This window comes from Ictidomys tridecemlineatus, unplaced genomic scaffold, assembly GCF_052094955.1.
Source record: "Ictidomys tridecemlineatus isolate mIctTri1 unplaced genomic scaffold, mIctTri1.hap1 Scaffold_51, whole genome shotgun sequence".
Classification (NCBI taxonomy): domain Eukaryota; kingdom Metazoa; phylum Chordata; class Mammalia; order Rodentia; family Sciuridae; genus Ictidomys; species Ictidomys tridecemlineatus.
Genome location: NW_027523338.1, coordinates 729,410 through 851,305, shown reverse-complemented (window position 1 = coordinate 851,305; position 121,896 = coordinate 729,410). Strand labels below are relative to the sequence as shown.

The 121,896-nt window shown below is 41.6% G+C and overlaps 1 protein-coding gene across 1 annotated transcript; it reads right to left on the bottom strand.

Moving 5' to 3' along the window:
- Positions 1 to 22,871: 22,871 nt before the first annotated feature.
- Positions 22,872 to 100,036, bottom strand: LOC101974270 (autism susceptibility gene 2 protein-like). Its single transcript, XM_078036801.1, is given in 21 exon segments — positions 22,872 to 23,134; positions 23,820 to 23,897; positions 25,711 to 25,791; positions 25,794 to 25,851; positions 29,568 to 29,639; positions 31,275 to 31,304; positions 32,401 to 32,472; positions 34,533 to 34,628; positions 37,615 to 37,659; positions 39,115 to 39,167; positions 39,170 to 39,328; positions 40,164 to 40,284; positions 40,286 to 40,418; positions 41,507 to 41,975; positions 42,074 to 42,211; positions 43,581 to 43,686; positions 43,794 to 43,917; positions 96,002 to 96,195; positions 97,678 to 97,718; positions 99,350 to 99,589; positions 99,811 to 100,036. Coding segments are annotated over 21 exon segments (2,634 nt in total). The 3' UTR covers positions 22,872 to 23,036.
- Positions 100,037 to 121,896: the final 21,860 nt, after the last annotated feature.

Here is a 121,896-nt window from a genome sequence, read left to right as displayed (position 1 = left end):
GTGGCAGTTAGCTTGTGCTAATTTGCTTTATCATTTGTTCCATTCATTCACTAATTATTTGTTCTGTGCTCTCTGTTGTAATCAAGCTATTTGGTGTTATATTTGGAAAAATGATAATTGTTGCCCTCATAGGGCTCACAATTCAGTATCAGAAATAGAACACATATGTGGTATTGATAACTAAAATAAGGCAGATGATGGTAAAATTAGAAGAGACATCTCTGAAGTTCCAGGGAGAGAGAATAAACAGCATGCTTTTTTGTATTAATCCTGTCTTCATAGCCAGGTATCCAGGAGTTAGGGATCATATATTTTCATACTTGAATCCCAAAATCAAACAGTGACTTACCAGTTTGGACCTTGTTCATGCTATTAGGTTTGTGGCAGTTGATGACTATTACTTATTCTATAAGCTAGTCACTGCTCTTTAAATTTTCCTGTAGGAGAGATCACTATTCTTATGCAAATTAACCACATCTAAAACCAAATGCAACTTTCCCTTTTAATTTTCTTATCTGCCTGTACTGAAGTCTAAACGGCTCTGACTTCTTCCTTTCACTTATTCTATCAGTAATATTGTGAAGCGATGACTCTCTGTGCCTCTCTCTCTCGTTCTACGCAGATATGAAGGACACATGAGCAATGTATGTTTAAATGAGCAAGTGAATAAATGCAAGAACCTCTTTCTGGGGATTGAATTTGGAATTATTTAGTTCAGTTATGAAGTGAACTTTTCATGGCTAAAGGGAACAGAGAAATGGAAAAAAAGTTAAGTTATAAAAGAAGCTTTTAAAATGATCTGCAATTGGATTCCATGGTTATTTATATTGGAACAATAGATTCCACTTCAAGTGCTTGGCTAGATGCTCATTTTTTTAAAGTAGGTTCAACAAAAACAATTAAAAGAACTAAAATAATCATGTGCATAAAATATTCTGCCTATGCATTTGAATACATGCAGGATTTACTTCTTTTTATTGATCCCTTTCAAGTCACAAATGTTTTATTTTAAAAGGAATCACTTCAGTTCCTTTTTCAGTCAAAAGATTGAACCATTTTAATTTTCCAAGGGAAGAAGCCCCCAAAGCCACATAGAAGTTTTTAATCCTGCCCTAATATAAGCTGAATTCTCCAAAAGTCCTGCCTCTGAGGTAAACAGAATCCATTAAAAAGTAGTTATTAAGCCCTGCGAACAGAAAACAATATTAGAAGCCTAAAAAAATTATAGCTTTGGGGCAATGAAACTCATTGGGAATAGAGTATAGAATAAGAAACAGAGGAGGAAAAAAAAGAGAGATCTTTTGATATAAAAACAAGATTATGATGAAAAATGTAACTATTTAGCATTTTCATTGTTTCTTTCAATAAAAATCTCAAGAAACTTTACGGACAAGTAGGGTGATAAAAGGAAGCCTCAGGGTAGGCTACCAGATGGAATAATATGTATGTACAATAAAAATATGCACAGATATGGAAAACTTCATACTTTATATTAGTGGAGAACTGCCAGATCATGTTGTCTGTATACATTTGGTACCACGTTTAATACCCTGAAAGGGTTTCATGTTTGAAAGCAATATAAATATCATAGAAAGTATTATTACCTTATGTATAATTCTAAAGTCAAAAACAATTGGGTCAAGCTTCAGAATTTTTTATTTTGTGAATGAAAATACACACAAATACATCCACAAACTGGATTTTTTAAAATATTTTCAATTGCTCACTATTGAGAGGGAATATATATATATATATATATATATATATATATATATTACAACAGAATAAGGTAAATGAAATACATATATGCACACTCATATATATGTAAAATATATATTTTAAAATATATAATAGAAATATATATTTTTTTATTTAAAACATACGAATATAGGGAATGAAAACATAATATATGTGCATAGTACTAACTCATATATAATTGAATGCTTGCAGGGAATTGGCAATGCATGATGCTTATACCAATTCTTGTATAAATGCATGATGCTTATTCCAATGCTTATAAATAAGTAATGTTCCTACTAAGGTCAGATCCGCTAACAATTTCAGAGTTAGTATTCAAGAATCATAATGAAGTTTAAATGTAACACAGTGCATGTGTTCTGTTCTGATAAGGCTTATTATTTTCAATAAATGGAGTGAAGGATTGGCCTTGGTCTCAAATCATAAAAGCCATCTATTGCACTGACAGTCCAACAAAAATGGCCCACAAATTAATGATTATGTTACCAATAATGGATATAGATGGAACATTGATTAAACTGTATGGACTACTGATTAAGTTTCATGAACCCTAAAATAACACCTGCTATACATATTTCTACTGACCTAGAAATAAGCTTTAGTCCCCCTTTAAAACAGAAGACTGCATTAGGCAACTTAGGAATTAAAGAACTCCTTTATACTATGTTCTCCCTACAACAAAACAAAATAAAACTTTGGAATATCTGAGTATTGGGAAAGTGAAAATAAAAGTACTAACATCACATGTGGTCATCAAAGGTGATGTCTCAGAGATGGACAGACTTCACATAATTCATTCTCTGGGTGTCTCTGGAAGCAAAGGTGCCTATATTATGTCTATTGGATATTCATATTTTTATAATTTTATCTTTAGATTAGCATTGGATTTTTCCAAGTTCTCATCACCAAACATGTGCATAATGCATACTCAACAGCTGATCTACCTCTAAAAACTTTCCACAATGAGTAGCTGGATGTGAATGAAGCCTTTGGAACTCACCTTGGTGAGTTTTCTTCAGTCTTCCCTGGTGGTCAAGAACTTCTTGGCTTACTGGCTTACTCATAGCTGGAACTGATTGATTCCAAGTCGTCTGACTACTAATAGGCTTTCTGATGTCAGTCATGGGAGTATTTTGTATTTCTATTTGCTCATGGAAGTCTTCTTTGTAGCACTGTCTGTATTGCACTCTCCTTAATTGTCACCAGGATTTCTACCTCTTAATCATGTCTTTATTCATCTCCAAAGATTTAATGATAGTGTTTCTCTACCATTAAATCTTAGCAGCCTGATCATTGCCAGGGTCTCTGAGTAGAGAACATCAGTTCTCATCTTGCTGTAATCACATACTTGCTTGACTTTTTCTACACTAATTATCCATTGGGCTTATGAAATACTCTTCTAATTAGAACTCAACTTCACTTGCTATGCTTTTACAATCTCCATTTTCTGTCCTTCAACACAACAAATTTTATCACTTATGCTAAGTACTTTAGAAGAAAGTACTGTTCAGTTCTTATATAGATTGTAGCCAACGAATGCCTGTTTTCTCCTCTCTATTCTGTACCATCAAATGTTTAGATCTATAAGCATTTTAATAATTGTATTTTGAAACAGAAATGGAAGGAAAGAAAATATGGTAAAAACACAAGAATGCTTATTATAGTCAATATAGTAACCTATATTGACTATAATATATTGTATTTCCCTGGAGAAATGTAAATCATTGATCTGGACTTTTGCTCCCCTCTCTACTCATGTTTGATATCTTGAAGAATATTTATCTAAAAATGGAATCAGATTATAATATTCAGCAATATATTAAATTAATACGAGTTTATGTCCAATACAAAATTTCTTTCTAAAATGATTGAATACAGTGTTAAGCCATAGAGAGAATTTACCAACAGGTATCACTACAACCTACAAAGACTAACCACCTTCAAATGCAGTAATGTTAAGTTTGAGAACCTAAACCTCATGGGAATATGTGGTTGACCATGATGCTAGAAGACATTTATGAAACTGTAGAACTAGGAAGATATGCCAATAAATTTCCTTTGGATATGGCTATATATTTTAAGTAGGAATTTATTAAAATTTAATAACTAGAGGGATAAGGATATTTATCTGAAAAAAGAGACTAATCTTAGAAAATTTACAGTCTCAGAATATAATGATTGCTTCTAGTGGCTCATCCCTCGGGAAATTCTGTATAGAATTTAACATGCCTAAAACAGTACTCAAATATATTCATTCATTTCCTTATTTTTATATCAATTTACATTTCTTGAACTCATACCAGATCCTTAGATTACAAAGACAAGGGTTTTACAAGACTTGAAATCTAATGTTTTAGCATCACAGGTAAAGAATATATTGAAATACCAATATAACAAGGAATTGATATATATATGATGCTCTTGGCTTTCATTAGAAGAGCACCTAGGTTTGACTGGACTGTATCTTTAAGTAGAGCTTTCCAGAAGTGTTGTCCATGTTAACTTCTGGAGAAAAAATTAGAGTTAGGTAGGTGAGGAAGGCATGGCGCCATGTCTGGAATACCACTAGAGGTGATGAAAAAGAGTTACCTGATCAATTTAGTGAAAGGTGTTTCTGGACTAGAATTTGAGATTTTGAGTAGGTTAATGGTAAGAAGTTCTTCAAGACTTGATAAGGAGTAAATTTCTCACAAGCTGAACTTCTATCAGCTCTTGACTTCTCTCTTTCCCCCACAACCCAGGGAGGGTACTAGGGATTGAAATCAGGGGCACTCAACCACTGAGCAACATACCTAGCCCTATTTTGTATTTTATTTATACAGGGTCTCACTGAGTTGCTTACTGCCTCACTGTTGCTGAGGCTGGCTTTGAACCTGTGATCCTCCTATCTCAGCCTCCTGGCCACTTGGATTACAAATGTGCAACACCACACCTGGTGAGCATTTGGCTTCTGTCAATTAGCATAAAATGGTAAAAATTTGCACATATTTCACATATTTATGTCTGGCTCTTAGGAATGACCTGGAAAATGAAGTTCAGGCAATACGCTATGATTATGAAAAAAGTCCTAGTGCCACTGCCACCACATAAAACTCAACTTTTTGGGAAAGATTATCAGTATTTGAGGTCCCAGAGTTTTAAAATGTGGTTGTTTAAAGCTCAGCACCATGAATCTTGTAAAATTAGAAGTGGAAGTCAGAACAAATCATAAGTAACTATGATAGCTATATCTCTGAAGATAGCCTCATATTTCATGGATTGTAGTCTGGGACTCTTAAGATGTTAACTGGGTAAATATCCTTCTATTACTTGTTATAACTTGAACATTATAGCATAATTTAATTCTAATGATCACTCCTACAGAATTTTCTGGCTAAGAATGATTACTGAATCAAAAATGTGATAACCAAGACATCTGGAAAACCAGAGATGAAATGGCAGAATCAAAGCTTTAGGAGTGGAAGAAAACCAAGGGTTCCTGAATTCTGTTTTCTCACCAAAATAACTGTCCTTGGCATGTGCCCTTACTGTACTTGTACTTAAAATACACATCTTACTATCTCAAAATATGACCACTCTCATCATGGCTAGTGCTAATTAGATAATTATTATGTCTTAAATGTTAATGATAAATATGCATTTATTAAGAATTATAACTCTCTCATTTTTCCTCCTTCTTTTTTCCTTTCCTCCCTTCTTTCTACTAAATAAATTATTATAAAAACTTTATTTAAGTGTGGCAGGGTATTATATTCAAAATATAAAGATATAAGTTTGGATAAGTTTGAAGATTTAAGGAATATATGTAATGACTATTCTTAAAGTTGCTGATGTTTGATTTATAAAGAACTTTGATAAAGGCAAGAAAACGTGCAGGTATGCTAAATAAATAAGCAAAAGTTGTTCTTGCTAAAGCAAAGGACATCAATGGTGGTAAGAAGGCTGAAAGGCAACCCCACGATGAAGCTGAAGTTAGAAATAACCACCCATGCTCTTCAATGTGTGTGTGAGAGTGTGTGTGTGTCTGTGTTTGTGTGTGTCTCTGTGTGTGTGTGTCTATTGAAAAGGGGCTGGTGTTGGAGGGAAGGCTACAACAATTATTCACTAAAGGTCAAGTAGATATTAATTCACATGTTAGGACTTCTATTTTCTTATTCAAATTTACTAGAACTATCATTGGATTACTGAGCACAAGTACTATAAAGTGTGTATAATGGCCAGGAGACTAATCATCCACTCTTGAAGACAGGGATGAAGCTACACATGAAAGCTGGAAGATGTTGAAAAGTGTGTGTTTTTACTACCACCTTCCTTGCAAAACTTTGGAATTTAATCTGTGATATAGTATCAAGTGAGAAATGCATGTCATGTTCTAGAAAAATAATCATATTACTATATACATGTAGTAAATATTTTTATGAGCAAAGATAAAAGTAGGGAAATAAATATAGATAGGTTCATGTTGGTTATCTCAGGGGGAAGAAACTGGAGTAAAATGGCAGGAGTAAATTATTGCACTGCTACTAATACATTGTATTTTTATTTGCTTGTTTTGCCCTTAAATTAAAAAAAAAACATTAAAAAACTAAGAAAAAGTTTAAAAGGTTGCAATGATATTTAAATTATGTTTTTCATAAATTAGCAAAATCATTGTGAAATTGAAGGACTGCTGTGAGTTGTCATCTTTTTAATGATCTCATTATTTCATAAAATTTGTAAAAAATCAAGTAAGTGTAGGGATATAAAATCACTTTATTAAATCACCACTGCACTATTATTTTGCTCTTTTTCTCTTAGCTGAGTGGTTAAATTCCATCAAAAACTAATCTTTTTCTTCTTAATGTGGTTCAGTGAGGTGGAGTCAAAGTGGATTCAAAATGTGTTTACTTCTCTAAGACTGGTCTAGAGAAACGGAAGTAAGACATTAGAAGAGGAAGAAATTAAATTAACCTACCTCATAATATCACTTGTTTCAAATGTACTCATATTATACATGGGATATTGGTCTAGTTGAATCTGCTGAGATCAGGTTCAGTGGGTTTGGAGAGCTGGGTAGGACTATAGAATGGTTCTAGTTTATTCCTGCATATAATAATGGGGTTGAGCCTTGTTCTTGGTCTGAAAACAGATGACTCCATCAGTCAATGTTGGCAATCCTTTATCGAGTTAAAAGTTTACTAATGAAAATGAGGAGGTGTCAGGTATTGGGATAAGGCACAGATCTTGATCCTGTGCTTGCTTTCTAGTTTTCAGTCTCTTTTTGTGGCTCTTTAATTTTAGTGGATGCTTTGAATAAGGTGCATTTTATTTAGGGAGTTGAGTGGTTAGAAGTTAGAAGTAAAAACTTTCAAGATAATTTGAATGCATCAAAATAGCACACAAATTTTACTTTCTTTGGGAAGCATGGCTATTTGAAAAAAAACTAAGAGAAATTCATTGCCGTATCATAAAGAATGAAATATCATAGTGGTACACACCTGTAATCCCAGATGCTCAGAAGGCTGAGGCAGGAGGATTGTAAGTTCATAGCCACTCTCAGTAAGTTAGTGAGACCCTAAGGAACTTAGTGAGACCCTAGGAATGGAATGTCTCATATTGTTGAAGAATTGTTTATCTGATAAGCTGGTATATAGGTATGGCTTAGTTGTACAGTTTTCCTGGTTATTGTAATGAGACTTTTCCCTAATTAAAAGCACCACTATTCTAAATGCTTAGGGGAATTTAGTAGATTACAATGTTTAATCAATTATATTTTAGAAAGAGTGCAGAGTGTCCACTAATTTTCTTTATGGCAAGCATAGTGTAGTAACCGAAGGATGTATACTGCAGGAGAGGCAACATTTTTTCTCAACTCTTTTGGGGGTTTTCATCTAGGTCTGAGAATCAAACAATCCTAAACCTAAATGGGAGAAAACATAGGGGCTTATTTGATGTAAATTCTTTGTGACACAGGAGCTCTCATGAGGAAATAAAGACCCAAGGAAGTGGTTAAACTTAAACACCCTCCTGTTAGGTTGTACAAAGAGGTGCCATTGCAGGGAAGTAACTAAATCATAGAGGGAGTCTAAAGGAAGCAATAATTTATTTTAACTGGGTTTGTCTGTATTGAAGTCTCTACCGCTTTCTCTCCTTGCTGATGAGAATGTCACTTTCTTTCTGTTACAGGGAGGATATCTTCCAAATTGGAGTTTCATCTCCTGTTTTCCAGAAGAGGAGTGCCATAAACCATTTTGCACTTCCTGTTTAAGTTCTTTTAGTTAAAAAAAAATCCTTATGTCAAAATTTGGGGTGGGAGGTATTCTGCCATTCCTTAACATTTTATAGGCACTGTCCTAACTGTCCTAACAGGAGGCGGGCACAGGCGGTGAGTATGGGCATGGCCCTGCAGAGCCTGATGTGCCAGCATGGGCTGAGGTAGCAGAAGCCAGGGAGTGCTGACCGGTCACCCAGTGGCAACCTGACCTGGCCTTGGGCAGACACCTACTCCCCCCAGCAGTCCAGCCCAGAACCCCTACCCCAAACCTCCATAATGAAACAACCTCAACCTTCTGGCAAGTGGAATTGGGGCAACCTGAATGGAAGTTCAGACTCAAGTACTTTACAATAGCTTCAGTACTTTCCCCAAACCTGAAAAATTAAAATTTTAACCAATCGTGTCAGCCCAAGTGCTGTGTAATCCCCTAGAGTAGCATGCTTAGGTGACGACACCTATCAGGTCCCCTCTGTCCCCTGCAAGAGTTCCCTTTCTGTTCTTCACACCTGAGAACATCCTACCCCTTTCGCTCTTGCCTTCCTTGGCCCACAGGTTCCATTCCTTGAATTTGCAAGACAACAACCGGATGGAATTGGTGGTGAGCTGCTGGGACCTGTTGCCACTCTGAGGGGCGCAGCCACCCTTTAGAGCTTCAACACACCACTCGTTTGTGGTGGGGAAGAATTAGGCTTTGCTGGCTGTGACCCTCAGAGCCGTCACCATCCCCTGCTGCAATTAGGTACTCACACTGAAACCCTTCTTCTCAGCTACAGAGGTCTGCTGTTTACACAGACCCCACCTGCCAGCAGGAGGAGAGAGAGCATCTGATTTCATCTCAAATTCCCATTTCAACATTTTATAATTTCATTGTATAAATCATTCAACTCCTTGATTAAATTTACTCAAAATAGGATTATTTTCTGTTTCTCTTTTAGATAGTTCCTTGTTAGTGTAATAGAAATGCTGCTGAACGTTGCTTTTATATTCTACAATTTACTGAATTCATTTATTAGTCCTAATAGCTTTTGGGTGGAGTTTCTAGGGTTTTCTCACAATCATGCTGTCAGCAAACAATTTCACATATCCTTTTCTTATTTGGACACCTTTTATTTATTTTTCTTCACTAATTGCTTTGGTTATGATTTTCAGTACTATATTGACCAGATGTGGCAAGAGTGGGTATGCTTGTCAATAATTCTTCCTCTTCTTCCTCCTCTTCCTCCTCTCCTTCTCCTTCTTCTTCTTCTTCTTCATTGAACTCAGGGGCACTCAACCACTGAGCCACACCCCCAGCCCTATTTTGTATTTTATTTAGAGGCAGGGTCTCATTGAGTTGCTTAGTGCTTCACTTTTGCTGAGGCTGGCTTTGAACTCACGAGCCTCCCAAGCCGCTGGGATTACAGGTGTGCACCACTGCGATCGCTCTACTTGTATTATTCTTGATCTTAGAGAAAAAGCTTTCAACCTTTCACCATTGAATATGATGGTATCTTTGGATTCTTAATACATGGTTGTCATTGGGTTAAGGTACATGCCTTCTATGCATCTCTTCTTGAGATTTTTTTTGTCATGCAAAGATGTTGGATTTTGTTAAACAATTTTTCTGGATTTATTGAGATGATCCTTTGGACTGTGCTCTTCATTCCATTAGCATGTGACATCACATTTATTGATCTGTTTATGCCAAGCCATCCTTGCATCACACGGGTAACCCACTGACACAGGGTGAATTATCCCTTTAGTGTGCTGTTAAAATTCATTGTTTGGATACTTTGTTGAGAATATCTGCATCTATGATCATGAGGGATATTGCCCTGTAATTTTCTTTACTTGTCTTTGTCCTTGTCCTTGTCTAGCTTTCTAATTAGTATAATTCTGTTATCAAAAAAATGAGTTTAAAAGTGTTTTCCCCTATTTTTGGAAGCATTTGAGAAGGACTTATTTAGTTCTTCTTTTAATGTAAAATTCAGCATTGAAACTGTCAGACCCTGGGCTTTTTTTTTGATGGAAGCATTTTGATTCCATTTCTTTACTCATTACTGGTCTATTCTTATTTTCTCTCTTTGTCATTCAACATTGAGAAGTTGTATGTGTCCAGGAGTTTACTTATTTCCTCCAAACATCACTCAATCCGTTGGTGTATAATTGTTCATGGTGTTTGCTATGGTTTGAATGGGTACTCCAAATTGCATTTGTCAGAAACCTAATCCCCAAACTCATATGTTAATGGTGTTTGGAAATGGACCTTTGGGAAGTTACAGGGTCTCCAGAGCTGTACTTTCATGAATGGACCAATCCATTCATGAATTAATGAATGGATGAGTCATTTTTAGGGGAGTGGCTCTGATATGAAAGTGAACTCTCTAGTCTGTCTGCTGTCTTGCTATGTGATGTCCCCCCACCTTGGCATGACCCAGCAAAAAAACCCTCACTAGATGCTCAGATGCCAGTACCCTGCTCTCTTCCTTCCCAATCTCCAGAATTCTGAGACAAATAACTCTCTTCTTTATAACTTACCCAGGTTGAGGTATTCAGTTATAGCCACAGTAAGCATGCCCATAGTGTCTCATGATCCTTTGTATTTCTATGGTGCGGGTTATAACATATCCTCTTTCTTTACTTCTTTGCAACTTCCCTCTTTTTTTCTTAGTGTAGCTAAAAGTTTGTTGTTATCTTTCCAAAAAAGTCAGCTGTAGGTTTTGTTGATCTTTATATTGTGTTTCTTCTCTGTATTTCCTTTATTTCGTCTCTGATCTTTATTATTTCCTTCCATTTGCTACCTTAGGCTTGAGCTTGTTTTTTTCCTACTTCCTTGAAGTGTCAGGTTATGTATTTGGGATCTTTCTAAGTATTTATTGTTATAAATTTCCCTCTCAAAATTGTTTTTGCTGAATCCCACAAATTTTGGTATGTTGTTTTCCCAGTGAAATTGGTATTACATATTTTTTTACTTTCCTTATTAATACCTTTATTAACTCATTGATTATTCAGGAGCATGTTGCCTTATATCTATGCATTTGTGAATTTTCTGAAACTCATCTTGTTACTGATTTCTGGTTTAATTCCATTGTGTTTATAAAATATACTTAAGATGATTTCAATATTATTAAATTTAACACTTATTTTTCTGCTTTATTTTAAATTTTTTTGTAGTTGTTCTTTCTTGTGGTGCTGGATGTTGAACGCAGGACCTCAGGCATAGTAGGCAAGCTCTCTACCACTGAGCTGTATTCCTAGCCCTGCTTAATTGATTTTTGACAAACGTGCAAAAGCCATTAAGTGGCATAGGACAGTCTTTCAACAAATGTTCCAGGAGGACAAGGATGGACATCCCTGAGCCAACAAATGGACTGCTGCCTAAGCCTCACCCCTGCCATCCAAAGGGATCATAGGCTTAAGCATGAAAGAGAGACTATGAAAATCAGAGAGAGGGAGAGCAGTCTCTGCGTTTTGGGCTGGGAAATAGTTCCTGGGCCTGACTCCAGCAGCAGGTTGCATGAGGCGAGAGAGACCAGTCGGGCCTCATGAGCACTGAGAACTTGCTAGGTGGAGGGTTCCTGAAGACGGCAGAGAGAGAGGCTGCAGCCTGGGGGAGGTGTTCGCAAACCGCGCGTGGGACAGGAACCGAGTCCAGGCTGCAGCACCAGCCATCAGAACCTCCGGAGGAAGAGAGCAAACCATGCAGAGGGAGGGCGGAAGACCCCACAGACAGTTCCCTGGCTAGAACACGGCCGTGGGGCGCCCGAGACGCTCACCACACTCCCTCATCAGGGGAAGGTAACCCAATCCACCAGGAAACAGTGGCCTGTGGGCCAATCGGGCTCACCACCTGCCCTTGCGGTCTTATGGTGGCTCAGAGGGTGGACTGGCCTGCCTGCCATTGGAAGCTGTCCCTGAACAGTAGCCATGACAAAGCCGGGCCCACTTGGCTGAGATAAACTGTCCCACCCTTTCCAGAAAAGCAGGCTGAGCCCCGGCTCCAAGGCTGCTCAGAGGACCCAAGATCTGAACATGCCTCCACTGTGTCTTGTACACACAACTGCCAGGTTCCTCTGTGTATCATAGTGACAGGCACCATCTTTTTCAAGGCTGAATAACATTCTACTGTGCAGATGAGCTGTTGCCTTGTGTGGTCATCCATGGATTGCTGCCTGGTCTGACCACGTATCCGGGCTGTCCTGAACAGTGCGACAAGCACAGGAGTGCCCATGTCCCTTGGAAATCCTGGTTTAATTTCCTTTGGCCGTGGGCCCAAGAATGAGACCACCGGGTCACGTGCGCTGTCTGTAGATCTGGGGGACGGAAAGGCTGTTTCTCTTGCTGGCTGTGTGAGTTGGCGTCCCCACAGTGGCCTGGCAGGGTCCCTTTCTCCACATGCTGAGCAGTGTCTCTGGTCTTCTTGGCCTTCTGGTAACAGCCGCCCTGACAGCCAGGAGTGCCATCTCCCTGTGGTTAAGTCCCGCCTCCCAGTGACCAGCGATGCTGAGCACCACTGTGTACTTTTCACATGCTCCTTGGCCATTGGTGTGACTTCTTTTGAGAAGTGTCTATTTAGGTCCTTGGCCCATTTTCAAGCTGCACGGCCTTTTGCTATTGAGTTGCATGAGTCTTTTTTATTTTGGTGTTAAACTCTCACCGGATGTGAGTTTGTGAATACGTATACACACATCATCCCATATATGCAGTTGTGTAGTATTAATCATAAGTGACACATAAGAAGCCAGTCTTATATATATTTTATGACACTCATATATGGGATCGTTTTCTCAGTTTGGGGACAGGGGACAGATGCTGCTACTGTATGGAAAGGCTACTGATTTTTATGTGTTGATTTTAAACCCTGACAGCATCTGCCTTTTGACTTGAGGACACAGAGCAAGAGATGTACAGGTCCCTGGGGCGTGGACAGTGTGCAAGAGAGAGTCAGCTGCTAGTGGGACATTCTGCATACTAAGTCCCAAGTGACAGGGGCGTCCCTGTGATCTTTAATAAACACATATGTGTGTGTCCAGGTTCCTGAGTCTCATGATGGTATGGACCGGACTCCAGGAGAGATGCCCTGGCCCTGGGCAGTGGGCTTTGGGCTGCACATACTCAGGTGACTGTGGCTCCATGGGGCCAGCAGAAGCCTGGACCTCAGAGCTGTGTGATGCCTCAGGACCTTGGCTGAGTGTTCTGCATGGGGAGGGTCTGGGTCCTCCCCCAGGTGGGACAGGTGTTGGGGTCCAAGCCCTCCAGTTTTCTGGCCTTGGTGGCTCTGAGCACTGGCCATGGTGATTTCCATGGGGAGGTTCTTCTAGAAGGCCAACCTGCAGGGCCTCAGACCTACCAAGGTAATCGGCTCCATGGCCACTCAGGGCCACCCAGGGCCACTCAGGAGAGTCGGTCACATGATTTCTAGGCAGCACCAGCGTCTCACTGGACAAGAGCAGCCAAGCAGTTTGTGCTTTTCTCTCACCTCAGCACAGAGTGGGCTCAGCTAGTGGGGCTTCAAGTGAGACTGCCGGGGGTACTGCCCGGAGTGGCATGGCGGTCCTCCTGGGGAGGCTCCAGGGGGTGGGCAGTGCTAGAAATGAGTCAGGAGGAGCAGCAGTGGCTTCCAGCACCAGAGCCAAGGTGCTACCACTGGAGTGACCAAGATCTCTGAGATGGGGCAGAGAGATGGAGGCTGGAGAGGGTGGCGGGGTGTGGTGGAGCTGTGGTCATGGCCACCAGGTGACCTGGGGTGGGACACAGGGACACTATGAGAGCAGCACCCAGAGCAGGCAAGGAACCCGACAGGACATGGGTGAAAGGCCTTGCGCTGGGAGGCTGCAGACGGCCCAGGCCACTGGCACAGAGCAGGACAGAGGGGGGACTTCCAGAGATGGTGGCTGATGGGGGAGGGGGATGGAGCTGCAGAGTTTGGTGCCACCTTTTGACCCCAGCAGGTGGAGGAAGGAGGTTCAGGAGGGGACAGTGTGGGATCGCCCTGGGCGCAGAGGCCTGGGGAAGGCTCAGGAGGCAGGAGGTGATGGGGCTGGGGCTGGAGTGGGGCTGGGGCTGGAGTGGGATGGGGCTGGGGCTGTAGCGCCCTGCTGGGCCGGGTTCAGTCCCCCGATCTCCACACAGAGACAGCAACAGACAACCTAGGTCCTCCTCCAATGCCCTGGGAAGTGACAGGGAACACAGTTCAGGTGCTGCTCTGCGTTGAGTCCCAGGGCATCTAAGTGGGCAGGGGCTGAAAACAATGCTAAGTAAAAAGTGAGTGGCTTTCACAGGGGGCCTCAGAGGGGCCACACCTGCAGCAGCGTGGCTTCCTGGTGGACTCTGCCGTGCCCACGGATGTTATGGACAGAAGCTTCACTGGCTTGCAGGATGATTGCAGAGTGATGCCAGCGCGGCACCTGTCAGGGGGCCCCAGGGGCTTTTCCAAGTCTGTTTCTTGGTGCTTCCTCCCATCCCCGGACACTCCTTATTCTTTTCACCTCCTCAAAAGGTCAATTCCAGGAACCCTCACCCAGGGTACCTAAGTCTAGAGCTGCTTAGGGCCTTGCCCAGCTCGTTCCTGCCAAGATCCAGCACCCAGCATGAGGCTGGCCCATGGGACACCTCCACTCTCTGCCAAGTGGACAAATGTCCCTTCATGTCCCAACCACTAAAGTGTCAGCACACTGCTGCTGCTGCTGCTGGGGGTGTGGCATACAGCACGCAGCACCTTCTGTCACCCTGTGGGGGAGGATTACTGCTTCAGGGACGTCAAGTCTGGAACTTTGTTTTCAAGAACTTTAGTCTCAACCCTCAGCAGGTATCCACCACAGAGCTCACCTGCTCACTGATGACCATCCCACCGTGAAAGGGAGCTGTGTGGAGGTGCCAGGGGACACTGGGAGTGACAGACTGCAGCAGCTCAGTCAGGGCAAGTGGCTCCCTAGGAATGCAGACTACGGGGTCCTCTCTTTTGCTTTGCCTACAAAAAACTTCCTGTATTTTAAAAGCACCCTGGGCCAAGTTAATCTGTTGGTGGGCTGCTGTGGGCCACACAAGCCCCTGCTTTCATTTTTTAAAATGAACCTGAGCAGTTCAGACTTGGACACACGTGGTGTCTGGTTCACATGTGATCCCACCATGGGGCCGGCATGGCCGCCTGGGGCGCTCATTCATTCCTGGCAGCCCAGGGCGTCCACGGGGTTATTACAAGTTTGCGCTAAGTGGGTAAATGGTGTCCCTGCAACTGCAGTTTCTGCGGCTGATAAACTCAGCAAGCATCTTCCCTGCAGTAGGACAAGGCCTTGGTGATGATGCAGGCCCCGGAGGATTTGGACTTTGGGTTATGGACTCAAACGTGGGCAGATCACTTCACACGCTGCGCCTCCTCTTCTCACGTGTCCAGTTGGGGTGACATCTGTCCCTACCTTGTAATGGCATCGAGATCATCAAGGGAGACAGTCCAGCTCAAAGCACTTAGAACTGTGCCTGGCAGCAAAGCACCCCAGGCCCGGCTGCCACCTGCCACTCTTGGTCTGGGGAGGCAAACCTCGCTGCCCATCTTGGCTCCTGGTGGTGCAGGAACTATCCACTGCGTGCCAGAAAAGGACCAGGCAGACCTGGAAGAGGCAGTGCCAGGGAATGGACCAGCAGGATCAAGGGTCAGGCTGGAGGGTCAAGAACACAGTACTCTCCCCGGAGCACTCTCTGTGACCTGGTGATTCTTCCTGCAGCATCTAGCCAGAACTATCCCTGGGCCTCTCTACATGGCCTAAGCCAGTGGTTCTGAAACCCACTGAATGACCTGAAGGGTTTGTTAAAACAGGGTGCTGGGTCCTGCCCTCAGAATTTGAATTCAGGAGGCTGGAGAGGAGAATGTGCACTTATAATAAGGTCATAGCTGCGGCCGCTGCCAGTTGTCCAAGAACCACACCTGGAGAACAAACAGTCTAAGAAATTATGACAATGCTCAGTCGGTGGGGGGGGTCATGGAGGTGAAGGTAGAGCATCAGTTTTTGCCCAGTGGAGAAGAGGGGCCTGGGGGACTATGCCCTGGGACTGGCACTTGGAAGACCAAATCTTGGTTCTCCTTGGGCACTTTCGTCCAGTTGGTGTGGGGACCTGGGGGAGATGAGGTCAGAGCAGGCAGCAGCATGAAGGGTCAGGTAGGGGGACAGGTCAAGTCTGTGGGGCCGACTAGAGAGAACAGGAGGGTTAGTCCAGAGGCAGGCCTGAAGGCCAGGTCCTCAGCCTGTCCTGCCTCTAAAACCCGGGGGGACTTCCTCCATGAAGCATTTCCCAAACTAGGGACTGAGACTCACAAGTCAAGTACCGTGTGACGAACAGCAATTTTAAAAACCGAATTGAAACAGAATGGAAGAGTTCATCACACCCAACACGGCCATGATCTCCTCGACTGGTTCTGGGCCTGTGTGCGTCCCTGTGCTGGGTCATGGTCTACGTGGGTCACAGCCTGAAGGCTCGGCTCACAGACCCAGAGGGGTGGCCTCTTCCTGCTGCAGCAGCTATCACAGCCTCTATCCTGGTGAGATGCTGACCCTAATATGAGGGGCATGAGGACTCCAAATCCCCAGAGCAGCAAGGGCCGGGCAAGAGGTGGAGGAGAGCCAGCCAAGCCCTAGAGGGGCTCCACGGAGGGCTCTGCCCCAGGGCATTTGAGAAGAGGGGAGAGCTCCTGCAGTCATGGGTGATGGGAGCTGTCAGGGAGCACGGAAGGCCACAGAGAGCTCGAACACCAACTCAGGGTTTGGCTTCATCTTGGGTACATCAGGGTGCCATAAGTGTTTGAGTGGGACGGCAGCTGGAGACCTTGGGTATGACAACACTGGGTGGCTCACCCAGTGCCTCCATCTCTAACCAGGTAAGAGACACCTGAGAGTTAGAGACCCTGGAATCACCAGCTTGGCCTGTCCGTCTTGCCACAACGCCAGCTCCTCTTTAACTACAGTCTTCAAGATGCTGTCACTGGGAATTTCGGTGGGGAATTATTTTCACTCTCATGGTGGCCATTGTTTCCCACAGAGCTACCCAATATTGTGTCCATGTTGAGGCCTTGTTACGCTCTGATTGTCTCGGTTCACACATTAAGAAGCAGGTATAGCTCTGTCTGCTTGGGGACACTGAGGGCCCCAGACTGCTGGATCAATGGGTCCTTCCATGAGCTCATTATCAGAAGCTTCCAGCATTTTGGAGTCCAGACACTGAAAACATGGCGGCCAAGCAGAGAGCAGTCTTTCACTTTGGCCCCACCTTTGAATATGTAAGTTTCCTATTCTATCTAAAGGAAACTTTAGAAATTTAAGAGATCTTAAGAAATTAAAGCAATTTTCATTTAAGAAAATTTCACATTTAAGAAATTTTCAGAAATGCACAGAAACAGAAATGGCGGCAGAATTTGGAAGACAGTGTATTGCAAAAGCCCGTGTCACTTTTGCCCACCTCTTTCCTAAGCTGAAACCTAATTCTCTTCATCCTGGGTGCCGACTCACAGGAGGCCTTGAACATTCCACAATGTTCATGGCTAATTGTACTTGCGGAACTGCCTGCTCCCTTTTTTCATGCTACAAACGTACAGAACACCAACAATTGCATCTTATTTCCTCTCATCGACCTTGATTGAGGCAGAAAAAGGATAAACAGCAAGTGCTGTTGCAAATATCCATCCAAAGTGGTAATTATTGCATCATTATATTCACTATTTTACTTGTCATGTACCATTAGAAGGTAACAAGATCATTGTCAGTCAAAGATTGTGGAGATAATTAGAGCATCTATAGGTTAGTGGGGAATCAGATTGTGCTGGTACCCATCAACGCCAAGGCGCCAAACATAATTAGAGAGAAAATATGCAAAGGTTGAGATGAGCGAAGCCCTGGGGATTAAATACCGTGACTGATTTGAGAGTGACTCTCCCACGTCCTGGCACTGCAGATGGAGGCCTCAAGCTAGGTGTGTGACAGAAGACAGGCAGTTCTGCTCGAAGCAGCGCCTCCAGATGCCACTGGCTGCCTGTGAGGCCCTGAGCAGGGCACAATTTTGGAGAACATGCTCTACAGGGTTTTCCAAACTGCTGGGTTTTCCTCCCATTTCTCCAGCCTCGGGGCTGGCCGTTAAGAAATGGGACAGTGGGGAGTGGGCTTCTGCTCACCTCTGGCTACTAACACCTGGGGGCCCACCAGGAGTCTTGTCAAGGGTCCAAGGATGTCCCCTAGCACCCCGTAACCACGGATTCAAAGTCCCCACGTTCAATGCCATCCACCCCCATGTTCAATGCCCGCCCAGCAGCCACCTGGCCCCACTGCTAACCACGACTGCTGTTGGGCTTCTTTCCCAGTAAGACACAAACACCAATCCAAAGACCAATGTCATCAGGTTGATACGAGAAAATTTAACAACTTTTTACATCGTGAAAAAACAAAACAGGTTTAGAGGACAGAGGAGCCTGCAAACCAAGGAGGGGTACACCATGACATCAACGAGACACAGGGGAAATGCCGAGGAGCAGCACACGAGGATTCCAGGTGAGGTCAGAGGAACGAGCAGAGGGCACTGTCCTCACGCCCCCCCCAGGCTCCTCGCCGATGGCCACAAGCACAGGCTTCTGCTCTGAGTGTGGAAGTAGGGTGGGGACACACAGCACTGGCTACCTGGGCCACATAACACATACATCCTCACCAACATCCAGAAGTCCCTTCCTGTGAGTTTTACAGCATTTTTGTTTAAAATACACAAATGAAAAAAAAATCCATAACCCATGGGGGAGGGGAGGGCGCAGATGGCTACAGACACTAACTGGTGGGAGGCTAACTGAGCCGGGGAGGGCACCAGCCACCGCGGGAGAACCTCCTGGTCTCGCGCGGGCCGGGTTCGGGCTCGGGTTCGAGGTGCTTCTGTCCGCGAGCCTGGTCTTGCACAAGTGTGGCTTCTTCCCTAAGAACCGATGGCCACTGCACACAAACAAGCAGCTGAAAGCTTGGTTCACATTTTTTAATAACATGGCACAGTTTACATTACACAAGAGGCTCTACCGATGAGAACATGCTGAAGATTCAGTTGCTTCACTTTGCTTTTCACACAGGGTCTAGAAAGGACTTTGTTACATACAGGATAAACAGCAACAGGTCTGTATAGAACAATCTCTTTACAATACTGAAAGCTACCACTACAGTTCCAGTGTACATATTCCTTGGATTTTTTAACTTGCTGTCTTTAAAAAAAAGAAAACAGAAAAAAAAAAAACCCAAAAAAACAAAATAAAACACTGCAAAACATCTGGTGTTCACAAAATCTGAAGCTCACAACTAAACCTTCAGTTTACTACTAAAATAGATCTCTCTGCTTATTAGAATCAATGGTCTGTAGTTAACATTTTTTTTTTGCAAAAACAGGATAACAATGTCAGATAGCGCTTTAATATACTAGAAGACCAAATGGAATTAATTTTATTTCATACATGTATTTTATAGTCCAGTAGACAAGATATATTGTATTTCTCTGCTAGTAAAGTCATATTCTCTCCAAATATGTAGACAAGAAGTTTGATGTATTATAAAAGTATCATGAAGAGACATTAAAATTGATGCAAACTCAAAAACACACGACTTCTCCTCTGCCACCTGTCACCTCTGTGAATCTCGATAGCTCTGTGAGGTCGACCTGTCTTGGCTATACCCAGACCTTGTTATTGACTAGAGTACAGTGCGTCGCACTGGGAACCCGCCTCACACTCAGCGGTTTCTGAATACAGTGAAAACATATTCATCATCTCAGAAAACGCAAAGCTTTCTTTCAGGATCTGTTTGGGTGTAATTAAATCACACTGCAAAATGAGGACGTGTGTATATATATGAAATAGGACACACTTAAAAAAAGGCATGGTTCCCACCAGAGGCGTGTGAGGTCGTGTGACTGGCGGTGACCGATTCTGACAGCTTGCTCTGTCTGCCAGACACCGACTGCCGGCCCCTGATTTTGGCATCTGACCAATCCCACCCTCCCTGGCACTGGTTTGCCTTTCTGGGGTGCACCTGCCCCTGAAGCCCACAAGCAGCAACTTCAGATGCAAAGTTCCAGCCTGGGGTCCCCTCTGCAAAATAGGATGTTTCTCCATTTGAAAAAAAAAACAAGCAAGGAAAACAGAGTCATATCACTTAAGCGCTTGTTCAGGGAAAATATGACCTTAAGTATGTTGTAAATGGATTTGAAAAGGCTCCTTTGAGTTAGGCGGGCTTCTGTGAGAAGTCCTAAAGTTCATTGCATAGTTGAAGGGTTTAGCTGTCTCTAACAATACGAGGAACACAGCCTTAGCAGACCGTGCTCACTGATATCAGGTTTGCAAATAGCACATTTCAAGAAGTAGTAATACATTATGTTACTTAATCTTTATCTATTTACATTTGTACAAAGTAAAGCTTTCGTCTCACCCTTTGCATATATGAACCACCAGCTCATGAAGCAATCTCTTTACAGGACTATGTACACAGCCTTCCCTTCCCATCTGAAAGAGCTCTGCATGATGGATGGTGTGGGCTCCCCCGTCCTCCTCAAATTGGTGTGTGTTGTCATCTTTACTGTTTGGCTGAAATCAAGAAGTTTCATACAAGGAACAAAGAGTAAGAGACATGAGAACATATGACTTAGCTAAAGGATCTGAAAAATTCCAACATAGAATATACGAAAACATTTCCAAATCTGCACGGAGTCTGTACATGTTTTACAAGGGGAGCTGGTGAGGGGCTGTGATGAAATGGCGGTGTGAAGAGGACAGGCTGGGGTATGGCCCCTGTTCGCCGGGACAGTGGACTGCCCCAAGTGGGGCAAAGCCGGCCACCTGACCTACCTGCCTGGATTTCAGAAGAAGCTTAACAGGGACAAAGTACTGGGGATGAGGGTGAGTGGAGAGTAGAGGGGCTCATCCTAGCTGTGTAAGAGCCATGGGCCTCAATCAAGGCCAAGACCGGGAGGAAGCACTGCCCCAGAGCCAGAGGGGGCCCACAGGTCTCTAAGCCAGAGCTGCAGCCACAGAGCCTGCTGCCCAACTTCTCAGGGTCCTTTCATGTAAAAGGTACATTCTAAAAGCCCAGAGCAAAGTGACTCCCAACTGGCCACAGTGCCAGTGGAGAGTGGATGTAAACATTAAAGGAGTCTCTGCCTCCTGACCCTCAGAACAAAGGCCAGTGTCAGTCAAAAGGCCGGGGACAGAACCAGCACCAGGGGGCCAAACAAGGAGTGGGAAAGGTATCCAGGGACCCAGGAATCTGGGGCCATACCCAACACTGGGCATTAGGTCAGTAAGAGCCAAAGTCCCAAGGGCACTTGGAGGCCAGCAGTAGAATAGCAGGCTAGGGACACAGAACATCTTGGGGATATTGAGGATAACTTTAGAGCTCCTTCAGTAATGAGAATGTGAAAGGAGAACACCAGAGACCTAGTGTGGATGGGAACTTCTGAGGAGTAGGCAGAAAACGCAGAGCAGAGTGGCAAGAATGTCAAGCCCAGCTGAGATGGGGAATCACTCAAGGTTCAGGATGCCCAGACAGACCTGGCCAAGGTGAGGAGAGGAGAGACGCAAGCTGTCTCCAGGGCTAGAAAGAGAGGCAGAAGACCAGGCGGCCACGTGGGTGAGAAATGGACGTGCCCCTGCACCTCTGGGTTCCTAAGCTTATGTGGAAAGGCCAAGAAGAGTGACCTCAAGGGGAAGACAGAAGAGGAGCAAATTTTATTAAGCTTCCTTACTTCCATCAAGAGGCCATGTGAATCCGTCAAGAGCGCCCTGAAAGGTGTGTCCTACTCAGTGACAGGTGAGCTGGACAGCCTGGGGTCTAGAGCTGGTCTGCTGTGGCCACACCCCACTTCAGCCATGTATAGCTTGAGCTGAATGCTGTCCATGTTGGCCATGGGTTCAGAGATTGTTATCATACTGCTCGGGAGGAAGAGAATTTTTTTTTTTTTTTTTTTTTTTTTTTTTTTTTTTTTTTTACAAAAGAAATCAACCACTCTACCGTGACAGTGCTAAAATGGCGAAGTGGGGAACAAAAAGTGTGGAGAGAGATTATACGACCTGCTGTGACGGGGTACTTACCAAAGCCTTCACCAGCACCCAGAGTTAAAATGAATACATGTTATTGGGAGCTGGAAGGAAAGGAGATCGACAGTCATTAGAGGAGCTCTGCCCTGCCCCTGGAGAGGCAGTGTACAGCTGTCTAAAATTCCAACCCAAAAGCAAAAGTGTGGGTGGGCAGGGGGGCATTAAAAATGAAAGGGACCAAACAGGTGTCAGGATCACCTGATCACACATATCTAGCTCATGCAGAGGCTCTGAGCATGCAGAAGGGTGGCTGTGACGGTGTATGTCATCAACTTGGAACCCCGTCTCCTCTCCCTGCCAGACCCTGCTTCCTGTCTTCTCAACATGGGCAAACTACAGTGAGCCCCCGAGACCACTCAGGACCTCGACCTGAACACACGCAGAAGCCCTCCAGGCTGTCCCTTAGAGAGCCCTCATTCACTGTGAAGGTGACCTAGAGCTACACTTTAGGTCTCCTCTGCTCCCCAAATAGGAACAGACATGTCTGCAAGACTACCAGCTGCACATCCAGAGACTGTGAGGCATCCAGGACACGCAGGGCTGGCAGCCCCTCCTACTAGAGACTAGTAGCAGAGAGCTGTAGGGCTCTCCAGGCCACAAGGACATGCCACAGGTCTTGATGGCTCTGGGCCTGGTCCTGAAGTTCTTCACTGCACTATTTCAACCCCACGAGAGCCACAGGTGCTTTTGCTTCTAGTAGAGGCTATGGCAAGCCCTTGGGTGGAAGAGATGGGAGTCAACTGTTTGCAGCCATCAGCTACATCACTGTCTCTGGCCCTAGGGATGAATGGGACAGTGGCCTCCTTAAACCAGTGGCTTTGCACACATCCACCAACTCCACTGTGTAAGCCTGCCATTGCAATTATATGACTCGAGTTCATTTCCAAGAGTATAGTTTCCTTCATCTTGGAAGGTCTGGCGTCAGAGGAGAGTCCAGGCAGGTATGGAAAGCTAGAGGTACTCACTAACTGACGGGTTTCCAAGTCCCCCGAAGGCATTGCCACCAACTGCTGCTAGGCCCGTGAAGGTGGACGGCCGATTGAAAGGCTCTGCAAACAAAGGCAAGAGGAAGGAAGGGCTCAGATTCCCCAGTGGGACGGGAGCAGTGGGGTGGGGGTGGGTGGGTGAAGCAAAGCCAATCCCGGTCCCACCCACACCTGGCTTGCCTTCCTAGTGTGGTTGGTAAGTACCCATGAGGACTGTGCCCCTGCCCTGCCGAGGGACACAGGAGCCCCGTGCTTCAAGGTGTCTTCCTGCACCTCTCCCAGGAGGGTGCTCTGCAGCCTCTCACTGGACAGAATTAAGACCACTCCTTACATTCCCAGGGATGAAGGCCTACCATACCCTGCGTCTGCTTGGCCACATGCAGAAAATATCAGTAAATAAAGGCCACAAAACCAGGAGCCTCTGTAATATCAGCCTGTCTTTCTTCCACCTGCCGAAGGTGCCTTGGCTGTAGAAGGTGTGGATGTTTCCTCCCAGGGAGGGACAGAATGCCCTGAACTCCAAGTCCCTGAGGCACCCAGGACAAGCTGTCCCCAGCTGTCCCCCACCATTAACTCAGGGCAGAGCAGGACTAGCACAGACATACTGGCGAGGGAGGTGGTTTAGGCGGCAGTGAGTCCTGAGGTGGTGCCACATGCTGACTGGGCCCCAGTGGCGAGTGACTTATGGAGGACGGTTCCCCATGTGCTGGTAGGTGCAGCAGGAGCCACCTTGCCCCCGTGAACTCACCCAGGTGAGCAGCAGGGTTGAGGAAGTTGCTATGATGAGAAGGTGGCCCCAAAGGGGTCCCGGTGGGGTGTGCAGCACCTGGTGAGTCAAACACCACCAAGGTCAGGGCTTACAGAAAGCAGCTTCGAGGAGCAGCCTGCTTCACCAGGCCTGGAGACCCAAGGAAGTCTGCTGGGGTGAGGCCCATGCCTGCCTGGCCCTTCTCCTCTTTCCCAGCAGGGCAGAGCCTCGCCTTGGGTGCCAGGAAGAGCCAGCTTCTTCGTGGATTCAGTAGCAAACCCCGTGCCTGCAGGGCATCCTGGTCCATGCTGAGGTGCCTTCTTCACAGGTTCCCCCTATCTACATTTGCTTCTCAACTCTTTATCACACCTGATATGTATGCTTGTAAGTCACCTCAAATCCTTCTCCTGAGGTGGCTGGGGAAGGAAGGAAAGAAGGAAAGGGAGGACCAGATGTGCATGAGTTAGGGAAGGACAATGCTTCCATAGCTCAGGCCATGGGGTGGGGCCACTCACAGCTCATTGCCAGGGGTGTGGCCTGGATGCGCATGGCACCGAGGGAGCTCCACCCTGCCGTGTATATCAGGCATTAGTCTCTGACAGTGAGATAAAAATGGTGAATTTAACTAACATTAACTCGTAATAAATACCAGGTTAAAGTTTTATAATATAACCATTTTGGGGCAAAATTCAAGTGTAATCAGGACCTATATTTACCCATCTACCAACAAGGTTCCATAATGCCTGGCATTTTGTCTAAGTTCCCATAAATAAGTGCAAATTCCCTCAAGAAAAGACAGTGCAGGAGGACTGTCCCTGGGCTGTCAGGGCCACCAGCCCGGGAGAAGTGTGGATCAGGCACTGCCTCTCAGCATCTGAAGGGACCTGGGCTGTGGTCCACCTGGTGGCTTGTTTTCCACCTGGGAGTGCAGAGAGGATCCCCCAGCTCCACAGCATGTGCATGCTCTGGGACTTTCCACTTGCCAACTCAACGGACTTTTGGCCACACGCTGTCTGCAGTGCAAGCCCCTGAGAGCTTCAGTGGAGACCATGCTTCACTCCACCCAGGCCCCAGGGATGCCTACAGTTCCAGAATTATCAAAGCAAAAGATGCAATTCATCTACTTTGGCTCAAATGAAAACCAGGGAGAAATCTATTTCTCTCCAAAAACTGCTCTTAGTGTGGCCATGTCTCAGAGCCAGATTCCATGGCAACAGAGCCTTCAAATGTGACAGAACCAACAGGAAAGCCCGAGACCTCAGCAGATTCCTCTGACCCTCAAGAGTGGTCCCCTTGCTCTGGAAACAAGGCCTAGGATGAGGATTCTTGCAACTCTCTCTGCCTCCGTGGGAGACCATGTGCCCCCAACATGAGCCATGGGAGGCAGCAGGCCAGCCAGTGAAGCAGGGAGCCCATCAACACTCAAGTCCACAGTGAGCATGAAGCCACTTGTCACCAGAGTCAACCTAGTGCTGCCATTTTTAAGTATTTACAGAAGCCAGGTGGACCACCTTCTCTACCACAGCCCAACCCTGACAACCAGCTCAGTTGGGTTTCTTTACCATTAGATCCTGAAACACAGCCAACTGTCACAGTGCAAAGCCACCCCTTGCCCGTGCGTGTCCCCACAGTTCCCAGCACCCCTTTTACTTCTGACTGGCCCTTGGATCTTCCCGTCTTTCTCGGTGGCATCTAACAATCTGACATGCTGAGGGTTGCACTGGTTTGGTACACACAGCTCCAGAGTCCCTGCAGGGGAGGACAGTATCTTTCCCTTCCAGGTATACCAGGATGCCTTTTAGGTGGTGAGTGAGTGAGAGCACAGGTCCCAGACCTATCTGTTTGGCTACCTGAGGACCACATTTTTCACCCCATTACCCCCTGAACTCACCAGAGGCAGAGAACAAAGTTGAAGGTCGAGCCAGGTCATGTGGGTAGTGGATGGCTCCAAATAGACTGGGGCCTTGTGGCGGCTCAGGAACTCAGGCTTCAGTCTGAAGTCCAGCTTGTGTGGGTCTGACTGCATCTGCTTCTGCAGTGGCAAGGGGACAACAGAAGATGACATTCCAAGTAAGTAGTAGGAGAGATTCATTCAGAGCCTGAAACCATGGGAGTGGGCTCTTGGAATGGTCCACACCTGGGCACTGGCTCTGGTGAGGGTCAAGTTTAGGAATGCTGGGAGAACCAGGTGATCCTCATGACCAGAAGCGGGTCCACCTAGGAGGGGTCAGCAGGGACTGCTGCATGGGAGTGCCTGGTTCTCACAGAAGAAGAAGCACAAAGGGCAGGCATGGAGCCTGGCTGGAGGCTGGCCTGTGGCTATTCGATCAGGGAGGGCAGCCACATCCTGTTCACTTACCTGGTGCCCCTGAGTGGTTTACTATATTGCTGTGAAGGTCCATTTTAGAAATTTTTAAAATAATAGCATTTTAAAGCTCACTTTATTAGGAATTCTGTGTGAATAATCTGCTGTGTAAATTAATTGTTTAATGCCTCTTAGCCATACTCTAATAGATTACAGCACATTAGTAACTGAACATTATGAAGAAATATTTGCATGCCTACAAGCTAATTTTCTAATGATCACTGTTACATATAAAAAACATAAAACAATAAACAAGATGAAAGCAAAGTACGAGTATCAGTTTATCTAATGGGGGTGTTTCTTCTTAGGACTACTCCAATCTCTGGAGGAGGAGGAGGAGGAGGAAGGGGGGGAAGGAGGAGGAGGAGGAGGAAGGGGGGAGGGAGAGGAAGGGGAGGGGGGGAGGAGGAGGAGGAAGGAGAGGAGGAGGAGGAAGGGGAGGAGGAGGAGGTGGAGGAAGGGGAGGTGGGGAGAAGGAGGAAGGGGAGGAGGAGGAGGAGGAAGGAGAGGGGGAGGAAGGAGAGGTGGGGGAGGAGGAGGTAGGGGGGAGGAGGGGAGGCGGAGGAGGAAGGGGAGGAGGGGAGGAGGAGGAAGGGGAGGTGGGGAGGAGGAGGAAGGGGAGGTGGAGGAGGGGAGCAGGAGGAAGGGGAGGAGGGGAGGAGGAGGAGGAGGAAGGAGAGGGGGAGGAAGGGGAGGGGGAGGAGGGGAGCAGGAGGAAGGAGAGGGGGAGGAAGGGGAGGTGGGGGAGGAGGAGGTAGGGGGGAGAAGGGGAGGCAGAGGAGGAAGGGGAGGAGGGGAGGAGGACGAGGAGGAAGGGGAGAGGGAGGAGGAGGAGGAGAAAGAGGAAGGGGGAGGGGGAGGAAGAGGAAGGGGAGGAGGAGGGGAGGTGGAGGAGGAAGGGGGAGGAGAGGAGGAGGAGGAGGAGGAAGGGGAGAAGAAGGAGGAAGGAGGAGGAGGAGGAAGGGGAGGGGGAGGAGGAGGAGGAGGAAGGGGGAGGGGGAGGAGGAGGAAGGGAAGGAGGAGGAGAAGGAGGAGGGGGAGGAGGAGGAAGGAAGGGGGAGGGGGAAGAGGAGGAAGGGGGAGGGGGAGGAGGAGGAAGGGGAGGAGGAGGAGAAGGAGGAGGAGGGGGCGGAGGAGGAGGTGGCAGCTAGTCCAGGCAGTGGCCCATGGAGATCCTCTCCTACTATGAAGTCCTGGCTTCATTTCTTTTCACCTGCCCACCCTGTTGCTGACCTTCCAGCTTACCTTCCTCTGAGGCTGTGGGCACTGGCCAGAGGCTTCCTTTAGGCTCTGGCCTCTCTCTGGAGCCAGGTAGCCCTCTCACCTGCATGGCTTCAAGTCTACTGGCCTTCTTATTTCTTGACAGCCTTCCTTTTGAGTCAATTCCACACCTCTCAGACAAGCACTGCCCTCCATGTCCCTCACCTCCCATGGCCTGGGACTCTCAGACCTGAGCTGAGCTGCCTTCCCCTTGTTGAGGGCTCCTTCACGGCCCAGCTGCTCTTGCCCCACCCCAGCCCTCCTCCTCCTCCTCCTGCCTGCTGCACGACAGAGAAGCTGCAGGAGAGGATCTCTGCAACAGAGCAGGGGCCCAGGAAGTGGGCTGTCCCTCAGCACCGCAGTCAGAGCCCCCTGGTCCCCCCTGACTGACACCTGCTGGGAGCTCGTGCTTAGGAGCAACACCTGGGAAAACAAATGGAACTTGCGGCCTTGGGCACCACAGATCCTTATTGCAAACGCCTGAGGAGTGAGACAGGGAGAGAGGGGACCTCTGAGCCCCGCGGTGAGCAGCCCCGAGCCTACTAGGCAGCTTATAAAGAGCTGAGTAAATAAGCACTGCTGAGCAAGGGGAGGGGTCATCTGCTCAGACCCACAGGGACTGCCATAATGGAGTCTCTCCCTAAAGGAGCAGCAGAGCCCAAACCAAGCCTGATTCACTATCAATCTATAAAAATCTCCTGAGTACCTCCTTTAATTTGGTTGCCAAATAATTTGGTGCTAACATCGCATGGTGTACAGCACAGATCCATTAAACCAACTCAGGTCCATGAAGCCAAACGGAGGCTGGGATTGCCAGCATTTTGTGGGAGGGGAAGGTGAACAGAGCCATCTCCTGTTCAAGGGTCTTGCTGATTGAATGGGGATAATGAGAGCTGGAGTTGCCAGGGGCGTTTCTATGTAGAAGCTGCTACACACATCCTTCATTATGTTCAACCAAAGGACAAAACGAAGACATCTTGTACCTATAGTTCTGTTGACCATGTCACCCAGAACCAGAAAGCATGAACTAATCAGCAACACCACGAGTTCCAATTACACTGAGCGCAAAAGGAGGGAAAAGTGAGCGGCACTCACTGATATGCGGTCAGCACCAGGGGCAAGTGTCCAAAGCCAAAGGTCTCGTGGAGGTTTGTTTCTCCCTTCTAACTAGGTTCCATCTTTGCTTCTGAACCACTGAACCCTGCAATGTGACTGGCGTGTCCTCCTTGCCTATGGGCCTCAGGCTGACCCTAAATGCTGCCAGGACCTAGTCACGCATGAAGAAGTGAACGGAGAAACCTATGCTAGAAAGACCTGCTTGGATGTTTCCCATCATTTTTCCAGGCTGCAAAGACCCAGGCTAAAGTGTGGACGTCAGGTTCCATGTGCCTGAACCAAGTCCCAAAACCTTGTCACGTTATCACCCACATGCTCTCTCTCCTCCCTCCTGTGCCACAAAGGCTCTGGTCAAGCACGGACCATCTTCATCTGTATGGTGCAAATAAAAAAGACCTGCCTCAGGTGGTCCTGGCAGGTACTGACTGTCTCTTAACACCTGGATAGGTCACCAGGAAGACTGACAGATGGTAAGAGCAGGCCCAGCGTGACCTCCCAGAAGGGCTAATGTGATCATGCACGCTGCTGACGGAGGTTCAGCACCACCATCTCCACATGGGGCATAAATATCATTTCCCCAAACCCAAAAAGGAAGAGAATACATGGGTTGCTACTGAAAAACAAAACAAAACCATCTTCTGTTGGCTTTCTCAGCCTCTTAAGTGTTCTCCATATTCTAGTTCTTGCTCATTATAATTAAAACCTTTATTTCAGGATTTAAACCATATTTAAACCCTTTGGATCTTACTATTTAAGTAAGATGACAAATTTATCAAAAGGAAAGATGCACCAGGGAGCTACCAGTTTGCTTTTGTTCTGTGATTCTGCTGCTGGAGGTTTCCCTCGTTAAGGTTCTCAGGTAGGCTTCCCAAGGGACCTCTCCCTGCCTCTGGTCTTCAGACCCTGTTTTGAATACTCTTACTCAGGTGCTTCTGGGCAGATCTGCTCGAACCCAGCTCCCCACCCCCCCGCCCCCTCCCTCCGTGAACCAGGAAGGTTGGACTGACCTTGACTTTCTGTTGGTGGTGGTAAATCTACCAGGAGATGTGAACATGCATAGCACACCACTTCCCTGGTTTCTGGAACAAGAAAGAGCAAAGTGGTCAGAAGGAGACATTTCAGGGAAACCGCCTGCAAATCCCCCGAGCTCTCAGCAGATTCTGGCTGCAGAGACTTTTTCATGAAACAAGAGAGCTTTGTGCCTCCAAGAGCCTCCCGTCAGCAACCCTGCCGGGCCCAACCATCAGGGAGCCATAATCGCTCTCCCCCTAATCCTGGGGCCCAGACATCGGCCACCACTCAGGAAGCCATACTTGACAAGGACCCCCGGTTACCAAGGACAAGATGGGAAAAGCCTGAATCCCACTTTATGCCTCTTCTTTCTTTTCTGGTGCCAGCTGGCAGACCTGGTGAAATAGGAAGTCCTACTTAACAAATGTGGCTATGCTATAATGCAAGTCAGCTGTTCACAAGGGCTAATTAGGGAGCGTCGGAATCAAATCAAAACAAGAAAGGGCACAGGACCTGTCATAACCTCCCCATGGCTGTTGCTTCTTTAACCCCCAAAGCGGGGCAATGGAATCCATCCCACTTCTGTTGAAGTCCAGTGACCCCATATGCTTCATTAAGAGCTGACCACTCATTCATGCTGGGACACTGTTCATGTCTAAGAGAAGGGGAGGGGAGGGGAGGGGAGGGGAGGGGAAGGCATTCCTTCCTCCCTACTCTCCAGGCTTCTGCAATACCAAGTCCCTCCTCCACCCCTGGAGGAGTGCAGATCAGTTTGCATCTCCCAAATCATTCCTTGGTTTCTGAGCAGTGGGGTGACGGCAAGTGCCTCTCTTCTGCCACTCAGGGCAGGGACCACCTCTTTCTGCCTCCTGCCAAGCAATCTCCTCTTAAGCCTAGAGTGCATGCACGGTAACTACTGGACAAAAGAAAAGAACTCCATTCTGCACTGGCAAAGGACAGAAGTTTCAGGTTTCTGTAGTGGGGAGCTGTTCTTGAAATACAGACTCAGGACTTTTCTCCTGTCATGGACTGACAGGTTGTTTGGCATCACAAGTACCACACTGCCTCACCTAAGTGAGGACACAGACCTCCTGTTCCCTTTGGAGAAGGTGGATTATCTGAGAGTATGCACCAGAAATGGGTGGGGACCGCAGGAAGTCTACTGCCCATTATCTACCACTCAGACAGGCATGGGGAACTTGGCATTCACAGAGGGGCCATCTGCTGGCCAGGCACCAGACCTCAGGCCATTCTGCTTTAAACAAGATGTTAACAACCAATGCTCACAGTATCCTTTCCCACACCACAGAAACAGGTCAAGTGGCTATGAAAGTCAATAGCACCTCGTGCTGAACCAGGGAGCCACAGCAGAGCACACCCATCCAGGTAAGTATGCGTTTCCTGAAAGACACTGACTGCAGCCTGTCGCTCAAGTCTTCCTCCCTGAGATCCAATCAGACTTTCTACCAGATCTGCTCACACTGGAATCGGACTCAGCTCTACCAGTTACATAAATAAGAAGCCCGTGGCATGGCTTCCTCCACTGCCCGAAGCAAAACAACTCGGTCACTTGCATCACACAGGAGCTGAAAACCCAACCACCGTGCCACAGCCTGCTGAGTAGGCTGGCTACAGACTTGTGTTTCCGACCCACAAGGAGTCAAACAGAGGTTGCAAAACAGTGCTAGAAGAGGCTTTCTTACCCTTAACATAGGTCTGAAAGGATCTGTCAACTGTGAAGAGAAAATGACAACTTGGTTACACGCCTGTCACTCAAACAATTGCTCTAATTAACAAATTTGTAGTGCTTCATTAGGAGGGGAAATTAAAATGTTAGAATTTTACTTTTAAATGAAGCCCTTTTGGAGAATAATTAACCCATTTTCACACTATCAAAAGTGCCAAGTGTCCCCTCTTCCACTGACATCACCTTCGACAAGCCCCCTACAAGTTTAATCAATAGCAGCCTGGCCCTGGTGCTGCCCAGCCTGAGGTTCCCGGGGGGCAGCCCTTCCACACCACACCGAGGGTGCGGGGGAGAGCAGGCTGAAGAGGCAGACTCAGGATCAATGCTGAGGGGACGCGTGGGCCAGCCTTTCTACACCAAGAGTCACCGCGGGGGTGGCAGCTCTCGGGACCTTCAGCCCGAAAAGCTTCAGCCTGTCTACCTAGCTCCCACCATCAGCTCCAACTGCCCTTACCCAGGGAGGAGACAGCACTGGGATGGGATCGTTCTCTCACATTTACTATAAAGATAAATGACCATTGTCGAGACAAGATTGTACCTCCTGTGGAACTTCAAGTTCTTCTTTGGGAGTAGGTGCAGTGTAGACCATTAATAAATGACATAACCAAAACATCATGGATATTTTACTCAGCTCTAGAGCACAGGGGATCCCGGCCACATTAAAAGCAGAGGGCCAGGGGAGCCATGGGGTCTGGGATGTCCTGACCTCGGGTAGCGGGTGGTGGGGGCTGATGTCCAGCAGGAGAAGCACTCAGTGCTTGTCTATCCAGAGCACCCACAGCAACATAAGGACTTGCAGACAGAAAGGCTTGGTCAAGTAGGAACTGGAGAAGCCACAGTGTCCACTTTATAGGCTCAGATCACAAGCCCGTCCTCCTCCTTTTGCTGGGAAGTCAGCCTTCCGGTGTCACTCACAGGGCAGGAGAGAGTGTCTCCCAGGAGGAACTGGCACTCTCTTGCACAGGTGGGAAGAGTCCCTTCCCTGAGAGCAGCTCTCTCAAAGGAGATAGGAGGGTCGTGCACAGGACCTGTCCCCTGAACACACCCGGGTTACCTGAGACCAAGCTTGACTTGGCATGTACCCGCAGGTCCTTCTGAAGTAAAGTGTGTGGGACTGTCCCGGGCTGAGCAGCAACATCGATAGGGTTGGATGTCTACAAATTAATTAGACCACAGCTTAGAAAGCACAAAACACGGGACATGAAGCAAAATCTTTCCTCCTTCTAAATGAAGAAGTGAGACTTCATCTGTTTCATTCTAAATCACAGACTCATTTTTCTCAGTGAGCACGTGAGCTTGTACAGGGCTGCTCCCTGTTTTCTCCAGCGCTCTGACCAGAGGCAGCTCTCTCCCATGCCATCTAAAGCAGAGAGGTGGCCTCCAGCACCCGTCACCACAGTGGAAGCCACAGGGACCAAACATGGCAGCCACACATGGAGAGGCTGGCCCGGACGCCTCCTTCCCAGGTGGCCCAGCTCTGGCTGGCCGCCTCTCTGCCCGCTCCAGACATTCCAGGAGATGTTCAAGTGAACACCGCCATCGTTTGCAGTGTCAGGTGCTTCTCATCAGAAGAGCTGACAGCACTGCACAGACATTAAGCCAACGCTCCACATTTTAACTGGCAGACAATAACAAGAAATTACACTCAGTAATGACTCATTAGCGGTGATGGAAATGGGACAAGAGAACCCAACATAGGGACCACACAGACACAGTATCAAATTCTGCCTGTGTCTCCCCTATCCTACCTCCCTTCTTACACACCACTCATAATTTTAACCTATCTGTTGGCTTTTGTCCTTTGAATGAACAACAACCAAAAGCCTACTTCGGGCACAGTCATTATTGTCTTGTGGGAGAAGGATTTTAAAACTATGTAACACCAGTTATTTAGGAAATCACAACCTCCAGGACACCCTCCCCCCAACACACACACACCAGAAGTTAACTTGTGTGGAAAAGGAGCTCAAGTTCAGGCACCAGGCTTGCCTCCCTGGTGAAGGGGGAAGGAATGAAAGGAAAGCAATCAGCTGCGGCACAACCAACAATTAAGCTGGAGTTGTTAACGGCCTGATTTGCATACATATGAAGAACTCCACTAATGAACTGCAATCTACATATTCAATCAGGAAGGTTGCCTGGAAATGCCTATTTCCACACCAGCAGAGGCTCTCTCCTGCCCAGATGCAGTTTTCTGTGTGACTGGATAATTGTGAGTGAGGGAAATAGTCTAATTTATTAAATGACCTACCAGTCTGTTTGGGGATGCACTAGAGATTTGTCCCAACCTAGAAGGGACGGGCCAGGGTCTGAGGGAGCACTAAAGAGCAGGCTCGGGGAAGGAGTTGAAGACCGCCTTCTTCGGTCTCCAGATAGGAGGCACTTGGCTGAGCCACTGTAGAGCCCTCTGCACGTGTGACCTCGCATGTCAGGGGCACTCATTGCAAGGGGACGAGGCCTGGAGGGCAGCCACCCCACCCCAGGGCCTCTGTCCTCCTCTCCAGGTGTAATAGTCTTGGGCAAAACAGCAGGTGCCCATCCTGGGAGGTTGGCCCCACCCTGGTGCTCACCTCAGAAATGGGATGGAGAGAAAAAGAAAAGCACATACCACAGAAAATGTGAGAATGTTTCGAAACTAGAAGATGCGTCACTTTGGTAAGAGAGTAAAACGGGCTGCAGTTGATTTTAAACATGCATGTCCTGAAAGTCCCTCTCAAAAATGTTTGTGACCTTGGCAGTTTGAACGCTGAGAGCCAGTGGTAGGAGAAGCACAGAACCAGGAGGCCAGAGATTCGGCCTCCGCTCCAGCAGACCCGGCTGCCCAGCTAGGGCTGTGGAGGACAGGGCAGGCCAGGAGAGGAATCTCCCCGATACAACAACACAGACTGCTGCACCCCTGGGACTTCAGTCCAGCCTCTTTCTTAGAAAACTGACAGGCCCAGCCTCCCATCTCTGCCTCAAAAGTCAGCTGGGCTCAGAGGTCATGGCTCCCTGGACAGAAGCCCATGCTTGTGTCTTCCACAGGGGACAGAGAAGCTCAGCTGAGATCACATGGGAGTACCAACTGAAGCCTCAAATTTTGCTGAGGCTTAAAACTAAATGGACTAGAAGAAAATCCTCTCACTCTAATCCCCAGGTCACTTAGGATCTGAGAAGTCAGTCACTGTGCAGGAAGAAGGGGCAGACCCCGTCATCTTCCCTGTGCCCTCCTTACCTTGGGCTGAAATTCTCCTTGTAGTGAATCAAAAGGTCCTGTGGGTGGGATCATGGGGGGGATGTCCGACACTGCAGGAGGGTAGGAGTGGTAGAGCTTCGGCCAGAGATGAGAGGAGAAAACGGCTTTAGTCGAAGGCAGGTGACATGTTCACATTCCCCTCCCACAGAAAGACACCAACAGGAGCGAGCCAGGCAACTCAGCCAGGTGCCACTAGTGAAGAACCAGGATGGGGAGGGTGATCACACAGATGCACACGAATGTCTGATTTAAAAGTAGTTCAGAATCAATCAGCCAACAAATGGTGTCCCAGATGAGAACGCCATTAGAAAGGGAGCTTTCTAATTATTAATTGGTGAATCACAATCGAGCCCTAAATGGGTAGAGGTTTCATGCATATCCAAACCAGGAGGGATGCTGGGCCGATAAAATGCTCAGAAAATCACAAGTTAATTAGAAAAAAGAAAAAGGAAAGAAAAAGAAGCAGTTCCTCATGAGTGCTAGGATTTTATACCATTAAAACTCAATTAGTGCTTTTAGATTTTTAATAGTTTGAGGAAATGAGAACACATTCACAATCCGTGCTTCATTAGGTTGTTCTAGAAGTGGAAGTTCCAGAGGACAATTTAATTCTCTCATCTAAAATGATGACAAATATTTGTGGAAGGGTAAAATAAAATGACTCAGTTTAAACTTTAAATAGAGCTGCCAGTTCTCTTAAAAGGTAGATTACATGTAACAAATAACATGTGGGGCTCCCCCAGGACTGCTGGGTCTGCATGCAGAGCTTAGAGCCACTCTCGCTCTCAGCTCTCCTGGAACTTGGAGCTCTTTGGGATTAACACAAGGCCCTGATTCTTAGGGCCAGCTTTGAATCGTGTCTGCTGCTCAATAGACAAGCTCACTGGAGGTCATGCAAGACAAGCTGTTGATGTGTGAGTCTGACCACCTCATGACAGGAAAAGCATAATTTTGAGTGAAAAATATAAATTTTCTTGACTCATTAGCATACAAAGGACATAACTGGAGGAAAAATGTACAGCAATACTGGGAGATGATGTGAGCACATCTTTCCTGCCTTTGGAAATTGTATTAACTCTGAGGTTCTACACCTCTGGGTCCGTTCACTTTGACAAAACCATCATGTGGATATTTAAGTGACACACCAACTCACAGTTGTGTCACATGTCACAGTATGACAATGCACCTTCCCAATAAGGCCCTCACACCACTGCTCTGGCAGGGACTGAGACCCACACATCTCTTTCAGGCCAACTCCAGTTGCTCTCTCCAGTGGTGCACAGAGGTTTCAGACTCATTGGTCCTGAACTGAACCCACTTACACAGGGACTGTGCAAGGATGCCCCCTTCAGAACTCCTTTCAAGTCCAAGACTGGGTTTTAGATTCTTGAGCATGGCCTCTGCCGTCCGCCTGTAGCATCCCGATCCCAAGGCAAGAGGGACTAAGCACTTACTATATCACCCTGTAACTGGCCATGTGAGGACCCCCCAGGGCCCTGTAGAAAGGAAGTGGAGTGACCAACACCCTCCACCAGAAACTTGTCCAGGTGGGCAGTTCCCTTCACGTTCACAGTGAAACCCAATGCTCTTCCCACTTCCCCTGATCTGTCCCACTGCTGACAACTAGAAAATAAATATAGCTGAAGACTGTCCCCACTAGAGAACCAGAGGTCGTGGACACTTTCCAAAGTCCAGACCCCTAAGCTGCCTCACCAGCCCCAGCCTAGGCATCTCCATGGAGTGTGCCCATGGATCACGGAGCGTGGCTTCAGGCTGCCAACCTAAGCCACCTCCTGGGCACACTGAGCTCCACAGAAACCATTCTGTGAGCTGGTCCCTCATTAAATCAGCAAGACACAGAGCAAGGCAAAGTGGCACCACTCATGGGCAGGTCCCAAGAGGGACCCAGGCCTACTGGGTCCTGAATGTCCATCTGAAAACCTTTCTGCATCAGTGCTGAGCAACACAGGTGGCCCACGTGGTGGGTGCAAGGCCCTCATATGCACCTTTCCTTACTGAAGAGGCCTCACGTCACTTCTGAGTGGCTCCAGAGTAAGTGATTCTTAATGGATTTCTAATATTTCCTAGTCTTGATTTCTCAGCTATGCTCTTGACTAATGAAGTGCCTAATTATCTATTTAAAGTATGAATGAATTCAGTCTTTGCTGATCTGCTGAGCAACATTTCCACCAAAATGAGAACACAATCTAAAAATCAAAATGGGAATAGCTGTAAATGATGAGTCAACATGGCTACAAGCAATTTTGGCTTTTCCTTTTTCCTGGATTCACTTACAAATTAAAAAGAAAAGAAAAGAAAAACCATTGAGCAAATAAACTTGCAAATTTTCAGATAAAAATGATGCAGTATTCACCCCATAATCAAAGTATCACAATCAAGTATTCAAGGTCTTTGTATAGAGAAGCTCTTGTCTTCTACATCAATGATCATATAACAGGTTGGTACCAATTTAAGTTCTGGAATGTATACTTAAAATTTCATAAAACTGCATCTTTTAAGCAAAGAAGAATTGAGCTTAAAGAGAAAAGGTGCATTCGTTTTAATGTTAAGGCTTTCTTTAATTAAACAATATTTTAATTGTAAAATGAAAATACACTCAGGAGAACAGTATCAGCCATGTGGAAGAGGGTTCTGTATTTAGTCTCAAGTAAATAAAAATGCACTTTTTGAAGAGTTATGAGTCAAAAGAATGAGGGACTTTGTTCAGAGGGAACAGTCAGGCTGAGGTCCCTCTGTGGCTGGCTTTCCACCTGTGGCCTCGGGCTCTGCTGCAGCAAGGGCTGCAAAGCTTATACCCCCAGGCAGGGCAGGTTCTGGCTCCCAGGGGGCTGTCCTGGCTGTGCTTATGATCTTTTGACTCTGAAGATGATACTGCATCTTTACCAAAAGCAAGACACCACAAAAGCAAGCATCCACAGGGACGAGCAGCAGCGGGCACACTGGCGAGGTGACGGGAAGGCCGCTGGCTGTGTACTGACTAGGGGAGAGCGCACACATGGAAAGAAGGCACATTCAACGTGTAGCAGGGAATGCAACTCACACTGTGCCGGTAGAAGGGGTCAACTTTTGTAGGGTATTTGTCAAACTGTAAAGGAATTAAAGCAAAAACTAATTACTTCATCTGCCTTTGGTTCACTGTTCAGTGGAGGCAGCCTACAGCTTCTTTGTCACTGAGACATCACCAGACCCTACAACCTCACTGAATAGGAGCCACCTGAGCTCCTGAGCCTCTGGCAACCCCGAGTCCAGTCTGCCCACGCGGCACGGTGTCTCGGGCCCTGGACGCCTGGTGGTTCCTCTCTTTCTACTCTGTGCTCAGAGGCTGACACAGTGAACACCCAAACTGGAGAGGACAGGCACCTCCAGATCCATCCAGAGAGCCGAGCATGGGGCCTGGCCTCCCAGGGTCCCTCCACTTGGTCTTCTCCTTGCCAGAAGAACTGCAGATCTGCCGTTCTCTGAAGTCGATGCCACCCACACAGGGCACTTGGGCTGGGTCTTCTGAACCCATCAGGAGGACTCATCACCCCCACCCTCATGCCTGTCTTCCTCCAGGATGTTAAGACCTCAGATTGACTCACTGGTGGACCAGCTCACACAGGCCAGCATGATATTTTCTTAAACCATTAGGCCCTTAAACACATGGCTGTTGGCCAGGGCTCAGTGGTGGGCTCGCCTAGCACATATGAGGCACTGGGTTTGATCCTCAGCACCACATAGAAAACAAATAAATAAATTAAAGATATTGTGTCCAGCTACAACTAAAAAGGAATTTAAACAAATAAATAACTGTTGATAAATGCAGTTCTTTCAGAAAAAAAAAGACACAGAACTTGCTATAGGACTTTTTGTGGGGGGTGGGGTGGGGGGGTGGGATGGTGAAAAAGCCTCATCTTTAATATTCCCCTAAATAAAACTTGTAGAACAAACTTTAAAAATATGTTAAGAAAAGTAAGTTGAGCCAGTGGGTGAGAAGGTGGATGAGAGGACCCTCCATGAATTCCCATCTGCTCTCCTGGGGCCTGATGGACTCTCCTCTTCAGGGTTTCAACCAGGCCCTTCTCTAAACACTGGACATAAGTGACAACTGAGGTAGAACTCTGCTAGGGCATTTAAAGATTTAAAGAAGCCTGTCTGAGACCATCCGTTTCAGTTCCCAGTTCCCTGCGTACATGGCAATGCCCACACACCTCCAGGCTCAGGGCTCAGCCTCTGAATGTCACCCCACACAGGGCAGGAAGCTGGCCCCAATGGCTGTTCTTCCACTTGTCCCCTCCCTCCTGGTGCTGTGAGTATCTGTGCGTCAGCACCTGGTTCACACTGCTGTCGGGCCAGGATGGCAGTTGCCCAGAGAAGGAAGGCCACTAGCAGGTGGACCCAGCACTGGCAAATGCGTGCAGCGGGCACCTGGGTAAGGTGCAGGACACTGCCCCTCGAAGGCCACCTGGCCTCAGGGCCCACGCCTGCGCCAGCCCCACCCTCCTGCACACAGAAGAGAGTGGGCTCTACTTATCCTCACATTTCTGCCTGGGTTACACACCATGGGAGGTGCTGGCGTTGGCATGATGGTAATGGGAGAGATGGCGTGGGGAAGGGTGTGAAGGTGTGCTGGTGCGTGTGCTGGTGTGTGTGCTGGTGCTGGTGCTGGTGAAACTGGGTGCGCAGGTAGGGCGGGGGGCCCAGGGAGGCCCCTCGGTCTGCACTCTGAGAGGCCAGAAAACGTGTGTTCAGTTCCTGCTGCAAGATGTCTTGCTCTGGGGCTGGGGATGTGGCTCAAGTGCTCGCCTGGCATGCGTGCGGCCCGGGTTCGATCCTCAGCACCACATACCAACAAAGATGTTGTGTCTGCAGAGAACTAAAAAATAAATATTAAAAAAAAAACATGTCTTGCTCTGGAAAAGAAGAAGAGGGAGATGTCGGCACCTTTTCCTTCTAATCGGGACATCTGGGTGCTTTAGCATGGAGGGTGGAGGGCTGAGGACCCAGACCCCGGGGCCTGGGACAGAGGGGACAACCTCAGGCCCGCCATAGCCTGGGGCTGCTCTCAACTAACACCTGGGCCTGGGGACCAGCTGCACAGCCCAGCAGGTCAGTTCCCCATCCACACGACTGGGATGGCCCTCTGGCCTCCTTGGGTCATTTGGAGGTGGGGTAACAGGGGGGACGCCTGCCAGCCATGAACGCAGAAGGCTCGCCGGCTGGCCTCAGGGCAGACACATAGCGACGAAGAGCAATACTGGGACCCTGGCCCACGACACAGGTGAGGGGAGAAGGACCCCATCTCCCACCAGGTCATCCCTAAATTCTGGGATGCTTCATCATAAAAGTGCATCTCTTCTTCCCAGGAAGGTGGAAGCCCTCAGGCCAGACCCATGCCCCAGGACGCGGCCTGAGATGCTGGAGAGAAGCAGGCGCGGGCCTGGCAGGCTGTGGCCGCTCTGCTGAGCCAGGGTGCCTGCTGGGCCTCACCCTTCAGGCCTCCTTTCCCCCACCCGCCTCCCAGGGCATGGTTGTTTAAGTGCGCCCGGCCTGGCGATGAGGGACAGCAGGGACAGCAGTGAGGTCCCGGCGCCCACCCGGCCAACCTACCTGAGTAAGTGCTCCCGGCAGGGTGTCTGTGGACCTGCAGACTCCCTGAGGTCAGCGGTGATGGCGGAGGCAAAGCAGTGGGCGGGGCATACATATTGGGGTGATGCGCGTGAGCGGGGGGCCTGGAGGGCGGGGGTGAAGCTGTGCAGGGGGCTGTAGCTGGCCAGGGAGAGGGGGAACGGGGAGGCAGAGGGGTGGTGGGAGAGGTGCAGGGCGGCGGGCTGAGTCTTGGCCGGAGTGCTGCTCCTGCTGCTGCTGTGGAGCAAAGGGAGAAACAGGCGCAGGTGAGTATCTTCGTCCCCACTGCCCTCCCTCCCCGGGCCTCTCTCTCCCCACCACACAGCCCGGCAGAGACCACTGCCCAGCGCCACGCACAGGGCTATCCAGGCAGTTCTCTGCTGAGATAGCCCCCCTCGCTCCTGTGGCTTGGCCTGCACTGCTCTGTCTCCTGCTGTCCCCACCCTGCTCGCCACACTTCCTGCAAAGCAGCCAAGGAACAAAACGGAACAGAGCCACCACGTGGGTCGCCCCTGTCTGCTACCGTAACCCCAGGACCACAGGAAGACGTGGGCCAGGTCTTGTGCCACAGGAGTGGCCCGGGTTAGGAGCTGGCCCAGCCCCTGGAGGAACCTGCCTGCTTAGGTCTGTTCTTCACCTGTCCCTGACCCCATCAGGCTTCTAAAAGGAAAACAATAACAAGCACAAGTCTCAGGAGCCCACGGGGCTCAGGGTCACTCTGGACGGCCCCTCATAGACCAACCAGGAGGACCTGGCTCTCCCCACTGGTTTCTTCTCTGACTCACAAATGAGGAAGCAAATCCCACTGAAAAAGCTCAACCCAGCACTGGTCTCAGTCTCCTGGGCCTGAGGAGACAACCCTCCCACAACACCCCTTCTCTCCTCTGAGTCTCCACCTTCAGGGCCCTCGGAGGCACCTTGGCCTCCACTCCCTGGCACACACCTTCAACTGCTTCTTCTTCTTTCATCTTTTGAGATGGGGTCTTTCTATGTGCCCTAGGCTGGTCTCCAGCTCCTGGGCTCAAGCCACCTCCGGCCTCAGGAGCTGGGACTATAGGCACATGGCATGGGCCTGGCCACCTGTTGGGTAAGCACCTCTCCTTCCTGCCTCTGTCCTCCAGGAGATCCTGGATAGTTCACTCCTGTGTAGTGTCAACATCCAACGCAACCAGCTTTCACCCAACAGCCCCTTTCCCTATCTCCTCGCCTCCCAGAGAAAACAAGGACAGTTCTCAATCAGGCCACCCATCTCCTAGGAAGCCCTCACTCAGACTCTCTGACCATCCAGCAAAGGTGGCCGGCGGGCAGAGAGCAGGTTGGCTCACCTTAAACTGTTGAGGCTCAGGCTGCTGCTGTAGGCTGACAGGGGCTGGGGCAGGTCCTGGGATGAGGGGTGGGCCTGCACAGCAGGAAGGTGCTGGTGGAGCAGCTGAGTGGGGGACGGTGGCCTGGGTGGCCGCTGCACCTGAGGCTGCGGGGCGGGCTGCAGTGGGGCCTCCGGGGGGCCCTGCGGGGGCTGCGTACTTGGAGGAAGGGCTGTTGGTGGGGCGTCTGTGCATAGCACCAAGTCAGGGTCCGGAGAAGGGGCTCTGAGCTGAGGCTCCGCCTGGGGCTGGGGCAGTGGCTGCGGGACCTGAGGGCAGGGGTCCTTAAGCACCACAGGCTCAAAGGCGGGCTCTTTGCAACAGTCTTGGCTCTTCTCCTGGCTTCTCTCTAGACCTGATATCTTGGGCACAATTGGCCCTGCATCCTGGCTGTCATGTTCCGGCAGCGCGCCAACACCTAACTCCGAATCTGTATGGGGGAGAGCAAAGAGAAGACACAGAATGACACAGGAGCATGGCACCAGGGGAGCGAGCTCCAGCCTGCAGGCACAGCCAGCAGCCACCTACCACCCTTCCTGTGAAGAAGGTGCGCTGGCTGGGGATCCCACAGCTGGTGGTCTGCAAACCAGGGCTCCCTGTCTCCAGTCTTTGCAAACCCTTTCTGAAGCACACTTAGGAAATTATAGCCCACAAGTTGATTTTTTCCTTTAAAAACAAAAACAGTTCCTGAATGAGAAGTGTTTTCAATAGCGAATGAAGCAAATGTTACTTAACAACAAACAGATGTTTCTGATTGGCCTTTCCCCCTCCCCCTTTGCATTTTGACTGAGGAGGCGCACTTGACATTCTTAGAGCAACAAGTTCTTGTTCAGCAAGTGCCAAACTTCCAGGCAAAAGTCAGGCCTCCTGATGTGCCCCAGCCAGCCCAGGGACACCTGAGTTCTAACATGCAAATGCAAATTTAAATCAAGCGTGCCACAGCTACACTCACCAGGCCTTCAGAAATGCCCCTGCACCACGGGATGCTGAGACTTAACTGGATGTAGAATTAACTGGAAGTAGAATTCTTCAATTGTGGGGAAAGAATAGAAAATAGATGCTCCCGTATAAACTTAAAAAATAAGCTTTGCTCCTAAGGTCAAAGGACCTAAGTGCCATAACTACTATGATGTCATTGTTGATTATCCCAGAAGCCAAATTCCATAAAATTCTCAAAACAGAATAATGAAACACCAATAATTACATATCAAGGCATAGCCCAATTTGGAGTAAGTTTTTTGTAGGCATCTGGCAGGGGGAGATCACCTCGACTACATTTTTGTGCTAAAAAAGATGCATTCTTTCTTTACTACAGTTCAGAAACAGGAAAAGCACAGCTTGCAATACTTTCTGAAATGAGGGCACATTTGCAAACCTCCTCTTCCACATCTCTCGCCACCATGAAAAGCATGTGCCACTCACGCGGTCTCTCAGTTCCTGCTTACACACTCGTGTATACACACACAGTTTGCATCAGAGCAAGCCATCATCTTTGGTGTTTGTTTGGTAAGCAGTTCAAACCTGAATCATGCACCAAAGCAGAAATAAGCCCTGGTTCATAAGCGAGGCACCTCCGGGGCTGTGGTGGAACGTGGCCAGCTTCAGGCCAACGTGCTGCCTAGGTATGAGGGGACAGGGCATCTCGTGAGGCCTGAGGACAAATGACTGCACTGGTGACCTCTGGGTATCTTATTACTGCCCAGTGCTGTTTTGAGAACCTTTATAGAAGATTTCTGCTTACAATGAAGCCAAAACTTTGTGGGTCCCCAGGACTGGACCAAGCTCCCTGGTGAGGCCAGGGAGAAGTGGCTGCAGGGGATCCTGCAGGGCCTTTATCTTAGAAGTGGGAGCCAGGGTCTGGCCTGCCCTCTCCGTGCCTTTTCTGTCATCTCTCACAAATTTCCTGAATTTTTCTTTCACAAAAACAGGGGTATTAATCTGGTTGAGGAGAGAAAGCTTCAGGAGCATGGAAATTCAGAGAGTACATGCCAACTGAGAGGGGCTGGGCATGTGCCGGGGCTCTTCCCTCACCTACGCCAATTGATGGGCACAGGCCCCGGCACTGGCAGGAACCCATCTGCATACTTCTGCACTACTCCCTTCTCCTTGGACGAGGATGGTGAAGAATCAATCAATATTCTCTATTTTGGTACGTTTATATCCAAATTCCTCTAAAATTAATGTTGAAATAAATCTGCTCACATCAACAAGACTTCCTTTCCAAAAGACACCCTTTAAATACACTTACACTGGTAAGTAACATAGTAGGTACAGCCACCAAGCTCGATGCCGCCAAGTCTGCAGAAGGCACGTGTCCTGCAGGTGTGGCCTCCTCTCCTGTTGCCCCATGTCTAATCCCAGCCTGAACACCCCTGGAGAGTAAGGTGTGGTGCCAAGAGCATGGCAGTTGCTGCTGCCCTGGACGAGCAAGGAGGGAAATAGGAAGCCTGAGCCTCTCCAAAGAACCACACCAGTCTGTCCCAGCCAGCTCTGGGGAAGCACTAAAGGAACCCAGGAGCCTAAAACTTTAAAAGGAGACCAGCCAGGAGGCTGTCCCGGCTAGGCCCCCACTTGAGCAGGTGTGCCAATCACTCAGGGAGGGTCTTGTGAAGGTGCAGACTCCAGCCCAGCATCTCTGGGTGGGGCTCCAATTCCTGAACTGCCTGCCATCTCACAGGTGATGCTGCTGACCCTTGGACCACACTGGGAATCCAACCCTCTGTTGTCAAATGGAATGAGCCCAGAGAAGTGAGAACTTGCTGGCTGGAGGTCACCTTGCTGTTTGATACATCAGAAGTTTTGGGTTCTGATCTTAACTCTGTCCACCAAATGCCTGTTCTCCAGTCTACACTGTGTGGTCCTTGAAAAGCAAAAGCCCCCAAACAAAGCAGATAATGGCAAATCCCTGACTTAGTTAAAATATTTAAGTAAACCAGTCACTGCAAAGGGCGAAGAAAGCTACAGGGAATTATGGCAACACCATACTTTAGCTACACCTGAAAGCCACCATCAACCCACCAATGCTCTGATACTGTGACCTGTAAGCAGGGCACCCACAGGTGGAGAGCTGGAAAGAACGCTGGTGGCTGAAACAGTTCTATGCATCCTCATTTACACAGGCCTCTTTAGGCACAGATTAGGCACCATGCATCTTTGTGGCTAATGAGTAATGCATTTCCTCTTTCTTTCAATTATTCAATAAATGGATCTTGCCCTTTAAGGTTTTCCATCTTGACAATTTGTCTTACTATGCTTCTCTAAAATTGGCAGGAACACATTTTAAAATCATTTTATATTGCACTATGTGCTTTGAATTTGCCAAAGAATGAGATTTGCTGGGAATGGAGAAATATTCAAATTGACGAGTGTTATTTAAATGTTGTACTCATTACATTTTAGGGTTGGGGTTAAGCAATCTCCCTTCTTGCAATTACAAGAATAACACATCATGGTTTATAATAAAAGATGCAAATAAAGTTATACTCCATTGTGTATGGTAAAAAGGGCATTTACTGCATGTAAAATATAGATTGATGAACTTGACTCAATAAATTTTTTAAAAACCTAATGGAGATTAGAAAAAAAAGTGTTTGATTTTGATACAGATTTTATACAAGTGCCCTGAGAAATTGGACCCTAATCCCCCCCACACAGTACTGAGGATTGAACCCAGGGCCTTGGGCATGTTAGGCAAGCACTCTCCCACTGAGCTGCAGCCCCCACCCCATATCAAAATTTTGAGATAGGTCTTGTTAAATTGCCCAGGCTGGCCTTGAATTTGCAATCTTCCTGCCTCAGGCTTGTAAGTACTGGGAAGATAGAGATGTATCACCATGCCAGGAAATGGACCTTATTTTGTACCTCCCCAGTACAATGCAAACCCCATAATCTCTGGAGGGCAATTTGGAAACATTTAGTAAAAGAACAAATAAGGTTCCCTTGACTTGGTGGGTATACAAGGATTTAGATACAATGAAATTCAGATACAATGAAACAACATCATGGTTTAAGGTGTAAGTTTGGAAATGCCCCAATTGAGATCACTGGTGGATTCATACAATGGAAAAATTTGCAGCTTAAAAAAAATGCTTTGTGTACCATGTATAGCACATGCTGTCTTTGTATAAACTGGAAAAATTAATGTGTGTGTATTTATGTATAATTGTATTATTATAGCTAGGAACTGGATAGTGGGGGGACATTTTGCTTTATTGTATAAAAAATAACTTAAACAAGCAAAAAAAAATTGGGGGGTAGGGTATCAGGGACTGAATTTAGGGGCACTCAACCGCTGAGCCACATCCCCAGCCTTTTTTCATATTTTATTTAGAGGCGGGGTCTCACTGAGTTGCGTAGTGCCTCGATTTTCTGAGGCTGACTTTAAACTTAGGATCCTCCTGCCTAAACCTCCTGAGCTACTGGGATTACTAAAAGCATGTGCCACTGTGCCCAGAGAAAATTTTTAATGAATTTGAAAATAAAATGAATTTTGTGAAAAAACAAATCACTAAAACTGAATAAAATAAACCCAACCATATAAATAAACTAAGTACTAAATAATCAACACGGACCTATGAACAAATCATTCCTAAGAGTTAAATGAAAAATCAACACAAAGTAATTTTTTTGCAGGGTTTCAACACTTACTGAATTTTCCAGGAATGCAACCACTATACTTTGCCACATCTGGGACTTCACCAGAAGTTGTTCACTCTTAGGAAAAACCATGACATCAACACAAGGCTGCTTCTGGGGACTAACTGCCACCACCAGGTGGCCATGGTTGTAGCAGCCACGTTTACATGTCCTTCTCCACCATGAGCAAGCATTTATGTTGTTATGAATGACTTCCATTTACTTCTCCTTTATATTTCATTAGGGACTTACTTACATTTTGAATTATGTGTACAGATGGGTGTATCAACTGTATGTCATCCCAGCCAGTGAGACACGAGCATGTGTGACCAAATGCTAACCACAGGCACTGTGCACCACAAGCTCTGGGTCTGGGAGGCCTGGTGGTGTGTCCGTCCATGATGAGCCACACACTTCTCCACGCACAAGCACAGTCACTGCCTCGCAAGGCAATGGACGTGGATTCTGGCAGGTGAAGCACTACTGCAGTCCAGCACATAGTGGAGGCGCAGTGTCCCCAACCACTGCCAGGAGGTACGAATGACATGAGGTACCTTGGACAAAAGTGACAACCAAGAAAAATACAGCACACTGTTCTTGTTCTGAATATGATCTCAGAACTGAAAACCATCTCTATAAATGCACATGCGAACATGCGAAGTGGAAAAACACACCCGAAATGTTAACCAAATCCCATATCCAGGAAGAGACCATCAACTGTTCCTCATGGACCTGTACTTTTCTTAACTCCCTAAATTTTCTGTAATGAACATATATTATTACTATGAAAGAAAAAAAGATACCCATGGTGGAGTTCATGGATAATACACCACCATTATCAAGAGAATTGTCTCCACTATTGCATGGATTAAAACAAAAAAGCAAAGTAATAAAACCACATCAAGAGACAAAATAAATATTTTCCTCTCATAAATGAAGACAGAACATGGCACCATGCTCCCCCCTTGTCCTCACCATTTCTCACTGGTGCTAATCAGTGGGTATACTGGAACAGGAAGGAAACGGAAGGAAGCAGCAGCTCTCAAGGCATAGCCTCTACACCTATGTCCCCTACCCGTCTTTACACTTGGCTGTGAAGTCCTAAGAGGGCTACATCCCTGCCAGGCCATTACTGTAGTAAACCTGAATAAGCCTCAAAGATATTAAGAAAACCAGTAGCTATCAGGCAAATTATCCACCCACCCGTCCATCCACTCACCCATCCACCCATCCATCCATCAATCCATCCACCCATCCATCAACTCACCCAATCTCTACCTATCTGTACTTTGAATAATAATCTCCAACATATTCAAACATTATTTCTACCCATATGCCCTCCCCTCCCACTTTTATTCCTTTTTTAGACATTGTCTATTTCTTCAATGCTCCCCACCCTACCCCACTATGAATCAGCCTCTTCATATCAAAGAAGACATTCAGCATTTGTTTTGGGGGAATTAGTTTTGCCATAACCTCACAAGCAGTAAATATTATGATCATGTACCAACAAATTCACAATAAAACTTTCTTTTTTTATCAGTAACTATTGAATGTTTTATAGTTACATATTTTTATCTCTGAAATATTTATTATGTTGTATTAAGCAATATTATGATCACTTTTTTTTTTCATACAGATACCCCATAGCTCCAGAAGCTTTCTTTAGAAGCAATGGATATTTTTTTACCCCTAATCAGTTGAAATTTTTATTTTTCATTGTTTAAATGTAAAGTGTGTGTGTGTGTGTGTGTGTGTGTGTGTGTGTGTGTGTGTGTGTGTTTGAAGATTCTCTTTTTAGGAATGGGTTTATGGCTCAATGGTAGAGTGCTCACTTAGCACATGTGAAGCACTGGGTTTTATCCTTAGAACCATATTAAAAATATTTATAGATATTGTGTCCACCTACAACTAAAAAATAGAGAAAAAATAAGATTCTCTCCTTAGTTTCACAAATCTGTTTATTTATAACATTATGATGTGCACACTGATCTCTCTAAATTTATAACATACAATACTGTGTAGCTTATTTATCTTTTAATCGGTGGTGGACATTATATACAACAATAGCTACAATGTGTAGCCTAGCATTGTATTTATATACAATCTAAATGTCAGTACACAGTACGATGTCGGCAAAAATGGCAAAATCACTTGGAGTGGCTTCCTTAGAGTATATGCCTGTCATTTAATAAGACATTTTTGTACACATACTGGACATTACAAGAATAGATATAATTTTAATATGACTATTATATCTCAGATTTACCAGAGCATACTTGCAATTTTATTTGACAATCAAAGCACAAACATTTGAAACTACTGACACATTAATGCCCATTACTGGGGATTAGTTTATTTTGAATATTATTATTATTATTATTATTATTATTATTATTATTATTATTTTGGGGATTGAACTCAAGGGAAACAACCCTTGAATGACATCCCCTGCTTTTTAAAAAATTTTTATTGTTGGTTGTTCAAAACATTACATAGTTCTTGACATATCATATTTCACACTTTGATTCAAGTGGGTTATGACATCCCCAGCTTTTATTTGCATTTTATTTAGAGACAGGCTTTCATTGAGTTGCTTAGTGCCTCACTTTTGCTGAGGCTGGCTTTGAACTTGTGGATCCTTCTGCCTTACCCATCTTGTAGTTTCACAAAATTTTTACCCCCTTTTCTCTTTGACATTAAGGCCCTGCTAACCTTGCATGGTGTCCATTCCTAGACTCAGCAGTTTTAGGTGTGCTTCCTCTAACTTTTTGTCACCATTGTTAGCAGATCCAAGATCCTTAACTAGATAGTCCTTAATACACAATTTCTCATTTTGACTTCTTGGTGTTGAAGTTCATGAAGAATTTGGAAAGTGTTCAATAGATAGCTAAAACAGATCTAAAATGTGAAGGAAAAAAAATGACCTATAAAAAAGTTAAACCAATCTGAAATTTTTATTTGGATAAATAATGAATTCTAAATTAAGGTAGCACCAGCAGTAACTTTTGGAGCAAAGTAAGCATCTTCCAAGAAAGATAAGAAAAAAAAATGAGAAAAGCCATAGAATGAAAATCCATTTTGACTTGGAGAGTTGATCTTTGAGAACTTTCCAGCTAAATCTGGCACATAGTTTTAGAAGGTTCAGAGACAACCATGAAATTGATGCCTCACATGGATCTAAACAACCTAGTTGTAAGAAAATGTTTGAAAGTGATACCAATAAAACATGAGAATAAATTAAAAAGTGTGACCAATACTCCTCTGTAAAAGTGCATATAAAACAGAATTTTTTCATTGAAGTCTAATGTAAATGATTATTTGTATACATAGTGATTAGTACTTTCTTCAGATGTACAAATATGGTCAAATGCTTATTAAAGACACATCTTCCAGTTAGAATCAAATGGAAGAAAACATAATCAAAATGCAGAAAGAATGCTGCTTTATTTGAGGTCCTATTATTTATATTTATTTGAACTTTATCTTTCATTGATGTAATATGCAACTTAAAATGATTTAGTCATTTCTCTGAGTCCCTCTTTTCCTGCTGACAAAATGAGAAAATTTGGACTTCATCGTTTCTTAGATTCTTTACACCAAAAATCAGAAGGCCAAAGGTAAAAATACTTGGATCTGGGGTTGTGGCTCAGAGGAAGAGCACTTGGCTAGCAAGTGTGAGGCACTGAATTTGATGTTCAGCTCCAATAATCATATTAATAATAATAATAATAATTATAATATAATAATAAATAAAGATGTTGTGTCCACCTAAACTAAAACATAAATGCTAAAAAAATCACTGATCTTTACTCAGATAACAACAATTTAGGTTTACTTCTTGTTTATGAAAAACTCCATGAAGCGGCTGTGGTTGTGGCTCAGAGGAATAGCACTCATGTAGCATGTGTGAGGAATTGGGTTTGATTCTCAGAACTGTATATGAAAAAATAAAGGTATATTTTAAAAAATCAACTCCATAACACAAATCAAAAAAAATGAGACTATTGATTTATTAACAAATATGTAATAATACACACTTTTCAGGACAGGTTTTATTTACACTTACACTAGCACTGAAAAATTTCAGAGTTCTTCCAACCGAATTATGATTCTTTTTCTTACAAGAGTAGAGGATAAACTTCAACCAGTGTATATTCTTTTTGTTAGCTTAAAAATAACTATTTGCTTTGTAATTTTATACTCTTCTTAAGAATTAGTGAATTTTTGATGGTTATGTATAAATCAATTTATAAATAATTAATTCTATATTAGAAGGAAAACTTCTAAGATAATCTTTGTTTTAAAAAAATTGGTAAACTGGCTGGGCATGGTGGTGCATGCCTGTAATTTCAGTGGCTTTGGAGGCTAAAACAAAAGAATCACAGGCTTAAAGCAAGCATTAGCAATGGCAAGGCCCTATGAAACTCAGTGAAACCCTGTCCTAAATAAAATACAAAAATAGGACTACTAATGTGACTCAGTGGTTTAGTGCCCCTGAGTTCAATCTCTACTATCCACCCTGAAAAAACTGGTAAAGTTCCAGATGCATGCCTGTAATACCACTGACTTGGGAAGTCAAGAGAAGAGAATTATAAGTTTAAAACCACGCTTAGAATCTTAGCAAAATCCTAAGCAACTTTGTGACAACCATTTCTAAAAATTAAAAGAAACAAACAAACATACATCAAACAAACAAATTTGGAGGTTGATCTAGTGGTTAAGTGTCCCTGGGATCAATCCCTGACCTCCTCCTAATGGTAAACTAAATATTACACAAATGACAACTACCAAATCCACTTATATTCTTAAATCATTTTGTGGATACATACATTCAATTTTCCAATGTCACACAAACTACCAGATACCTAAAAACAGGCTTTATATTAAAATTATGCCACTTGCAAATTTCTTTCCAAACTAGATAAATTCTACTCAGCATCCCACTAGTAGACCATCTAATTGGGCTTCTTGTGCTGTCACTTAGATTTTTTTATCTAAACTTGTCCTAGATAAAGAAAACTAAACTGCAACAAAATTATAAAATGAACAGGGCTATGCTCCCTGCAAGCCTCATAGATATGCACACAGATATATAGTCTTGATGTTATATACCTCTTTGTGACACATCATAAATTATAACATGTTAGTGACAATTTAAATTGAATGAAAGAAAAATTTTAAAATCATATGCCATGGGTGAGCTGGATGTGGTCCTCTAAGGAAAAAGATATCTTGGTTAAAAAGAAAGACCACCACCCTCTGGACAGAAGGATGAGGACAGTCAAATAATTCAGATATCCAAGTGATTCTTCGAAGACAATTTATTTTTTTGTAGGTGCCATGTTTTCTCACTTCTAATCAATCATCTAAATATGTCCCATTTTTTTTGACAGACTTTTGACCACATAATGACATGGAACAATTCCTAAGTCAAAAGTAATGATAAATACTTCATGGTGATCTCCATTTAAGAACCATAAAATAATATCACCATTCAGATTTATGTGACTTGTGAATTATTTTCTGTAGGAATTATAATTGTTTTTATGTAGGGGACTCAGCATTCAAAACTAATAATTACTTTTTAGACAAATTCATCAAGCTATAATTATTTTTAACTTATATTAAGAATTATGATTTCATATACTCTAATATATGAATTTTATTTTTTCAAAATTTTAATACATTTGCCAAGTTTAAAAAAAAGGATTCATTTACATTTTAAGTATGAATAACTGTGATTGCAAGAGTTAATTTTTTTCCAGACAAGCCTTAAAATGTAAAAGATTACTGAATTCACAATTTCAGGTGGATATTCCACAGAAAATTTTCCACAGCAGAATTAATTGAAGCACAGTGGGCAATAGTCACTTCACCCATACCTAGATTATTATTGGGAGACCAAGATTTACAACATCAAACAAGACTGAGATATGAACATAGATTATCAGTAAAGGTTAAAGAGCTCCTGAAATACATCTTGGAGCATTTAAAAGTAAAACAAACAAAAAAACCTGAACATATATTTTAAAATTTAAATGAAACAAGACTCATATATTTCAAAAAATTGAACAACTAAAATATAAGATCATAATTTCATGCAGAGCTATATGTAAATTATACAGTAGGTTTCACTAATCAACATCAATTTGAAATGATCCAAATGCTCATGAAAGTTAAATAATACACCATGTTCTAAAAGACAAGCATTGCAAATCTAAAAATAAAAAAATGCTCAGAAATTTGAATTATTATGAGAGGTGACATGATGCTGCATGTGGAAAGTTTCACATCAGACCTTATATGACATGTCACAGTCAAAACACAGGTGCACTAAAATATTTTATAAAATTACCTTCACACCATTTATAAAAGCTATAAGCAAATTATACGTTTTTGAAAATTAGAATGCCATCCACAAGACATTCCTCTCTCTTGATCGCTCTTCAAATAAAGTTACAATATCCAAATATCTTTAGATATTCTTATTTGAAGAATTTTGGATAAAAAATATTGACTCCTCACAAGTGAGGACTGAATTACACTACTAAAACACTCAGAAGATGGACACATGTCAAAATAATTATACTAAATGAAATAAGTCAGGCACTAAAAATAGTATCAAGTAGTTTGATTTATATAAGTTCTTGATGATTTGAATTTAATATACAAGGACAGCAGGAGAAGAAGCTTGATTGCCTGAGAATGTGGAAATGGATCCATTGGATAGAATAAATGTGTGTATATAATTTTAAGTATTTCCCAGTGATGATATTAAAAAATTTCAGCTATTTAAACAATCTTTCACTTAGTGGACAACGACTACATTACAAATGTAAGAGCTACCATTTAACATTTTTTTTTCACGTTGCCAGCATGTCACACTAGACTTAACTAAATAGAAAGGAGAAAAACACTCTTAAAATAAATTGGACACTCCAAACCTTGTGTTTTTGAAATAGCAATGGCCACACTGGGCATCTCAATTAGGGGCCTGAGCTCTATGCAGAGCTACCTATGAACACCATCTTCACCACTACTTAAAAACCTTAGAGTGTTTTCTTGTGAAAGCAATTGTGGTGAGCAATAAACTGTTAGTGTCTAATACTGATTTCTCTTATTTATTTATTACTTCCTTATCATTTTTTGGCAGAAAACCTATTTAGTGTTCTCCATATTTTGAGATTGTGGAAGTGTCATTTTGGTAGGTCTTGGTTTTATTTGGAGGGGATGGGGATATAGAGCTCATATAATGCTCTTTGGAGCAGACAGGGGGAAGAATGGAAAGAGTCTCCCTACCCCGTGTTGTCAGGGATGTACTCTAGGTGGAACCATCAAATTCCTGGGGGCCATGGTGAAGTTGAAACCTTTTAAAAATAACTTTGAAGAATTGACAATATGCCTATAAAATTTTCCTGTGTAAATCTGAAAGGCCTTAAAACTTGTCTCTGACATGTGGAGAAACAGGATGAAGCTAAAAAGCCAACATAAAAACCTGAACACTAAAGACATTTTTAAGTGAGAAGATCCAGTTTTACAACTACTAATTTTCAACTGTATTGTCTAGAGCCAAGTTCAGTTGCCAACTCCTAGAGAACCTTTAAAAACAAGCACATGTAGATGATATAGCTAACTATGAATATTTGGAAAGCACAGGGTTTGGAGTTCCTGGGCAGACAGAATGTGTGTGTGTGTGTGTGTGTGTGTGTGTGTGTGTGTGTGTTCAGGCCTCCAGGGATTTGGGGGGAAGAAACATTCTCCAGGAAAACACTTCTTGCTACTCTTCAGTTCCCCCTGCTGGCTAATGCCAGTAATGATGCCAGTTTTAGTTTGCTGATGGAATTTTATAATCACTTGGATTAAAGTCAACCTTATGTGCTGAGAAACTTACACATTTGTGTGTTCTGGGATAGTTGATCCAAATCATCAGTTACTTCTTATTATTTTCCTTATTCCTCCATTTTCAGTGGTGATTTTCACACTGTTAGGAATAGAATCTCAATTTCAAATTGAAGTCTAGAACTGTGTTGTCCAGTACAATAACTGCTGGCTCCACATTGTTATTTCTGTTACAATTAAATTAACATAGATTAAAATCTCAGTGTCTTATTTGCACCATCCATTTCCCATGCTGAACAGCCTCTTGGTGACCAGTGACTCTTGTACTGGGTGATGCAGATACAGGATATTCCATCATTACAGGAAGTTTTATTGAGCATTTCAGATCTTGAATGGAAACTCATAGTGTGACTCAGATAGAAGAGAAGCTTCTCAGGCTGAGAGGCTAGGTTCAGTCCCCAGGAATCTATTTCTGTCATCAATCTCTATCTATCTATCTATCTATCTATCTATCTATCTATCTATCTATCTATCTATCTATACACACATGTATATACGTGTGTGTGTGTATGTGTGTGTGTATGTGTGTGTGTGTGTGTACCTCCATTAAAGTACCAAACTAACAAAGCACTCTTGAAAAACTCTGGCTTATGTCTTGGAATGCTGAGGCAGGAGGATTACAAGTGCAAAGACAGCCTCAGAAACTTAGCAAGTCCTAAGCAATTTAGTGAGATTCTGTCTCAAAATAAAAACACAAAAAGGGTTGGGGACTGGCTAAGTAGTTAAACATGCCTGGGTTCAATCCCCAGTACAAAAATATAAATAAATAAAACCAAACAAAAATATCCCCACAAACTTCTGGATTAACACAGAGTAACTACTTATGCTATTCATAATACACACACATTATGTGTGTGTGTGTGAGTGTGTATATAAACATTCAGTATGGCTAAAGAATGAAACTTTTAATGAAACACATCAGGATTTATAAAACATGCTTTTTGTTTGTGGGAGGATTACTGGAGATTTAACCCAGAGGTACTGGGGATTTAACCCATGGATGCTTTACCACCGAAGCTACATCCCCAGACCCTACTATTTGATTTTTTGATTTTAATACAGGGTCTTGATAAATTGCTGAGGCTAGTCTCAAACTTGGAATCCTCCTGCCTCAGCCTCCTGAGTCACTGGGATCATAGGCATGCACAACTGTCAGCAAAACATGCATTTTTGTATTTCAAAATGGCTTACCTTAGGAAATTATACATTTTCCCAAAGTAATGTTATAATTTCAAACATCTTAAAACATTTGTAGACTGTCTGCCAAAGTCAGTTGCAGAGATAAACAGTCCATTTTTACTATATATCAATTTGAATGCTATAATGAACTAATGAAAAGAATGCTGGATTACCTGTACATGTGATCTACTGTACTCATATCATAGATATGAGTAACTCTTAGCTGTTGGAAAATTTTATCTCAGAGGATGAGAATATGTTACATTCAAGAAATATTTTGTTTTTATAAAAGAGTGTTCTGTCCTCTTGAAGGCATAACCTGAAGAATGCCAAATATTTACGAGTTTCATAATTTCATAAGCTTGCTAGGGTATCACAAGCTGAGGGGCTTCAGCAATTAAAGTTTAGTGCCTTGTAGTTCTGGAGGTTAAGAGTTCCAGGTCAGTGTGTCAGCAGGCTTGGTTTCTTGGGTTTGGAGGGAGAACCTGGTGCTGGCCTTTCCCCAGGGCTGTTGGCTTGCTGGCATCCTTCCCATCTGCTAGAAGCATATCCCAACTGTGCCTTCATCTTCATATGGTAATCTTCTTGTGTGTGTGTGTGTGTGTCTTCAAACTTGCCCTGGAAGCCCACTTTTCTTCAGTTTGACTTCCTAACTTTATCATATTTGCAACAAACCTATTTCCATTTCACATTGTTTGGTTTGGAGATTAGGACTTAAACATGAATTTTGGGAGGATGCAATGTAACCCATGACAAGAATTATGGAAATAACTTGTTTATTTTAAAAGAATAATCAAAATGCCCTTTTCGTCTTTCCACACACAACTAAGAAGCATTGTGTTTGAATGCTGTGATTTTGAATCTGTTATGTTTGCCAACATTCGGCTTCTGTGAAAAGGAACACACGAGGTGTAGGTAATTGAACAAACCACTATTGGGTCATAATTTCTAGTTCCCTCTGATTATGCCACATCTTTTGTTCTAGATGTCAACTGAATAACCATGTTGATGTTGGTGAGTGTCTGTCATGGTACAGTCAGTTAACAAATACAGTTAACAAATACAACAAAGTCATCATCGGTCCATAAAACAAAATAGTACTTAATTTTTCCAAGATAGTAGTAAGTGCAATCATAACTGTGGATATTCATATACATTATAACTTACTATTAGGCATTTAAAAACAGGTAATTACAGAATAGATATGTGTAGGACATGTGAATTGAAACCCATCAATTTCCTTAGTATGAATTTAATACATTTTTTCTGCTTTTTAGAAGTATTAGATCAATATTGAAAATTATTGGGTTATAACACTATAGTATAACATCTACTTTAGTGATTAATATTGATGATGTGATTATAGCCAACACTGAGCTCATGAGAAAGGCAAAACATGAACCTGTTTACTGAATCTACCTGAAAAGTCTGAATGTGGATAAATTATCTTTATTTTTACCTTATTAGCTAAAAAATGTTTAAATTAGCATTTAATATACTGTTCTTGTTGTAAAAACAGTTCATTTTTACATTTGGATTAGCTTATTTTTCACTAATAGTACTTTATAATGGAACACTTTAATTTTAGAATGTCTATAATGGAAAGATGGAAAGAAGCCACACTTGTGCATATGTGAATTGAAAACTCAGATTATTTTGAATATTTTTGTATTTTTAGCAAAAGATTTCATCAGCTAGCTGACATTGTATGTTATAAGATGTTCTTTAGACACAGAATTCTGGCCAAGGAGAAGGTTCATTATATCAAAATAATCTTATTTTGCATTTCATAATTAATAACAGACACATTGGCAATGATATAGTACATAATTATATGCATAGTTGACTTACAAAAGTGGATCATTTAATAACTTTATGGCACAAGTACAATTAAATCCATAATTAAAAATAAAACTTCATTCTACTTTGCCCTGGAGAACATATGTTTCCTAATTGCAGTACATCCAGAGATCATCCATTAGGAAGATGAGTGTGTGTGTGTCTAAAAGAAGAAACAAGTGAATAATAACTGGAGGTATTTGGGATGTTTATTCTGAAGTCTAGAATACTCAGGGGAGATACTTCAGATTTCTTCAAATATTTCAAAGTTCATAATTCAGAACAGGTATTAGACTTATGTATTGTTTCTCCAGGGGCCAGAAGTTACAGGAAGGAAATTTTGAATCAAAAGAAGAAAGATCTTGCTCATCAAAATCTGTCCAATTGTGAGACAGGTTATCTTGTAAAACAGTGAGTGTCTCATCACTAAAAATATTAATATCAAGGTCAGGCAACCGTGTCATTGGTGGTATAGAAAGCATTTTTAAATTAAGAATGAATCCAGACTAGATGAACTTCAAGGCCCCTTTTATCTTTCATATTCTGTAAACTCAGACAAGAATTGGCTCTATGTCTATAATCCTTCTTCAGTAGTCTGAAATCAAGGAAATAAATAGTCTTCAAACATTTGGTGGCCTGCCTGGTCCCTGACCCAATATTATATGACACATTTTGAAACCTGTGAAAAATGATAGAGCTGAAATATAGCAACAATTGCACATTTTAGAAAGATTCCCATCATAGGTATTGTTATGTTTGCCACAGAACTCCTCACTCCTCAAATAGCCAACATAAGCTACACACTTGCATATTAAAAATCACAGATGAAACTATTGCTGACCCTCAGTTTGTTCCCAGTTGTTCATTCATCCAAAATGTCTTGTGATTGTCTCCTGAGTTCCACATGCCTTTCTAAATGCTGGGAAAACCATGAAAAATATTGCGGACAGAAATCTCTCATTATAATTTATGTTCCAGTTTGCCATAGAGACATTTAACATGGGAAAATGTAATAGAAAATAATTACATATGGTAGTACAAAATTGAAGACTCTAAGCAGGGCAGTGGGTAGGATTTTGTTGGCAAGGGAGCTAGTTGAAATAGACAGGAATAGACTGTCTTAGAAGATAGTATTTGACATGTGGCCAATTTGTGAGAAGGAACCAGCCATGAAGAGATTTGAGGAGGAGTATTTTTAGCCTAGGGAACTACAGGTACAGAGGCTCACCCTCAGGGCCCAAGAGTATTGACTATCTATAACCCTGTTCTTTGGAATTGTCTGTATAACCATGCTCTCTAAATTCCAAGTGTCAGATTTGGCCTTAGAAAAATGTCAGACTCAGAGTTTAAGTTGGTAAATAAGGGATTTATGTGAGTTTCCAGCATATCTATTACTAAATATTGCATTCACCTTGATCTGGAGAAGAAAAGTGGAGAGATAGAAAGGAAAACAAAGGAGGCAGACAGAAAACAGGTGTTTATATGGCAAGAATTCCAAGACTCTTGCCCATGGACATGAGCTATTCTTGGATGAACTTCAAGGGACAAGTGATATAGCCCATTTTAGTTTTTAATATTTTATATGTGTTTTGTCATGGCCTTTACTTTCACCAACTTCTTTTAGGAATAGTTGCAGTTTTTAATCTCAGATGGGAAAAGAAGCATAAACAACTCCTCAAAAAACTGAAATGCCATTCTGCTCCTCTCTGTGTCACTTCAAGAAAAATAAATGGAAGTAAACAGGCTCAAAACAGCCCTACTTCCAATGGACCCACTCACAATAAAAAGCAAAGAGGAACAGACAGTCAGGCAAATGCATCTCCAGAGACCCATTTCTTTGTTTTGTAGTTAGAAATAAGACTGCTGCTAATATATTGACTGCTTGTTGTGGTTTAGATCTAGAATGTTCCCCACAGGCTCAGACTAAAAGGTTTGTTCCCCAATGCAGCAATTTCCAAAGATGAGGCTTTTACAATATGATTGGATCCTGAGGTGTTTAGCCTTATAGGTGGATTAATCCATTTGATGGATTAATAATTTGAATTATTCGGAGTTAGATTTTATTGGAAGGTGTGGGAAGACGTACAGCCCTGCACTTTCCTCTCTCTTTTTCTCTTCCTCTCTCTGCTTCTTCTTGACTACAAAGAGTTGAGCAGCTTCCCTCCACTACACCCTTCCAGCATGTTGTTTCTCAACCTTGGAGTCAGCCAATTGTGAACTGAAACCTGGAGTCAAAACAAATCTTTCTTCCTTTAAATTGTTGTTCTCAGATATTTGCCATGGTGACAGAAAAACTGATTAATACACTGCTGCTTCAGAAAAGTATTCAGAGGATCATGGAGGGTTGAACAGAGAGATGCCCTCCACACAGCTGTGTTGCTTTGAAACATTTTTTTAGACTTTTAAACTTGGTCCATTTTATGTTTAAATTTCAAATTTCAAAGACTCTTGGTAATTATTTTTTTTTTGTGTGTGTGTGTGTGTGTATGTGTGTGACAAATAAGGTTACCCCAAACCACTTATGACTTTTTGGTTGGTCATTTATTTTTTTCTTCTAATACAAGAAAATAAATAAAGGAGATGGGAAAGGGCAAGATGAATGGAAGTGAAGGAATATGACCTTCTCTGAGTCTTGGCTTCCAGGGCAAAGAATCTGGGTGGAGAAGAATACCTATAGATCTCTAGTGCTCACAGAACACAGACGGACTTACGGGGGTGCTCCTCCAGGTTAAAGATGGGGAAAGCTTATAATAATACTGTTAAAGACAATATGTAATACTTTATTCGAGGTAGAACTACTATAGTAGGCACAGGACCACTGCAATGGGGCTTTGGGGTTGGGTAGATTGGGATAAGCTCTGAATACAGCATGGACTGGTGAGAATTTATAGTCAAGGAGGACGGTGAGGGTCAGTGCACAGAAAATTATTAAGAGGACATATCTGACATAAGGATGTATTCTGGCTAACCTAACTCCCAAGACAGGCCAGTGAGAATCAACATCAATCACGTGGATAGGAGACATGAGAAAGGTGATTAGATATCAAATGTGATCAATAGAAGAATGGGGAATTCTAGCTAAGTGAACTTAGCAGCATTCTTACTAAGACTGAACAACCCAAATGTAAACGTGAAGATCCAAAGATCAAGGCGTAGTTGACAAAGAGCTGAGGAGAACCTGAGTAGAGTTTGGTCAGAGAGAAAAACATGGTCAATGCTCATTCTTTTTCTTGCCTATCTTCTTTGTGTTCTTTGTATTTGGCAAGTGGTATTTGTTTTATACTCAATATATATTCATTTTTCTTAACAGCATGTCAGTCTTCAAAACTTCTCATTAACATTCCTTCTGTTAACATTTTTTTACCAATTCTTAAGATTAGCCAATCCTCTTGTGTATTTGACTAATAGAATCAATTTTTACTTTAATTTTTCACACACAATATCTTATTATTATAAACTTTTCCTCAGAGCATCTTTGTCTGACATATGACAAAGTGTTGTGAATATAGGGAAAAGTAAAAAAGGCTGTGTGGAGCAAGCTCTACCTAATTATGGTCTCAGTGGTTTTTCACCCAGCCAACCTTGCTCTTTGTTGCTGGGATTCTTCTACACCCAATAAGATTGCCACATCTGACACAAAACAAAGTTAGGAAGAAGAATTAAAAGAGAAGTTCAAGGCAGGTAATAACTTAGACTTCCAGCCGGGTCCTGGCTGGTTACACTAACAGATGTTGGTCAAATTTGCATAGAATGGAAGACCACATCAATAGATAGAATATGAGGTGGGACTTAGATAATCTTGAAGTGGGACACATGAAGGAGTTGGCATACAGTAGTCAATTCTTAATTGCTTTTTTTATGATTGATATATTCCAGAGGTAGCAATATATCTTTGGTCTTCCAATTGTAAAGGATAAATAGGTGTCATTCAGATGTGGAAAATATTTGAAAGGCACGAGGCTAAGAAGGGCTTACCAAGCCAAGAAGCAGTGGTGCAAAGTTAGAGCTGAAAGCAGGTGAGCTCAGCGGGAGCCCAAGACATGAGAAGGGCTAAGTCACAGTGACAGGGATTGGGTGATGAAGAGCATTGTATATTTGCTCATACATCAGTTTTATACTGAAGTGTGTGCTTAGCTGCCAAATGAAAAGACAAGCCTGATCACAAATTTGAGGCATTATTAGGAAAGAAAGGCTTAGGAAATAGTAGTCATGGGATTCTAGTTTATTAATAATGATACTCTTTTAGATAAACACACATAGATCCTCCTGCTCAGATAGTAAACAGTAGGCAGCTTCTCAGGTTCAGTGATTATTTGGACAGAATACTCCCAAGAAGAATCATTCTCAGGGTTCTTTTATATAAAATCAAAGATGTTCCCACATGTCTCTTGGCTGACTTTATTATTTCCTCCCAGACTGCAAGCAGGATCATGTTAGGGTCTGGCTTGGGGTGGTATCTGCAGGATAGGTTTGGGCTGGGGATCATCCTTTTCATCTTGGGGCTTTACTTGATCTAATAAGGTCTGGAACTATTTTTCCAGTTCTGCCTCAGGTATACAAATGCATTCTTCTTTTCTTTCACTCTTTTTCTTGACACAGTTAAGTTGTGAGTTTCCTGTTCCTTGTTCACTGTTCAATTAACTTTTCCTCTTGTACTTTATTAGTAAAGACTTGCAATTTTTGCCCTTAGGTTGCATAGATATGAAAGCCTTTACAATATTTTGACCTGAAAAAGTGCCTTACATAATAACAATCTTAGATTTGTGCTTTAACGTCATGATGCTGGCATTGTAGAGAATGAGGTGAGGTGGGGTTGAAGTGAGGATTGGGTCCCTGAAGCAGGGAAATTAGGTAGGTGACAGTGGTGAATAATTCATGTGATTATGAGGGCTGGGATTCAGGTAGTGGTTTTGAGGATGGAGGGGAGCAAATGAATGTGAAAGATACTTAAAAAGGAAAATGACTAGGATTAGATGATGAATTGGTTATGGGGAATGGGTGATAGGGAACCCACAAACACACCTGGCTTTGATGTGGACCCTGAGTAGATGAAGATGCCACTTATTGAAGGGAAGGGTTGGAGTCTCTTAGTTCCATTTTGGAAGTGCTTTGTTCAAAGTTCTTGTCAGGTACTCCACATGTATAAACTCAGTAGGAAATATGCAGCTCTGGAGACAAAACTCAGTGAGGAATGTAGATTGTGTGTGTGTGTGTGTGTGTGTGTGTGTGTGTGTGTGTGTGTGTGTGTTTTAGTCAGCTTATTTGCTTTAATACTAAAAGACCTGACAAGAACAACTTTAGGGGAGGGAAAGTTCATTTAGGGTCTGGCTCATGGTTTCAGAAGTCTCAGTCCATAGAAGGCTGGCTCCATTCCTAGGGGCTTGAGGTCAGGCAGTATATCATGGCAGAAGAGTGTGGCAGAAGGAAGTAGCTCACATTATGATCAAAAAGCAGTGAGAGATCCACTTGCCAGATACAAAATATTACCCCAAATCCATGCCCCCAATAACCCACCTCTTCCAGCCACACCCTACCTGGGCTTCAGATGCCACTCAGTTAATTCCCCTGGGGGATTAATTCACTGATTGGGTAAGGCTTTCATAAGCTAAACATTTCTCCTCTAAACCTTTTTGCATTGTCTCACCCATGAGCTTTTGGGGGACACCTCACATCCAGACCATAACAATGTGCTAAATATTGAAAGGGCTACTACAGTGTCTTACATAAAGGGGAGGTTTATTTTTCTCTCAAAGATCCTTCAGTTTGTCCATGCTGCTGGTCAGCTCTGCTGCCACTTCATCCCGGGACCAGGATGGTGAGACAACTTTTCATTTTTAAATACCTGTCTTCTAGAGTTTGTTCTGATTTTCTCCAGTTCCAGGCATGAGGCAAACTGAGGCAGTGAGTGGGAAGGAGCCCATCCAATTGCACAAAGGCCTGTATTGATCACCCCTACTCACATCTCACTGGCAGGGACTCGTAGGGCTTTGCTTAACTTCAAGAGAGGCTGGGAAATATGGTCTATGGGCTGGGATAAGGCTATGTTCCCTATAGGACATTAATTACTGTGGAAGAAGTGAGCAGACTGGGTGGGGGGGCACAAACAGTACACAGTTCTCATCTGTGTATAAGAGACATGGGAGGAGAGGAGACCACTAAGGAGGTGATTATAATGTATAATGTACTCATCCAAGGACAGAATTCTGAGAATGCTAATACTTAAGGGTAAAAGTGGAGACACCAAAAGTAGACACAGATGGAAAAGCAGAAAAGAAGTGAAAGAAAGAGAGGTTTTTAGGAATAAATTTTTCTTAGTGAGGAAGCATGGTTTGACAAGGATATGAAGTCAGACTCTTTGAGTTAAATCTTTGATGTTTTTCCTTTTTAACTAGCTTTATGACCTCAGGGAAATTTTTGACCTCTCTATGCTTCAGTTTTTTTATCTGAAAAGTAGGGATGGCCAGATTACTTACCTCTTAGGAATTTTTATTGTTGTTGTTTGGTTTTTGAGAATTAAATGAATTAGCATTTTGAAAGCCTAGAACAGTGCCTGTTTACAGTGTATACCACCATTAACAGTGGTGACTTAAAGTAAGTACAGGATTGAAAAAGTACATGTAGAGGAGAAACAAAATCCTATTCTTATCTCACCTCTCCCAAAGTTCATAGCTGACACTTCCTATAACAGAGCACTTCCAGCTAATGAAAGTTTCACTTAATGAGAAAGTCTTCAGAAATGAAGACCCAGAGATCCAGAGAAATTTGTATTTAGAGACATGAAATAATTGGATAGTTCTGGAGAAACTTGATCAGACAAAAAGGGCTATGAACTCTTGGTAGTAAATTGAGACTTCTACTTGATTCAGATTCTTCTTTCTCAAATGAGGATCTGCAGGGGAGAAGGAAAGAGGTCAAAAAATGGCCTTCTTAGGTTTTATGGCTTTCTTCAGGGGAAGGAGTTCTGGTTTCTATAAATGCCTTGGGGACAGATAGGGGAAGAGAAGAATGGTGGGAGGCAAGGGAGACCTTCTTGCCTCTGCAGCCTTCCTGTCTTCTTCAGCTCAGAAATACTCAGCATACCATATTTTGGGGAGTTGCATTCAAGCTCTGACATACACATTGGACTTTTCAAATAGGATATTTATTAATATAGCTTTATGAGTAAGTATTTTAAGTGCATTTCCTCATTAAGATACAAAGTAGTTCTTTGAAGAAGCTACAGTAGTATCATATCCATTTTATAGATGAGAAAAGTGAGGCACAAAGAGGCTGAACAACTTAGCCTACTTGTAGAATAAGTCAGTGACTAAGTCTGGATCTTTCTGATTCCAAATCCCAGGCTTAGAGATACTAACATTTTCAGATGTTGAGTGGTCAAGAGCAAGGGTGTTTGTAGAATTTTTCCCTTCTAAACTTCAGTGCCCTTATCAGAAGCGATATAAAAGGCACTTAATTCATTGTAATATGGCAAAGGAACTGAGGTTCTGCATGAGAAATCTTTAGCACACCACTTGGCACACAGTAAGAACACATTTTCAATTGACAATGGTGGCTAATGACAATCATACTAGTGGCTCATGATGTATTGAAGTAAACAGAGAAATGACTGGTTTACAATTAGAGTTCAACCTAGATAAATTGCCCCTAGTGTTGCCTGTCATGACCCAGAGGAGAGTGTACATTTTCAGGTTTTCCAAGTTTGTGCTTCCCAAAGGTAGGTTTCCAAGGCCTTTGAGACTCTGTGGTTCCCCTTTATTTCCTAACTTCTTACAGATGGATACTTAGGGTGGACAGTTCATAGGAGGAGTCTCTGAATAAACTTGTGGGCTCAGCCAGGCAAGGGGAGCCTCCTGCTGCAGGAATCAGCTTCACTAGTGAGAATGTGACCTAACTGAGTGTTCTCACTCTAGTCTCTTTATAACCCCATCTTTTGGTGAAACTGAAAACTGTTCAGTAAATACAGTCTTTTCAATTTGATAGTTCTGCTGACCTGATGGGGCTATTGTGAGGATTAATTGAGGTATAAGGGTCTGTCCTATAGTAAAGATGGATAAGACTTTTTCTACTGCATTTCCTGTGCATAGGTTAACTTTACTCTTTAGAGGACAGAAAGTCCCATTAATGAATTTTATTGATTGCTGTTTATTTATTTATTTTTTTATTTAAGGAAGTATCTGTTTCCATTCAGAGCTTAAAGATTGTCAGTGCAGTATTCTTCTTTTTAATTTTTTGGTTATGAGAGCTTTATGGTACCAATACAGACTTTTTGATCCAACTTTTAATGCCCATGTGCTCATGAGGTCATGAACTTTTGTCATTCAGTTCTTCAAGTCTAGAAGAAATAAGGTTAAATATTGTATATTTGTATGTAATAATTAACACAGTCATTTCAAACTTGAGAGTTATGAAAAATCAATTACAAAAATATCAATACTGATGTGTATTGGCACCTAGAATTTATTTACGCTTTATCTTCATAAACATTAAAAAGCTACCTGACTTTTGATGTGGCCTGTTAATATTTAGTACTGAAAAGCCGTGGGTGTTCTTCCAATTTTAGAAACTTATTTTAGAGATAGATCAGAGAATAATTTCAAGTTTATAATTTCCTCAAGTGAAATGAGGCATCCTGACATAAATATTCTTTGAAAAGTACTTGTATAAATGATTCCCTGATACTCATCTCAGTACTTCTGTTGCAAGTTTTTGCAGTATTCTCTGCATCATCAAAAATTTCTAACTGGTGTATATTTTAGAGACACTGTGCTACTATTTATATTTACAACAGTATCTTACTTTATTGTATAAGGGATTGAATTCAGCACATAACAAAAGTATAATGACTTAATAATAAGATATAAACATAATTGGAAAATCAAAGTTCAGAGAAAGAGTAAGCAGACATGTATACTGTGAAGGCAAATGGGGTTGCAGAAGTTGACTTTCCTGTTTGTCTCAGATTTCTGACAGCTCAGCTGAACAGGACACATGCTTATCTGCATATTCTAATATTACAAGAGAAAATATTCTAATTTTCCAAAGGGAGCACAATTTTAACTTTTTTTTCAATTGGGGCTCTATATCTGCTACTCTTAAATTATCTAGGAAAATATCTTCAATATTGGACCATTTTAATTTTTTACAGTGTTTTTTTAAATAATCTGTACATAATACTTCTTTCTCAGAGGTTCTTAAATTCTCATGATGAATTTAAGGATGAAAATTGTGTCTTGTTTAAAGGATTATCTATGTACTTTATTAACTAAATGAGAAAGTGATAAGGTTAACATGTTACTATAAAAATGAAGTCTAATAGTGTCTTAGTTTCTTTTTCATCTCTGTGACTAAAAGATCTGATAAGAACACTTAGAGGAGGAAAAGTTTATTTGGGGGCTTATAGTTTCAGAGGTCTCAGTCCATAGATGGCCAACTCCATTGCTCCAGGCCCAGGCATGGCAAAATTCATGGCAGAAGAATATAGTGGAAGTGGCTCAGTGGTAGAGCATTTGCTTAGCCTGTGTGAGGCATTGGGTTCAATTCTCAGCACCACATACAAATAAATAAAATAAAGATCCATCAACAACTAAAATATATATATAAATGTGTGATGCGGAAAAGTGGCTTAGTTCATGGAACCAGGAAGCAGAGAGAGAGAGACAGCTTTCCTCACCACGAACAAAATATGTATTTAAAGGCATACCTCCAGTGACCCATCTCTTCCAGCCATACCCTATCTTCCTACAGTTACCACCCAATTAATCCCTACTTTTGAATTAATGCACTGATTTGGTTAAAGTTCTCATAATCCAATCATTTCATCTCTAATCTTTATTGCATTTCCTCACACATGAACTTTTGAGGGACACCTCATATTTAAACCATAATATTCTGCCCCTGGCCCCCAAAAGCTCGTGTCCATCTTACAATGAAAAAAACATTTAGTCCATTTCCAAGAATCCCCATAGTCTCAACAATTTTAGCATTGTCCAAATGTCCAATTCCAAAGTCTCCTCTGAAACCCAAACAAACTCTTAGTGTGAGCTCCTATAAACATCAGAAGCAAGTTACATATATCCTCTGTATAAAGTTACATAATAAACATTTCCATTCCAAACAAAATGGAGAAATAGGTGTATAGAAAAAAATGAATGGGATCAAAGCAAAACTGAAATCCAGCTGGGCAAACAAATTATGTAGCTTCATGTCCAGAAACTGGAGTAAATGACTTCATGATGTTTTCTCCAAAGGCCTTATGTAGCTCCACCCCTGTGGCTCTGCCGGTCACAGCCCATATGACCTCTCTGTTGGTTTATCTCTGCTTATTTTCCATAGCTATCCTGTGCAGATGTTTCATAGTACAAGCTCAGCTTAATCTTAGGGTCTCCACTGCAGTTTTGTTTTTCTTCTCACAGCCCATGCATCACCCTTTCAGAGACTGTTCACAGGCACTCTTATCCTGTTGCAACCTGTCCAGCTTCCCAAGCCTTCCTTTGAAATCTTGGTAGAAACCTCCATGACCTCCTAATTGCAGAATCCTGCATTCCTGCAGAAGAAGCTCCATGTGGATGATACCAAGGTCGGCAGCCATTTTGAACATTAGCCAAGAATCCTGGAACCTTGGCTGCAGCAGCCTCCAGGGACCTGTATGGCTAAGCATGGTTAAAGTTTCAGAACACTTTATGCAAGCCAGGTGTCCCCATGGTCTCAAAGGAATTTTTTCATTTACTCCTTTGAGCCTAAGATGGGTGTGCTCTTGCCAATTCCTGAGATGCCCTCAAACCATCTTTCTTATTGTGTCTGGGCAAAGTCTTTAGAATTTCTTTAGTATCTGTAATGTCTATAGCAACCACACATCCTTACCTAGCCCCAGTTTTACTCACAGTTTTCTGATCAAAATTCAAATTTTTCAAATCTTTCTGCTCCTGATTATCTCAATTAACCTGGCTAAAAGCTGCCAACAATATACATGTCATTGCCTGAATGCTATGCCACCTAGAAATTTCTTTCACCAGATTAAGAAATTCATCACCTTTAAACTCAGCCTCACTGAAAGTGCCAGAACTGAGGCAAAATGTGGGCGACTTTTTAGTCAGAATATAACATGAATGGCCTCTTGTCTAATTTCCAATACAATCTTTCTCCTCTAAAATCTGAGCCCACTCCTTACTGTCCACAGTCCTATCTGCATTCTGGTCTTCTGAGCTCCCACCACAATTGCCCACTAAACTCTGCTTACAGCAATTTAAAACTTTTTCCAGCTTGTATCTTGAAATTTTTCAAAACTACTACCACAAATTCCAAAAGCTTCGAAACCTCATTGTCAGGTTAGTCACAGCAGCAACCCCACTTTTTGGTACCAATTTCTGCTTTAGTCAGCTTTTTGCTTCTGTGATCAAAAGGCCTAATAAAAACAATTAAAGGAGGAAAAATTAAAGAGTTTAATTGTGGATTTATGGTTTAAGAGGCCTCAGTCTGTAGATATCTGACTCCATTGCTCTGCTTGGGGCCCAAAGTGTTGCAAATATTATGGCAGAAGAGTATGGTGGAGGAAAGTGGTTCAGGTCATTTCACCAGGAAGGAGAGATAGAGGGAGGGAGGAAGGGAAGGAGAAGGAGAGAGGGAGAGAGGGAGACAGGGAGACAGGGAGAGAGAAGGAGAGAGGGAAAGAGAGAGAGAGAGAGAGAGAGAGAGAGAGAGAGAGAGAGAGAGAGAGAGAGATGGCTCCCCTCACCACGGATAAAATATACTTCAGAGGCTTGCCCCCAGTGATCCACTTCCTCCAGCCACATCCTACCTGTCTATAGTTACCACCCACTTAATTCCTATCAGTAGATTAATGTGCTGGTTAAGTTAAGGTCCTCATAACCCAATAATTTCACCTCTAAACTTTCTTGCATTGTCTGACACATAAGCTTTTCGAGAACATTTCATATTTGAACAGTTGCTGAGAGCCATAGCCGGAGTGGGAATGACACATGACATTTTTGCCAGAATGTAGTGGTTGAGAGGTGAGGACAGCAAGCCATTGAGATAATAATGGTTATGTTAAGCTGTGTATTCAATTGTATATTAGACCCCTGCTGTCCAGCTACTTTGGATTTCTTGGGAGGATTGCCTGAAGAGTTCCCATTGGTTGGTGAAGTTCTGGTGGTAGGTGTTCCGGTTGGTGTGTGGTGTGTCCTGGGAGAAGGCCGCATGCATGGCATTCGTGGGAGTGCAGAAAATAAAGGAGTTCCTCTTTTGAACCTACAAGGCTGTGTGGCAGCTCATTTATTTTGTGCCCAACCAGACTGCAGCAAACAGTAACACATAAGACCTTTGCTTTGAATAAGTCACACCTGTCCATATCCACATGGATATAAATCTCAGGCTCTAGTGATATAGAAGGAAGCCAACTCCAAACTGTGTGGCTTAACAATACAATCCTCTGTTGACTCCTCTAGGAAACTGACAAAGCTTATGTTTCCATTGGATCTAAACTTTTTCACAATAGCCTTAATTGTTTTTTTTAATATTGCATATTTTTGGTTTATAAAGTTAAAATTGATGTCATTTTCAAATAACTGACAAAATCAGCATAATCCAGAAAAGGATCATCAAGACAATGAAGTATATACATTTGGAAAACTTGAAGAAACCAGAAATATTTAACCTGGAGAAGAGATAGGTTATAGGGAAAGTGATAAATCTTCAGTTATGTCTCAATTTTATGAAAAGGGAGTGAGCTAAGAGTAGAACTAGAACCAGTATATCCAGGCTCCAAGAAGGAAATGACACTTATGAATTAAAGTTGTTCAGGGGATATAGTTAGTTGGTAGAGTGCTTACTTCACATGCACAAGACCCTGGGATCAATCCCCAGCACCAATAATAATAATAATAATAATAATAATAATAATAATAATAATTATTATTATTATTATTATTATTATTATTATTATTATTATTATTATTGTTGTTGTTGTTCAAGTGTGAATGGACTGTCTAGTGAGACAAGCAGATCCTCCCATTATGAGTATAATGTCCTTGGTTTCTTTTCACCCACTATGTATGAGCCATGGTTTTTTCTCTCTTTGCAAATCTTATGATTCTTTTTTTCCTAAGTAGAAAACTGGACATTTTAAATAATTTAATGCAACAATTTTGGATATCAGATTCTCTCCACTCCCTCCAAAGTTTATTGTTGTTATTTGGAAGAGAGACTATTCAGAAGTCCTAGATGTGTGCATTTAGCTGATGTCAATCCAGAAGTGCTTTTAGCTGTGCTTAGAAAAAATGGAAATTGGACAGAGCAAAGGGAATGGAGGAGAAGGGAGAAGGGATGGGATAGAAAAGATGGTGGAAATGAGATGGACATCTTTACCCTAAGTATATGTATGACAACACTAATGGTGTGTCTCTACTTTGTATACAACTAGAGAAATGAAAAATTGTGCTCTATATGTGAACTATAAATTGAAATGCATTCATTCTGCTTTCATGTATAACAAATTAGAATGATAAATAAATTTTAAAAAATGGAAAGTTGTTAACTAAAATATCTAATTCCCAGACCATCCTTTGAAATATGATCTACTATGACTTTTTAAAAATTAAATATGATTACTTTAAAAATATTGAAATAAAATTTCCACAGTGTGAAAATAGGAAGCACAATAGACTATACTTAGTTACTAATTTCTACTTTGTTTTACTCATAGCTTTAAAAATCACCTCTTCTGTGTAATTTATTACCTTAAAATTAACTAGTCCAAAGGGACAGGAGAACTTTACCAATAAAGGAGAGAGAGAGAGAGAGAGAGAGAGAGAGAGAGAGAGAGAGAGAGAAGAGAGAGAGAGAGAGAGAGAGATATTTATGGATAAAATTTAAGCCCCAGAGATTATTAAAAAGGTAAAAATGAAGTGATAATTGACTGATAGAATTTCATAGGTTTGAATCATCAGCATATGTAAATCTTGAACAATTTGATTTTTTAAACATATTAATTATTAATTATGATCATCAGGTTTAACAATGGATTTCTTTCACTATTTTTATAAAACTTAAATTTTATATCATTGAATGGCTTATTTTTAATTCTGATATTCCTTATAATTATCATAACCCAAAATATTGATCTTCCATACTAATTTTCTGACCATCAATCTTTATATTAAATACTGAGATCAAAGGTAGGGGTCAGCCACACATGATCCAAGCCATTTTTTATTAATTTCTTGAAAATCAGATGTGAGTCTATTGAACTACTTTGCATATCAATAATGTTATATGAAGTATTCATATCTCAATTTTCCATTTTGAGACCAAACCTTTTTTCTAAATATTTAATTCATTTAATTATTTCATAATTATATGTTCATAGAAGGCTTTTGACAATCTGTCAGGTATGTTGGATATAATTCTAATTTACACATAAGCAAGCAGAAGTTAAAACTTGTTCAGAGCCAACAACCTAGTCCTTTTGTCTCCTGTGAACCTTTTTTAATTTAACAATTTTGGGGGCAAATGTTTCCAGATTTTGTTAGATATTTCTCTGCTTAATCAGGATGCTAGTGATCTAATGTCTCAGTGGAAGATAAACATTTTGCATGAATGACTTTACTGTTCCAAAAAACAGTGACAGCCACTGGGAATGTGACATCAGTATTTACTGGTGACACATGCTCTGCTTTTGGTGTTTTTGTAGCATCTTACATATGCCTCATATTTTCCCATAAATATCTGTTGGTCACAGATTTTTCATCTGTTTTTAATTTGAGCATTCTAATATGTGACCTGACACATCAGGTAATATCTGGTACCCCACTGGCCTCTGGCCATGCACAAGACATCATTCTAAGTATTTGTTCATTTAATCCTCCCAATATCCCAAATAGGTAGGTGCCCTTACCATCTGGGTTTTCTGATGAGAAAGCAGAAGCACAGAGGGATTAAGTAACTTGCCCAAAGTCACAAGGCTTATAAGTAACAGAATAGGGATTTCAATTCAGACCATTGTCTCTGCATTTCATATCTTAACTGTTATACTCTATTGTTTCACATTAAAATGTTTGTTAAATTATACATAAACATAAAAGTTAACAGGCTCTGATAGAATACCCAAGTGGAACTCTTTGAAAAGTACTTAACATTTGTTAAATTGTTTTGTGATATATATTTTGATTTCACTCAGAATATATGTATGTCTATATGTATATATTTCTTGTATGTATAATAGAAGTGACATTATAATATCCACTTATGTATTATAAAATCATAAATATTTTAATTTCACTTTTGGCAAAATAGATGAACATTTGCTTATCATTTGCTGTTAATTTTTATTACATGTCATACCAGAAAAATGGAGTTATTTAGAAGTGTCCATAACTAATTTTACTTGATTTTTTTATTTCTCTAGAGTAATTCCTTATTGGGGAAGGTAGCAATAAATATCTTTGATATAGAAGAATTATGTTTATTCCTTTCTCATCACCAAGATAATATAGAAATTAACAATTGACTAAATAGTCCTGCTTTAGTTGGCTTAGTGAGTTCTTTTGGAACAAAATAATTTAAATAATTATGAATTTCTTCTCAGTCAAATAGCTACTGCTGTTGGATAAGCACTGAGTCATTCTTACTACACAGAATAAATAAGAACTTTCAAAGTCAAGTTCTTGCTAGGAGATAATTTTTTAGGACTGCTCACTTTCTGCATTTCTAGTGAGCAAAGTCTGTGGATGCCTTTGATCTAAACTCTCTGGGATGTATGCAAAGGAAACAGCCTAGAAATAGATATATTTTCTCCCTTCCTAGAAAATGGCAGGTTTGTATACTGTCTGGTACAATAAAGGTAATCTTCTCTAAGGTAAAATGCAGATATACTTATTGCCCATTACCAAAAATGAGAGTTCCCTAAGCTTAGATTTAGATTCTTCTTCCATAACACAGCCTTCTGTGTGTGCAGACATTATCTGACCTTCTACATTTTGTCCTTGGAACTTGAGGAACTGACATTTTCTCCGGCATTTGCCATTGCTAATAGTAATACAATCCTTTGTCTCTGTCTTCTGCCAACAGCCATTGAATGGCAGCCTAATTTGTTAGCTTCCAAGTATCATAAAATCTCAGAATTTTCAAAGTTCTTAAAATTTGTTATAAAGAGCTTTCTCAGTTTTTTACTTTAATTTACAATTAATCTCCCTTTAAGAGAGTGAATTATTTCTTTACTGTGGATACTAGATACAAGGCATCACTGCTTGGTCACTTGAGATTCTGGTTACTAGAGATAAGGTGATTATGCTTTGGTGCCTCAAGAGGGGCACAGCGGTTGCTAGTGACAATTTACCTCTTTTGTTCCCCCTAACCTATTTTTCTTTTGTCATGATTTTTCCTTCTCCTACACTTTTCCTCCTCTTCTCTGCATCCATGTAAATGAGACACATATATTCAGATTAGAGCTACATAAAGGTTGATTTTCTTCCACTGGCTAGTATATAATATATCAATTAACTGGTAACATAGGAAGTTAAACAGTACTAATGACTTGTATTACTTAGTAATGTATTCTTTTGAGGGTGACTAGATTATACACATGCACATTTCAAATTGGTGTCAACCTAATTGTGATTTTTGCTGGTTATTGAAATGTTCTTAACATCTATAAGAGCAAACACATTGTCTTTAACTGATTAGGTAAATATGTGTATATAAATCTGTTCTAAGTTTGTATAATTCAGTAGATTTCAATTCTTATAATGTTAAGAGTAACAATTGTGAAAAGAATAAATTTGTCTTGTATAGCACCATTATTTTTTTAGTCTTTCCTGTTCATAGAGCTTTTAAGTTCTGTCTTGAGTGTACATTACAACTGATAATTTAAGTACTTAGCCACTAATTTTGAAAATTGTCAGTGTGATTCATAGGAATCATTTTAATTCTGAATAGAATCTGGTCTCTAGGAAGTATTAACAAGAAAATTCAAGCATAATTTAATTGATTTAGTAAAGACTTGGATGCCATTTTCTTTGAAGCAAAGATACTTTTGACAATGAACATGCTTTAAAAGAGTTTATATTTGCCTTTTCCAAAAAGAAGTAATGGTCTTCAAGTCAAGATCATTTACAGAAAGTAGTTTTCTTTGTCCCCAGAAAATTGCCTGTAAGAAACATTAAAATAAGTGACAATTTAACAAGAGATTATCTTTGCTTTATTTCACTGATTAATATACTGTGGTGAATTACACAGATTATTAATTTTTTACAAAGGTAAATATATTTATTTGAAGTGGGAAAAGTGCATTTTATTGTATTTTGTGTATTAGGTTATGTTTATTTCAGATTATGGAATGAAAATTAAAACAACTGTCAATAAATATTTTCTAGAGAGTAATGATTTGGGCCTATTTTTTGTACATATGAGCATCTTTGCTACTTGAAGAGATTTACAAGGGGTGAAAGCAATGAGAAGTAATGCTTGAATAAGTTATTAATAATTTCCAAACTCCATACCTAATATATACAAGTACGAATTTTCCCTGAGAAGACAAAAAAGATGTGCTTTTAAAAGCTTTCTTCGTAGAAGTATGATAAATAGTACAGTTTGATAGAATATAAAACTATGTCTATTTATGTTAATATACCTCCTTAATGATTTCATATCCCAGGTTTTATAACTATTGTAATTTTTAAAAGAAGATTGGTCTAGCCAAAGTATAGTGGTACACTTCTGTAGTCTTTGCCATTCAGGAGGCTGAGCAGGAGCATCTCTTTACCTCAGGAGTTTGATGACACTATTGTGACATAGCAAGATGCCTATCACTTTAGAAAGAAAAAAAAGTCTAAGGAATACAATATTTGAAATTAACTGCCTTATTTAAAATCATCCATAGATTTCAAAGAAAACTGAATTACTTGCTCAATCAGAACCAAAAGAATCCCTTTCCCTAATTTCCTCAACACCCCAGCTCCCATAGTTTCACTAATAATACCCAAGTAACTGAGGCAGCTATGAATTTTGCTTGAATTATTTGGATAATGGTAAAAAGTACTTAAGCTGCAAAATAAAAGTTGATTTCTACATTCTAAGACTAGATATTTTGGTATATTACTATATTAACCACTCTCTAGAAGAGTCAACATAAATTTAGACAATTATGTATAATACATTTGCTTAATGGGAACAGGTGACATTTATAGTATGGGTCCGAAAAGAACTCTTATGATAGCAGTGCACCTGGGATAATAAAATCTCAAGGAACTTTAAAAAATGTGCTTAGTGCTGCAGAGCTGAGGGAGTTTTCTGTCTGTGTTTCTTTGGGATTTTTTTAAAGCTTTCTTTTGTAAAAATCGCAACCTTCAGAGGAAAACTTTAGGAAGATTATTTTTTAAAATATTTTTTTAATTGTTTATAGACTTTTATTTTATTTATTTATATGTGGTGCTGAGAATCGAACCCAGTGCCTCACACATGCCAGGCAAGTGCACTACTGCTGAGCCCCAGCCCCAGCCCAGGAAGATTATTCTTAGACTGGTTAACAGGCAATTCAAAGTGCCCTGGACACCTGAGATGGCAGTTAGAAATGATGTCTGTTCTTAAGCCCTGTCAAATCTGGGTTAGAGACACTTGTGATAACCACAGGAAACCTAATAAAGGAATATGCAGTGGGTAAGGCTGTGCTTAGGAAGACGATACAGAGGAAGGTGGAATTAAGGAAGCTACACCAAGAAAATGATTTTCAAGTTGGGTCAGGAAGGAGGAAAGAAGCTCAGCTACCTCATGGAGAATATTCCATGAGCTCTGGGGTTAAAGCGTGAACATTATTTTGATTCAGTGTGGTTAGACAGAACATATAAGAATTGAAAAAAAATCATGGTAAAGGAAATGGGTGAAAATTGGATTGGGAGTTTCATTCTTCTGTAGGTTCCATGGAGAGCCCCTGAAGTGTTTACAGAAAAAGAAGTAATGCCTGTTTCAGAAAGTTCACTGGATTAGCCAAATGGGAAATGATGCAGGGAGATAGGTGCACCCGTTGCACAACCCCTGGGGGGGGGGCAGGCCATCTCTTACCCATTCTAGGTAAATAGAGCTCTCCGCAGCTATAAGATGCCACACAGCCTGGAGGTAGACTAGATGGACTACTTCTGTGCTTCTGGAGTGAGGCAAAGATCCTCACCTGAACAATAGAAGTCAAAAATCAGAATGCATAAAACAGATAACTACAGAGTGAATCCACAAAAAAAAATTGGCAGCAGATTGACCTTGGGGACCGTGGGACAAAAAGTAAAAGAAGTGAAATTTCTACATTTTGAATCAGGTAAATAGGAAATGGGGTTAACCTAGCTAGAAGGCTGGTAGAGAATGAATGTGTGGGAGGGTAATTAATTTGTTTGGGGACAGACTGAGTTGGAGATGCCTGTAGAACATACAGATGGAGATGTCTATAGGCAGCTGTAAATTCCAGTCTTCAGCTCAGGAAAATTTACTGGGGAGCCTGAGAATTTTTATGCATTGCTTTTCCATCTCAGGAAGCCTGACAGAAAATGGGTCATGAACCAAATCTCATATGAAGAGAATCTTAAGCAGGATGCTAAAAGAGCTTGTTTTGTGTGAACTCCTATTCCTACAGATGAGTCAAAAGAGGTAAAGAAATAAGAAATGAAGATGTACTGAATCCTTTCAGGGCAAAAAAAAGCTGCCATCTTTTAAAAAATGTTGCCAAATACTATGTTGCTTTGCCTAACTGTCCCCCTTTGTTATCATCATCCTGCAATTTAAAAGTGAATTCATCTTTCCTCAGAACTAAATTCTAATAAAAATGTGAGGGAAATACCCTCACATCCAAGCACACCTTAGAAATAAGTATGGGAGAATCTTTGATCATCTTGAAAGCTCATTAGCTTTCTATTTTAACGTGTTAATTGCAATCCTTCTTTCTCTGAGTAACAGACACACCATGAAAGACACTTTGCATGTATTGCCTCTGCTCTTTAGAATGTTTTTGCAATTTGTAAGCATCATCAGTCTCATTTTATTAATGGACTCAGAGATACAATTTATCTAAAGAGTAGGAGCCACAGCTCTTCCTCTCTCTCCTCTTTGTGACTTCATCAGCCTGTGGTGTCTTCCTCAGCTGACTCTCTACATACAAAAGTAGATTTCTTACATAAGAATCAATATCTCTGGGTCCAGTGATTCTCCAAATTCTACTACTTCTTCCTTCAAATTAACACTTTAGTCTTTCTAATTTCATTTTTCCTATTGTAAACCCAGAAATTATCTCAAGATTTGAAGCCATACATGGCTCTTTCCCTATCTATGACCTCTTACTGATATATCTGTGTACACATGCAGAGCCAAATTAATTACTTTCATCAGCTTTACTGAGGTTTGATATATGCATATACATACATACATAATATCAATTTTAAGTGTTCAGTTTTCATTCATGCACGCATGCACACACACACACACACACACGTAACTTCAAGCACAATCATGATACAGAATATTATCATCACCTCAACAAATTTTTTTCTTGCCCCTCTCTCCTAGAGATCCCATCTCCTGATATTCCCATTTCTAACCTTGGTCCACATGCATCTGTTAAATGTCATTCAAATTCTTGAAGAGCTCAATTCTTATTCTGTCACTTCCTCACACATCCAGGGGTTGCCTGTTTTATGTAAGACAGAACTTTTCAGTTCATTAGTGTATATCTCATTCACTCAGCATGGTGGGGTAAACAAAGGTCAGAGACCACTGGCCATTCTAATCTGACTGCCCTGAGGACTATAAGGAAATTATAGCTCAACACTTGGGTTTCACTGAGTTGTTAGAGACCTCGAAAGACAATAGATTAGACAAAATAGGAGTGAATTTATATTTCATAAAACACATGTGTGATTAGCCTAAAGTATGGCAGTCTGGAGATGTTTGGTGCTTAGTCTCCTTCTGTCCTACTAGTCTGATATCCTGAGGTACCCTGAATAACACACTTCCAAATAGCACACTTTACTTCCACATTTCAAATAGCAGACTGGATAGAAAAAATAAAGAGGAAGAGGCACATGGCTTTTCCTTTAAGAACATACCCAGAGGAGACACCACTTCCATTCCCATTGCACAGCTCTAAGGGAGAGCTGCAAATGCTCCTTTCTCTGGATGCCCATCCAGTAAAATTAGGAAGTTTTCTAGGACCACAGAATTAGGGGGAAGTGAGTATTGGTGTCAACCAGCAAATTTCTGCCATACTCTTCACTACCTGTAGAACGAATCATCCATTTGAACTATTTTTTCAAACCAAACACCTATTACTTTGCTAGGCAGTTGAGCCATTCATGGTCCATTCATCGTCATAACCCATGTATCCCTTGACTCCTTGATTTTGCTCACATAGTGGTCTTCTCTGAAATAGCCTCCTGTACACATATTAAACTTGTTCTTAACATTTAAATCTCAGATCAGCAGTCACTCTTTACATGAAACTTCTTCCCCTGTCCATTGCAGCCCTCAGCAATATTTCCTCCTATTGGCTCAGCATTTGTTACTGTGTTATCTAATTTAGTCCTTGTATTTTTGATTTGATAATATTACTTTTCATTTATATTGTTTTGTTTTATTTTCTTTAGTTGTATGTCTAGATTTTCCTGAAAACAAATATCTGTTTCACTATTTTTCCACTCACTATTTTGCATTAGTTTAGGCAATATTTCTTAGGTCTCAGTTGCATAACTAGTTAGTATGAATATAAATTAATATATGCATGAAAAATGAGTCAGTTAAATGAGTAAGAAACATTGTCCAAAATGACTCTTATAAGGAGAATCCATCTTAAATAAGGCCATCTATTTTGCTTGACTGGGACAGAGGATAGTGGATTATCATGGGCTAAGTACTCATTTAGCTACAAATGGATGTAGATTGGATCTGCAGAATGTGTTTAGAGATCAGTCAAGTTTTATAAATGTCTGAGTGAACTATCAAATTGTACTGTGGCTTAATAATATAATAGTGGTTTAGATTCATAAAATGCTTTTACTCCTAACCCCAGTTCCTTTAGCTTTAAATATGCATTTGTTTGACTGGTAGTATGCAGAGTAAAGGCTGAATGCACATTGCTAAGGAAATCCCTGCAGAGTGGGAGATTGGAGCAATTTTTAAGGTGGATTATCCTTATAGGAGTCATTTTGGACAATATTTTTTATTGATTTAACTGACTCATTGTTCATGCATATATTAATTTATATCCATATTAACTAGATATGCATCTGAAACCTAAGATATATTGCCTAAACCAGTGCAAAATGCTGAGTGGAAAAAATGATAACTTTGCAATAATAACCTTGCAATTTCTATGGGATTCTAGGATATAACTTTAAAAGGTAGCATAGAAAGTGTTGGTGCAAGTGCATCAAGAAGTATTTCATTTACTCTTCTCATAATCCCTATGAAGTCAATTTTTTAAAAACAATGATATACAAAGATGATAAGGAATATGCTTAAGATTATACAACATTCAAGTAATATTGCTGAAATTTTAATCAGGCTTGTTTGAAGTCAAAATCCATGCTATTTTCACCCTTATAAGAGAGCTACTTTGTTAATAGATTTACACAGCAATTCTTAAGTTTATGATTATAGCGTATTGTTATTTTAGTATATTGCTCTGTTTTGCTTACTAGTCTTTATGAATACGATTTATACTCCTTTGTTTTGTGTGTATGAGTAATCTTCAATACTTACTATATCAAGAAAATGCTATAGCCTTGTAAATATATGTTTTTACTTTTATTCTAAGAATTTGGAATATAAAAATATAAAAATATCCCATTTTCAATTCTACAAGATTAAAAAAAAAACAATTCTTGAAATCTGTCTCCATCAATATTAAGAATGGCAAAATGGTACTTTTCTCTTCTAGCCAAGAAGGAATAACAAGAAATAAATAACAACAACAACAACAAAATAAATAATAAGAACAAAACCAAACTCATACCAAAATATTTGAAATAATAATTTATAACACACTGAACACTGGGTAACAAAGAACCAGATATTTAAGAACCTGATAAAAAAATGGGTGAGTCCTATGTTTTCCCAACTTCATTCAGAGTTTACTAGATGTGGTAAAGGGGAGCATCTAGGTATAGCTTAGAGGACTCCATGGATGAAGGGGTAGAACTGAGAGGACAGGGATACCAGGACAGAGTGATGAAGAGGAGAGGGATGCATAGATAAAAAGCCTCACAGATGTGTTGAGGGTTCCACTGGAGTATTTTGCAGAGTACTGATCAGCACATTTGAATGGATTTGGAGAAAATCTCCCACAGAGGGATGGGAATAATGCCAGTTCTCATAAACCAGAGAGTGGAAAATCTCATAATTCACAGGGCATAGGGTGGGGCACTCAAAACATCTTCTCTCATTAATAGGGAATAACTAATGTTGGAATAAATGTGGCTGTACTGGTACCTACCAAATCAAAAACACAAGACCCAGGATCATTGAACTCTCTCTTGAATAATTTAAAAGCATCTAAAAAGAAGCTTAAGAACATTCATAGAGTTTCAAGGATGATGTTGAATGAAAGTGGTGAAAGAGAGCATCCCTGTCTTGTTTCAGTTTTTAGCAGGAATGCTTTCAATTTTTCTCCATTTAGAATGATGCTGGTCTTGGGTTTAGCATATATAGCTTTTACAATGTTGAGGTATGTTCCTACTATCCCTAGATTTTCTAGTGTTTTGAACATGAAAAAGCACTGTATTTTGTCAAATGTTTTTTCTTCATCTATTGAGATGAACATGTGATTGTTGTTTCTAAGTCTTAATATGATGAATTATGTTTATTGAGTTCTGTATGTTGAATCAACCCTGCATCCCTGGGATGAATCCCACTTGATTGTGGTGCACTATCTTCTTAATATGCTTTTGTATGCAGTTTGCCAGAATTTTATTGAGAATTTTTGCATTTATGTTCATCAGGGATATTGGTCTGAATTTTTCTTTCTTTGATGTGTATTTGTCTGGTTTTGTATATGAATAATATTAGCCTCATAGAATAAGTTTGGAAAGGTTTTCTCCTTTTGTATTTCATGGAAGACTTTGAGGAGTATCTGTTTTAATACTTGTTTGACAGTCTTGTAGAACTCAACTGAGAATCCATCTGGTCCTGAATTTTTCTTGGTTGGTAGGCTTTTGATGTTGTTTTCTATTTCATTACTTGAAATTGATCTGTTTAAATCATGTATGACCTCCTCATTCAGTTTGAGTAGGTCAAATGTCTCTAGAAATTTGTCAATGTCTTTGATATTTTTTATTTTATTAGATTATAAATTTTCATAATAAATTATCTTCTCTATTTTAGGGGTGTCTGTTGTGATATTTCCTTCTTCTTGTTGTATTTTAGTAATTTGAGTTTTCTCTCTTTTTCTCTTTGTTAGCATGGCCAGGGGTTTATTTATTTTATTTATTTTTTCAAAGAACCAACTTTTTGTTTTGTCAATTTTTTCAATTGTTTCTTTTGTTTTGATTTTATTAATTTCAGCTCTGATTTTAATTATTTCCTGTCTTCTACTGCTTTGGTGTTGATTTGTTCTTCTGTTTCTAGGGCTTTTAGATGTAGTGTCAGGTCATTTATTTGTAGACTTTTTATTCTTTTAATGAATGCACAGAATGCAATAAACTTTCCTCTTAGTACTGCCTTCATAATGTTCCAGAGATTTTTGTATGTTCTATCAGTGTTCTCATTTACCACTAAGAAATTTTTTTATCTTATCCTCAATTTCTTCTACTATATATTCATCATTTAATCGTGTATTATTTAATCTCCATTTGTTATAGTAGCTTTGATTTTTAATTTATCATTTATTTCTAATTTCATTCCATGGTGGTCTCATATAATGCAGGGTATTATAACTGTTCTTTAATTAATTATTTATTTATTTTGTATTTACTAAGAGTTGCTTTATGGCATAAAATATGGTCAATTTTAGAGAAGGAGTCATGTGCTACTGAGAAGACAGTATATTTGCTCATTGATGAATGAAATATTCTATATATGTGTCTTAAGTCTAAATTTTGATTGTATAATTTATTGCTATAGTTTTCTTATTTAGTTTTTGTTTGGAAGATCTGTCTATTAGTGAGAGAGGTGTGTTAAAGCCACTCAGTAATATTGTTTTGTGGTCTATTTGACTCTTAAAATTGAGAAGGATATGTTTGATGTACATAGATGCTCCATTGTTTGAGGCATAAATATTTATAAGTGTTATGTCCTGCTTATAGAAAAACTACTCCATTCACAATAGCCTCAAAAAATATAAAATACTGGTGAATCAATCTAACAAAATAGGTGAAACACCTCTACAATGAAAACTACAGAATACTAAAGAAGAAATTGAAGAAAATCTCAGAAGATGGAAATATTTACCATGCTCATGGATAGGCTGAATTAATATTGTCAAAATGCCTATACTACCAAAAGTATTATATAGATTTAATACAATTCCTATTAAAATCCCAAGAACATTCTTCATAGAAATAAAAAAAGCAATCATGAAATTTATTTTGAAACATAAAAACCCAGAATAGCTGAAGCAATCCTTAACAAGAAAAGTGAAGCAGGAGGCATCACAATACCAGACCTTAATCTTCACTACAGAGCTATAATAAAAAAACAGCATGGCATTACCACCAAAATAGACTTGTAGACCAATGATACAGAATACAGGACACAGAGAATAACCCACATATATATGGTTATCTCATACTAGACGAAGGTGCAAAAAACATTCATTAGAGAAAAGATAGCCTATCCAACAAATGATGCTAGCAAAACTGGAAATCAATATGTAGCAAAATGAAATTAAACCTCTCTCTCTCAACCTGCACAAAACTACTCAAAGTGGACTGAAGATTTAGGCACAAGAACAGAGGCCCTGCAGCTAATAGAAGAAAAAATAGGCTCAAATCTTCACCACTTCAGCCTAGATCTGACTTCCTTAACAAGATTCCTAGAGCACAAGAAGTAAAATCAAGAATCAATAAATGGGATGGATTTAAATTAAAAAGCTTCTTCTCAGCAAAGGAAACAATCAATAACATGAGGAGAGAGCCTACAGATTGGGAGAAAATCTTTACCACATGCCTCTCTGATAAAGCATTAAGGTCTAGGATATATAAAGAACTAAAAAAACAAAACAAAACAAAAAAAAAACTTAATGCCCCAAAACCAAACAACTTATTTGATAAATGGACTAAGGAACTGAACAGAAGAATAAATACAATTGATCAACAAAGATATGAAAAAAGTGTTCAACATCTCTAGCAATTAGAGAAATGCTAATCAAAACTACTCATCTCACTTTTTGTCAGAATAGTAATCACTAAGAATACAGGTAACAATAAATGTTGGTGAGGATGTGGGGGTAAAGGCACACTTATACATTGCTGGTAGGACTGCAAATTGATGCAACCACTATGGAAAGCAGTATGAAGATTCCTCAGAAAATTGGGAATCTAGCCCCCATTTGACTCAAGTATCCCACTCCTTTAACCAAAAGACTTAAAATCAGCATACTATAGTGATGCAGCCACATCAATGTTTATAGCAGCTCAATTCACAATAGCTAGACTATGGAACCAGCCTGGGTGTCCCTCAATAGATGAATGCATAAAGAAGATGTGGTATATATACTCAATGGAATATTACTCAGCTTTAAAGAAGAGTGAAATTATGGCACTTGCCAGTAAATTATTGGACTTGGAGAATATCATGCTGAGCAAAATAAGCCAATCCCACAAATCGAAAGGTCTTATGTTTTCTCTCATATGTGGATGCTAATTCACAATAAGGTGGGGAGCTAGGGAAGAATAGCATTACCTTAGATTAGGTAGAAGGAAATGATGGGAGGGGAGGGGAGAGGATGTGGGGATAGGAAAGATAATAGGATGAAACAGACATTATTACTATATGTATATATGTGACTGCATGACCAATATTATTCTGAAACATGTACACTCAGAAAACTGAGAAATTATATCTCATCTGTGTATGATCTATCAAAGTGCATAAATGCATTCTACTGTCATGTATAACTAATTAAAACAAATAAAAATTTTAAAAAGAACCATTCATAGAAATACCTACATATCTATAACCCAACAAAGAAAAGTTTTTAATATTAGATATCCAATAAAAGATTACCAGCCATGCCTAAAAACTAGGAAAATTCAAAAGAGAAACATCACTCGAGATAGACCTACAATTGATGTAGGTGTTGAAATTAGGATGAAAACACTAAAAAATTAGAATGGTATTCCATATTCCCAAGAAATTAAGGGGAGTAAGGGAAGGCATTTTTAAAAGCCTGAATCAATCTTTTACAGATGAAAACTACAATGTACAGCCTGGACAATATACTAAATGAAATTAACAGCAGGTAAGTCATTGCAGAAGAAAGGATTAGTTCACTTTTAAGGCATAGCAATATAAATCGTATGTAAGAAGTGAGTAAAAAATAAGCCATTGAGCTGTGACAATTTCAAGTGGTCTCATATGAATGTAATTGCAGTCTTATGGGAGAAGGGCAGAAGAAAGATTTGAATAAATGCCAGAAAACTGGAACTAGAGATGCAGCTGAGTGGTGGAGAGCTTGCCCAGCATGTGCAAGGCCCTAGGTTCCACCCCCCAGGCCTGCAGAGGAGGGAGAGGGGAAGAAAAGTTCCAAATCTGAAGATTTTAAAGATCCAAGAATGTCATATTAAGGAACCTCCATGTCAAGAAACTTGGTTAAACTGCACCAAGGCAAGATATAATTGATTTGCTCAAAACCAGTGATACATAGAAAATCTTTAAAGAAGCCAGAGGAAAATAATTAAGAAAAGAGGAATAAGCAAGCATAAGCATGACAGCCCTTTTTTTGACAAAAACAGTATGATTACATCCTGTATTGAAAGGGAAAAAAATCTATCTTGAATTCTCTACCCAGTGAAAATATTTTCCAGTAAAAACAAAACAACATTTTTTGGGGGGTGCACACAAGAATTATAAAATAGTGCTACTAGAGGTTTGGAAGTGATTAGAAAAGGAGGATAAAGGGAGATTGTAATTGATCAATGCATGTGTTACTGAAAAATCACACTGAACCCCATTACTTATATCATTAATATATATTAATAAAAGTTTTTATAGAGAAAAAATTAAATGGGAGAATATTTACTGGCCTGTTTTCTCAATATAAAGTGAAGAAATTATCATACTTTCCTTGTTTCCCATTTAACATTTTCGATTTTGTTGATATAATCCAGGATTTATGTACAACTTATTATTAAACATTTCACATGCCATATGAATAACTGATACAGATGAGAATGGAACATAATATCTGAATTTTTAAACTATGTTAATAATACTTATTTAGACTTAACGTGCTACTTAATTGGTTTGAATCCCCAGAGCCATTCCTAATAGAAAAGGGCTTTCCTTTTCATGGACCCTTTGCGCAATATTTTAAGGAAGGTATATGAAAGGCAAAGCTTCAGAGTTGCCAGTTTCACAGTACTTTTTATTACCTGATCCATGACGAGAAATTCGTGTCACAGACATTTTCTCCCCAAGCCCCATAGACATTGTTGAGTTGACTTCTCTGTCTAATGTTTCAGCTCCTCAGGTTAAATGTACATTTCCTTTTACAACCTACCCTTGAGGTCAGCAGCACCTCTACCATAGCATAGTCTTAGTTACACACAAGTCACAAGCCTGGCGGGGCTGGAGAGAGAAGACAGGACCCTTGCTGAGAGGCAGTGCCTCCTTCTAGAGGAACAGATGGAATAGAAGTTGTCCCATTTTTGGAAAATATAATCTGCCCTAACTCCTTAATTTTTTAAAAAATTTTTTGGTTCTGAGGGTGGAACCCAGTAGCCTCACAAATGTTAAACACATGTTCTATAACTGAGCTACATTCCCAGAACCCAATAATTTTTGGTCTATTTGATGGATATTTTGGATCAGGTTATTATCATCTATGTTATTGTTATAATCTTTCTCAAAAGTCAAAACAACTTAAAAAATGACTTCATGAAAATACCTGTTCAAAAGTAGATGAATTGAGGGCTGGGAATGTGGCTCAAGCGGTAGCGCACTTGTCTGGCATGCATGCGGCCTGGGTTCGATCCTCAGCACCACATACCAACAAAGATGCTGTGTCCGCCGAGAACTAAGAAATAAATATTAAAAATCTCTCTCTCTCTCTCTCTCTCTCTCTCTCTCTCTCTCTCTCTCTCTCTCTCTCTCTCTCTCCTCTCTCTTAAAAAAAAGAATCCACTCACTTAATTTAAAAAAAAAGTAGATGAATTGACAGCAACCAATCCCTGGTGTTATTAAAATGTTAGGTAATTTAAGAGGTGTCTTGAACTCTGATGGTGTTTGATTTCTTCTGCCGTAGTCTGGCTGGGCACAAAATCATGAGACACTCACACCTTGTAGATTCAAACAGCAACTCTTTATTCCTGAACTCACACCGGCACTCTACACACGTTCTGGGGAAATCCACGTTCTGGCAAAATTCACATACTCCACCATGCTCTGGATCCCAAATACTCTCTGAATCCCTCGAGAACTCAATGGGAACTCAAGGTGCGGGTAGGCGCTTGAGGCAGCAGGATACGCCCTAATCCGCCCTAAACCCGGATCTGCCCTGATCCTTGAGCAAGGTCACCTTACTCAAGCACACATGCAATGTCACTGCAAATGACCTGGGTCCAAAGGCAAGCCCATTTCCACAATGGAGAGTCCTTCCTCTAAGCAACATGGAGTAGGCTAACAAAGAAATTGCCATGCATCATTCCTACTTGGCAATGGCTCTCAACATCTCCCCCCTTCTGATTAATTAAACAACAAGCAATGTGGCTTAAGGACTGTGCCTGGTAGGTTGTCCAATTCAACATATGGTTCTTATCCGTCATGTGAAAAACTGACCTCTAGGCATCAGCCTCCTGTCTTAGGTTGATACCACTGCAATTGGATCATACCCATCACTAACTACTGGTCCAGCATACAACCATGCTTGTGGATAGGCCTATGCACCAGTGTGTGTGTGGGGTGAGGTTCTTGCCTCACCTCTGTTGGCCCCCAAATTTGTCCTTGGTGCCAGTGGGGGGGTGAGGGTCTTTGCCTCACCTCTGTTGGCCCCCAAATTTTAGACCATCACTAGCAGAAGGGAGGAGGATACAGAAATGCCACAACACCAAGCCAATTGACGGCTCCTTTAGAAAAATTGCATCACTGGTGACACCATCAGCAAAGATATGCCAGCACTACCACAATTCGCTGCACCAAATGATAGTTCACAATGCATACAAGTGATATATACTCCAGGCAAGTTCTGCAGGCAGTTCAAAGCAGAGGAGTCTATCAATATGTCCATTTCCTCCTAAAGTAAATCGAGTCCTTGATTGAACATTATTTGTTGAGTTATTTTCATTGATGTATCAGTTTACAGTTTACTGTGATAGCTATCATAGAAGCTGTAGTTTGGTTTTATCTTTGTCTTCACTGGCACTGGGATAAAGATAGGAATTCTGGCAATGATGCTAAAGAGACATTATCCTGAACAGAATTATTAAATATAATGAAAAGGAAAGGTGAACATAAACAAACAGATCTGTTAACCTCCTTTAAAAACAATCCTTAATAGCTGTTTACCTAATTTAAATTAGTAAACAAACAAATCTGTTAACCACCTTTAAAAACAATCCTTAACAGCTGTTTACCTAATTTAAATTAAACCATTTAAATCACTGAATAAAAAAAATAATTTGGAACCATTTTTTCATGAGCACTCCTCATATATGATATATGGACATACGGACACACAGAAATAACACAAAACACAAGAGTGCACACAAACATACAACACATAAGTAACACAAGTAAAGGCCTTGTAGCTTTACCTAGGTGACCTGGGTCCAAAGGCAAGCCCATATCCACAATGGATAGTCCTTCCTCTAAGCAACATGGAGTAGGCTGACAAAAAAATTATCATGTGTCATTTCTACTTGGCAATGGCTCTCAGCATTCTACACCACCATAGGCCAGGTTCCCCCTTGCCTGTGTGGACCTTGGTCCACTTCCTATCTGGTTTCTACTTTAATTGAATGGTTTCAGTCCTGGTCTTAATTTTGCTGACATCCCTTCTTCAGTAATTATTTGATCAAATGCCAGATTTATAATAGTTAACACTTTATTAGAATGTGACCAAATTTCTCCTATTTTACTGAAGATGATTTCACCAGGACAGAGCTGAACAAGTCAGATGCTGAGCTTGCTCTTATTACTCTTCAAGGACTTAGTACAATGATTCAGCACGCAAGGTAGCCAGATGTGCGACCTGTTCCCTTTCTTGGTCATCTCTACTGCTACAGCCAGGAGCACCTCTACTGTGCTCCCAGGATATATTTTTTCTCATTTTTAAAAGAAGGTTTAACAGAAAAGGATTATAAATATTGATCTTACCCTGAGCTACTCAGAAAGAAATTATCCATTACACAGGGCAGGAATAAAGTTATTTGTTTAGTTTTGTTTTGTTTTGGTGACAGATCTCTCTACATTGTGCACTCTGACCCTGAATTCCTTAGCTCAAGTGATCTTCTTGCCTCAGCTTCCAGATAGCTGGGACAACAGGCACATGCTATGGTGCCCAGTTAGTTCACTGGGGGTTTTATTGTTTGTTTGTTTTGTTTTGTTTTTTGGTACTAAGGTTTGAACCCAGGGATGCTTAACCACTGAGCAACATCCCCAACCCTATTTTGTATTTTATTTAGAGACAGGATGTCACTAAGTTGCTTAGTACCTCCCTTTTGCTGAGGCTGGCTTTTAACTCTAGATCCTCAGTGTCATGTGCTGAGCACGTTCCTAACATTGCTAGCTGGTCCACCCATCCCCCAGTTGTCAAGGAGGATTCTGATCTTCAAGAAAAAGAAAGAAGACTGAGGAACTAGTTGATGGTGGTGGCTGAGTGAGCCAGGACTCAGGACCAGGACTGCCTGACCTGGGGACCCGCAGAGCCCCACCTTTTCCCCTAGACATTCCTGACTCCAGGCTCTGGTAACCTGCCTCAGGGGCTTCTCAGAACATGATGGATCAGGTACTAAGTGGAGGAGGGATAAACCATTAGGAAACCATGGAGGATGACAGGCAGAGAATCGCTGGACAGCTACCTCCCCATATACCAGCTCCTTCCCCGCAGCACCTGCAGGGCGAGCCCAGAGCCACACATCCTAAGATGCACACAGGGCTCTTTGCTGATCCCACCCCTCCCATCTCCAGGCCTGAAACTGGAGTCTCCTCCTGAGCTGCAGCCTGGCCCGGACCTCAGCCATGGGAGGACACCAAGGGCAAGAAGTCCTTACACGTGGGTTTCCTTTTGCTGTCTCCTCCTTAATAAATGCTTTATGTGGATTATATTAGGCCTCTTTGCATTTCCAGGAGAGCCTCGGCCTGGTGGAAAGGCTGCATGCCCACCAGGTGGCCTGGAGATGCTGCAGGTGGAGGTGAGCTTGTAGGACCAGCAGCGACAGAATCATGGCAGTGCAGAAACCTTGGCACCAGGAGTAACTCTGAGGGCAGGAAGCGTGGACCAAGGCTGGAGATGCCTGGGGCAGGATGGTGGCTTAACAGAGGTGACATGTGGGCCAGAGTGAGAAAAATGGAGGAAAGAGAGGCTGATTCGCCAGGAGGCAGAGCTGGAAGAGTGGCCTATGGCAAGTCTCACCGGGGCAGGGAGGGCGGGAGAACCCAGGGCGGGGAGAACCCAGCGTGGTCAGAGCCTGGTGACCGGTAACCTGTGCAACCCTGGCCGCGCCAGCCTGCCTCTGCCTGCAGAGCAAAGAGGGAGACAGTAATGAAGGAGACCTAAAAATATACCATCACGAATGAGTGTGTTGTGAGGAAATTCCAAATTTTATTAAACGCACTTTTGGTAAAAGAAGCCCTACAGAGATTTTCTTAATAAATTTCAACGAGGGGAGATGTTTGGTCTCTGGAGTAGCCTACATAAGCAATTGTGGTATTTGTGGAATGTCAAGCTGCAGATGGCCTGAGGTAATCATCCAACTAGTATTGAGGTTTTTTCTTACCATCAGGACAGGACAGTGGCTTGGGGTGGGCTGAGGCGAAGCTGAGCAGTCCTCCAGGGGAAAGACTGAGAGGAGCTGGAGGGTGAACCATGGCCATCCCCGAGAGCCCAGGCTGCCACGCTCCAGGTCTGCAGCCAGGAGACACTGTCCTCTCCTAAAGCCCTCGGTAACTCCTTCCACAGGCCAACAACACCCACGTTCAGGAAATTCTTCTTCATGTTTAGCCTAAATACTTCACGCTTCCATGTGACTCATTACTTCTCATTCTGTCCAAAACAGAAATAGGGAACAGCTGTTCTCCATCACCAGCTCACACACTTGAGGACGTTTATTTCACCCATGTCCCAAATCGTCTTTTCTCCAGAATAAATATTCTAAATGTCATCAACATCGAGACCCACTCAGACCAAGGAGGTTGATGACGTCCTAAAGTGCTTCCTTCCATTCCCAACGTTAACCCACGTGGTCTCAGTCCTTCATTATATATATATTAATTACAAGTCGTTGGACACAATACCTTTATTTTATTTATTTTTATGTGGTGCTGAAGATCCAACCCAGGTCCCTGCATGCGCCAGGCAAGCGCTCTACCCCAAGCCACAACCCCAGCCCAGTCCTTTATTCTTAAACAGCACATGTTGGGGTAACATGGAGGCCTGAAAGTCATATGCTTCCTTCTAATGTCCGAGGAAGACTCCACCTCCTTCAGCCACCCCAGCTCCAGCTGAAGTTCAGTGTATCCTCACTCTGGACACCCTTGTGGCCACCACGGCCATGCGGTATCTTATTTCTCGCTCCACAGTGGACACTGTGTTTCACACTTTGTTCAGACCATCTCATATAACACCTGCAACCTGTCACACAGATTTTTTTAAATTCAGAGATGAAGAAATAACTCCAGAAGATCCCACCACTAACAGGTGACTGGGTTTGAACCCAGAGCCATTGACACAGCCCAGGACCTGCCAAGCTGACACACGGTTCCTGCTCTGCAGAGTCCCATCAAGACAAGGATGACAGAAATAGCCAGAAACAGGCCATGAGGAGTTTGTCTATAGTTCCATTTCTGGAGCAACACGTCCTTCCAATTCTTGCTGTCCTTTTGCTAGCCACACAGAGTAGGCTAATGTCACATAAATCATTTTTATTTCATTCTTTAGAGATGTCCTTAAAACAACCAAGTCAGCTTTATGGTGCACACTAAAATCCCAGCGATTTGGGAGATTGCGGTGGAGGATGGCAAGTTCAAGGTCATCCTGGGTAACTTAGTGAGACCCTGCCTCAAAATTAAAAAAAAAAAAATTAGCAGTGGCAGTGTGCCGACTCACCGTGCACAAGGCCCTGGGCTTTCCTCCCAGGGCTTCCCCCAGCTGCACAAAACCCAACCAACTTTATGCCTGCCCCACCCAAACCCTTGCTGGAATTTAATCCTCAGTGTGAGGTACTCAGGTGGGGCCCAGTGTGACTGTTAAGAGGTGATTAGCCTTAGAGCTCCACCCTCAAGAACAGGCATCCTTTCTTGGAGCGTGGGGTTAATGAGCTAGGGGTTATCTAGAGAGTGGCTCTGCTACAGCAAAGCCAGCTTGGCTGTCTTTTGTGAAAGGCCCCTCCTCCTGTGAGGCCCCACCCTGAGGCAGGACTCTACCAGAGTCCCTGTCAGCAAGAAGGCCATCATCAGAGGTGGCCCTCAGACCCTCCCAGCACCCACAACTGTGAGCTGAGTAAATCATGGTAAGTGTCCAGTCTCAGGTTGTTTTGTTGTTGTTTTGGGGTGCTGGGGAATGGACCCAGGGCCTTGCTCATGCTGGGCCAGTGCTCCACCATGGACCACATCCTGGCCCCTCAGATATGCTACTGTAGAAGGAGAAGAGGGACTGAGACGCCCCCTCATCATCCCTGTGCTTAGCTGTAATGATCTTGTACACACTTGTGGACCCATCATTCTTGACTTGTTCCAAGGAAAGAGTCTCAGCTTTGTTTTGTGTCTTCTGCATCAGCACAGTAACCCAGTAGACACCTACTGAGGGGACACCGGAAACATCTAGAATGTGATTCACTGGCTGGCCGGCCACATGGACACACTTACACTCTAATTCTCAAGTTCAAAAGTACTTGCAGGTCCCTGAGTGTCTTTGTGTACAGGCTGGACACCCCACCCCTGCCTCCACCACACAGCTGGTGCGGGGCACTGGACAGTGGGAGGTGAGACTGCTTTCATTTACCCACCGACTCAGTGCGTGATCTTGGACAAGTCACCTGTTTTCTCATCTGAAAAATGCAGAGAGTTAGCCTGGATGATATTTAAGGCCCTTTCATTCCTGAATTTCCATAATTCTATGGCTATCTATAGACTTATCTAAATAATCACAAAAACACTACTTCATGCTGGAGAAACACAGTCATAATAAACTAAGCAAAATCAAATGCCCTTCAATATCCTGTTGTGAACTATAAAATGTCCCCTTGAAACAGGATATAGGAAAAATATTTTCCTATTAAATCCTTTTAAAGTGCAAGGGAAAGCATTTGTTCTGTGATTTGCTGTCCAACTCAATAAGAAGTAGAGGATTCAGCTGTCTTAATTAGGGAAGATACTTTCAGAAAGCAAAGGTGGTGGAAATTCAAGCTGGAAACCGAGATGCAGGCCGACAGAACAGAGCACAGGTTTTCTAGAGGGAGTTTCCAAGTGTGTATCGAGCAGTTTATTTCTGCCATCATGTTGGGGAAACCAGTAAATGATTTTTTACGAGGTGATTTATGAAATTCCTGGATGGACGAGAAAAGGGCTGGGAAGAAGTTGCAACAAACTCCCGACCCTGAGGGGGCCAAGGAGAGAGGACTTGAACCCTGGTGACTTGGCGACATTGTCATAAGCTGGGTCCTCTAAGGTGGGTGGGCAAAATGGGGTGAGAACCCTACCAGGTGGCAAGCTAGAAGATTTCAAAGGAACGGTGCCTGTGCCTTGACTATTCCGGAGTCCTCTGGAATGGACCCTGCAAGGGCAAAGGTTCTGTTTCCCCTGTTTCTGCAGGGCCTGGAGTGTCACAGGAAGCAGACTACGAACCTTGTCTGAGAAATGAAAAGAGCCGGTGATCCACCTCCTGTTCACCCAGGAAGTCAGTGAGGGGTATCTGCCCAGCTTGTGATCACCCATCTCTTATGTCGGGTTACCTCCCTGTGATAGCAGTAAAATGTCCCCCTAAGATGTCTGGGTCCTGACCCCTGGTCTGTGATTACTACACTCCATGTCAAGGGCGACTGAGGTTGGGATGGAATTCAGGTTGTTGATCAGGGCGTGCCTCTGCTGGCTTGCTGTAACTATAGCACATACCTGAGATAAACAACTTATGAAGAGAAAAGACTTATTTGGCTTCCAGTTTCAGAGCTTTTGACTCATGATTAGCTGACCCATTGTTCCGGGCCTGCAGTGAGGCAGCACATCATGGTGACAGAAGTAGTAGAGCAAACTGCTCTGCTCATGTCTAGGGAGCAGAGAGAGGACAAGGAGGAAACAGGTGGCACATCCCCTTTGAGGACACACCCCTGGTGACCTGAGGACCACTCACTGGGCAGTCCTCTTAAAGTTTCCACCACCTCCCAATTGTGTCACCTTGGAACCAAGCCTTGAACAAGGGGGACTCTGGGGCACATCCAGATGTGCATACAGTAGTTGACCTTAAGAGAGGGACCCCTCCTTAACTATCTGGGTAGACTTAATGAGTGGGGCAGGTTCTGAAATGTGGAGGAAAGAACTGAGGAACTAGTGTCCCTGAGGCCAGGTGAGCACTAGCCCCACCATTCCTGGCCCTGGACAGCAGGGTAGGGACATAAGCCTGGGTATGCAGGTGGTCTCCAGAGCCGGGGAAGAGGAGGAAATGGGCCCAAAGCCTCCAGAACAGAACACAGCCCTACCAGCTCCTTGATTTTAGCCCAGAGAAACCCACATTAGACTTCTGACCTCTGGAACCTTAGGACAACATATCTGTGCTGTTTTAAGCCACTGAATTGTGGTGACCTGATAGGGCAGCAAGAGTAAACTCACATCCCAATGCTCCCAAACATGGCAGTGCCCAGGCTGCCCTGCTTGAGCCAGCTGGCTCTGGACGGTAAGCCACAGCTGACTGGACCAGAGAAAGACATGGGTCAAGCTGCTGCAAGACCTGATTAATGTCCAGACACACAGATATGCATGAGACTTGGAATTGATAAATCAAGTTAACTCTGATTAGAAGCACACTATTTCAGCCCAGGAGGTGAGGAGAGCCTGGGCTCAGTCACTGGAGCAGAGAAGAAGAAAAGTTGGTTTGGGGAGATAAAAGCTACACTGAGAGGCAGGGACAGAGTTCCCATAGTGTCTTGATCTATAGTCCTTCTGGGGGCCAAAGTGCAAGTCTTCGGAATATACTCCTCAGTCAGGTGAAGGCAGAAGAGCAAATGTCCCCAGCTCAGAACTTCTGAAAGGTCCACTGCAGACTCCCAGTGTTGCCTGACAACCAAATGACTGCTCCAGGTGGAGATGCCAAGGGTGTCCAGGGAAGGAAGCCCCTGCTCACGGGAATCAGGAGTGTAATCGGCATTGCTGCATTTTTTGGACAGAGACTCCAGGAGATGTAGTCATTTGCTCAAAGTCATGGTGAATAGGAAGGGTGGAATTCAAACCTGAGGCTTTTCATTCCAACTGCTGTGTTTTGTGTGGGTTTGGCCTCATTAGTCATTCTCTAGTAATTGCTTCCTGGTCTTCTGTTTTAATAGAAAGAACTCAAAGGTCTGATAAATGTTGCTTAGATAATCTTTAAACATTTCTCACAGAAGAGAAAAGCCAATGTATGATCCAGTTGAAGCCATAGGGGCCTCAGTGTCCAGAGACTACAGACCAGAGGCAGCTGGCCGAGTGGAGCAATGGCTTCCCTTTCTGTCTCCGGAGGGCTCTGGCTTCCCCATGCCCACATCTGTGTGGCTTCTGGGGAGTGGGTGCCAGCAGGCTCCGGATGCTCAACTTCCTTTGGGTCTTGGTTTTTGCCCGCTGTATAGACTGGCAATTCCTAAGTTGTGACTCTCAGCTTCCAGTTTAGTAGAGCCCAGGACCACCCTGCTGGTTGTGAGTGTCACTGCTCAGAGAGAGATGGCTGTCAGGGCTGGACTCTCAGGGAGCCAAGCGGTATGCCCAGTACCCTGAGCTCCCTGTCCTTGCTGGGCTTGGTACTCCTTAAGACATATGGTAGCAGGTGATAATAGGAGTTCCTAGAATTGGAGGAGGGGTTATTTCTAATGGCCGCTGCTGATAACAGGAAATGCCACCTGAAAACAGGTCAGTTCACTCTTGTGTCTCACCACCCAGGATGTGTCTTAAGATAATTTTCTGAACACTCAAGCTCCGATGGTGATTACCTGATATGCGATTGGCAGAATTCAAACCATAGATTATGCCTTGCCAACTTTGCTCTTTTCATCTCTTGAAATTTAGTCACATAGATTCAGGAAGACAGATGGAGAATCCTCAAAGCTTGGGATCTGTTTTGACCTTTGTGAGACTCTTACTGTCAAGTGGCTCCTTATTCTCTCATCCTGTGCCTTCTTTAGAATTGGCTTGCTTTCTGAGCCACCAGGTTCTGGTGGGACCTTGTCATTCACTGACATCGGCTTTGGCTGTGTAGCAAGCATCTGCTTTCTTTTCCAGCACTTGAACGTCTCAAAGTGGAGCACCTTTCCAGATGGACAAGTTCCCTCCCACCTTTTGCACTTGAATAGCTGCTTATGAGGAAAGCTGGAAACAAGAGCAGAGTACCTCCCCCTTTCTGAGTAACTCCCCCTTTCTGAGTAACAGGGCAGCATTTGCTGCATGGACACTGGCCACTGGACATCCTTCTTGATGCAGATTTCATTAAAGGAGCTCTTGTTGGCACTCTTTTTGGTCAGTTCCAGCTCATTCTGGTCTCTGGCCTTCTGTAGAGCATAAGGGACCTGGTCAGATATGATTCTCTAAGGATGAAGGATAGTGGGGATACCAAAGAGTTGGGGCAAGAAAGAACAAGAGGAAGAGCAGCTGAAGGACTTGATCAACACCCAGAAAGATACAGGCCATAAAGGTGGCTTTGTGAAGATAATAGGAGCCCAAACAGAGATTGAGGACCAACTGAAGGCCCAACTGAGAAGGAAGGATGGGAGGGGAAGGGAATTATGGTGTGCATTAGTTTCTTGCGGTTTCCAGATGACAACAAACTTTGTGAGTTAAAACAACAGAAGTTTATTTCTCACAGTCCTGGATGGTGAAGTCTGAGATCAAAGTGTTGGCAGGGCTATTTCCTTCAGAGGCTCTAGCAATAGAAATGTCCCTTGCTTCCTCCAGCTTCTACTGGTTGTCAGCAATATCTGGGTGTCTTCACAGGAACTTCTCTTCTCTGTTCTAAGTGTTACGAGAAGTCCCAGAGAGGGGGACTTTGACTTGGGACAAGTGGGGTCCTTGGCATACAGGAGAGAAGAAGATTTCAGTACATGTCAGTTGAAGACACAGATTTATTTATGAAGACACATGCCAGGGAGAATGTAGGCTAACTCAGGAAAGAGACATTTGGGGGGGGATAAAGAAATATGTATTCAAGGGCTGGGGCTGTGGCTCAGTGGTAGAGTGCTTGCCTAGCATGTGTGAGGCCCTGGGTTAGATTCTCAGCACCAAATTTAAGCAAATAAATAAATAACGGTACATCAATAACAAATAAAAAATATTTTTAAAAAGAAATACACATTCAAGGGAGAATGACGGCCATCTTGACAGTGCGAAACTTTTGGGGGTAAAGCAAGGAATATAGAGTCAAGAGAGAACATGGGCCATCTCCAAAGGGAGAGCTAGCCACCCCTTGGTGTAGGATGTTATTTATAGAGGGACAGTTGCTAGGGCTAAACTACAGGAGGAGTCAGGGTGGATCACACAATTTTGTGCCAGTTTTTCCAGCACTTGCTCATTGTTCTCAAGTTACTTTTTTTGGGGGGGGGTAACGGGGATTGAATCCAGGGGCACTACCAATGAGCCAAATCCATAACCGTTTTTATTTTGAGACAGGGCCTTGCTAAGCTGAGGCTGGCCTCAAACTTGAGATCCTCTGAGATCTTCCCGCATCAGCCTCCAGAGCTTCTCTGATTACAGGTGTGCACCTCCATAGGCTCACTTGTTACTTTATGTGGGCAAGGGCATGTGTCAAGATTTCAGGCCAAGGGAAGGTGCTGGGTGGCTCAGGAACACTTGTTTTGCATTTCAGAGGTTCATGGGCATTTCCTGCATTCCATCATACATGGGCACTTTTCTTGTGAAACTCAATCTACCTTTTCCTATATCCTCAAATTCTTATCTCATAAGGACACTTATTGGATTTAAGGCTCACATGGATAATCCCAGATCATCTGCTTATTGCAAGAACCTTGACTGTTACATATGCAAGTATGTTAACATTCACGTGTTCTAGGAACCTGGAGGTTGAAGAGCTCTGGAGGGGCCAAAATCTGGCTCACTGCAGAGCGGGAGAATAGAAAGCAGAGTGGAACAAGCCAGTTGGTCAGGACAAGAGGCCTTTAGTTTGTGCACTTTCTAGGAAATCTTGTGTACTTATGGTCACTTGAAACCTCAAGTAATCTGTAAATTTTATAATCTGCTGTTTTGAGCGCACTTGTGTCTCATTTCTACCATTATATTCTATGTTTTTATTCACTTAAATATTTGTCCCTACCTTTCTGCCCCCAAATCATACCACACAACACACTATTCACACAAGGCACCACTCACAAGGCAGGTTTGGTGGAGCTCAGTCTTCCTCCCAAAGTCCCCTCCAATTACCTACTTTCTACTTTCCTGGCCCACTCTTTGGATCTGGCTTCCCCGATTTCCCCTAATTCAATCCCCCTCAGTTTATTATGCAGAGCAATTTAACTCTCTTTCCTTCAACTCTGCCTCAGGCCTACCTTTGCATAGCCAAAGACTCATTAATGTCTCCATAAAACAAAGGGCCATTTATGCAAGACAGAATCCTTGTTGGCAGAGATTTTGTAATTTCTTTCTTACTCTCTCTTTCTCATATATGGAAGAAAGCCATATGGAAATTTATTTTCTTCATACAGTTAGGACCAAGAGACTGCAGTCTGGATTTTAATATTCCCTTTCTTCCTCCTTGCTGGTAAATGTATATTTTCTTGACATCTATTTCTCATAAACTTATTTGTTATTTGTTTAACAGACTGGCTCTCAATGTTTTGATCTCAGAACTCCTTTTTTTTTTTTTTTTAGAGAGAGTGAGAGAGGAGAGAGAGAGAATTTTTTAATATTTATTTTTTCAGTTCTCAGCAGACACAACATCTTTGTTGGTATGTGGTGCTGAGGATCGAACCCAGGCCGCACGCATGCCAGGTGAGAGTGCTACCACTTGAGCCACATCCTCAGCCCTGATCTCAGAACTCCTTTACATTCAAAAATTATTCAGGGTTCTAAGCAACTTTTGTTTATATGGATTTTATCTATTGATATGTATCATATTGAAATAAAATAAAAAATTAGGTCTTTATTCATCTAAAATTAATGTCTATTACATATCAACATAAATGATATCTTTTTCTGAAAAAAATACATTTTCCAAAACAACAAAAATTGGTAAGAAAAATGGTATTTATATTTCTGCAAATCTCTCTGAAATCTGGCTTAATAGAAGACAGCTGGTCTGCATTTAGTCTGTTGAAAGATCAGAATCTGGAAAGCACAGCTATACAACTCCTGAGAAAATGAAAGTGAAAAGGCAAATAGCATCTTAGTATTATTAGGAAAATAACTTAATCTTGTTTACCATTAAAACCAGTTTTAATGCACATTCCAGTTGTGCCTCCTCTTTAAGGCCAAGGAAAACAAAAACAATAAACCTTGGACTCAACGAGATCTTGAATTAAAACTGAACCATGAACCAAAAATGCAGGGAAACCTCATTGGCTAAACTGTATTCAATTAAAACAACGATAACTCAAGATGGTACATTTAAAACCGATATAGCACGGATGAACACCAGGGAGTTATCACTTTTTTTTTTTTTTGCGTGGGTTAAATTTCTACTCATCCCCAGCTCTCTGCTCAGGGATGCCTTCTGTAGGGTCTCTGCCTCACCGTAAGTAATGAGCCTGAGAACAATGACATCACCAACGCGGTGGCTACCGTAGCGGGCCACACTGACTAGGAGCCTAGAAACACTCGACACGCGTCTTCCCATTTTATTCTCAGTAAACTTGGAGGAAGGTACTGGCTTCGTTTTGCAGAAGCGGCTGGTTCTTGGACACCTGCACGGTCCAAGCTCTTCCTGCAGCCGGATGTCTTCGCTCTCTGCTTCTGTCCTGCTTAGGTGAGTCCCTGAAGGCAAAGGTCAAGGGTGGCGCTCCTCCGCTTGCCCGCAACCTAAGCGCCTGGGTTCAGTTAGTCAGTCAGGGGACCACGACAAGGAAGCGGGCCTTTTGGCGGCTCCCCGCTCCTCTCGCTCCCGGGGCACACGGAAGTCTGTGTGCGGCCAGGCCACCCAAGGTTCGCAAGAGGAGGAAGGTGCGCCCGCGCGCGGGCTCAGGCCAGGCAGGAGCCTTTCTTCTCTAGCCGCAGGATCTGGGCGCAGGCCAGAACCTTTCTTCTCGCGTCGCCGTTGCCGGACGAAAGTGTGCAGAAACGGAACGGTCCTCCCGTGGCCAGGTTGTCGCTGCGGTCTCCGGCTGCTGACATGGGCCGGCCGGTGTAGGGCCGCGGGTGCAGGTCACCTTGGCGGTGGGCTGACTGAGGGAGCAGAGGCAAGACTGGTGTGATGAGAGTCATCTATTAGAGGAGGCCAGGGTGAGGGTTCAGGCCCTGGCTGGGAGATGAGGTGGTTCTGGATTAGGTTAGAGGAAAGGTGCAAACTTCAGGTCTGCAGACCAAATCCAGCCCACTGCCTATTCCTGTAAATAAAGTTTTATTATAATGTGGTTGTGTTCATTCATTTACATACAGACCATGGGTGCTTTTATACTGCAGCAGCAGTGTGGTGGCCTGCAAAGGCCTGCAAAGCCTAAAGTGTGGACTGCAGGACCCTTTAGAGAAAAAATTTGCTGGCTTTCAGGTTAGAGCATTTTCAGCAGCATAAGGAGTTTGGGTGTTAGGCTCTGAGTTTTACAAGTGAGGCATTAAAGGATTATTCATGTTTAAAAGTAATCAGTAGCAATATTGATGATCACTTTGGAGTGTGACATAGAGAGCTAATTAGGAGACTGTTGCATTAAGTCAGGTGAAAGCTGAGGAGTCAGTGATAGTAGGAATAGACAGGAAAGGGAGATGAAGTGAGTGCAGGTCAAGTTTCCCTTCTCTCTAGGACTTGGGGCCAGAAGTATTTAGGATTTTAGAGTTCTTGGACTTGGAAATAATTGAATATACATAATAAGATATCTTGGAGATGGAACCTAACTCTAAAAACAAAATATGTTTTATGCACATAGTCAGAAGTCAGTTTTTTAGGATGTTTTTAGTATACCTGCATTTTGACTCATCTCATAATATGAAGTCATGTGGAATTTTCTACCTGTGATGTTATGCCTGTACTCAAAAAGTTTCAAATATTGGATTTTTAAAATTAGGATTTAGTAGTTAGACTCAGCAAACTTAGTGGATAATTAATGGAGTTAGAGTAAGAGGTAGAAAGACTGGAAAATTAAATCGTATTAAATTCTAATTGCATTTTTTTTCAAAATTATAGTTGGATGCCACTTGCTCACTTTCTCAATTCTAAACAGGAAAGAATAGGTCTAAGAGCCCAGAGGACTTAGAAGCAGGTGGTAGATGACTGCTCAGTGGCAGTGCTTCCTGGCAAATGTGGTTTGGAGAGCACAACTGGCATCCAGTGGGGTTCTCCAGCATTGCTGTATTTAATACAAAATTGATAACTGGTATGTATACCTATTGTGGGAGATTGAGACCTGCCTCACAGTCCAGCAACACATTAGACCTGGTTTGTTGTGTCAGGAAGTACTAGACAAATCTCACTCCTCTGAACATGGATGGGGATTGAGACTCCTGAGGGCTGTGTGGATGCCAGGTTCTTCCAGTTCTTTTCAGTTGTGCTGACTTTAAAAGGAAACTCGTCTTGGTGGTGGCAGTTGCATTATGTTGGGGAAGCATGGTTCTTGGAGATTGTTGGCTGAATTCCTCCTTCATTCCTAGTAGAGTCTATGGTGGGTCAAGGAATTCTCCCTTTCCTCACTTCTAGTTGGCAGGTATCAGCAGTTCAGCGTATCAGCTCTTAGGGTAGGGCTGCTGAAATAGGTTCCCTCAGTGTGACATTTTTAGTGAAATTCTCCCCGTTCATGGTCTGGTTTCATATTGGAATCAGATTTGTGTACATGTTCAGATAGAACCATCCATAAGGGCACCTATCAATCAAGCTTACATCAGCTTGTAAGTCAGAAAGCAGTTGACCCTGCATATCTGCCATCTGCATCTGTGAATTCAACCAAGTGAGGACTGAAAAGATTTTAAAAAATCGAATCTGTACAGAACACGTACAGACTTTTTTCCTTGTCATTATTCCCTGAACAATATAACAACTATTTACATAGCATTTATATTGTATTAGGAATAAAATATTTAGATTTACAATAGAGGACAATGTGCTTAGATTGTATGCAGCTACTGTGCCACTTTATATAAGGAATTTGAGGATATGTTGATTTTGGTATCCACAGGAGTTCAGGAACTGATCCCCTGCAGATATGGAAGAGGGATGACTTTACCAGTTTGTTCATTTATTTTGAACACTACAACCAATACTTAGAAGGTTACAAATTTTGGAAAATCAAATCATTTTTGAGCTTCTGCAATAAGTTGGAAACTCTATTATACCTGATCTCATTTATTTTTTCCCATTTTGGGGGAATAGAAATATAATATTAAATGATTATATAATATAGATTGATTGTATTATATCAATAATGTGATTCTAGAATTAATGTAAATTAGATGTTTAAAGTTTCTTCTGTGGAAATCCACATTTGCTCCCTCTGGTGGGTAAAGTATCAGTGAAGTCTGCAGATGTTCATTACAGCTTAAGGTATAAAAACTGTTTATGTTCAAAACATTAGGTTTCAAATTGACTTTACAAAGAGGTCTGGCTTGGGCTGGGGCTGTGGCTCAGTGGTAGAGTGCTCTCCTGGCATGTGTGAGGCACTGGATTCGATCTTCAGATCTTCAGCACCACATAAAAAATAAAGGTATTGTGTCCACCTACAACTAAAAAAAAAAAAAAAAGGAAAAGAAAAAAGAGGCCTGACTCCTGACTTTCCAGTTCTCAAGTCTGGGAATACTATAATTTGCCACCTCCTGCAGATCACAGCTAACATGTTTGTTGAAATGTTCTTATGGAACTCATAAGTCACATTTAACCAAGAGAGTCTTTTCACTTCACAGTGTTAAATACATTTCTACCCAATGTGTAGCCAAATGATAAGAAAGCTAGTAAAATGAACATCACCTTTTCTTGGATATCTTCTCCAGCAACAAGTCCTGTAGTCCAAGTAGCAGAGATAGGTAACAGCATATCTTAACTCAGAGCAGTTGAGAAAGGAATTAAAGAATATATATTTTGAATTTAAAGTACTTTTTGCAGCTTGGTACTTTTAATGATGTGATCTTGAAGAACTGCCAGGCTTTTTTTGAGCCTCACTGTTCTTGTTTAGTTGGAGGATTTGGCTGGATGGTCCTTAAGACCAGTAGGATTTCTCTGTGATTCAGTACTCTTCTCTCTGCAATTCCTAGAATATCTTTTTAGATGCTTTTTGCAATAATAATGCCCTTTGTCTTGTGATATTCTCCCTGAGGCCCTGTGTACTTAGAATTTTTCATCTAGATAAGAAAAAAATTTTTTTGTTAAAGGTGGCATTTTGTATGATTTTACAAATGTACTTAATACTTAAATATATTTCTTACAATGGGCTGTTGTCTGCAAGATACATTTTCAAAGTTGACTCTCTTTAAATCTGGTTATAAAAGTAGTTAAATGCTCATTAAACAGAATAAGGAAGGACATAAAGTTCATAATTGGTGCTTTAAGCCAGAAATATCCATTGTTACAATTTTAGTGTCTCCAAACGTTTTATCTATTAAACAAAAACAGGATTTTTGCAGTCCTTCTCTTCTTATTCCATCTTCTTTTCTTGATCATTTAACACTATATTATTGTGGACATTTTTTGGTGTCATTCCATATTACTCTGTATCATCAATTTGTTTGGCGGCCTGGCCATTAAAAATAATATCACATAATTGATTTACCTGAATGCCTGTTGAGAGACATTTAGATTGCTTCCAGTTTGTTGCTGTTTTAAACAAAACTTTATTTTTACCAAATTTGTTTCAAATTTTTCATAATCTCTTAAAAAGGCAAAAAATATAAATTCAGTTTGTGTTTATTCTTCAACAGAATAAATAGAAAGTTGAGGAAAATTACCACTTAGTTATTTGAAAGTATTCAATGTGTTACGACTTACTGGATGAGCGTGGGAAAGGGGGTGACTGGGGTCAGATTACTGAGGGACACTTCTCGGGGGAACAGACTAGAGAGCAAGTGCAGTTGGGGGGAGGCCAGTGTAAGTCCACTTTTTCAAGCCAGAGGATGTGAAGTAAGTCCAGGGAGGCCTGATTACAGAAGGCCTTGAGAGCCTTCAGACAAAACAAGTGTACATACTTCAGTGGTGATCCTGTATCTGTTTAATGACCACTTAAAATGCAGTGGAAATATTTAGAGTAGTAACACAAAGAATTTCTAGTAATAACTTTAAAAGAAATGCTGATGACCCAGTTGAACTTCGAAACTTTGCCAACAGATGCAGAGGACCACTAAGTAGAAACCTATTGTATACCTGGAATGGAAGGAAAAGTGTAGCAAAGGGATCAGCTGTTCCTAAATTAATTTGTAAATTTAATACAGCTTGGATCAGAATTCCAACAGAACTTTTTTGAGTGAATCTGAAAGTAGTTCTGAAATTCATCTAGAAAAAAAGAAATGAGAATATCTAATTGATTTTTTTAAAAAAGAGTGGAGGAGGAATGGGGACACTAGTCTTATCAAATATAAGAACATTTTAAAGCCAAAATATAGTAAAGATATGCACATATGACTTATTCAGGGAGACCTATTAGGCCAGGGTGTGTGTGTGAATTTTGTTCATATTAAAGAAAGCATTGTAAATCAGTTTTAAAAAAAGGAGTATTCAATAATGGTTTGGGGGTAGTTATCACTTTGGGGGGGGGACAAAGTTTGTTTTACATCCTTACCGCATAAGAGATACATATGAAAATAAATTTATAAATGGACTACAGTTTGTAATTATAAAAGCAAGACTGAAGAAAGTGAAAAGGGAATGTTGTCTTACCTTGTAGAAGTGGGAGGTCTCTGAGTAAAAGCAGCAGCAGTTTTCATGATAGTTATGGTGGTGACTATGGTGGCAGATAGCAGAGCTGTCACTTTACATAGAGATGCCTAGCATTTTCCCAGGTAGGGAGAAATTATTAGGTAAATATGGCTTACCAAAGAATATGTCATAACAAAAAATAATTGCTTATATTATCATATTAGGCTAAAAAAGTAAATACGAACACTGGTTATAATTAAAACTATGTATACAAAACCAAAAACAAATAATAAAGAAAAAAAGAATGCTCTAGGCATAGAAATACTGACCAGAAGGAAATATACCAAAATGTCAAACATGGCTACTTCTATGTGATTGGTCTATGGGTGATCTTCTTCTGTCATCCAGAATTTATTTAATGAACACATACTACTTCTGAAATGAAAACAAAACAGAACAAGTAAAGCTCCTAGCAGACAAGTTTTTACTTGTGGTAGGAATTGGAGAAGAATTAATAGCTTTTGATTAGAAAAATGTCATGAGTAAGCAGTATCTAATTATATTTAAAATGTGCAGTGGAGGAGACCCTATTTAAAGGAAGTCTGTGGTAAAACCTTTTGTAAAGGGAGTAATTTTCCTGTAACTCAACTGGATTTCCAATTTGGACTTTCTTAACTTATGCAGGAAAATCATCCACAAATGTTGGGTTAATGTCTTAGCTTTCTGGTTGTCATTCTAAAAATAATAAACGATAATAATAGCTACCACTTGTTGAACATGTACTCTACCTGGCCCTGTGCTAAGAGCTTTATAACTTGTTTGACTGTCCTTACAAGTTCGGTTCCATTACTCCTGAAGAAACCAAGGTTCAGAAGGCCAAGTCACCTTCCCAGCTGATGTCCCTGGTGCTGTAAGATGGTAACAATGATGAGAGCTTGCCTTGTCCCTTGATTGACTTCTGTTGTTGCAGGCTCTTGGAAGTGAATGGATTTGCCTGGGTAAGCGCTGCCCCCACCTGTGGAGCTGTATTCTGCTTGGCATTCTCTGGTGATTTGCTCTTTTGTATGTTATCACATCATTTGCTGTTTTTAATGGCACATTTGGTACATAATCACACACATTGAAAGTTCTTGGCTAGATTTGGGGAAAATATTACTACTATTGAATCAAACATTTCTTTCTTTTTTTTTCCTCCAAACCAAAAATTTTATTTGTTTCTCTCTTCCTATTTTTCCTATTTTTTTAATAAAAAATTTCCTAGCAATAACACATTTTGCATAGATTGTATTGAGGTATGCTTTTGGGGAAAAGGGGAAATGGTTTGTGGTTTAGTTAATAAAATTACCAAGAAGGAAGGAAACCCAATTTGTAGATTGTAGTCATTTGAAAAAGTCTTATTCCCTTTTCTGCCTTTGGGATAGTCAGGCCATGGAGAGCTCTGGTGTTTAAATGGCTTTTTAGAATTGTTCAGTCACAGCAAAGGGCCTGGCCTTTTTAATTATTGCACTGGCCAACCTTTCAATACCGGCTTGCCCCAGAGAAGGGCCCTAATGTGGGATGCAACTTCCTTCAGCACAGGACCTTGAGACACACAGGCTGTGATCTGTCATCAGCAGTTAGGTCTAGCAGTCAGTGGAGAAGGCTCTATCCTGAAGGTGGTCCTATACTACCTTTTAGCATTGCTGTAAGGATTGAATGAGATACTATCTATGAAGCTGCCAGTGTTGTATTTGGTGTATTCTTGATACTCAGGAAATACAATCACTTTATTATCACCTGTGTGTTGAGTGTCCACCTATGAATAAGGAAGGCACTTAGATTGGTTTCTCTTTATGATAGAAGGGTCAGTCTGATCATCAATATGCTTAGAGCCCAGAAGGGAGCATCCATTTTGTAAATGTCTATTGAGCATCTAGTATGGGATATGCTTGTTTTGGTTCCTAAAGGGCAGAGCAAAGGTAAAAGACACAGAACCTCTGCTTTCATGGATTTATAGTCTAATGGGAAATTTATAGCAAGCAAAAATACAGAAGCATACTTAGAGAATGATAATTTCACACTCATATTAACTTGTATGTCTAAGATATCCCCATAAGTAATTATAGAAATCTTCAAAAGAGGAACTTTGGAAATTCAGATGGAGAGATCACTTCTGGGTGAGGTGGAGAGAAGACTGGGAGGAAAGGTGGTTTTTGAGTGGTCTCTGAAAACCCATATGTTTTCCACGTGTGGGAATGAAGGGGAGAGGTGCTGAGTGTGGGAAAGCGTGGGGTGCTCAGATGAATGAGGAGCTAGCTTAGTGGGAGGACCATGAGAGGAGGCATGGCACATGTCATGTTGTGTTCTTTGACCCTTCTGGGTCCACTCTGTCCTCTGGGCTCTGCTCTTGTCGCAGGAGGCAGGTCTTCATGGATTGTATGGTGGGCTTTCATTGCCCTTGGCTTCCCCTGGGTTTCACCAGTGGCAGACTCCAGCAAGAGATCAGAAGATGGGGAGAGAGTTTTTGCATCCATAGCCCATAGTTAAATGTCCAGGATTTTTTCATGTATGTCAGTCATCCTGTGGGTTGGGATGAGATAGCCAGCAGGCTGGTTTCACCCAGCAGTAGACAGGGCCACATTGCATCCCTCCTCAGGTGACCCTGAAGACAGTGAGAAAGGGAAGTTCTCCCCATGGCCATAACTTTGGACAATTTATCTCTGTCTTTTTATCTAAAGTGGTTTCTGTATGAGGTATATTTCTCTCCCCTGTTTTCTAGCTCAGCATTGCAGTTGAAAAAATCAAGTATTTTAAGCTCCCACATACTTTTCCTCAGTGATGTGGCAGTTCATATTTTTCTTCCAGATATGACCAGAAAGGTTAGAGGTGGTAAGTGGCTCTGTGGCGTGTTGACTGTAAATCTGAACTGAAATGGAATCTGTAACCCATTATCAGATTCTGAATCAAGCTGCTATGTCCTTCTCCAGTTTTTGTTTTAGTGGAAATGTGTGTTTTTATTCTGTCCAATAGACAGTGTACATAACTAATATTAAAAGGGAATTACATAATGAATACTTGATATGAAGGAGACTAGTTAAGTACTTCAACTTCAAGGGATTTCATTAAAGTAATAAGGAAATTATATTTAATTTAAATGGTAGAAAGATTTTTTAAATGTTATTGCCATTAAGCCTTTATTACCCACGCTCAACCTTATTTTGCAAGTGAATTTCCAAGGGAGACTTCATCTTTATAACAGGTAGAAAAGAAATATCCTTGCAAAATGCATAATTCGATGTCTTCTTCTTAACTATGGAAAGAAGCATACTTTTCCAAAGAATAGAATGTGATGGTTGATTGGAAACCTTTGGAGTTACAGGCTTTTAGCTCTACCTCTTGTAATAAGAAAATATATATAAGAATGGGTCCCCAGATGGAGGCACGGAGGGATACTTTAGAGCCCTAATTGACTCCAGACACAAGCTGTGATTTTTAAACAAGCAGTGACAAGGGGAAGTTAAATCAAAATTAAATTAAGGAAAGTAAGGGGAAAAAAGATATCAAGGAGAGGTGATGAATTTTCTGAAACTTCTAAATACTGCATGTGGGTAAGTGATTGGAAATCTGTGAATGTATCTCAGTTATGTCAAAAATGAAATCTGGAAACATTTCAGTACTTGCAAAGATCTTTCCTCATTTTTAGAAGTCTTTCTTAATATTCATTACTTGGTACAGCTCAATCAGCACAGGCATATTTGCTTCTATACTTTTCTATAGATCCAATTGGCAATAAAGTCATTATCTCCCTTGATGTACATGAAATGATACTTTGGCAGGATTGATTTTTCTGTTTATATTTTGGCATTTTGATGTTGAAGTTTGTGTAAATAAAATTTCTGGGAATCAGCTCCTTCAAGCTTACTGCCATTTTTGCAGTTGTTTCTGTCATTGTCCCTTTTCATGGCCAACCCTGCCAGCTAATGACCAGACTGAGGGGACAGACGATTTGTCTCACTCCTTTGCAGCATGAAGCACAGTTCAGCACATATATGGAAGTGAGTTAAGTGAGTAAGTGCCTGTGTCTTCTCGCATCCGTTAGTGGAATAAGCTGTGTGGACTCAGTCCCTGATGTCCTGAGCCTGGGCTGTCGCAGCAGTGCCAAGCCCTCCGTCTCTCCCCTCCCACAACACAGAGAAGGCTGCTTTCATCACATTTTTTTTGGCTCAGAAGCCTTCAGTATAACTCATTTCCCACATAGTGGATCCTCAGATATCTGCTTGCTGTCTAGAGGCTCCCCCCTCTTCCAGGGTTGAACCCTACACTTCTCCTGCCCATCCCCTTCAGCTCTGATGAAACTGCGATAGTCGCAGTACCCTTGGCCTCCTTATCTCCTTGTCTTGCTGCTTCTGTTCTTCTTGCCTGGACTGCTGCCCCCTTCGATTTCTCAAATTCTTAACTTGAAAGGCACATTTGGGCCTATACTAGTCTCCTTCTGAATTCTAACTATTGCTGCCTATATCACTTACTAAATAAATAAATATATACGGCCTGTGACACCCTTTGTATTGTTTTATGTTACTTAAAGGTTACCATGGCTTGGCTTCCTTCTGTTGGAGTAGTGCTATTGCTATTGCTTCCCACATGATATTGTTTACTTTAGGGCATGGGGGATGGAAAAGGAGAGCAGGATTCCATCCTGCTGTTGGTTTATAGTGCCTGAAGTGGCTTTTGTTTCTAGTGGTACTGCCTTTAGACAGGACATGGTCTGTATCTTTTTCAACTTTGTATGACTTGAGCCTAGCACAGAGCCTGGCCCTTGACCCGCTTTCATTACACAGTACTGGAGTAAATGCTTGGGGAAATCCTCAGCTCTTGGTTCAGTTGTTTGACCTAAAATTGAAAGAATCAGCAGATATAATTTTCCATCTTTTAAAAGCCATAAAAATCCAGTTTTCATTTAGCTTTTTTCATCATTAACAGTTCTCCCTCAAGCACTTCTTCTCCTTTGCTGCCTTCAGCTTCAAACTGAAATTTAAATCAATTTCGTCTTATTCTTTTCCTTGTGAAATTGGAGAACAACTGTTTAGTCACCTCCTTATAAATAAGCCTTCAACAAGTTAAATTGCCTCTAGGACTTGCTTTCTCCAGATTAAATTATCCCAAAGTCTTTTCTTTTTTCTCATAAAGACCTTTTAAAAAAGAAGCATTCATTATTTTTTAATTTATTTTTCTAGCTCTTTATAAAATTTTATTTCTTTCATAAATGTACCACAGGATGTCCCTGTAAGGGCCTGATTGATGCTGTCTGGAATGGCAGGCTTCTTTCCACATCTTGAGCTGCATTCTGTTTGGATTTTGAAGTGTGCTGTTAGCTTTTTCTCTCCCTTCATAGCCTATCTCATTTAACTTAGTACCCACTCCCATTCACCATTTTTCTAGCATTTCTTCAAATATGTAGCTTGATTTTTTCCCCCACAAGCATGAACTTGCTTTATTGGGAGTCTCATGGTTACAGGTTAGAGACCCCAGTGCAAATTGGCTGAAATGATCAAAGGACTTGTTGGCTTATCCCTGGTTGGATTGGGTGGACAACACAGTGTTACCACAGGCCTGTTTTTTTTTTTTTTTTTTTTGTTCCCCTGGTCTGCCTTCTACAGTGCTGCGTCTCTTTGAGCACTTCAAGGCCTTGCGTTGTGATAGCCAAAGAGCTGTGAGGCTGGCAGACCCCACCTTCCATCAGAGGGAGAGAGGAGTTTGCTCTTTCCTTGTAGTACTTGCCCATATCTTGGGGGTCTGTCATTTTCACTGACTCAAATTGAATCATATGCCTATCCTGAAATCTACCCCATCTCCAGAGGAAAAGGCTTTTTTGCCTGCCTCAGTCTACTTTGGACCCAGTTTTGGAGCTGGAGCAGTGTGTCACTTCCCCTGAGTATGTGTGGCAGGGAATTGAGACAGGATGATTTTCAAAGGAAATTAGAGGGGCTCCTTTCTCAGAAGGATGGGAACAATTTATATGGGTGGCCAACAAGAGATATGCATACATTCAAAGATGTGCCCCTTCACTCCTCTCTAGACAGGTTATTAAAATCGCTATGAACTGAGAATATCTCTGAAAATAAGTTCTGTATTCTTTTACTCGTCATCACTCTGTTTTTTGAGTATCCACTATGTGCTGGGCATGTTAAGTAGCATACAAATGCGAGTGAGATACCACTGACTTTGAGAAACTCAGAGTCTAGTGAAAAGATAGACTTAAAGGCAAACAAACATATAGAAATAAGTGCTGTTATCAGAGTGTAAGGGGAGGGTGCATGGGAGAGGTGCATTCTCAATTGAGTCTTGAAAGGTAAAGAATGCCTCCTCCCAGATGGGAAAGGAATGACATCAGCCTGAAGGCCAGAGTGAACCCCAGAAAGCTTTCACTAGGGGACTGACACAATCAGGTGTGCTCATTCTGCTGGTCACTGGTGGATTCAGCAGGTGAGAAGTGGATCAGCTGTAAGCAATACAGAAATGGATAGCAGGCAAGGTTTCAGAGCCAGGCCTGTAGACTGGGGAGACCTGGGAGCAAATGGTGGTTGAAACATTGTAGCAAGAGAGGGTGTTCAAGGAGAATTTCAAATGAAAAGAAAAGAAGGCCTTGGAGTGGTTCTTGGGGAAAAACAATGTTTGGAGGGATGACAGGGTAAGAAGCCAGAGGGGTGGCTCCCACCAATTAACAGATTTGTTCTTTCTTTGATAAAGACAGCACCATCTGGGATGGTTTGTGGCCTGGGCTAAGAGCATGGACTCTGGGCTCTACTCCCTGCTAGCAGGTGATCTGTGGGCAGATTACTTCACCTCATCTCCTCCTCCTAGCAGGGAGAAACTAGTACCTTACTTGGGAGGATTAAAATGAGTAAAGCACCTGCAAGTGCTTCACAGGCAAGCCCACCCCTGCAGGTGCTGTGCTGTGTTTCTGCTGGTTTCCCACACTCTTGTGCCCGCTGACCAGTTCATCTGAAATCCAAAATTAGCCTTTTTGGGACTTAAATAATTTGCTCTTCTGAAAACTAGAGGTCCCAGTGCGACAATGCAAGTGTCTGACTCAAAGGTTTTTCAGATGATTTATTGAATTCTGTTTTTTTACTGGCTGACAGTTTTATTCCTGAGTTACAGTTTTGTTTCGTCCACATTTTACCTACTTTAAAATTGTTTCTAGTACTTCATAGCATACAGCTTTTCTTGCCTCTTCTTTCTCACTCTTCTTTTTTAAAGTTTCTTCCCCAGAATCATTCCTAAAATTGTAGAACACTCAGGTAGTCATCCTGTCAGTTTGTTCAGTAAGTTTCTGGCACGGTACTTTTAATCAGGCTGGTTTCTTTATCCATCTGTAGAAATTGGCAATATTTTCAACCCCTCTCCATTATGCTCAGAAATATGAACTTGCTGTCGTTTCTTCTTCCTCTTCCATTTTCCCAAGTAAATGTCTCGAACCACTGATTAGATCTGTGTGCCCACAATAACTTAAGCAAGCACAAAGCTGAAAACTGATTTAAAGGAGAGTACTGTGCAGAGTCTACTACTCACTGTTTTCTAAAGTCTAGATTAAAATAGAACAATACTCAGGATGTGAGTATGTCACTGAATCTCCAACACTCATTGAACCAGACGTCGTGTGTGTTCATTTCTAAATAACTGGGTGGGTCACTTTTTTATTTATTATGAACACAAACACTGATGCTAACAACTGACATGTGAAAGGAAAGCAGGCGATAGTGATGAAAACCATTTAATGATTAGTGAGGAAACAAATATTGTTTAATGAAAATAAAAACCATGTCTAAAGGGCCTAATGCTGACTTTTGGAAATATAACCATGTTGTGGTCTTTTGTGTACCCTCTGTCCTGTACAGTATATATTGTTTAAAATTGCTTGGGAACTGGAGCTTGCAATTGTGAGCCTGGAATGTCCTGCAGATAATTAAGTTTTGGTCAGGCTTTGGAAAAATAAAAAGTTCTCGAACTATGATTTTATAAACATGCTACAATAACATTTCTTTATATTTAACAGTTTCTTATATAAAGTTGATACTCTCATGAGGCATTGATTAAAGGTAAAACATCAAGAAAGAAAAAATATTAAATTAAAACTTCACTTAGGATGTTGACAGTTGGCTTGTAATATTAAACAGATGTGTGTGTTCCCGGGGATATTCTTCTTTCTGAACTGAATTGCTAAGTTGTATTTTTTTTAATGACAACTACAAATTTTTGATCAGTTAATAATTTTAAATACCCTTTCTACAATCTTCTGTATCTAACTTCGTCTGTAGTTTGACCCTTCTCAATGATATAATGACTGGTAAAGCCTTTGCTGCCTCTTCTAAAGCCTTTCATTTTCTTTCTTCTCTTTTCCCCCCTCTTAAAGCTTAGCTGGGCTCTTCTGATTTCATGATGCATTCTTGGAGACTGATTCCTTGAAATAATTTTGGGATCATTGAGTGGAATTCTACCCGTGCAGATTTATGTCTGTAGTTTCCTTCCATATAAGCTTTGCTTTGGCATTTGAGTGCACAAGTTGACCTACATTGTGGTATTGTGTTTGTGTGGTCACTTGTAAAGGCTTCATAATGTGTCTGTATAGCTAGCCACGCAGATCGCCTGTACCCCACACTGTGGGGCCAAAGAAATGTTAGTAAGGGGACCTGGAGGAAACCAGGCTGTGGAGCAAGAAGAGATTCAAGAAATTCTTTGCTTACAAGGTTTTTGCCATAGGTAGACCTTTGCATTCTCTTAAGTCTAGATCGATTGGAGGCATGGGTTAGGTGGGGCTAGGCTTTGGTAAACTGAGGAGGAGTTAGCTTGGATTTTGTAGCATGAGATGAAAAGTACTTTGTGTCTTCAGAAATTCCTCAAATCAATCTGTAATACTAGGTAAGTTGTACATTGTTGTGTTGGGCTGATGAAATGGTTAATTTAGAGATCATTTAGCTGTATGTCTTTGACATATAAATGTCTTATGTTTTCTGAACGATGTATTTCTCTAGGCAGGAGGGTTTGATTAACCTGGACAAACAATTTTGTTGCTTTGGATAGATTTATTGACCTTGGAACGATGTATTATTTGCACAGTTCTCTTTTGAGAATCATTGTTTTTTTCTCTGCTTTGGGGCAGAGAGGTATTTGGGGTATATGAGAGGCATTTTCAGTAAACACTCAACTGAACAAATATAAAAATGTATTTTGTGTTACAAAACTGTGTGTTTAACCTCAAGAATAATGGACTCATTTTTAATAGCACACTACTTAAATGTGACTATTTGTTCTTTAAATCTAATACCATGAATAGCTTCTTAACATCCACTTTGAGCAAAAGTACTTAAAGTGCATTTTACATGAAAGGATTTGACTCTTACACTTTTCAACTCTTCAGCTTTTGTTCTCTTGCTCTTTGTTTTAAATTACTCTTATCTTTGTGTGTGTGTGTGTGTGTGTGTGTGTGTGTGTGTGTGTATGTGTGTATGTGAAGAAGGAGAGCAAATTTTTGTGTCTGATATCTTAGTTTTAGCAGATAAAATGAAATCACCACCATAATCTCTTGGAAATTTGAATTGCTAATTAGTGGCACCCTGTTAGAAAGAGTTGAGAACTTTGAGAGATGTTAAAAAATACTATGTTGTTTCCCTATGAGGAGCCATCCATTTTTAATTTAAGAATCTGAAAGACAGTTAAATGTGTCTGTCGTTCTTGTATCCATTAGCTGTTTCTAGATCTTATATCATTTAATTCCATTTCTCTTCTAAGAAGAGAAGGAGTGTTGGGGGTATTTTAAATAGTTCTCTCTAACCAGAATTTGTAATTATTAACAGATTCAAGCAGAAAATGCTCTTTCACTTTACCATTATTACTACCCAGTAAATTGTATTGGTTTATAGATATTTTGGCTCGCCTCATAGGACTTAATTTCAGTATTATGCTTGACCTAGCAATAAGCTGCTGTGATCAGCTACAGGGTAGTATACTACCTGTATCCGTGTGGTAGAATGGTTTCTTCCACCTTCAAGTTAGAAGTGCATGGTTTTAGAATTTTTTTTTAATTTTAATGTTCAGTAATTCTACCACAGGGAGAGGGAATGTAGGAAAGTTTCAATGTCTCTGATGATTAAACTGTTTGAACCATGGATATTGAGTTTTTATAAAATCTCATTTGAAATCACTGTTTCTCTGGCTTGTGTTCAGATCTTTTAGCAGCTCTACAGAGTGAATCAGTTTAGCTAGGGAGAAGGGAATGCATTGCTCCTTCCTTCCTTCCAGGTTTGGGAATGGAAGGCATGTATTGGTCCCTAGTGGTCTGAAATGGGAAATACATCCTTGAAATTGTACTGGAACCTTCCATAAAGCTTCTTATTTTGTTCAAAACAAAAATGTTAATAATTTGAGGTAGGTTGATTGTGTTTATTAAAGGGTTCTTTGAGTTTCAGTTGAAATTACTTATTTTCTTATTCTTACACTGAAAAGTAAATGAACTACTTATTAAAACATGGGTAATAGATTAGTTCCTGTATGCATTTCTAGCCACTTAGAAAATGGAGGGAGATTCTGGAAATACTTGTATGCTAAGTAGATTGAGAAAACTCCATCAGGATTTTTCCTTGTCATCTTTTTGTCAGCTTTATCATGCTTAATTTTCATGAAAATAATGTGTGTGTTACTGTGGTCACACTTTGATTTAGCATTGGCTTGTGTATGATATTTTATTGTCCCTGTCCTGGAAAATTATAGTAGCTTTTATGAGGAGTGGTTTGTGGGTTCACAAAACCCACTTGGAGTGCCATTTACTATAATTCTCTTCTAAAAGGACCATAAAACATCATGTAAATTGTTTAAAAAGGGAAAGGCCTTTTCTGAGAAGGGCTAAAAAGAGGTCTCTACAGGCTTTCTTTGTTTCTTATAGCCAGTGTCATAACTTTAGGCTCATAATTTATTTAGAGCATTACTGTTGTAAAATAAAGCACACATATATGTAAGTAGAGATGGTTGTGAGCTCTACTTACATTAAGTAGAGAGGCCAAAAATGGGTATTGGTGAAAACTAATCATCAAGTTCATTATATTATAATTTCTAAGACTTAGGAAATGGAATCAAGGAAAAAAAAGGAAGAAAGAATTAATTGCACATATATCCTTTAAAAAAATCTTGATATTCTCTCTAAGGTTAATCTACTTTAAAACATAATTTTTGGTAACCAGTCTTGTGAAATCACATTTAAGTTCACAAATAGCTTTATCTGAAGACACTCTCCTCTCTTGGCAGTTTTACCTGTCAGCTGGCTTGCCACACTGTTTATGTTACCTATGGAGAAAGCAAAAAACAGGACAGCAACAGCACCAGAGACCTGTCATGGCTTTCTGTACAAATGCTGTGTTCTGATATTATCTTGGTTTGAGCATGAGCCCTCTGGAGAGCAAGGACGGAAATTGTTAATGATTTTCTACAGCATGCATATGGTACTCTGTGCTTCTAGTCATTTAATACAGGTATGTCTTATGTTGGAAAATGTTCTAAGAAAATCCATATAAATGTGAAATATAAAATTGGAGCAGTTTTTTATTTTGCATAGATACATTTGTAATAGATTTAATTTTAAAAGCCACTTTCCTAGTCTGTATGAGATCATTATATTTGCAATCACATTTTATAGGAACACTACAAATGAAATGATGATGGCTGATGGTGTAAATAGTGGTAAAACTTTACTTCTGCAAAATGTTGTACTCAAGTGAAAAATTTTAAAACACAAGATAATCTCTGTGTTTAGAAACACAAGTTTTGTGATAAGAGCTTATAAGTAGATCACATTTATGCATCTGTTAAAGACTGCTGGTTGCCAAATTTTCTTGAACATGGCTGTTAAATTAGAAATCTAGTAAATCTGCATTGGATTTATCTAGCTTTCTGAAGACATATTCTTTTCAGAGGCTGTTAGCTTTTTCTGTTTTAAGTATAAATATTTCTGTATGCATGTGACTTCATGAAGAATGTAAACTTAGGTTTTATAACATGACTATAAATTCCTCTTTTCATTATGTGTGATAACATAATACATACAAAATCAACTTCCTAAAATATGGAAACGTTTGGGGATTATTCCTTATTCTACATTCTTCTACAGTCTCTCTGTGATATTAGGATATTTCTATCCAATCAGCTACACAAAATAGTTAACTGAAGTGAATTTTGGGAATAGGAAATGAAGCCATAAAGGGAGAGGAGGGGGTTAGTGAGCAGCACCGAACGCCTTGCCTTGCGTGTCGGCAGGAGGTGAAGAGCAGAAGCAGCCTCGCTTGGCTGCCCCATAGCCGGGCTTGTTCAGCACTCCCCCGGCTGACCAGTGTTAGCTGAGAACCCACTTTCAGTGGCTAAGCGTACTAAGTGAAGAAGATGTCTTATGGCATTTTAAGTAATGTTGTGGAGTATGCTACAGACTTTCATAATTAAAAATTTTGTGTAGAGCCCTGTGGAAAAAATTGCTTCAATGTGGATGTTTGGAAATAGGATAGGCACTCCATGAAGGGAGCAGGCCCTGAGGTCTCCAAGTTAGATATATTTTTCACGATGAATTTCTTATACACAGCTATGTCATGACATCATTATTATTGTGACAGAGAATGCTCTGTTTAGGCTCTTTTTGAGAACTTTTTTGTTTTAGCACCAACAAAATACTTCCTAGTCATTTATAGGTATTAAATAAAAATGCATAGGATTTTAGTAAAAAATGTTATGCTTTATAAATTATTCAATTTTAAGATAACTGAATTTATTTTGCAAAACTTATATCCAGAATGTTGATGTTTCTGTGTTTCTGTTTTTTACTTGAGTCAGTTATTTTTCTTGGACTTGGAGGGTACTGAATCATTTATTATCAAATAGCCAACATTTTTATGTGAAAATCATCAGAATGGCCAATTCCTGCTGGAAAGAGGCACAGTTTTTCAATTTTTCCCCCCAAAACTGCAACTTCAGAAAATATGTAAGAGATGTAGCAATTAACCTACATGCACATTTATAATACTAGAAAATGGGCAGCTAGTTACATTAAAAGACAGGATCTGATAGGCCCAAATTGCTTAAAACATCACAGTTATTGAAGATATACCCCAGAGAATTTGAGAAACCATTTAACAGATGAAAGTACATTTTAAAAAGTCTGACCTTACAGGCAATCATAAAATGAATCAAAACAGTGCTTTTCCCCCCTGAAATGTACAGAGCCCATCTGTGTCTAATCTAGTAATTATAGACTGTGTTCAATTACCTTTTCAAACTTGGAGCAGACTGGAGACTAGGCAGTGAACAAACATAGGGTTTTGTCTAGACCTCAATTGACCACAGTCTAAAACTTGAATTTATATCTAATTTTATTTTTTGTTTGGTTTGGTAGTTCTTAAAGGATTCATTTTGCTACTTGGTGTTTTACTTTCTTGGTTGTAAGATACTGCCTTTTTGTATCACATAAGTTTTTGTATTGGCTATAGCTTATGTTTAATCAGATGTTTGTTTTCTAAAAACATACCTTTTATACAAATCAGTAATTTGTGCTGGAGAAAAAACTGCATGGGATGGGGGAGTCCTGAGATTTTACTGTGAATAGTAGTTTTTACAAGTAGCCTTTAAAAATGTTGCTGCGGACTGTACTCATTTTTATGTGCTTGGAAAAAATAATTTATTTTCCTTTAGCTTAGAAAACTATAGTTTTGCTAATTATCAGTTATTTTGTCTGCTTAAAGAGATGTTTTTAAAAATATGTGCAAATTGTTAAACCATATTTTTCTCTTTCATCAAGTGTGTTACATCTTTTTCCCTATACATTTTTTTTTTGCATTTGCTAATCAGACTGGCATCCAGTATGAGGTAAGTGTATTGTATTCAGAATCCATTTCAAACAATTTCTTAATAAAGTCATTTTATGATTGGATGAATATTTGAATGAGAGTTTACTTGAACTGCCACAGCAATTCCAGATTTTTAAATTTTGTCCAGGAACTGTAGCAATTCAAGTTTTTGTTTATTTGTTTGTTTGTTTTTACAACACAAAGATGACCACAAGTTTTAAAATAACCTATGAAGCATCAAAGCTCTTTTTCCTCATTATTATTAATAATCATTCACATCCCAATTAACATTGGAAATAATTGTTTAGAGATATTTATTGGAAGTTTCATTACATATTAGACCTTGAATTTTTCTAGAAATATTACAACCATTCCTAGTGTGTTATGTTATTTTTGAATAGTTGTATTCATTCAGGTCTCATCCTGCTTTGAAAGTTTTAAGGACTTTGTCACTGGGGAGAAAAGCAATTTTATAAGTGGTTATATGAATGTACTTTCTGGGAATTGTATACAGAGAAAATGAAACTTAAACAGGGTTACAAGTACCTTATGCTGCATGTTTCCGTGAGGCGTTTGCTTAAGAACACTTGGAGAATGTGATTCTTTCCCTCTTTCCTGTGCCCATATTTTATGACCTACTGCTATAGTGTCATTGGATGCTTCTTAGTATCTTCACCAAGAATGAAAGTTAAGCCTTCCTAACTAGTGGTGGGAGAGACTCTTAGGAGCCGCTCTTAGCCAGCCCTTATCTACTCCGTAGAAAGTGCTTTTGAGTCTTTGTTCATCCTGTTCCACAGACCAGCGCTCTCTGAGTTCCTGTATTCATACCTAACATGTGAGTACCTCCCTCAGTGGTTTCATTAAACCTGTCTTTGCCACTCCTGCTGGACTGTAAGCTCCTTCAGATCAAAGCCTGGTTGCTTGTTATGTTCTCCCACCATAGTCCAGCTTCACACTCAGTGCTAGCTCGTGGCAGCCACTCCAATTGTTGACTGAATGGGGACAGAGTGGATCACCCATTCAGAGTTCCAGGTCAAATTGAAGGACTGTTAAAAGTTAATAGTCACATTTAATAACACTTAAGGAATCTTTCTTTTTTCTTTTTTTCTTTTTTGGCTATAACCAAATAACTGAAAGATAAAACTTTATGTTTCCACTCTAATTTTTTTTAATGTTTCTAGGGACTGAACCTAGGGTCACTTTATCACTAAGCTACATTCTCAGCCGTTTTTCTATATTTTATTTTGAGACAGGGTCTCACTAAGTTTGCTGAGTCTGTCCTTGTGATCCTCTTGTCTCAGCCTCCCCAGTAGCTGGTCTATAGGCATTACATTCTAAATTTAAAAAAATGAGAATGATAAAATAAATTTGTTTCATGAAGTCTCTGTTTTCCATTGATTCTACAGTGTCTGTTGCTCTTCTTTACAAAAAGAATTTATTGCCTAACTTATGACAGTTTTGTGCAACTGCTTTTCCCATCTGCAGTAAGAAGACTGAGAAACATTTCTCTGATTTATACAATTTTTCCTGATTCACAGAGAGACCTTGCAGAATAATCAGTTGATAAACATTTTAGAACTTGCACTGCTTCCTTCACTGCTCCTTGATGCAGTGAAGTCAAACAAGTCCTTGGTGTTGTGAGTTTTGAACTGTGAGGTTGCCGATCATGTCTCCTTGAGGCTGGATTCTCTTCCACAATGGAAGGTGGACTCTCAACACTTCTCCCTCCAGTATCAACACTTACATATTCGCCTGTTTTTCCTCCTCAGGACTTCAGTGTGTTTATCATAGCCCTGCCTTCAGTTGAAAGGGAGAGGAATCATAACATTTATAAGAGCAACGATTGAACATTAGTCTTCTATTGAAAATAAGAAATAGGTAGTTGTCTAACCCCATCACCTACCTGCCAGTTCTTATTGTATCAGCAAGGAGGCATTCCAGACCTGTGGCTTTTCCCTGAAGATGGACATGCTTAGTGGGTTAAGAATCTCATTGGCCATTCCCTTTTGTCAGGTATCTATTAAGATGTAGGAATGTGATTTTTACCAACTTGGGGATTTTGGAAATTTTCAGTGTGCCACATTTAAGTAATTGCACTGTGGACTTTGAAAATATTGCTATTCCTGTGACTTGGTCACTGAGGAATGTGGTCCCTAAAACCATAACACCAAAAGATCCAGGAACAACCCAATGAGGACTTTGGCCATTATATCAGAGACTTCCACAATGCAGATTGAGATGACAAGGCAGGTTTGAAATCTCCCACTCTCTTTTACTTCTAGGGTTCTTTAAACCTTATTCTATCTTTGGCCTAAGATGGGAGGCAGTGTTTCTGAGATAAGGTTTCCTTCAGGTCTTGGAGGGTCCTTCTTCTGGAAGTTAGCAAATGAATGGGCAACCCCTACACACTGGCTTGCTGAAGGCAAAGCAGAAACTGGAGATCTAAGTCAAAGTCCACTTTCTTTTGAGCCCCACTCGTAAGGTATAGGTGCCTCTTTAATTCACATAGAACATAAGTGCTGGGATTTGATATTGAAAAACCCAAGGAAAGGTTCCTATTTCCTGTCTTCTGGCATAGGGAAGTTTAAAAATTTTTAAACTTAGATTGCTTCATTCCTTACAGTATGAATTGAATGCAATCCTGTCTGTTTGATATGTATATCATCATATTCCTGAATTTTATTCTTGAACCCAGTTGGAAATTTTCAAGGTAAACATTTGGTTTTCTGTTAGTCCACAAATTGGGCAATGGTTGTTCAATTATGGTCTTCTGTTGATTGAAGCATAGTCACATGTTGAAAGTATATTTTGTTAGTATCCCACAAAGCATACCAACTGTCAGTCCTTTGCCATGTCTGACTGTGAGCATTGTATAATAATAATAATCCCAAATTTCATCGGTGGATTGCTTCAATGTGTCATCCAGAAATCACTTTAAAGTCTATCAGTGAATGAAACCTCCAGCAATAGATTTTATTTACTCTTTTTGCCCACTTATTCAAAAGTTGATGGTGGTCTCCTGGTGGAATCAAATGCATCCTGGAGTACCCAGCCCACAAACTGCATTGGGCAGAGAAAGCAGATCAGTTTGTTATGAGGAAGGACTGTTAGTACTGTGATGTTTGCTGGATGTTGTCCTTACTGGTAATATTAAGTGGTTGTGGTGGGTATCTATTGTTCTTTGTCCCCAAGCCACCCTTCTGTCAACAGTGGCCCTTCCTCCTTTTAGGAACTGATCCTAACTCTGACTTTAACCAGGTGGTTCAAGTAGAAGCCACTGTGTTCCCAAATAACGTTTTCTACCCTCCAGGCCATGGAACTGGTACTGGACTTGAATCAGGCCCTGCAGGATCCTTTCCCTGGATATTTCTGAGCTGGAGTTGAGACAGAGCCGTTCTTTGTCTAGCAGCCTGGATTTTAACAAACAGAGCCCAGGAGCTATT